The sequence below is a fragment of the Cylas formicarius genome, unplaced genomic scaffold (genome assembly GCF_029955315.1).
Source record: "Cylas formicarius isolate icCylForm1 unplaced genomic scaffold, icCylForm1.1 PGA_scaffold_6__28_contigs__length_40554024, whole genome shotgun sequence".
In the NCBI taxonomy this organism is placed as follows: Eukaryota; Metazoa; Arthropoda; class Insecta; order Coleoptera; family Brentidae; genus Cylas; species Cylas formicarius.
In genome coordinates this window covers 9,908,949-10,032,257 of record NW_026844347.1, presented here as the reverse complement: position 1 = coordinate 10,032,257, position 123,309 = coordinate 9,908,949, and the positions used below count along the sequence as shown (strand labels likewise).

At 33.1% G+C, this 123,309-nt stretch overlaps 7 protein-coding genes across 17 annotated transcripts; 3 read left to right on the top strand and 4 right to left on the bottom strand.

Moving 5' to 3' along the window:
• Positions 1-50,618: 50,618 nt before the first annotated feature.
• LOC132702745 (uncharacterized) lies at positions 50,619-51,734 on the bottom strand. Its single transcript, XM_060671465.1, has 2 exons — positions 51,606-51,734; positions 50,619-51,086 (listed from the first exon to the last, which is right to left on the bottom strand). The coding sequence occupies exons 1-2, from the start codon at positions 51,732-51,734 to the stop codon at positions 50,619-50,621; spliced, it is 597 nt and encodes a 198-aa protein (XP_060527448.1).
• Positions 51,735-58,687: 6,953 nt separating this feature from the next.
• Positions 58,688-60,859, top strand: LOC132704127 (corepressor interacting with RBPJ 1). Of its 2 annotated transcripts, XM_060673924.1 has the most exons (4): positions 58,688-58,840; positions 58,901-58,993; positions 59,057-59,643; positions 60,328-60,859. In XM_060673924.1, exons 2-4 carry the CDS (start codon positions 58,922-58,924, stop codon positions 60,704-60,706), a joined length of 1,038 nt encoding a protein of 345 aa, XP_060529907.1. In that variant the 5' UTR covers positions 58,688-58,840; positions 58,901-58,921; the 3' UTR covers positions 60,707-60,859. The 2 variants fall into 2 exon arrangements, with proteins under 2 accessions (XP_060529907.1, XP_060529906.1); XM_060673923.1 differs by lacking the exon at positions 58,688-58,840 and having other exon boundaries at positions 58,847-58,993.
• A 425-nt stretch (positions 60,860-61,284) lies between these two features.
• On the bottom strand, positions 61,285-80,609 carry LOC132704124 (splicing factor 3B subunit 1). Of its 3 annotated transcripts, XM_060673915.1 has the most exons (14): positions 80,439-80,609; positions 80,120-80,376; positions 79,118-79,244; positions 78,078-78,157; positions 74,440-74,628; positions 74,101-74,383; positions 72,696-72,887; positions 70,390-71,199; positions 67,480-67,761; positions 67,127-67,418; positions 65,375-65,895; positions 62,417-62,887; positions 61,866-62,137; positions 61,285-61,809 (listed from the first exon to the last, which is right to left on the bottom strand). In XM_060673915.1, the coding sequence occupies exons 1-14, from the start codon at positions 80,464-80,466 to the stop codon at positions 61,651-61,653; spliced, it is 3,963 nt and encodes a 1,320-aa protein (XP_060529898.1). In that variant the 5' UTR covers positions 80,467-80,609; the 3' UTR covers positions 61,285-61,650. The 3 variants fall into 3 exon arrangements, with proteins under 3 accessions (XP_060529898.1, XP_060529899.1, XP_060529900.1); XM_060673916.1 differs by lacking the exon at positions 80,439-80,609 and having other exon boundaries at positions 78,648-79,244; positions 80,120-80,140; XM_060673917.1 differs by lacking the exons at positions 80,120-80,376; positions 80,439-80,609 and adding an exon at positions 78,648-78,863 and having other exon boundaries at positions 79,118-79,246.
• Positions 80,610-81,040: 431 nt separating this feature from the next.
• Positions 81,041-83,803, bottom strand: LOC132704128 (acylphosphatase-2-like). The gene is made up of 3 exons (XM_060673925.1): positions 83,640-83,803; positions 82,489-82,615; positions 81,041-81,249 (listed from the first exon to the last, which is right to left on the bottom strand). The coding sequence occupies exons 1-3, from the start codon at positions 83,704-83,706 to the stop codon at positions 81,135-81,137; spliced, it is 309 nt and encodes a 102-aa protein (XP_060529908.1). The 5' UTR covers positions 83,707-83,803; the 3' UTR covers positions 81,041-81,134.
• LOC132704125 (excitatory amino acid transporter 2) lies at positions 81,259-113,444 on the top strand. 5 transcript variants are annotated; one of them, XM_060673920.1, is made up of 12 exons: positions 81,259-81,686; positions 89,941-90,062; positions 92,637-92,810; positions 95,539-95,695; positions 95,759-95,801; positions 97,372-97,469; positions 99,124-99,305; positions 99,999-100,166; positions 107,550-107,775; positions 111,323-111,457; positions 112,937-113,058; positions 113,185-113,378. In XM_060673920.1, exons 2-12 carry the CDS (start codon positions 89,972-89,974, stop codon positions 113,238-113,240), a joined length of 1,452 nt encoding a protein of 483 aa, XP_060529903.1. In that variant the 5' UTR covers positions 81,259-81,686; positions 89,941-89,971; the 3' UTR covers positions 113,241-113,378. The 5 variants fall into 5 exon arrangements, with proteins under 5 accessions (XP_060529903.1, XP_060529904.1, XP_060529901.1 ...); XM_060673921.1 differs by lacking the exon at positions 81,259-81,686 and adding an exon at positions 84,174-84,229; XM_060673918.1 differs by lacking the exon at positions 81,259-81,686 and adding an exon at positions 87,722-87,815.
• Positions 113,445-114,555: 1,111 nt separating this feature from the next.
• On the top strand, positions 114,556-116,370 carry LOC132703478 (26S proteasome non-ATPase regulatory subunit 11). The gene is made up of 2 exons (XM_060672754.1): positions 114,556-115,718; positions 115,917-116,370. The coding sequence occupies exons 1-2, from the start codon at positions 114,563-114,565 to the stop codon at positions 116,036-116,038; spliced, it is 1,278 nt and encodes a 425-aa protein (XP_060528737.1). The 5' UTR covers positions 114,556-114,562; the 3' UTR covers positions 116,039-116,370.
• Positions 116,366-123,012, bottom strand: LOC132703476 (uncharacterized). Of its 4 annotated transcripts, none has more exons than XM_060672750.1 (11): positions 122,464-123,012; positions 122,106-122,409; positions 121,624-121,881; positions 121,464-121,572; positions 121,003-121,155; positions 119,357-119,495; positions 117,767-117,843; positions 117,505-117,665; positions 116,967-117,114; positions 116,689-116,914; positions 116,366-116,596 (listed from the first exon to the last, which is right to left on the bottom strand). In XM_060672750.1, the coding sequence occupies exons 1-11, from the start codon at positions 122,487-122,489 to the stop codon at positions 116,368-116,370; spliced, it is 1,830 nt and encodes a 609-aa protein (XP_060528733.1). In that variant the 5' UTR covers positions 122,490-123,012; the 3' UTR covers positions 116,366-116,367. The 4 variants fall into 4 exon arrangements, with proteins under 4 accessions (XP_060528733.1, XP_060528734.1, XP_060528735.1 ...); XM_060672751.1 differs by having other exon boundaries at positions 122,311-122,409; positions 122,464-122,496; XM_060672752.1 differs by lacking the exon at positions 122,106-122,409 and having other exon boundaries at positions 121,624-121,884; positions 122,431-123,010.
• Positions 123,013-123,309: the final 297 nt, after the last annotated feature.

Below are 123,309 nucleotides of genomic sequence, written 5' to 3'. Positions count from 1 at the left end.
AAATTTCAAATTTACTCAGTATATTATTTCAAATTTTCTGATTTGGAAGTTTTCGTTCATTAATTTTAATTTTACTGTTGGTGAGTACTATATATTAACATTTAAAATAGAGAATATCATTTGTTGCGAAGTGCTATGCTATTTCTAAAAATAATGGATAAAATGTATGTATATATTATTATATACAACAAGCAGAGAATAATTGATATGTTGAAAATTTCTTTTTATTATTATTATTATTAAAAACACAACTTTGATACGCATCGAATTGTTAAGACCACCTAGTAAAATGGATTTTTTTAACACATAACCGATTAATCACATGAAGTAATGTTTTTCGAAATACCACCCAGCTGAAAACAAGTTCTATATTTTATCTTGGTTCAGCAACCATACATATGGGACGCCTTGTAGGTAGAGGGGCAAAAAATGCGGGAAAATCCTAAACGCGAATCGCCCATAGCGTTTTTCACTGAATTTAGACGTTAATCTTCTAAGTTGTTGTTATATCTAGTCAATTGTTTTTGTAAATAATTGTATATTATGTACTATATTTTCTTCACATTTGCTAAAAAAATTGTCGGTAACGTTTAAAAAATAAAACTCGAAACAATTTTTCTATTATAATCTGTTTATTAGGAATGATTAAGTCTTTTTTAGAATTGTTTGTTACCGATACAGCATAACATTTGTATTATAAATTTTTTAAAAAGATATTTTTGATTTTAGCAAATAAAACAATTTATTCGGAAATTAAAATCTCATTCATTAAATTATGTGTATTGATTAATATTTGTAAATAGATCTATAATATTTAGAACATAGTTGCACACCAAACGTCAAAATGATTATGACATTGGCGGGTCAAGTAAATATATTTGGTGGAATTTTTTAGTACCAACCGATTCCGTTTTATTGTACAAACTATTTATCAGCAGTCCCTGTATGTATTTATCAAATACGTATACGTATATATGCAAATAAATTTTTTTTATTACAAAATGTGTTTCTTTTTAAGTAAAATCTGTTCCTAAATGGTGCGGAATAATCTAACGGAAGATGCCGCTAAGAAATTACAAATTTAGGGTTCATAAAATTATATAAATTGGGCAATAATTCAGGTAGGTAATGAGCATAAAAAAATATAAAAAAAGTGTGACAGCTCTGCTTTATCAGTAAACGACAGTTATGGAAATAAAAAAAGAAAATGTTGAAAGGCATCATACATTGCTAGAATCTATGTATTAAAAGTTTTCTCTTTTTCGATAACCGAGTTACATTGTCTAAAGTGCAACATTTACAAAATCAGGGTGTATCTAAAAATTAAAGATAGCTGTGCCATTTTTGTTGGTGTCACATTTTATTTCACAAAACAGCAGTTTGTCTTGGGTTATGAAAGCCGCAACACACAAGCTTTATTAATATAGAATTATAATCAGTCTATACAATACACCACGTCCAATTCAAAAGCCAAAACTGAAACGGCGAACGACTATATTTTTAAAAGATAATATTGCTTTTGATAAATTTCAGTACGTTTTTCCGAATATTAGTGGATCAAAAATAAATTGTCTTAGAGTTATTTGTTAATTTACAGAAAGCATTTGCTGTCACGGAAAAGGTGACTGACTTAATACTCAATATCCATGGGATGCCTCAGGGTTTGTTTCTGGGCCCATTGCTCTATTCAGTTTACGCCCCAAACTTAAAGCTTGTGCGAGGGCTATTTCGGAATTTGTAATAACAAACTATAAGCTACCAACAAATATGACTTTATTGTTTCTCAATAAATCATCAAAGCACTTTTCCCACATCGATTCGGGCCCCTTCAAAACATGCTTTACAAACGCATCAATCGCTTCTTTTGCTGTAAAAAATCGTTGCACGTAATTTATTTTTAATGTATGGGAATAAAAAGAAGTCATTAAGTGCTAAATCAGGACTGTGTAGTGGATGGTTCATGAAATTAACGTTTTTAAGGCTCAAAAAGGTATCATTGTCGTCGTGGAGAGTGATTCGGTTGGTGTTTCTAATTTTTTCCAAGACTTTCGGCAAACAAATGGTTGTGTACCATTCAAAATTCACTGTATTACCTTTCACCAAAAAAACAGTTGCAACGTGGCTAGTTTTCCTGAAAAAACAGGCTACCATTTCTGAAAGACCCACACAGTTGACTGCTGCTTACTTTCGGGTTCAGATCCATAGATCCATGATTTATCACCTGTCACGATATCATGCAAAATTGTATGTATGCTGGTCCCACTAATACCCAAAGATGCTTCAATCTCATGGTAAGTCACATGACGATCCTGCAAAATCAGTTTCAATCAATGTTTTCTTGGACAACCTCCGATTTTGGACGACCTGCACGAAATTCATCCTTAAGAAAACTACGACCATGAGTGAAGTCCGAAAATTAGCGATAAACAGTAGTCCTAGATGGTGCTTTAACTCCAAAAAGTCGAATTAAGTTCATCGATGCATTGTTGTTGAGTTAGTCCACGAAAATGCTCCCTATTAAGTTCCATTTTTAACCGACACAGTGTTTTTAATTTATCGGCGCAAGTCTTTAATTGTAAAAGCATAGTAGTAGTAAGTAGTAGCAGAAGTATTGAGAGTGGCATCGGTAAGGCGGAAGTAACTGTGAATCGGACAGAATTAAAAAAAAATTGAAATCCTGTACGTTCAGATGTAGATAAAGCTCTTTTCCGATGATTTCAAGTTCGAAGATCCGAAAATATTGCAATAAGTACAAACATTTTAAACTCGTCACAACATAAACGTCGGAAAAATTTCTGGCGTAGGAGGAAATGTTTACAGACAAGCTGTGCTGAACTGGTTAGAGGATAAGTGGCCCAGTATTGCACAAAATTACAGATCGTACCCTTAAATTTAGGGGAGAAAAGTGTTTGGGTGAGATGCAGTCGGAGTTGAGGTACACCGTTTGGGTTTGTGCAAATATGACAGGAAGCGAAAAATGCAAACTTCTTGTTATTGGTTAATATGAAAATATATGACAAATGTACCTGTCATTTATAAGTCAAACCAGAGAGCCTGGATGACTTCAGCATTTTTTTATAATTATTTAAAGGATTAGGATGAAAAACTAAAACATCAGATTAGAAAAATATTGCTTCTGGTTGACAATTTTGCAGCTCATCCGAAAAATCTAATCCTTTCAAATATCAGATTAGAGTTTTCGCTTCCAAATAGCTTTCAACCAATGGATCAGGGGATAATAAAATGCCTTCTGCTTTCGACATGCAGATCTGATAAAATCGGAAGATGAGTTTGATTCAGACAATGACTTACGTTTGGTTCAATGGTTCGTGAAGTAGAAAAATAATAACGACGTATTAATGCACTAATGTAACTGATATTATGCAAGCGTCCTGGAAGGTTGAGAAGCACATCTAGAATATGAAATATGAAAAAATAAAGAAATAAAAACAACGAACTTTTTTACTCAAAGAGAATGAAGTACATATATATATTTACTTGTAATGGGTGTTTTTTTTTCGATGTATAGAACTTTAAGTTGGCATTACTGTTCAAGATGGCGACCGATTTAACAGCTGTCAAGTGATTTATTCTCAGTTTGGTTTAGTAATTCATCATGAATAGACTCACGCCTGAACAACGCTTGCAAATAGTACAATTTTATTTCGAAAATAATTGTTCTGTGCGGAATACGTATCGCGCACTACGTCCATTTTATTGTCGACAAAATTGTCCATCAGAGCAGTTAATTCGATTAACCATCGAACGTTTTCGCACCACATTTACTCTTATTGATACAGAAGCGTACAGCGTTCAGAAGAAGCTGTAGAGCGTAGCATTGAGGAATACCCGAATGAGTCCATCCGCCATCGAGCACAGGAATTGGATCTGTGTCCATCCACTTTATGGAAGATTTTGCGGAAGGATCTTGGTTGAAGCCAAACGATCATCAAGTAAGGCGTAGATTCGTCGAATGGGTCCAAAACGGGATTGCCGTTGTTCTCGATTTTCATAAGCGAATTTTGTTAGCGATAAAGCGCACTTCTGGTTGAATGGCTACGTCAACAAACAAAACTGCCGCATTTGGAACGTAGCTAATCCTCAAGTGTATGTCGAAACACCGTTACATCCAGAAAAACTGACTGTTTGGTGCGCTTTATGGGCTGGTGGAATCATTGGTCCGTATTTCTTCAAAAACGATGATGGCCAGAACATTACAGTCAATGGTGATCGGTATAGAGCTATGATTACTAACTCTTTCACTCCTGAATTGAATAACCATGATGTCCAGGAGATGTGGTTTCAACAAGACGGCGCAACATGTCACACAGCTTGTGCCACAATCGATTTATTGAAAGACACGTTTAGTGACCGCCTAATTTCACGTTTTGGACCTGTGAATTGGCCTCCAAGATCTTGTGATTTAACACCGCTAGACTACTTTCTGTGGGGCTATGTAAAGTCATTGGTGAATGCGGATAAGCCACACACGCTTGACCATTTGGAAGACAACATTCGAAGTGTTATTGCCAATACATATACGGCCACAAATGTTGGAAAAAGTCATCGAAAATTGGACGTCCAAATTGGACGTCCAGCTTGGACTACATCCGCCCCAGCTGTGGCGGTCATATGCCAGAAATCATATTTAAAATGTAATGCCACAAGTTTATCTTTCGGATAAATAAAATTCATGTCAATCGATTAGTCCGTCGTTGTTTTATTGCAACTTAAAGTTCTATACATCGAAAAAAAACACCCCTTATGTTGTAAAGTTTATATAGATAGATAGATAAGTGTTTAGTTTAGGTAGTTTTGTTTCTTTCGTTTTTTAGTTCCTATATTAGTGTTTATTAGTTTTCTATTTTTATATGAAATGATATGTACGTACCTACATAATTTTTTTTTGTTTTTTTTTATAGCGTACTTCCACTTATAGAGTAAGTAGCCATTTTCTGGTCCCTAGAGGATACATTATAACCGGAGTTCACATTGAAATAAACGATAAAAAAGAATTGCTGATTGCGCTTCTAAAAACTGAAAATAGCAAAAAGCAAGGTTTTATTTCGTGTAAGACACATCAAGTGACGTTCGTGCACTTCTAGCGAGCAGTTTTAGTTTGCTAGTTTCGAGCATTGAGACGGGTCACCCCGTATACTCACCGCGAAATTGTTCTACATTGTTGCGTCCGTCGAATCGTAATTGTAACTGTAATTGTTTACAATTATACGCTAAGTTATTATGTTAAACAAACAGAACTTGGTTGGGAACCGCTAAAAGAATAAACACAAAATGTTCAGCTGCCACGTGAAGCAACGTAAATAAGCGAATATTAAATTGAATTTTTAAATTGACCGACCTAAGTAATACAAACATAATTCATATTTCGCTTTCCGGACGCTGTTTTATTCGAAACAATGACGATTTTTTTTAAACCGGCCACTCTGCTGAATTGTAACGTTGCAAAATAAAAAAATGTTGCATTTGGAATCGACGCGGCGTCGGCGTCGCCAACCGGTGCCATAAAAAATACAAGCATTAGGTAGATTTTAAATTTTCATATTTCCGAATTAAAATATTAACGGCTGAGCAACGGACGGGGCAAATTTTGATTTGCGCAAAATATCGCAATAAATCGTTACATTTTTAGATTTTTTTTCCTAAAACAACCAATAAAAATTTTGTAGATGAAATTTTCCGACAAACATTTTTAGCTGTTTTATAAAACCTGAGAACCTATGTGGTATTTTATAAAGGAAAAGGTGATCAAATTTTAGTTTACAATATATTTTCTTTCATGTTGTTCCCATTCTGTTTTGCTTTGAATCTAAAGCTGAGATGATGATGTCTTAATAAATATTATAATAACTTCAAAACTCTAAAAATTTCATATTTTACGTTTCCTAAAATTCAAGTGTCTTCATTTTAAGCCCTTTGAATGATATCAAGAACAATTACTTAATAGAATATTTTTGAAGCCACATGACTGAGTTTTAGGAATATTGCTTACAATACGATGTTCTTCCTCTTTTATTTAGGTATTTCGCTTTTTAAAAACTTATAGTTTTATATAAGCTTTCAAGGCGTGCTAAACATCTTTAAAAGATTTTCAAAACTTAACTAGGCGTCTTATAGCAGTTTTACATTTGCAATAAAACTTAAAGCGATTTTGGAATACTTTTAGTTCTATAAAATACCAAAAAAAAAAAAAAATCCTAATCTTATCTGCTACAAAACCAAAAGTAACTAGAAAACTAACTATTAGTGTTGTTTGTTTATTTGTACTTGACTTGACATTCCATAGTTGCTGTAGAATATTTATTAGGTGTTTTAAAATTTTACGGAATAAACTATACGAGCCCTAACAACTAAATGTTCGGACGATGTAAAAAAATGTTAAAAAAGACATTTTTATATCTATTTCATTTTTTTTGCTTTGTCGATTGAATAATCAATTTACGCACATTACGATAGCACAGAAAGTGCTATCGTAATGAATTATTTTTTATTTCGCATGAATTACATAGCAAAATAACGGAAACATACCAAATTTGCTGACAAATAAATATTCGCACGCGAATGTTTATTGACCAAGAAATCAATGCTAGTGTGCTTAGATAAATGAGATGTCAGTTCGGATTGTATCTTTCAAGTTTGTATAATAGTTGATAAGAAAATGACCCGTGGTGTTGCAACAAACAAAAAGAAAGAGATGGTCGTATTCTGGTCAAGATTTGTAAAACTAGCAGACAAAGCGTCTTACGACAAATTCAAGCGCAATGGAATCACGAGGCAAACTTAAATGTCTCCAGGGAATGTTGTAGACAATGGATGCATAAGTCTAGTTTGAGTTTTTATAAGGTAAGTTTACAATTTTTCCTGTTTCAATATAAAAATTATTAATATTCTATGATCTACTTTTGTTAAAGGCAAAGGAAAAAGCATTATTAACGTCAATTCAGAAGAAAAAACGTTTGGATTGGGCATAATCTAAAATATCCTGGACAAAAGAAACGTGGAGTAACGTTATCTTCAGCGACGAATCAAAATTTGATGTGTGTGTAGGCGATTTTCGAAAAAGGGTGATTCGTACAAAATCAGAAGCCTTTCATAAAGATTGTCTAAAGCTCACGGTAAAATTTCCCAGGGTGTTATGATATGTGGGTGTACGAGTGGTAAAGGGGTTGGCAACTACGAGTTCATTCATGGTACTGTAAATGCAGAAAAATACCAACAAATTTTATCAAGAAGTTTGATTCCATCAATAGAATGAACTTTTGGAAATGAAAATTTTATATTTCAACAAGACGGTGCGCCCTGCCATATTGCGAAAACAACAAAAAAGTGGTTTGGTGACCATAATATGAAAGTTTTATCGTGGCCATCAAGTAGCCGACTTGAATATTATTGAAACTTTATGGCATCTGATGAAAAAGACTTTGCGTAACAATCTTCGGCGTACAGTTCCAGCATAAAAGGCAAAAATCACCGAAATTTGGAACACTTTCACCCCCGAATATTGCAAGACTTTGGTAGTTCCATGCCAAAGCGCATAAAAGCTGTTATTGGCGCGAAAGGTGATGTTACTTGTTATTAATGTTCGATTTAACGTAAAAGATTTAAATGCGTCCGAATATTTACTTGTCAACAAATTCAGTATGTTTTTGATATTTTGTTATGTATTTATGTGAAATAAAAAAATAATTCATTACGATAGCACTTTTTGGTAGAAAAATTAGTGCGTGATCGAAAAAGCAAAAAAATCAATTTAAAATAAGTATAAATATGTTTTCTTATTATTTCGTACATCGTCCGAACAATTAGTTGATAGGGCTCGCAAAAGCACAAGAGTAAAAGGATTATAATTAGGTTTTCAAGAAAAATCTGAAATAACCAACACCAAATATTTTAAAGACAAACTAAAAAACTAAAACTGTAAAAACTGCTATAAAAACTAAGCATAATGAAATTTCATATATTTTTGCAAGGAAAGTGATGGTGAGTGTGCGAGCATTTTCTTAAATAAATTTCCAAATCTCCAAAAAAGCTACGAGTATTTTAATAAACTTGGAGTCGTTACAAAAGGTTTTTCTGAAGCTACCCATGGTGTTATGAGTGGCGCTATTGCGATTGTTTTTCTTGCCACCATTTTTTAGGAAAAAGAATAAATGCAATGATTGACTTTTTTAGATCATTACGTAATCAAAATAACCTAAACTATGATCAAAATAACTTAACACTCTAAAAAAGTAGAATTTCGGGAGAAATTTTCACTTTTCCGGTTGTTATTAATGTATGATTATCCAGAATTTACAAAATAAACGCTAATTAATTATTTAGGATATGACTAAAATTGTTGTGATTTATCTTTTGATTTTTTCACACTACCTTTTTTTTACTCAAAATTGCCCTGCATTCATGTCCTTCCCCGTGTTCAATTAATTTATTATTATCACTTATTTTTTCGTTAATAATTAGGTTTAGTTAACTAGCGAAAACTAATCAAGTGTTAACACTAGCTAATTTTATTAACTATATATAAAATGTGTCTATTTCGTTTAAATGAGACATTTTTAATTCAATAAACACCGTAATCAAAGTATAGAACAATTCGAATGTTAGATGAATTTGAATTGTTTAAAATAAAATTTGTTTTCACATCAATCTTGGTATTTGAACCGTGGAAATGCTAAAGGGCACAATACATTTTTGAGAAAATCGAGATAAACTGGTTAAATTCAAAACAATGATTATAATTACTGGTGTTCGTAAAAATAAGGCAAACGTAAGTTACTCAAATATTACGATGGTCGCATATTCCTTTCCAAAATGTTAATATACAAAAAATGGCACATACCCCCTTTGACATTTTCTTTCTTCAATTAGTTGGTAATTAAGGCAAGTTAAAAAAACATTTAAAATATTCTATTTATTTACGTACATTATGAGGATAATGCCGAAAATGACATCAACGTGTTAAAAATAAATGCGATCGCAACAAAACGGGTTCATTTTTTTAAGCAGTAAGAATTGTCAAAAAAAAATTAAAAATACGAAACTTATAAGTTCTTATACTTATAACCCCCCATGTTCTTGAAATCATAAAACCATTTAAGAAATAGATAATTGACGGAAATATTTATTTAACTAAACCCAATTTTTAATTTAAAAAAATGAGTGATAATAATTGGCAACACTTAATTAATTTTTTATTAATTAATTGAAAACAGATAACATATCTTAGGCTAGCATAAATATATTGATATATTGGACCCTTATTTGACTATCTAATGACGTAAAAAAAGTCCTAAAATTGTTAATATTAGTCTATGACAAAATTAATTTTAAATCTTTTTAGTCTGAAAACTCCTGAACGTAAATTAAGCAATTGCAATTCAATTTGCAAAACTTTCTTAAGCCGCCACTACTTTCCTTATAGAGATAGAACAAAAAGCGTTAAACAAAAACAATTTCAATTTGTCTTCGCTTTAACATAGTTAGTTTTGGTTTAAGTATTATGATACTTATGATATTAAGATAACAATTGACCCTCTGGTAGTCCTTTCAGGAAGTCCAAAATAATTTAAAGCAGTTTCTCTTGGAAAATTTATTCAATTTTATTTTCATACAAAAATAAGAAAACGATAAATATTTAAAACATTAAAAATTATTTAGGACAGTACAAATACCATTATTAGTTTAGAGCTTGGACATTTTGATATATCTCTTTTTAAAGCATAGCGTCTAATCGACCCCACATTGTGGCACACTCGCGTTCCGTACTCAGCGTTGTTTAATTTAAGTGATTGTACGATTAAAACGTGTGGGAAAAACGAACGTTAGGCAACTGGCTGCCATATTACACCCTTGCAATAACAAGGGTGAAGGACACAGTCGATTTTTACGACCTTTCAGTAATTAGTGGGATTTGTTTACATTTAAAGATAACCTGGGGTAGGTTTTTCAATTGAGCTTCAACCAATCTGTCGTGGTACAATTCTCCACAATTTTATTTTAGTTTTTGGTGTATGTTTCGTGTATTAAGGACAGATTTTATTCGGAATTTTTGGCCACTATTTATTAATAGGGAGCTTATAGCAAGATTAATTGCGTAAATGAGAGAAAATATAAATCCATTTTCTTCTCATAGTTCCTATCCGTTTCGGATGTTTGCTATTATAGGCGCTATTTTAACTTTGTTTACTACACCTGGTAATAATTGAAACCAGCTTCTAAGATTTTTCAACCATGAAATTCGTCTTCTACTAGCACCTAGTACTTTACTTTGCAAGATATATTGTGGTATATGAAACCTGTTTCTTATTAGGTATCTAGCTTTCCAGCTTTAACACCTTCCTTTTCTTTGTCTGTTCTTCTCAGAACTCTGATATTTGTTCTGTGGTCTGTATGAAACAACTACAACTCGAAGTTTACTTCGCTTCTCTTCAGTAGGCGTCCATGCTTCTATCCCGTAAAACAAAACGGAGAACACGTAAAAGCGTAGGAGTCTTTTATTGGAGTGAAATATTATGTGATGGCTTTTGAACAGATGTCTCATATTGTTGAGTGTAGTCCTGGCTCTTTCAATTCTGATCGTCTTACTTGTGAATGATCCCATTGTTCGTTCACCAGAGTTCAGAGATAAGTTATGGTGCTCACTCGTTCTATCTGTTTTAAGATGATCACCACACTTATTAGATAATGTTGTTGTTGGTTATATATATATATATATATATATATATATATATATATATATATATATATATATATATATATATATATATATATATATATATATATATATATATATATATATATATATATGATGACACTATACTCCGGGATATCATCCGTTCGCTCGTTGAACTCCGACTGGAATCCTGCATCCGACTGGAATCCTGCAAATCCTGCATCCCAGTGTTCGAAGTGTTTTCGGAGCGCGAGCATTGAAGATGCCAAGTGAGATTTTGGCGAAACGTCTGCAGGATTCCAGTCGGATGCAGGATTTGCAGGATTCCAGTCGGATGCAGGATTCCAGTCGGAGTTCAACGAGCGAACGGATGATATCCCGGAGTATAGTGTCATCACATTTTTCCATCCGTGAATCAATACGTGAGAATATATATATATATATATATATATATATATATATATATATATATATATATATATATATATATATATATATATATATATATATATATATATATATATATATATATATATATATATATATATATATATATATATATATATATATATATATATATATATATATATATATATATATATATATATGTATATATATATTAATTTTGTTTGTGCTAATGTATTCATAAGATTCAACCCCTCTATGATGTCTCAAAGTTCTGACATTTTAAATTCCCGAGCACAGCGAACTACAAAATCGTTCAACATGTGAGCTGAATGCACCGTTTGATCAATGACAGTTAAAAGTTAATTTTCAAATATCACTCCAAGATCAGTGAAAGCTTTAGGTCTATTAGGGGATTCTTTCATCGGTATTTTGTGATAAATTATAAGCTTAAGATCGTCAGCATATAATCAAATGTTTACACTAATGACTTCCACTAGACCGTTAATAAAAAGAGTAAAGAACAGGTATCCCAAGTTAGAATCTTCTAGGATCATTGACTTCAACATAATGAACAATAAGAGACCTAAAACAAATCGACCATTCTCAGAAAGAAGTGGTTCCACAAAACTATAGGGATTCAATAAAACTAAACTAACAACTAAAAACTAAAATTTATAAAATGTTGAATTGTGAGCTTAATTATTTAAAAAAAAATGCTTTTATAGTACTGATGATGGGCAAAACACGTATAACATTTAATAAATATTAATTTTTGAGACATCGAATTCGGAGTTCAATTGAATCGTATAGTTCAGTAAGAGACCTCAATAGCGCACTATTTATTTAGCAGCAAGTGGTCAAGTTTGTCGGATGCTTTTGTGAACTCAGTATAAGTTATGTCAGTTTGAAGTCTGTTATCGATATCCTCAGCAATATGTTGAGTTATGACTCTCTAGTTCGTTATATATTTGCATATAGTTTGTTCCAGAAGGATCTTAAATTTTATTCAGAAATTACAAATAATAGCGATAAGGCGATCTTGAACAGATTTTCGACTTTTTCCAGAAAGAGACGGATTTTTTTAGGATCTTACAAATAAGATAATAATAATGGTTAAAGAAATAGCAATCTTTCAACAAAAAGCAGCGATACCATCTGGGTCAGTGGTAAATTTCGGTCGTGTTGCTATATGTATTTTCAGAATGCCAGACTCACTAAATGCACAAATGATGGGTGGAAGTTGAATATCACTAGTATTTTGGAAAGGTTTTTGTTGTAATTACATGTGACCAAAATTTATTACACTAATTTGATAGGTTTTCCTCCTTTTTACTAATAAAACTATTATATAAGTTCTGAATGTCCACTTTTCAGCTCTATTGCGTTTTGAACTGTTTAATGAAAGCTACACTATATTTTAATAATGGTTCAGTTGCTAATTATTATTTCTATTTTCACTGTTATGCTTTACAGGATGACGAGGAAAAGCATTTTATAAAACGTTATACAGCTGTTCATAAAAATATCTACAAGCATTAACGATCTCGTCAAAGGTAGCTAACGAGCTTCAATCAATATTAAAGAACGAATGATAAATCAAAGTTAAAAGAGTTTTGAAAAGACGAGTTCTCATCAGCTTTTAAGTTAGTTAATGCCGGGACCGGGATGGATATATGGCCAAGATATCCCTCAACTCAACAGTTATTTCTAATTCAATTTGAACAATCGTACTGATAAATATATTATTAGAGCAGTATCAAAAAAATCTAAGATTTATTAGAAAGTGAAATCTTTCGAACAAGTGGACCCCCATTAAGGTAGCTAGGGCAGATAGCAGATTTTTAAGAGAAATGTGGGTTTATCAAGTTTATCAATTAAATAAATAAATAGTAAGTTTTGAAATTGTATGACAAAAGTATAATTCATTCCAACAAAACAATCAGTTTTCTGCATAATCAATCCTCAATCATTTACTACTGTAGCTGATCGAAAAGTAATTTTAGGAGTAGGTGGTGCGCGCACGGATATAATAATTGAACGTCTGCGGTTGTGTACACATTTGCTCCTAATTTTCTTTACATTACGATACCCGTGGTACACCCCAAAAGTCGTAGAAATCAGGTAACAAAATTAATGCGTGTTTACTCTGCCAACAGCCGCAAAAATTTAACGGCAACTTGATTCTAAATTTGAAGTCCATCATCCGTGTCGCATGGCCTCCGGACTGCTTAGTAAACACTCCAAAGAGCGGCGACCAAATAGGCAGCTGCTCTTGGTTCGGAGTCACAGCGCGCCCCACTTTTAAGACATTCTTTTCGAAATATCAAAGCAATTTTAGAACCCATCAAGTTTAGGTGTTATACGAATTTTCATTTTTTTAAAAGTATTTTCGCGCAAAACAAAAGTATGTTTTTAATATGACGTATATGATGAACTGCTTAAAGTAAACCGAGTTCTTTTTTTTGATACGTCAAACATCAAAGTGGATTAGGCATTGTTATTTTTTTTATAATTTAACAGCCTCGCTGGACTGGAAAGAAACTTCGAGAGTAGAAATAAAGTGCATTTTGAAGCAATTGTACATATCTAATGATAGGGAATTATTTGTACTCTAATGTACTCTAATTTCGTTTAATTACCATTTAAACACAACGTGGCATCATCACTAAAAGTATCTGATGATGAGAAAATGGATTTAAATTGAACAACCTTCATCGTAGTTTCAAAAAACTGCAGTTTGCGGTTGGCATTATTTGTACTCTAATGCCATTAATTTCGTCTACTTGCCATTTAAACACAACGTGGCATCATCACTAAAAGTATCTGACGATGATAAAATGGATTTAAGTTGGACAACCTTCATCATAGTTCCAAAAATCTGTAGTTTGCGGTTGGCTCATGTCATAATGTAATCTTGAACAGATGATATTTTTCTTCTTTTAATACAGGCACAGCTGTTCGTTGGCTAAGATCATTATTTGAAGTTACATCAGAAGAGCCACGATGAGGATCATCATCAAGTTCTAATAAAATGTTGTTTAATCTTGTGTTCTGATTAGTTTTTGGACGACCTGCGCGATCTTAAAATTCAATTCTTTGGGTTTCATTTAAATGCGCTATATTCATTTCCTTGGTTTAATAGCTTTACGGCTTGAAATGTGTCGTTTGTCAATTCTGACGGTGATATCAGTGAATGTATTCCTGTTGTTTTGCAAAAATGTACCCAAAAACTAACGGTCGTAGAAAAAATATGGTATGCAACACGTATGGTAAACTTTTTTAATTACTCGTTTATTAAGCACTCGCTCCGCTCGTGCAAAACAAAGTCCTGACTCAAATGCCATTTGCCACACTAATATGATATACCATTATTTTTCAGACAACAGCAACTAACTAATCAAAGCTTACTTGAAGGTAGAGTACAGCTGATAAACTTATTCAAACACTCGTGACTAAAGCGGGGTTTATCAAACGTGTTGCATAATATACCATTTTGAATTAATAAAAATTAACTATGAACTGTAGGTCCTTTTAACCTTAAATATCGCTCATAAAAATAAAAACACATATGCAATTTTTTTTATGGGGAGCAAAAGATCTAGTTTATTATAGACAGGGTGTTTCAAAATACATCCGCCCACTCCCGGCTGGAGATTCAGAAAAAAAATGGTAGGCCAAGAAAAATGCTTATTATTTTGCAAAATGCTGCGAGGTGTTCAATATTTAAAAAAGAAATCGCTTGTAATGTTTATGAAAATACGTATTTTCGATTTTTATTATTTTCGTTTTTTGCTCGAACATGGCAGCAAGATACGAAAACAACTTAGGAGTCAAAGAAATTGTGCTTTTATTGGCTGATTTAGAGTAAATAACAAATATAAATTATTACTGTACAATACTATTCGCCTCCAGGGACGGACACTGAACTGGACAAACATATAAGCGACGACTGCAAATTTCAAACTAAGTTAACATGAATTTTTTGTCTTCTGATTTTGGATGATGAATCTCCAAGCGGCCGTCAGCGTATGTTTTTTGGGACACCCTGTAAAATCACTCTCAATTTTTTAAATAGCAAATGCGATGTCATCCAAAAGGTTTTCCTCTATCTCTGTTGGTTCCCGACTATGACACCGAAAACTTTGCCTTTTCTCGATTCGGATTTTAACATATTCTTATTTTTAAAATCAAGGAGTCTGAAAGTGTCACTGCCACTTATTGTAATATGTGATATGCCATTAATTGAATTCTATTTCATTATTTTTATGTTAAAAACAAAGGTCTATGACATAAACAAAGAAATTTATTCTTTTCTACAGCTACAAGGCGATAAGTTTCGTACTATTATAATATCGTAATATTGTTAATATCTTAGAATACGATCAATATTATTGCTCTCTTAATGCACTAAAAATATATTAATAAACTTTCTAATAAAGCTTACTAAGCCTTAAAAATCGTATATTTTTCTAACATTTACTAAGCGGAGAAAAGTCGCACTAGATAGCTGTTATAGTATAACAGCAAACGGCATTTTTCTTACGAGTTTATTTAACACTAGCGGAGCGAGCGAGTTTTTAATAAACGAGTGAGTTAAAAACTACATTTTCGCAAAACAACACTGACATGACCGTCAGAATTGAGAAACGTCAAAATTCAAAGCGTAGGAAATATCTCCGAAAACATCCGATTGCTCCCAAACCCGTGCTGTAAAATCCCGAATGCGAATGTCCAAAGTGGCTCTTATCCGTGGGTAACGAAACTGACGTGGTAAAGCGAGGCTTCCCGCACGCCAAATCGGTGTGCAATTAAGCATTTTACAGACGGGAGTAGAAAAAAACTTTTGCCGCCTTATCTGGCCCTAATCAAACATGCTTTTCGAAACTTCATCCAATACTTCACTGCGTTGCGAAATCATTACTTTCATTTGAGAGATTCTGAAAATAATCAAAGTGAGACCAAAATTCTCTGATTCTTTGCTTGCTATTAATGAAATGTTTGAACTGAATTTATAAAACGAATCTGCTTCAAACGACGCTCTAGTTTAATTTTTTTCGAACGAAAGGTATTTCTTAAACCTGATAGTTGCTTTAGGTAAAATGGAACACTCCCTGATTTACATAATTCATATTTTATCGAGGCACATGTGTGCAGATCAAATGTCACGTCCGATGTGCTAATGGATTTACATACGGTAAACAATCGAGACCCAACATGTTCGAAATAAGTTACCTCTGCGTACATATTACCGCATATGTCATCGGAGATTTCTAATTAGAAAATCTAGGTTAGATTTAAGCAGACTAATTATTGATACTATACGAGGGTCGATATACCTTTTGTTGAAGTCACGCAAGGGGTTGGTTAGGGTAGTATATTAGGCCCCTTACAGGTTTCTCTTTAAATTTCACGCCAGTACTTCTTAATATTGACAGAGCAACGCATGACATGATAGCTATACTAGAATAAGTGACGCAAAATTATAATTACTAAAACAAAAGAAGTAAAAATATAAAAATATGCGCAAGCAACAAACCCTGCTTTAAATTTTATTTTCATTATTGCAATAATTATTTATATTAACCATACAGCTATAATAAACAATATTAATTGGCTGTAATGCTGTTTGTTGGCAGTGCTGCGTTACTGATTTTAATATTGAGGTATTTTGTTTATCGCCGAATCATCACATCTCAACATCAATTTGAAGGTTTGGTTTGATAGACTGGGAATTACTGTGTCCCGTAGTTTAAATAACATATTGTTCCTGTGCACCATTGCACACTGCCGCAGCTTCTGCTAATTTAGATGCGGATTATTTAGCCAAGAAGATACTGTGATTTTCCAATAGGACTATTTCTATATCAGGTTTGAGTTGATTTTGTAAAATTAGTCAATACTTCCAGTAAAATTCCTGTTGTGGTCTAAACTGTAGTGTCGCCGTTTTACATCCCGTGCTTGGCTATTGAATTTCACATAACAAGACACAATGACAAACTAGATGTAATCTTACATTTCTTTTCTTCATAAAATTCGAAAAATTATTTCCATATAGCTGGTTTTGTTTTTTTTTTGTAGTAACAGGAATTAATCCATCCACTTTTTTTCTTATTGCTTTACCATTTTATTTTCCAAAACCCCAAGCAAAAACTTCAAAACATCTCTTTTGTCCATCTCAGTTAATCAATCAATCGATTCAATCATCAATTTATTGTAACGTATTTTCGTACCGGATGTCCATCGGGAATTCATTCGTGTGTAATTTCTCTTTGTATAAGATTTTTCCTAAAAAAATTTCGGAAATAATACAATAGTATATTATGCAACAAGTGTGATATACGGCATTTGAGTCACGAGTTTATTTGGTACGAGCGGAGGGAGTGTTTTATAAACGGGTGACAAAATTTTCACATTCAAAAAGTTCTTTCACCAAAAAGAATAAAAAGCAGACATAGGGTAAGACTCACGAAATCGAGGTTAAAAACTCCCCAAAACATACGAGATATAAATTCGTCCAGATTGTACCGACGTTGCCATATGGTAACGACACCGTTGGGAGCGGAATTTAAACATTTCAAATTATATGATTATTATTTTAATTTTAATACTCGTTGTTGCCAGATAATCGATTGTAATAGTTCAAAATTTCTAACAGTAATGAGTAGTCATTTTACGATATGACACTTGTTGCCAAATCTGTAGGTATTACATTAATTTCATATTAATGTGATAATATAATAATAAGATATTTTTTTTATATTTGTACGCAGTATTAAAAACCTACGTAAATATTTTTACTGGTATTATATTTTGATATACATACTGTAATAATTTCTGGTAAATGAAACTTTGAAGTTTTTTTTTCATTTCTTTTATCGGAATACACATTTTACTGTAAAATTACTAAAGGGATATGAACTACCTACCTAATTATACGAAATAGCAAAACTAATTCACAGAACTAATAGGTAGATTAAACATACTTATGATCATTAGAGGGGAATGAGGTCTGGCGAATTAGCCTCTCGTCCCGTACATTGCCCGTAAACATTTATTCCTTGAACTTGGTTGTATTAAAAAAGCAAATTTATTACAAAATATATCGCTATTGATAAAAAAGGAACTATCTGTTATTTGATTGCTAATTTTTATTAAAATATTAGCAAGATATGTTGTTAACGTATACTGAGTTACATTTCTATGCTATAGTGTATTGTATCAATAAAAAACATTCTTCGATGTCCTGCATTGGTGACATTGTCTCGGCCCGTCAAGATATTTGCATCACGTTAAAATGAAAACAATATTAACAGATCAAATTAATTTATTACAATGCAGGTATGAACTCTTTTCGAATAGCTGTTACAAATTCTCGGATAAATACAGAACGAAATTTTCGAAAAAAGTGTATCAGTTATGCTGCAAAACTACTGTGTGCCAACGCTCAATGGGAGATTCGCCATTCACCATTAAAAGAAATCGGTTGTTCGAAAGTCCAGATGGTATTTACATTATTTAATTTGCTGATAATTTTATAGATAAAGTTTTTTAATTTTTATTTATTATTGAAAAAACCGATCTAGCGTATGGAAACGCCACTTTACCACATTTAGTATACAACACGTTTGGTAAACCTTTTAAGTCACTCGTTCATTAAACACTAGCTCCGCTCGTAACTCAAATGCCGTTTACAGCACTTGTTGAATAATATATTATTATTTACTGTTACGATTGGTAACTGGAAAAATTATACAGGGAACTTTAGTTTGAAAATCGGTTAAAAAACGGTGCAGTAATAGTACATTATGCAGAAAGTGTGGTAGTGGTATTTGACACAAGCGGAGAGCAGCAGAGCGAGTGCGTAATAAACGAGTGACTTAAAAAATTTACCAAGCTTGTTGTATATTCTCCTTTTTCTACAACCGTTAGTTTTTGGGTACATTTTTGCAAAACTACAAGAATACATTCACTGACATGAGCGGCAAAATTCAAGCCGTGCGGTAATATTCCTCTCAAACCCATGCGGTAAAATCCCGAAAATATCCGAAGTGGCTCGGGTCCATGGAACAAGAAACTAACATGGTAAAGTGACGCTTCCCTCACACTTGATCGTTGCATAATTAGGTATAGTCTGTCTTGATCTTCATCGTGATTGCTTTTGCCTGCAATAATGGCAGTAACCTGCTGACGACAATAAAACTTGCGTCCGGCAGGTATTAAAGGACAGAACCTTAGGGACGGACTCTCAAAGGTTTTGGTAATATATTTTTTTGTTTATTTAGGTGGGTATAATCTTATTAAATCACACTAAAAAAAGACAATCGCATTAAATAAATATATACATAATTACATTTTTCAGTATCAAAATCTAATTCTGTTTCACTATGAGAGTCGTCATTGAGATTAATTATAATTGGATTTATGTTGTTTTGGATGGAAATGTAAGAGTCCTCAATTTTTATAATGTGCACTGAATTTTTCCAGCTCTCAGTTGGTATGTCATTAATTACATTTTTTATACATTTGATTTTACTTGTTTACACAAATGCTCTCTGAGGTTAAACATGCACTGATATGGAGGAAGACGTAAAACAGTATGACTAGCCTATTCAGCCCTATTATTTCATACATATTGTTTTTTAATTGCATATGAATTTAGGACTTCCAAAAGTTGCGCTATGTCGTTTCTAACAAATATTCCTGCATTTCAGTTTTTCAACTTAATGAGGCTGGTGCTTTGCGTAGCAGACAGCTGTGGTAGCTTGAGTTATCCATGACAATAATACTGTTTCGAAACTAATTTATAAAAAATTCGGCATATCTCCATCATAATCCAATTTGCCTTTTGTCTATTTTGCGGTACTTAAATGGCACGGCTTATATTTTTACTAGTTTCATCTGCTTCCAGCTTATTTTTCAGTTTATCTAAGGTAGGAACAACTTGGCTTTAATGAAGTCAATATATTTTCCTTTTTATTATATCACTTATCGACGATATTGGCGTTTTTGTAAGTAGACAGATTTCTTTTATAGCCTCTCGTTTAATAAGTCCTCTACTGATTAAAAGTTTCAAAGACATTTTTCAAAACCTCTTTTGCATAAAGCAACATATGATTTCGATGCTACATTTTATATGCTCTTAAAATAACTTTTTCGAAAAGTAAAGTAAGTAAATTATCCTTGTCACTCAAGAATAAATTTTTTGTTAATGGCTTTACCCAATAATAATAGGTGCTAACATAGTTAAACACACACATGAAGATTGAGACAGACTATATTTTACAGAATGGAGAAGAAAAAATATTTTTCCATTTTGCAAAAATAGTTAATTGATTATAAACTAGAATTTTAGTTCCCTCCCCTTTAGCTCTGTTATATTTTTGCAATATTCCGATACCTGAGAGTGTACATGTTAGTTCTACATTTAGCACAAAAATACCAAATACATGATTATAACAAAAAACGCCTGTATGTAGACGGGAATCAGTTATATATGGTTAATTTTGATTAGTTATACCAACGCAGAAGTGCTTAAATTCTAATTGAAACTTTTTCTTGTCTAATTGCAAATAGCATTTAGCGTAATAAACTAATCATTTTTAAAGAGAGCGTTTTTTTTTCAAATAAGACTCTAGTGGAAACAAACACACTTTTTAGAACAGTTTGTACATTTTAACTTGTAGCAAGTATTTTATTGCTTAAAATGTTGATATGGCCGTACTGGCAAAATCCAGTAAAATTTCTGCACTGACACCTTTTACAGAAAATTCTGCGATCACTACAACTTCAATTTAAGTCAGTTCTGACGGTAGTGTCAGCGAATTTGTTAGTGTTGTTTTGCAAAAATGTCTTAGAAAAAGGAGAATATGCAACACGTTTGGATTTTTTCTAAGTCGCTCGTTTATTAAACACTCGCTCCGCTGCTCTCCGCTTGTGCCAAATAAACTCGTGACTTAACTGCCGTTTACCACACTTTCTGCATAATGTATTATTACTAATCTCTTTTTTAACGGATTTTCAAAATATGTTTGTTCCTACTGATGCGTATTTGAAAAAACTGGGTTATTCCAAAAAAAATTTAGTTCCTTACATTCAATATGGTATTTGCCATTAGACAATCAAAGAAAAGTTCGCTGTATTATTTTCCCATTTACCAATAGACCCAGTAAATAATAGTAGATTATTCAACAAGTGCCGTAAACGACATTTAAGTTACGAGTTTATTTAGCACGAGCGGAGCAGGTGTTTAATAAACGAGTGACTTTAAAAGTCTACCAAACGTGCTGAATACTAAACTCAGGTGATAAAATGACGTTTTTCCACTCCCGTTTGTAAAATATCTAATTACCCACCGATCCAGCGTGCGGGAAGCGTCACTTTACCACGTCAGTTTCGTTTCCCATGAATGCGAGCCACTTCGCTGCACTCCGCTCGTGTCAAATAAACTCGTGAGTCAAATGCCGTTTACCGCACTTGTTGCACGCTAGATCCGTGTATAATTAGGTATTTTACAGAATGAAGAAGAAAAGTAAATTTAAAGTCGTCATAGCCGCCGAGATACAATTTTCAATAATAAATAAAAATTAAAAAAACTTAGTTCCATAAAATTATCAGCAAATAAAATAAAGAAAATGACCAACTGGACTTTCGAACAACGGACTTTTTTAGTGTCGAATGGCGAATCTCCCGCTGAGCGTTGGCACACAGTAGTTTTACAGCATAACTAATACACTTTTTCGAAAATTTCGTTTTGTGCTTATCCGAGATTTTGCAACAGCTATTTGAAAATAGTTCATGCCTTCATACATGCATTGTAATAATAAATTAATTTGCTCTGATAATATTGTTTTCAGTTTAACGTGGTGCAAATATCTTGACGGGTCGAGACAATGTCACCAATGCAGGATATCGAACAATGTTTTTTTATTGATACAATACACTATACACTCAGTATAAGTTAACAACATATCTTGTTACTATTTCGATAAAATTTAGCAATCAAATAACAGATATTTCTTTTGTTATCAATAGCGATATGGTTTGTAAGAAATTTCCTTTTTTAATGCGACCGCGTTACATTTACTCGTTAAATACTTACGGCTAGAGGCTAATTCGAAAGACCTCATTTCCCATTTAATAATCATAAGTATCTTTAGTACCTATTAGTTCTGTGAATAAGTTTTGCTATTTCGTATTTTGAATGAATAGTATTATTAGGTAGGTAGTTCATATTTCTTTAGATACTTTATGGAAACATGTGTATTCGGATTAAAAAAAAAAGAAAAAGAAAACTTCAAAGTTTTACTTATCAGAAATTATTTCAGTACTTATATCAAAATGTAATAAAATTACAAATACCTACCTAGGTTTTTGTTACTACTTAAAAACTTAAAAAAAAATTATCTAAATATGTAACATTATAACACACCATTACGTGGTTACCATTGCAACCATTCCTATTTAGGCAACACACTTCCTTCGACTAAATACCTATATTTGCATATCTGTGGCAAGTGCTGAAATGTTGCCAACAGAACTTTTTAAGCAACCCACGTACATGTTCAAATCGAACATGAAAATTTACTTATTCTATTTTCTGGGTTACGCGTTCGCCCGTAATTCCGTCAATATTTGCGTTTCATTCCGGTTTGGTAAAACTTAACACAATTAATCAGAGGCGTAATGTCTTGCTCCACGGTAAAGGTAAATACACTCAAGTCTATTCTTTGTATAGTTGAAATAATAGGGTTTAAGGGAGGAAATTGAATAGAATTTTTAATCGACCTCTATATCTAAGAGAACGTTGGTTGCTCTACTAAAAATTCAATGTACCGGGTGTCCCAGTAAAGACAGCGACATACGGTATACATGGACTTAAAAATTAATTTCAAGTTTGCAGCAAAATTTTGTTATATTAACGATTGTTAAATAAATATTACAGTTAAATAAATATTATGATATAGTTTTTTGTATGTCGCACTCATAACAAAACAATTTTTAAAAAATCCAAAAACTTGACGGATCAAAAAGAGAATCGGACATAATGCCGTTCTGTTTTGCCGCATCTGTAAAGAAAGACGAACGACACGAGTGAGCGAACAACATGTGAGACAATACGTCAATACTTCGAAAGTTTAATTAGTCAAAAAGAGAGATAATGAATTCAAAATTATTAAAATGAGCTAAGCCTTTTTGAAGTTCTCCACACTTATTTTGAAGCGTCAGTACAGAGTACAATACTAGAAAATTGTCTAAGACCTCGTTGTTAGGTCTCAAAAATTCAACTTCCACTTCCAAGTCATCGATCACCACCTACAGCTCGTATAATTTCCCAGCTGAGATTATCCAATACTAAAATATATCTAAGATTTTCTGATAAAGGATTTACATATCTATTTTTAACTTACAGGGGGAGGAGAAACTGGGGCACATATTTTTGAAATGCCCATTTATGCTAACATACCAAGCGCTTTTTTGAGAAATATCGCGAATGTTAATAACCTGATTAACTCTCATGATTCCAATTGCTCGAGTCACTGGGGTTATATTGTGAAATTCATCTCAAACATGTTAAAGGTGCGGTCTTTTATTATAAATAAGGGTTCGTACTATGAATATCATATCAATATTTTTTACTTCTTCTTAGATTTATGTGTAGGCTCCTAGATGCAATAAGTGATTGCATTCGAAAATCACAACAACAATCGCAAATTTAAAATTTCACACAGCCAATAAACGAATCTTATACAGAATGAATAAAGACGTAGAAGTGTTAAAAATCAGAACACTGCATATTCTAACATACATATCTAAACAATCTAAAATAGAACAAACGATGTTAAACTGATAAAACAATAAAGTATATAAAATATAAAAATATAAAATATATAAAAAGTAAAAGTCACTTCAATTCAATTTTTGAAAGAAACCGAAAATAATTTCTTTGCTACTTGGTACTTTAAACTCTTGTTAAGATAATCGAAAGTTATATAAGAATTTTCTACTTTTTTTGTATGAGTAACCGGATTTTTTCAAATATTGTTCACCTTCCATGAGAAATTAAAAAAAAAATCGGCCTATATAAAAGGGCGGATTTTTACCTTATTACATTTTCAAATATTAATTTCAGCTAGACCTTAGGTAATGTAAACCATTTATCCGTCTAGGTCTTGCTGTCGTTTATGTAAAGAAGTCGACATTAAACTTACCAACCAGGGCTCTATCGAATGCGAATACTTACACTCAAATTACAAGAATTAATCGGAAATTTTTCTTAACTAGGGAATTTATTAAGGGACAAAAATACAAGACGCAACAACGGCAATTAAGCAGTATCAGGAAATTCCAGTAAGATACAATATTTTTCTATATTAACTTAAATTTTTCTTACGGATCTCTGAATTTTGGTTTAATTATTCAAGTTTGATATTTTTGTGCAGTTTTTCAGACAAGCCCTGATGCTTACTTTGAACATTTGATAGGTAATGTTTAAACCATATTTTTCCACTTTTTTTTTATTGGGAAAGTAAGCCTTTTCCTTATCCTTTATCAATCATGGTTCGGTTACCAGTCCTAATCCCTTGCTCTTTTTTGGAACGCAAAGACCGGGGAATCCTTTTAATCGAAAACAGCATATGTCTAAAATTCTAAGCCGTAAGCTTGCGGGCACATTGTAACGTGGGTGAAAAAAATGTGCACAAAGTGTCTAAAGTGGTATACGGTGAGTTAACCTAAGTCGAATAAGAATTTTCGACTCAATTCTTGTGCTCTCAACTCAGATCTAAAGATAAAAATCTCTAGGCTATTAAACACGACACTGCACTGTAATATATATATATATATATATATATATATATATATATATATATATATATATATATATATATATGGAAATGAACCACTCTCTTGCGGTTTGTCCGCAACTGAAGAGACGAATGGAAGTCGAAACAGCTCAAAGGAACTTGTCTTTCAACCACAGTCAAACTGGGTTAAAATACTTCTTCTTTCAAAACCATTAAGGTTACAATTAAAATGATTTTGACTGAAAGGTGGGAGGATGGGATTTCCCGAGCTTTCGATCTTACTGATCTGATCAGTACGGCAAAGAAGCCGTAGAGCTGGGGTGTGAATTTGTACTTGCGAACTTGCCAAAAGGTGAAAACCAAAAGGCGAATGGTTTGCAATTTGCAGAAGTTCTTGCCAAAAGGCTCGATACAACTGAACTTTTCCCTGAGCGAATTGGGTTCAACTCGAATTTGGCGCGTCTTACGACGTCACCTTGAGTGAATGTTTCCCTTGGGTTCAACTCGAATTTGGTGCGTCTTGCGACGTCACCTTGAGTGAATGTTTCCCTTGCTCGAATGGGTCAGATGCGCTTTGCAGCGTCATCCAGTTCAGAAGATCTTTCCAAATACATGGAAATGAACAACTCTCTTGCGGTTTGTCCGCAACTGAAGAGACGAATGGAAGTCGAAACAGCTCAAAGGAACTTGTCTTTCAACCACAGTCAAACTGGGTTAAAATACTTCTTCTTTCAAAACCATTAAGGTTACAATCAAAATGATTTTGACTGAAAGGTGGGAGGATGGGATTTCCCGAGCTTTCGATCTTACTGATCTCATCAGTACGGCAAAGAAGCCGTAGAGCTGGGGTGTGAATTTGCACTTGCGAACTTGCCAAAAGGTGAAAACCAAAAGGCGAATGGTTTGCAATTTGCAGAAGTTCTTGCCAAAAGGCTCGATACAACTGAACTTTTCCCTGAGCGAATTGGGTTCAACTCGAATTTGGTGCGTCTTGCCACGTCACCTTGAGTGAATGTTTCCCTTGCTCGAATGGGTCAGATGCGCTTTGCAGCGTCATCCAGTTCAGAAGATCTTTCTAAATACATGGAAATGAACAACTCTCTTGCGGTTTGTCCGCAACTGAAGAGACGAATGGAAGTCGAAACAGCTCAAAGGAACTTGTCTTTCAACCACAGTCAAACTGGATTAAAATACTTCTTCTTTCAAAACCATTAAGGTTACAATCAAAATGATTTTGACTGAAAGGTATATATATATATATATATATATATATATATATATATATATATATATATATATATATATATATATATATATATATATATATATATATATATATATATATATATATATATATATATATATATATATATATATATATATATATATATATATATATATATATATATATATATATATATATATATATATATATATATATATATATATATATATATATATTCGAGGATATTATCCGTTCGCTTGTTGAACTCCGACTGGAATCCTGCGAAACCCAATATCTAAACCAGAGATCCCCAGAATCCTATGTAAAAAATTCAGAACATTTTACTCAGAATTTAAGTTCTCTCAAGATGGACGAGGACGACATTATGGCAAGCTTCGATGCTAAATCCCTATACCCGAACATTCCAGTAGGGGAGACACTCCGGCTTATAGAAGAGAACTACGATCTTCCGCCTTATATAATGGATCTGTCAAGACTGCCTCAAAAACGCTTATTCTATGTAAAACGGGAAAATAAATCGACAAGTAGATGGAGCAGCAATGGAATCATCTCTCTCATGATTTACTTCGAAAAGCAAGCAATAGAGAGGGCAAATCTGAAGCCAAAACTATGGACAAGATACGTTGATGACGTATTTGTTGTATGGCCTTTTGGCAAGGAGGAGCTTTAGAAATTCCTATACCATCTGAATTCTATTCATCCAAGGATTCAATTCACAATAGAACTTGAAGAGGATAACAGTCTGTCCTTTCTAAATACGCACATCAGAAAAACCAAAGATGGACATTTGGAACGCACTGTCTATAGAAAACCAACACACACCGATTGATATCTGAACGCTGAGTTTCACCACCACCCATCACAGATACAGGCAGTGGCAAATATATTAATTGCTCGCTTCTGCAGGCTAAAAAACGAGAAGAACAGAAATGACGAATCGAAAGAAAATTAGTACCTGTCTTCGGAAAAACGGATACCAAAGGCGCACCATAAGCAGGGCAATAAGCAAACAACAACAACGGAGATCGATCGCTGTTCTTCGATAAATCAAGGGGGTTACTGACAGAATCGGCCGGATATTACAGAAACACGAGATATCTACGGCATACAAACCTGATCATACTATTGAAGCAATAATAAGAAACCTAAAACAAAAAAATCCTTTGGAAAACCAAGAAGTATAATGTGGCTTGCGGATCATGCAGCTTGACGTAGGTGGGACAGATCAATAGAAGGATTTCAGCTATGCTCGAGGAACATTGATTACTCATAAGAAATAAGCAAACAACATCAGCTTTATTCCAGCACCAACACCAGAGAGGCCATAACATTTTGATTTTAGGACCAGGATTATACGAGAGGCTGTTGAGATAGAAAAGTCCGGACACCTAAATACGAGAGGCGACGCTCTGCATTTATCCAATACCTGGAAAACGATAATCACGACAATTCGGAGGGCGGAGCCGTCTCCCCTCCCGCAGAAGCAGCAACCTTACCACCTTCAGCGCAGGTTATAAATACCGCACGCATCGCGGATAATAACTTCACAGTGTTCGAAGTGTTTTGGAGTCGAAGTTCAACGAACGAACGGATGATATCTCAGAATATATTGTCATCACATTTTTCCATCCTTGGCGAATTCTTTTATAGGGAAATGTTAAAAAGCCTTTAAGTTAAATTTATGAGAATAGGGAGAGTTGGATCAAAATTTTATCACATTTTCAGTAGATTTGGCCTTTTCAAAAAACCGCTAACTAATACAAGATGGAGAAACGGTAAGGTGCCCCGACCGAAATTATTCAAGAGTAGGAACTTATCTACAGCGTTTAAAACAAATAATGCATTGAATGAATTTATCATAAAAGTTAAGACTCCAACAGAGTATTTTTCTAGATCAGCTTTCCTTGATCATCTATTGAAATTAGAAATCACCAAAGCCAAAAAGAGTCCTTTCCTTGACTGCGTTAATGACGTTTTCAATTTGACATAATTTTTTAATAAAATAACGTCTACCAGATCTCCCTTGTTAGGATTTTTTTAATTTCTTAATTACAACAAACGGTATCGTTACATTTTGTGTGCGATTCATGAAAATTATTTTGTCCTTTTAACAACATATTGACTTCGATGTTTGATTGTTGTTTTCAGTTTTGTGAAACTAGGTCTCTTTGAGGATTGGCGATTCGTTTTATAATATATATTTTTAAAATAATAGTATATGAAATGTATGAGCAAATGTAATAATATATTCACTTCTTTAATAACAAGCTGAATTACTTTTCGTCAGGTCTCTGGTGTCATTTGCTCCATATCGTAATCAAGCAGAGCAGAGATTTTTCACTTTGAATGTAGTGTTGTGTCTTTCTACAAATCCGAACAGTTACACTATGCTTTTCTGCAATATCTCTTGCTGCGTATGTCAAAAAATAATGGTCTTTCGAATTATGTATTTGTCAAATTATCTTTAAATATAATATTTTTGGTGATTTACCAACCGATAATTTCTATTTGTATCGAAGCAGAAGTTAGCATGTTTTTTACACGTTCTGACGATGTTGCATTATCCACAAGTACTACTAAGTCAGCCGGAAGATATTTTCCCATTAATCGTAGTAATCTTTCATTATAAAAATTCCTCTTTTCATTTAATATAAACGACTTGAACAAACACAATTGTGACAAACCAATCATAATAGAGAAAATCTCACCACCAGGAAACAGCCTACAAATAACTAGAAAACTAGAAAACAACAGGATATAAAATTTTTTTTTTGATTGATATTCGCAGAAATGGAAAGCTCTCATGTAGAACTGAAAGTCTTTGGTGCATGGAGACTTTTAAGATATTTAAGGAGTAAACTTTTTTCTGTTTGTTTCATGGTCGAATCCACTGTGACAAAATGGAACACATTCTTAAAACACAATTGTTCGATGGTATGTCTATAATTATTATCAAAATACGACATTCTTAAACGCAATTGAAGCAAAAGTCGCCGAAAAAAAAATGGCTACCCGACGCAAATTGCAGTCGAGATCTTCGATGCGGATATTTTCGTTAAACGCTAATGAATAATAAATACATGTTTTAATTAGCAGTTTCAAATAAATGTTAGTCCGTAAGCCATTTGCCCGTAAATTTAGTCAACAGAATACAGTAATTACGTTTGCTTTGTTGATTTTTGATAAAATAACATTTGATGATTATTGTTATTAATTATGTATTCGAATTTAATTGAAACAAATGTGAAAAAATTTTTACACGTGACTGTGCCGGTTGTTTAAATATACTGTTTGTTTTATTTAACGGCGTTGATAGTCTATAATAAATAATTTCAAATTTGTGTATATATACAAACGGTTTTTGAATAAATTGCACATCAGCGATGTGACGACAAGTGGAATTCTTAAAATACTATGCAAACAAATAATAACTTAATACACATATGATTATTTACTAATTTACATCAAATAAATAAAAGGTTACAAAAAATAATTTCAAAATTATTATAAAGTAACAAAAAATCATCGCAAAAGCAGAAGACATTCTGCTTGGACCTTTATTTAGAAATTACTACAATTTACAACTAACAGACCTAAAACGCCACTAAATGTGTTCGTGAGTAGTTGGAGCATAAAGTATAAATTAAAACATGAATGAATCGATGTTTAAGTAGTTTTAAATAGTTTATGTAAAGATGCCTATTTGCTGAAACAATTTTTTATTTTTTGTTTTATGTTGTAAGCCCTCGGGAATCCTAAAAATATCTTTGTTCGATTGTTTTTCTTTTTTTTTACTTGATCTTGGTTTTGTGCGCAAGTATTATAGGAGTGACTGGGTGCTTAAAATTTAATTTTATTGTTTATTGTTTATCCGATGCTTGCAAACAAATTCATCGGTAAAAAGGCTTTATGTTCCCAGAAAAAGCGGAGGCAGAGGTCTATTGGACATCTACAGTCTATGCCGAACGCAAGAAATTAACATAAGACGACTTCTAGAATCACAGGACCGCTTAATACATTTGATCGCCGAGGAGGACAAAGGGTCCACGCCACTTAATTTGCAGCACCGAGAAATCACGTTTGATCTGAACACGAGACAGGAAAACCAAACTTTGTGGAGACAATAAACCCTACATGGAAAATTCCCTAGAAGTCTGGATGCAGATCACATTGATAAGGTCGCCTCGCTGGCTTGGCTGAACAGTGGACATCTACATCCCGGGACTGAAGGCATGAGAACCCGCAATTATGAAAAACACTGTCTCAAACTCAACGTTTAGTGCAGAAAGTGTGGCTCAGTTAGAGAATCCATCGAACATATTATTGCCGGGTGCCCTGTTCTCGCGGAGAGAGCATATTAGGACCGTCATAACCAACTTGCTAAAATTATCCACCTCCAACTAGCCTTAATGTATGGCCTTCTAGAAACATACCAACCGAATTATAAATACCAGCCCTCGGAAGTACTCGAACATGGCAGAGCTGTACTGTACTGGGATCGGCCTATTACAACGCATAGAATAGTGGACTACAATAAACCCGATATCGTCCTTATAGACAAAGAAAGAAAAATGCCATTTGGCTGTGGAACTGAAAAATAATTGGCAGCCCAATAAAGTGTTTATCTACCCATTTGTAATTTCGGCGGAGGGAATTGTCTCCAAAAATTTCTGTAAAAATTTCAGTTTCTATGTTATTGTTTCTCTCTTTTGTATTGTTTCATCATATCATCTAATTGTTATCGCTCTTGTAATAATGTGTAAAGGGGCCTGTCAATAAATAAATAAATTAGAAGTTGTTTTCCTAGAGCTCCAGTAGAAAATCTTATTTTTGAAATGTCCTGTATATTCCTTCTAAAATGGTTTGTCAGGAAAGAATTTATGAATAAATAGGCTAATCAATCCAAAAAACCAATCTAAAAGAACCGGCCGGTACCAGAAAAGGGTTTAGTAAAAAGGCTCACTTAGTAACATTGAAAAAATTTATTGAACAAGTCAACGAATGCCATAAACCACTTTTCTTAGCATTTGTTGACTTCGAGAAAGCTTTCGATACTGTAGAGCACTGATCTGTTAACAAAGCTAATATCACACATATGCATTAAAATATACGAAAGAACAGAACAAATGTCAATAGAGGAGTTAGGCAGGAAGCCGCAATTTCGCCTAAATTTTTCAATATGGAAATGGAAGACATATTTAAAAACCTAAATCAACAGAAGATGCAGACTGGCATGTATAGCATTTGGAAATGTTCTTCAAATTTTGGAAATATAAATCAATAAAATATCATTCAATCTGTAACGCAGAGTTTCTAATATTGCTTTAGACAGGGTGATTCGTATAGAGGGTCTATTAGACATATGTCAAGAAGAAGTATTTTAAAATTCTGAATTTTGGTATGAGTATATATGGGTAACTAGTGCATCTTTTAAAAATATTTTTAAATCTACAGAGTGTGTCATGTAGCTGTTGTCAATATCAGCTTTCTTATTTTAAATGGAACACCCCGTATGTTGTTGCATTTTTGGAAATTGCGTTTAATTTTTGATATGCATGTATTTTTTTCTAATGATGTTCTATAATAATTATTAAGAAATACTAGGCAACTATACTAAATTTAATCAAAACGATTATTATTCTCTGCATATTCCGGACAAAATCTTTATATCCTAAAAATGGCTAAAAATTGATATAGGATACACTTCTTACACTTTTTTACTAGGAATTATCGAATTTATTGAAATAAAAATTACAGGGTGCGACTATACTGCGACAGAAAAAATGAAATATCTCAAAAAAATTTCATTTTAGATATGGAATACTTTAAATAAAAGTTGCGCAGAACATGTAATTAGAATTCAAAAATGTAATTACATCCATGAAGTTCCATTTAAAATAACACACAATAATCACGACTACATGACGTATCCTGCATATTTGAAAATATTTTTGAAAGTTGAACTAAAGCTGATGTATACCAAAATTCAGAATATTAACGTAAGTCCTTCTTGACATATGCCTAATAGGCCATCTACGTGAATCACCTTCTATCCACCACTAATTTAATATAGCATAGACACAGAAAAGCAAAAATGTACTGTTTGTTTATTAATTTTAATTAATAATAATAATTTAATTAATTTAAAAAAAATCGTGAAGCCCTTAATAAACAGTCATAGAGCAATAATTTGTTATTTTAGTTTTTAAACCTGACTTTTAAATAGAAGAAGAGAAAAAGAAAAAAATTAGAAATTAGAAATTAGCAACCAAATGGAGATTAATTTTTATTTTTATAGACGATCTTAACAGACTGCTTTGAGAATGTTGTTGGGATATATTGCCTTAAAATCGTGTAAATCATGAAATGAAACTAAGATTTCTTGGTTTCCGGAACGACCGTGTTTATAAATATACATATCGCAAAGGATTCGACAACAAAAGCTCCAAAGCTCATAACATTTCTATAAATGTTCTCCGCTACATTGTGGTCAACATCAAAGCAAATAAAGGACCAATTTTTGGCTGTCATCAACATAAAGATTTGTACTACACCCGGTAGCCCTATATCGATTACACGCCGTTTAAAGGCACAATTGGTAATCCCTTATTTACCAAAGGCGCTGTTTGTACCTGGTCGGACCCCACACGTGGGAAATACCTTATTTCGGACAGCCATCTTGATAGATTTTATCTGGATCTGCTCGTGGATTACGTAGTAAATAGGGCAGAAATGCAGAAATCTGATCGCTATATTAAAAGTAGCCGGTTCGTTTATTAAACTAAATTCATTTGGGATCTAGCTTTTTATAGTTTTTTTGAATGACGTTTTACAAAATATGCGTATATGGTTAAAATTCGTTTCAGATTGTACAACAAACTGACCCAAATTTTAATCAATTTTGACAAATTGTTTCTTTAGATTCCAAACACAATAGTTCTTGAAGTTGAATTGCATATAGTAGATTTTTTTGTTATTGTAATTAAATAACTGTAATAATGCAGATATTACTTTCATTCAAAAAACTTTCTATTCTCTCTATTATATACTAATTTAGAAACGATTCGAGGTGTGTACGTAAATTTACATTTTATCACCCTCTCGAATTTGGAAACGCAAACGTCTTTTCTCACCATTTTGCTTTTTCATTCATGTGCTTATCTCAATTATTAAATGAAATTCAGAATTTAATGTGACATGAATAAGTATTTCAGATTACAAGAGGAGTCTCATAATTACTTAAATGAAGTGAATATTAAGCCTTATACTGACCTCCGTGCAGTCCAGCCCTTAGCCCAATAGGACGTAAAAAATCTATTAGTAGCTATAATAAATATTATTTAAGTTGTTTAGGCCCTGACGTATTTTGAAAACGAGCAAGTTGTGGGCCCTAGTTGATATAAACTCTTTTTAGAAAGTAGAATACGAATATTGACCTCAAATTTCCTGACAGCGTGTATAAGAACATTGAAAAATTATATTACTGCTGCGTCATATTTCTGTGTTACTATGTCGTACGGAAATATATGTATAAAATATAACCTGTAATATTTACAGTACCTAAGCATAATCAGAGTTGGTAAATATCTACTTACATGGTGATGCCCGATTTCTTTGTTTCTTTACCATAAGGATATCTTGTGGTATGGGGATAAGCAAATTCCTAATTTTATCATTGCAATTTCACATCACTTAACATTAAAAAAAAACAATAGACAGACTAACCCGCCGTCTGATGACAAAATTCCGTTGCTTGCACACAAATCGGTAAAAAGGCTTTATCTTCCCAGAAAAAGCGGAGGCAGAGGTCTAGTGAACATCTATAGTCTATGCCGAACGCAAGAAATGAACCTAAGACAACAAACTTCTAGACTCGCAGGACCGCTTAATACATTTGATCGCCGAGGAGGACAAAGGGTTCACGCCACTTAATTTGCAGCACCGAGAAATCACGTTTGATCTGAACACGAGACAGGAAAACCAAACTTTGTGAAGACAACAAACTCTACATGGAAAATTCCCTAGAAGTCTGGATGCAGATCACATTGATAAGGCCGCCTCGCTGGCTTGGTTGAACGCTGGACATCTATATCCCGAGACTGAAGGCTTTATTATGGCTATTCAAGACAGAGTCATTGAGAACTCGCAATTATGAAAAACACTGTCTCAACCTCAACGTCGAGGACAACTGCAGAAAATGTGGCTCAGTTGGAGAATCAATCGAACATATTATTGCCGGGTGCCCTGTTCTCGCGGCGAGCGCATATTTCGACCGTCATAACCAACTTGCTAAAATTATCCACTTCCAACTAGCCTTAATGTATGGCCTTCTAGAAACATACCAACCGTATTATAAATACCAACCCTTGGCTTTACTCGAACATGGCAGAGCTGTACTGTACTGGGATAGACCTATTATAACGGATAGAACAGTGGACTACAATAAACCCGATATCCTTCTTATAGACAAAGAAAAGAAAAATGCCCTCATAATTGATATCGCTGTTTCACTCTCCCACAATATCAGTAAAACTGAAACAGAAAAAATACAAAAATACGAAAATTTGGCGGTGGAACTGAAAAATATTTGGCAGCTCAATAAAGTGTTTATCTACCCATTTGTAATTTCGGCGGAGGAAATTGTCTCCAAAAATTTAAAAGACATCGGACTTCCACCGAACATCGTGGAATACGGACAGAAGTCTGTCATACTATAGACATGCCACATTGTTCGTAAGTTTCTGAATTAAGTGGGAGGAATTGAACTGTTTTCTCGCCAGTTCAGAGAGTCCGCAGCCCGAAGCAAAGCCTCGGGTGAAAACAGACCAGTGAGAGCTGAGATGTAATCGTATAATAATAATAATAATAATAATAATAATAATAATAATAATAATAATAATAATAATAATAATAATAATAATAATAAGAAGAAGAAGAAGAAGAAGAAGAAGAAGAATAATAATAATAATAATAATAATAATAATAATAATAATAATATAATAGTAATAATAATAATAATAATAATAATAATAATAATAGTAATTGTATATAAATAGAAACAGTAAATAATATAGTTCAATAAACACAATAAAAAATAGTAGTACAATATTAAACAGAAATTATACTTACCAACAGAGTATCTGGAGCAAAAAGTATAAAAGTGGATTCTGAGATTTTGATTTATTTAATTCGTGAGCTAGAACTGACAATGTACTTTATATGTTATGATTTATCTTTCAACCTTTTTCCTTCTGCAATTGGGCTAAATGGATAGATACAGTACATTATATAAATTTATTAACATCGTTAATGAATGTGATTATCATATTCTCTTTGAGTGTTGTTCGACACCTCACTTTACCCCTTATTGGCGATATTTCTTTTTACCGGTTTTGTGTTTTGTTATTTGCTATTTGTTGATTTTCGTTTGATGGCTCACTAGCAGGCTATTTTATGAAAAACAAAATATATAAACCCAGTAAATTGAATTCATAATTCCGCATTGAAAATTGTAAATCACTAATTTACTTGAAATTGTCAAAAACATTTCTATTATTTTGAATTTATAATCTCCATCTTATTCTAATATTTTGATATGCACGAAGAATCTTAAAATCACCAACCAAGTTATTACAGTTTCTCTTCCCTTTATCCTGCAAATTTGACATTTTTAATTTTGGAATTAGGTTTAGTATGCCTAATTCACTGAAGCGCTATACTATTAACAGCCCATTTTCAGGTCCATCCCTATTAGGATCCCGTTAGGGGACATTTTTCGATATATGTTAATATAGAAAACTAATTGGCATCTTTTTATTTTATACTTTGAATATACTGTTACCCTGGATACGGGTTGTCCCATATACAAAATCAAAGTTGTCGCTACTTTTCGATACAAGCGACAACACTGAAAATATTTTAAATCGATGGGGGAAAACATATGTTCCAAAAAATTGCAGTGAATTTGAAAAAAATATCTGATGTCTGTCTATTTAGTTGATATTTTTCAGGCTCAGATTTTTACAAACATATTACAAAATACGACTCATTCCTCTATTTCCTTCTCTGCGTTCGCCTCAGATAAATCCGGCATCGATTGTATTTCTGCATTAATAGACCACGCCTGAAATGTAGAATAAGTATACCAGATGTGAGCTCGAGATTAAACCAAGGGTTGAAAATAATCCCGCCCTTAATCCACACGCTAGATTAGACCTTTTCAGTGCATATATCACGGCCATATTCTTTTAATCACTGTATTTGACAGTTTAACCTAACGTTGACGTAGGTCGAATTATATTTCGTAACCAAACAAGTTTATCAATCGCAAATTGATTTTCTAGGAAAATGCGTTGCGCGGTCGTCCCGCTCCTTTGTTTAATGGCGAGCGTTGTAGTAGATTGGAGGAGTTAAGTTCTACCACAAAAATCGAGTGCTTTTAAAAAAAATAAATAAATACCAGGTGATCGAAAGTAACATTAAATATTTAAATAAAAAAACGGTAAATCATCATGGAAGCACAGCATTTTTTTATAAGTTACTTCCATTTAGCATTGAAAAAAAAGGGTCACTTGTTATAAGAATCTAGTTTAAAACATTATAGATTTCGAAATTTTATATCAACAGCTTTTTCCATTGTAAAAAAAATGAGCACTTTACTGTCATTTGACGATTTTTTAGAAACTTCAAAAATCATTCTCGAAAATTAAGTTATTGACACAAAATATTTAAATTGATTCAGTTTCTAAGAATAGAACACATTTTTATTAAAACATCTTGTTATTTGCTGAAAAATGTCCAGACAGAAAAAAAAACCGTAGAGAAAGAGAAAAATTAAAAATTTGAAGCCCGCAAATATTTTACTATTTTTAAATTTTGGTAACAGTTACAGTAAACAATGGTAGAAGGGTCTCAAAATAGTGACGTTTCTGTAGTGATCGATTGTTTTGTTTGTCTCATATTTCGATGTCATCACTATAGACTCCCCCCTATAAGAAAATTACCACCAGATTAGACTTTCAAGCGGAGAAATGGACATATTTAGAACTGCAAAACGTCACTATTCGCATAAAATTCAAAAAATGTCAGTAAATTTATAGGAGATTATAAATGGATTATGCCTAGAATTTCCCGGATAATTAAAAAAATGTTTTTTATATAGTGCATTATATTTACAATTTAAAGTAGTTGCTTGTCCATGGAATTCAAAGTTTAAATGAATCCCAACAACTTATTAATTAATTTTCTAACCAAAACTATCAATAATTTACCAGAGAAAATCGCAGTCCACAGTCTAAGCCAACTTAAGTAAATCAAATTCAGTCATATTATTTTTATATTTTCCCATTATAAAACAAAATTAGTATTTTATGTAAAACTATTTTTTGTTTTTCGGTTTTGAAAACACTTTTACAAACAGAACTACAAGCTTTTGATTAACCTAATAGTAAGAAGAAATACAGCAGTTAAAAATTTATTTATACCATTTCAATGGAACGTCTCGTCGCAGATAATAATAATGCTGATGTTAACATTTCCTGTACAGTCATTAGCATCTTCTATGATATAATTCCCCTCTCCGTAGTTGTCCGTACTGGGATGAAAGGATGTTTTTAAAGATTAGTTGTTCCGATTTTTCTTAGAATCTCAAATCATTTACGTTCAATTGACCCGACTCCGAGGAATTGGGTTTCTTTTAAAAAGTTCAAAATTCATTATCCTGGGTACGTATACCAAGATTGTATGGAACATCGCTACTCAGGCTTCTTCAATAAAAACAGCTTTTGATGATACTATCAATTGGTATCAATTAGCGGGCTCTGTTGATTTTCGCAAACGTAGGGGTCTTCCATCACAAATTACAAATTGTCATATGTTCTTGATTTTTCTGTAAAAGTGTTGTAGTGTCATTATAGTTAGCGATCAACTGTGGCGTTAACAAAGTTTACATTTTTAGTTTTAAATCAGATTCTCTTTGGGAGCGTAGTTTCGAATCCTACGGACTGCGCCAGGTAAAGTTTTCAAAAAGCGAATCTTGTTTTTAAGAACTCTGTTATTGTTTTTTTTACAAACAGAACTATTTGATTAAGCTGATTTCAGCGAAAGAATAAGTATAAACCAAGGTTTATATGTATTAATTATATTCCTGTAGGAACGTAGCTGTCGCTGATAATAAGAACGTTGATGTTAGTATTATAACTAACATAATATCACATAATTGGCTCCTATTTTTATTTATTAACCGAACTAACGTTATTTTTATCCAAGGAATTAGCGGAGCGCTATTTGGAACATTCTGTATTTTCAAATAGCGATATGCGATATACCAATACTTCCCCTACGAATTAGCTTTCGCAATGTTTTATATACTTTAAGTACATGATTAAGAAAGCAAATTTAACGTCGTTGTTTTCCTGGGCGTATAGGGTAAGCCCATATAAAACCAAAATTAAATACGGATGCGAGAACGTTTCATTTTTAAGCGTAATGCTGCCCCCCGGCAGGTTTTCGTGGGGATGTAAATGTATTCTTCTCGTTCTCTTACTCCCGCCAGTGCGTGGTGTTCTAATATATTACTTATTTCACTCGAAGCTATATTGCTCGACGACTCACGTCGGATTTACGGGCATTAGATGCGACGAAACTGATTGATATAGAGACTTACAGCTGCAATAACGTCTTTTATGTGAAGCTGAACGGCCCTAAAAAGCCAAAAAAAAATTGTAAAGCCTGGAGAGAAAGTGTTGGCTTCGTCCGCACAAAATTTGTCACGTTGTTCTCTATAATTCTGCATGTTTTTGCTCCATATAATAAAGAACTTTTCATAAACGTCTCATAGATATTGCAATAGATGTTGGATGGTTCTGCTCCTATTGGAAGATATTTTGTTTTCTGGATGTTAATTTCCAACCCCCACTGATTGGTTTTGTTTAACACTTTGCCTGCTCTGTATTCTAAATCATCTTCTTTAGTGGTAATGATGATGATGCTGATCTGATCTTCAGAAAATTATATAATTTATGTAAGCAAGTTTCATCCAATTCTATACCCATACCCCTCGACTTGCATTGATTTTGAGCTTGTGCTGCATACATTTGAAGCTGTGTGGGTGACACACAACAACCTCGACACAAACCATTGTTTACAGGAAAATTTCGAGATAATTTATTCCCAATTTTTATTCTTGATGTTGAACCCTGTTACAAATTTGGAAGAACTTTTATTAACGTCTAAATAATAGCTTTTTTATAGATACTATATCATACTCCTTATAGGATACGCCTTATAAGATGGATCTCATGGTTGGTGCTAGGCTTTTTTCGATCATTTGTTTTCCTTCTTGATTTTTATATTTTGATTCTCCTAGGTCTGTAAGAATCGAAATTGTTGAGAGATTTTTGAACTCTTCTGTAATAACAAACACTAAATTTATTATCACACCAACTTTGTAAGACTGAAAATCAGTTATTGCAAAAAGTTCCAAAGTTCGCCTTTGTCCCATGCTTTGTCCCAAAAGAAAAAATCCTTTCACATGCCGCACTTTACTTAGGATAAAGTAAAGTGCTAATGATATTTGTTTTGAAACTTCAAAAATCCTTCAAAAATCCAAACCTCCTCTAAAATCTAATAGCGACACAGTAATTTTAAAAGCGGATAAAAGAAATGTCACGGTCGTTATGAACACGGATCCTATCATCAACTGAATAAAGGTCCTACGTCATATATAAACACAACCTTAAATCTGCTATTAGAGCTTCTTCTTTACTAGAATCTGTGAATAAATCTGTCATCCCTGGGACTCTAAAATTCCGGGTTTCTACGGACTCCCTAAGATTCACAAATCATTGGATCCGTATCATAGCTTCTATATTATCCTTTACGAGTAAAAAGGAAAATCTAGTTCTTGATTCGTTTTACTTCACTGAATAATTAAAAACCATTACATTAGATCCAAATCTGGAATCAAAATTGATATTAAAAAATGCTTGCCTGGATATATTTTTCTTGGAAATTATGGACAGGTACCAGGAACCAATCATGACTAGAGGAAGCTCTCCACGTATTCGATCTGAAACCAAATCCTTGAAAACGGTTAATGATACTTTTGTTATTCGACCTTGTAGTCAGAAATCAATGCAAGATTTTCTTGGCCTTTTAAACGCTATACACTCTAACATACTTAAAAGAAAAAACTAATAATAATCTCCCATTCTAATATATTGTTGTTAATAGAAAACCAGATCTAAAATTGGGTTATTCAATTCACATAAAACTTAAGCACCCAGACCGATGCATTAATGTATTGTCACATCACCATTCGGTCCAAAAACCATCTGTTATCTTTCTTGTTACAGAGCCGTGAAACTATCGTAATCACTGAACCCAGATTTAAAACACCTAACATCGGCTCTTCTCTCTAATAATTTTTAGAACCACAACTTCTCAAAGAAAATCAGTCCGTAATCAATCAATCAATCGTTCTCCACTGTGGTCATTATTAACATTTAAAATACACTGACCACATTCAAAATTTTTTAAGAAATATAATGTTGAACCCACATTTACAACTTCTTCAAAAATCATCGATCAACACAAAAATCCGTTTGAGACACAAGGACTTTACAGCACTACATGCATATGAGGCAAAGAATACATGAGAAAAAGAGGAAGAAAAATATCAACTAGGCTAAAATAATATATAAGAGCCTTAAGACTACGACAAATAAACACATTAGCAGTTGCCGAACACAGTCATGAAACCGGACATTAAATATTATTCGACCAAACTAAAATTGTTGAATGTAATCGATTCTTCTACCAAATAAAAAACCGAGAAATCTTTGAACAACTAAGCAATTCTAACCGCGAGTCTCACCAATATAATCTGCTGATGCTGCATTAGCTCGATCTCCCTCAAATATTACGAGGTGTGTTCAAAAAGTAAGGTGACTTTTAAGTTTTAGGAAAAAGTATTTAATTATTTATCAAAATTAATGTTGTGCCCTTTGGAGCAATACCCCCCACCTTTGTGGCATCGTTTTTTCTAACCCTCGAAGCACTTCTGCTAAACCCTTTCTGGTATAGCCTTGAGTTTTTCCAGCGATGGTTTTTTGAGTTTTGGGAACAGGAAAAATTCGCAGGGGACCATGTCCTGTGAACATGGTGAGGCATGATTGTGGTTTTATTTTTGCCCAAAAGGTTAGACACAAGCAACGATGAGTGAGCAGATGCAAAACCCATGAATTATTTTCCGACCATTAGCACGTGTCATGCAAAAAATACCGACGTCTTCAGCCACTTCTGTAATAGTGATTCGTCGATTCTTCTAGACCATTTGTTTCACTTCTTTAATACTTTAATTAGTTGATGTGCTGGAGCGTCCAGAACAAGGTTCGTCAACGGCGTCTTCGCGGTGATCTTGAAACAGCAACATAAAGTAGCGCAAAGTAGATTTTTAGCAGCACTGTATTGCATTTTTTTACCAGATTCTTTGTTAATTTTTTTTTGACAGCAGAAAATCGAGCACACGTCTAACGCTTCTGTCTCACAAAAAAGAGGAAACGTGCAATCTGGTTGAAACTGTGAACAGATGTTAGGGACAAGTGTGACAACATAACAAAAAAATATATCTAAGATCGAGTGTGCGTAGCCCGCCCAATTACAATTGTCACCTTACTTTTTGAACACACCTCGTATATACGCCGATACAAAGTAGAATGGAGTTAAGACCTGAAGAAGCCAACAGGATGACTGGCGAAAAGTCACCAAATTCGATTCATCAACAGCCGACGCCGGAGGAATCCAGAATGTTTCTGAATAGTATTACAGTAGCCCAGTGGAAGTTCCTTCGAAAAAAAAAAAGACTTTAGACAATATATGGGAAGAACAAAAATTAAAGTAATAATTTTGCACTCTGTATTTCAAAAACGGAACGACCTTTAGTTGAACTTTTTGCTTTAAAATTAACCAGGCAATAACTTATCAAAATTTAATTAGTTAACGCCCGCAATAAACTTACAATTCAATTTAATTCTACCAAATAAAACATAATTCTCATATCCAGCGAGCATAGACATACCACGTAATTGGTTGTGAACAACTCCCGATACGACACAATATGAAAGGCGCCATCTTATAAATATTTTTCTCCGAAAAATTCCGGGAAACAAAATGAAAGTCGCAAAGTGAAAAGTTTTATTCGAAAAGCGCCGCACAAAACTTTATTACGTCGATATAGTCGTTTAGCAGGCCTGAAATGGCATCAAACGGGTACTTAGAAATAATGAGGAACAAAGTAGGGACAAAGGTTTTAATTTAAAACTTTTATTTCAGAGACTTTAGCCTTGATGTTTCCGGGTGCCGGCGCAAACAAGCCGGATTTACACCGGAGTTTATCCGTGGCAACGGCAAAGCTGTCGAACTTTGAATCTAGCCATTGCGATAATTACTTTATCCATGTTCACAGGACCGTAATACGAAGTTTCTGACCTGGAAATACCACTGTCTATTCAAATACGAGTGAAGTTGTGTCCATTCAAACGCTATTCGTGTTTAAATGTGTTAAAATCGAGGGTGCGGCAAAATGATAGGTACTATTTGGGCTGTTAATAAAAACCAAACTACATAAAGCAAACTTTTTTTTTAATTATTCTTGAAATGTACATTTTATGCCATTGTAGGTTCTCGCGGAAGCGCGTCATAACCCGATGGATCATTTCTTGGGGAATTGAGGCAATTTCTTGTCTTATGGCTGCCTTTTAATTCTTCCAAAGTCCGCGAACGATGTGTGAAAACTCTCGTTTTCAGGTAACCCCAAAGAAAAAAGTCGCAAGGCGACAAATCAGGCGAACGTGGCGGCCAGATCACCCCGTAAAGACAGCACTTTGTTTAGGAACATTTCTTGAAGAAGATTTAGTGAACGACGCGTTGTGTGCGATGTAGCACCATCCTGCTGGAACCAAAGATGTTCTCTTTGATCGTTGTTCAACTCGTTCACTTTTGGACGCAGGAAATTGTTAAGCATATCAAAATATCGATCTCCGTTGACTGTTACCGTTATTCCATCTTTTTCGAAAAAGTAAGGACCCCACACGCCGAACTCCGAGATTGCACACGAGACCGTGACTTTTGGACTGTGTGTCATGAAGTTAATGTGGACTATTTGCTGACCAATAACGGAATTTTTGCTTATTTACGGTCCCCGAGAGGTGAAAGTGAGCTTCATCGCTATACAGCGCCTCTGGGAATGTTTTGAAGAATACCCCGGCATAAATGTGTACGGGTTTCAAAATCTCTTGCGCTTAATTCCTGCACTACCATCATTTTGTACGGATGCCTTTGGAGTGAGTTGTGTAAAATTCTTCGAACACTTCTATCGGGAATTCCCAAAGCAGCTGCATGCTTACGAGCTGAACGCATTGGAGACTGTTGTACGGAAACTCTTACCGCCGGTTTTACAAACCGAACAACCACTATTTGAAATCCTGCCTACCTTTTTGTCGCACCCTGCATTTTAATTCTACCGAACACGATAGTAAAATGTCCAAGAACCGTTAAAAAAATCATCAAATAGTCGTCACGATTATTTGGACAATTAAATCTCATTTGAATACAAAAGAGATTCAAAGTCATCTTGAATATTGGCTAGAATAATGTGTAGAAGAACAATGTGCAAAGAACGTTTCTTGATAGACTTTTCTATACTTACCATTTGGCTCTTAAAAACTAACAAAAACAGTCAGTCTATTATATTCTATTTCTATTTCTTTCTGTTCTACGTCCCTGTCTTTCGTTTCCAGGAAGTTGCATTCAGACTTTCCGATGTGTATTATGCAAACACATCGCAGTTAACGGTCCCTCCCCTAGAATAAAATAGCCACTGCGACTTTTGGCTGCTTTTGTATGGACTTACTGATAAGGTGAAAACTGGTCTGGGGTTTTTACGTAGGATCCAATGACTTGTTCAATTTTCTTCTGAAGCTCACATTTTTTTAAACACAGGCTGACCTATGGTTAGACCGTCAAACGTCCGTTTTTCAGGTAAAAATAAGGCTTTTGCTTTTATAAATAGGTCCTAACTTGATTTGTTTTCGAGATACATGATCTGTGAAAGTTTTAATTATAAAAAACGATTTTTTTATTATATATTCCTAAACTTTTTTTATGATATTGATAAAATTTGACATTTTCATTTACGATAATGAGAGGCTTTAAATGTAATTAGAAAAAATTAATAATTCAAGAGGAGTCAAGAGTGGATAGATTTTTTTAATAGTTATTGAAATGTGCACCATGCTAATACAAATATTTTTTTAGAAATATCAACTAAGATTAAAACTTTTAATCTAATTGCGCTAAAAGAAGTATTTCATTACTCTCAAATTAGCAAGTCAAGTTTAATCAGAATCAGAAAAACTAATAGTTAATGAATAATTAGGAAAAAAAATTTATTACAATTTTGGGAAACTGTATTTCTAACCCTGGGTCACCCTGTACAACCTAAACTGAAGTTTTATTTAATTAATATCCTGTATGTCTTAATTTTAATAGCCATCCTATAAGCTTTTAAAAAGAATCACATGAGAGCTATTTCAAATGAAAAGCATATATCTTTAATCTTTAATTTTCTTTATTTTTTAAGAATTTTTTGATGATGATGATTTTTTACATAATTTATTACAAAGTTATTTGTCAAAATAAACCAATTTCTCATATTTGTCATAGAATTTAAAATAATAATCACGAAACTTTGACTAGAAAATACAACAAACAGGAACTAGGAAAACAGACACCTTTGTTCCAAAGCCTGCTCATAAAAATACTAAAATTACTCAAAGATATATTTATATTCTAAATACTTCTAGTCATATACTAGTTTAATTTATATATCAAAATCTGTGAGTTTCAGAATACAACTGACTAACTAACTAACTCGATAAGATAATGCACAACCGAACTACAAAGGTTGTCTAAAAGTAACATATTTTGAAAATCACCCTATGTCTAAAAATCCAAAATACCTATAACATTTCTGTTCGTACGTAATTCGTTTCATGAAAAAGTAGCCTCGAGTCACGAAAGTCGCAACAGGCTAACTTTATTAATACGCCGTAAAACCATCAGGAATGAGATGAGTACTTTCGTGGCTAGTTTGGATAATCCCAATAAATTGAGCAATATACCACAAAAGTGGCAACTTTTACTTTTACCGCGACTTGTTCGTAAAACTGAAGTCTTTAGTTTTAAATAAATGTTGCATTCTGAGAACCACCATTAAATTTATCAAAAAGGTAAGATATCGTTCTCCGTAGACAGTTTTTGTTACATATTTACTATTTTTGAGTTATAAATCAGACTTACGTTTTTCTATATTTTTGTCGAGTACATAAAAAAACCGTATAATTAAATGTGTAAATGTAATAGTAGGCCATGAAAGACAATTGTAAGCAATTGGACGTAACATATTACAAACGAATAATTGGATGCTTCGCCTATTGGGTAAGAACAAAAAAAATCTATATATCTAAATAGTTCTTTTATAAACAGTTTTGGACTTTAAAGTAACAATATAACTAACAAAAACTAACATTACTAAAAATAAAATGATATTCAAAATGACAATCATTTTCTCTAATGCGAAACTCGCACATCCTTGGAATTTTTTGAATTACATTTAAAAAACAGATTTCGAAAGGCTAAATAAAATTGCTTCTCGAAGTTCTACTATGCCGTCATATAGTATATCATATAGTAGTCATATAGTATATCATAGAGGCCATCTAACAGGTCCGTTCGGACCTATCCATGTTTGAGGAGAATTCTGGAAATGCCCTTGAGAACCTAGTTATGACTTCTTCTCTTGATGCATATCCATTAATGGATGTTCGCAATCACAATTGTCCACTATTCTTTATTCCTTGTTGTATGTATTAGTTCTTCCATTGTCCTCAGTCCCGTCCACTGTCTAATGTTGCATAGCCAAGACAGCCTCTTCCTGCCGATGCCTCTCTTTTCTTCAATCTTCCCTTCAACAACTGTACTAATTGGTATCTTCCGTAACGTATCACGTGGCCTATATAAGCTGTTTTTCGGCGTTTAATTGTGTTCAGCAATTCGCGGTCTGTATGATGATGATTCTCAAGATCTCATCGTTTGTTTTTCTTGCCGTCCATGGTATCTTATATACGTCTGTAGATCCACATCTCGAATGCTTCATCCCTTCATACCATACAGTAACGTAGCATTTTATAAATCTAATCCTTAAAGCTGAGATCGAGATGAGCACTTTTTTGAATTTCATGAACGCACTGCGGGGATTTTCAATTCTACATCTGATTTCTGTGACGGCTTCCCAGTTTTCACGCAGCCACGTTCCTAAATATTTAAATTTATTTACTCGTTCTATTGATTGATTGTCATATGTTAGGCTTGCGTTTTGAAATTCTTCTGGTTTACGATTATGAATTTAGTTTTCTTGGTGTTCATATCAGGACTCATGTTCTTACTGCAATCACCGATAATCCTGAGCATACTCTGCAAATCTTCCATTTTATCTGCAATTAGAACTGAATCGTCCGCGTAACGTATATTGTTAACCCACACACATTAACGCCCATGTTGCGTTCTTCTAGGGCATCCTGAAAGATGTTTTCAGAATACGAATTGAAGAGAAGCGGGGAAAGAACACATCCTTGCCTGACTCTTCTACAGATTGGTTTTGCGTCCGTGAAATCGTTACCAATTTTGACTTCACCCTTTTGATTGCAGTATAAGTTTTGAATGCAACGGATGTCTTTTTAGCCTATGTCGAGTCTATTTAAAATTTGGATGAGTTTATGATGTTGGACTCTGTCAAACGCTTATGCATTATGTCCTTTCTCTGATCGTTGCAGTTCTGGACTAGCACCTGAGCATGGTGCATAGCGGCGGACTGAGGTCGGGAAAGTTGTGCGTGTTCCCAGCCGCGCTGCGTATCTCTACGCAGGCGACCAGTCGGGACGCAGCACCCGTTCCGAAAGAAGGAAGCGGGGTCTCCCGGAGTCCTTCGCCGCGCTACCTTCTCCCCCTAACCAGCGTCGTGCGGTTGAACCTCGTCCAGTTCGTATGGCTGCCCTGCAGGACACGAGTAGTCACGCCTGAGAGCAGACCCGAACTAAGGCCTAGTTCTTTTAAGGCTGATATGGAATCACGACACCACACTCCCTTCCACGAAATGGTCGCAGAGGTGGTGGAGATTTTTCCTTCCGGGACGTGTAGATGTTCGGACACGCCCGTGATGAGTGCCATGTTGCCAGCGTACTTCGCAACCTTTGCTTAATCCGAATTGTGTATCGGATCCATTTCGCACTTTACTGATATTCTATTGTGGATAATCTTAAGTATCTTCAGTGTGTGACTTATGAGGCTGATTAGTCTATGGTCCTCAGATTTTATTGCATTGTTCTTCTTTTGCAAAGGGACAAAATTTCATGTTAGCCATATAGCAAGGAACTCTAATACTGTAATACTTTTGTCGTCCAATAGCTTGAGCAACTCAACAGATATACGGTCTGGTCCAATCAATCGCCTTCCTATTTTTCAATGTGTTGATTGCTCTTATAATTTCCTCTTTTGTGATGGGAGGTCCAGAGAGATTTTTGTCGTCCACATATTCAATAGTAGGCATTTCATCGGCAAAAGGGCTGCTAATGTAGTTTCCCCATATGATTTTACGCTGTTGGTCCCTGGTCCTTTTCTACATCATAGAATTGCCCGATTCCATATATTCCAGCAGTCTCTTTTATATTTCTATGTAGATTAAAGCTATCGTGTGTTTACAGTAAGTGCTCTAGTTCTTCACACTGTCGTTTCAGCTACTCATTCTTAGCTATCCTTATCTTTGTTCTAACAACTTTCTGCATTCTTTTATAGTTGTCTCCATTCCTTTGGTTTTTGTACTTTCTGAGTTGTTCAAACAGCGCCAGTATTTCAGCTGTCATCCAATTGTGTCTTTGTTTATATCCCAATTGTGCCTCTGCAGCATTGATCAGGGCATCTTCTATTCCTTCCCATACATCATCCATAACTTCCTTCATCATCTGTGGATCCATAGTCGTCATTATTTTTTCATTAATATCTTTCGCAATTTTGTTTTTTGTTTCTTCATCTTTAAGTTTTTCGTAATCTACATTACGCTGTAGTATAGAGATTTTGATGGTCATGATTTTAATCTATGTTGTCTGGGCGATCTCCTAGAGCTTTCCATGTATACAAGCGTTTAGGTGGTAACTTGAACCGTGTGTTTGTTATTTTCATGTTTTCTTCTTTACAGGCCATAAGGCCATAAGGGCCCACCAATCCCTTAAATCTTCCTTCTCCTATTTTAGAGTTGAAATCACCCGTTATCAGGTTCATGTCCTGATTTTTAAGTTGTTTTAGTACTTGTTTCAATTCCTCGTAAAACGTCTCGATCTCATCTTCTGGCGAATCTGTTGTCGGCGCGTACACCTGGATGATATTGATGTTATTGGTTTGGCGTATAATTGCAGTAATATGATCCTCTCAGATAGGGGAAGGAAATTTATTACGGATCTGACAGCTTTTCAGTCAGAAATATTCCCACTCCTTTTCTAAGGTTTCTGTTTTTATCCCTAGAGTAGTACATGACTACCCCAGAAATGCAACATATTCCAGGCCACCATGTCTCCGCGACTCCCATAATGTCCACATTTAATCTCTTCATTTCCTGCAGCTGGTTGGCTAGTTTTCCAGCCTCATACAAGCTACACACATTCCAAGTGCCAATCCTTATTTCGCTTCGCAAATTTAGTTTTTCATTCCTGACTTCATTTAACGCAGTTTCCTGCTGAGATCCGATTGGGCAACCATTTATGCCTCCGAACAATTTTGAGTTAAATGTATTCGTCATAGTATTTCATGTGTTAAATGTGATTCTGTTGGGATGAGTAGTGAAAGTGGTCTCCTGTTGCCTTCCTCCGCTATATACAGGGATTTAATACTATATATTTGTGCGTATGGTTATACCGCCAATATTCGGTCGCCAGAGCCACGTTCGTTTTCCAGCAGGGTGCACCGGGTGACTGGAGTCACCACTCGAGCAGGTGAGGTTGGCATTTATGTAGCTTTGATCTTCTGATGTTGAGTGCTAACCCTTGCAGGTAAACAGTATAATGAAATGGTCTAATAGAATGTTTTCGAGCAGTTCTGAAATAATTTCGTCAAGGATTTCTATTGTGAACCTTTAAACAATCAATGCTGATTTTCTGTAAGCAGGTTCTTTGTATTGTGACTGCAAAAAATGTCCCAGCTGGTCAAACAAGTCTTTTCAATAAATAGTTAGTATCGACTTACTGCAAATAGCACTGCTGTGCATCACCATGAGGCAAACGTCATTTAAAAAAAATGTTTTTCCATAAAAATATAAAAACATTGGCAACTTGCAGTTGTTTATTACTGTTATTCGTGGCTTTTGTAATTTATTTGCACGTTCTATTATATGTTTTTAAAAAGGTACAAAGAGACAAATTTTATAGTCTATTAATATACTCGAGTTCCATTTAAAAAAAGTTTGCTTTATGACTGAAAACTAGCAAATATATAAGAAAAAAATTCTACACTACTTTTAACCAAAATATATCTAAAATCTATAGGAATGTTATTTTCCCTGTTCGATATGTATAAGTAAGATAAGCATAACGGAGATCTTAGGGGGTCCCAAAACGCAACATTTTCAAAAATGTATGTTTAGTTCTTCGAAAAAAAAGCAAACTGTCACAAAAGGCGCAACTTTTTATCTATAAAAATAACGGAGATACCCCGCAAAAGTCCCAAAATTGGACGCTGTGTATACTCATGAAACCTTGTTGCAACTACTATTAATGGTGATGTAGTTTCCAAAATATAGGGACTGGTTATTTTTTATATGCTGTACAAAATTTTCAACCAATAGCGTTAGTAAACCGCTGCCTGCTTACGCATTTTTACAATATCTTATAACCACATGGCTCAGGCACAGTCAAACCATTCTATTCCTCTTTGAAGAAACAGAAGGGCGGATATAGTATATTATGCAACAATTGCCGTAAATGGCATTTGACTCACGAGTTTATTTGGCACGAGCGGAGCGAGTTAAAAAGTTTACCGAATGTGTTGCATACTATACTTTTGCTACGACCGTTAGTTTTTGGGTACATTTTCGCAAAACAACACGAATACATTCACTGACATGACTGTCAGAATTGACAAACGTCAAAATTCAAAGCGTGGGAAATATCTCCGAAAACATTCGATTGCTCCCAAACCCGTGCGGTAAAATCCCGGAAATGTCTGAAGTGGCTCGGATTTGTGGGAAACGAAACTGACCTGGTAAAGTGACGCTTCTCGCACGCTAGATCGGTGCGTAATTAGGTATTTTACAGACAGGAGTAGAGTCATGAATAATGTCTTTACATAAAAAACTATTTGTCAACTGCTTTCATCTCTTCTTATCCAGTGCAATTTGCATTGCTCCATTACAGATTTTTCCCTTTTTTATCAAAATCTTGTCTATTGTTTCGTTCCAAATTTTTCTAGGTTTTCCTCTCTTTCTACGTCCCGTCGGTCTACTTTCCCACATTTTTTGGATAGGCACTGTCGAGTTCAATCTCTGCAAATGTCCCCACCATCCTAGCTGCCTCTGCTCTGTGTACTCCTTTACTCGCTTGACCTTTAATTCGGCTCTAATATCGTCATTTATAATTTTATCCTTTCTTGTTACTCCCTTGACTCTCCTCAGGTATTTAATTTCAGCGGCATTCACTTTACTCTCTTGTCTTTCGGACAATACCCATGTTTCACATCCATATATCAGGATCGGTCTGTTCACATCCTTGTAGACTTTTACTTTTGTATTTCGTGACACTTCTTTGTCGTTGATTAGTCCTTTACTCAGTGCGTGGTAAACCTGATTAGATTTGTCCAATCTTGTATTGAGTTCAGCTTCGTGATTACCTTTCTCTTATTAACTACTAACCTGTTCAATTTCTATTCGTTCGTGTTTCTATTTTCTTCTGTCACTACCATGACCTTAGTTTTAGCTGTATTTATTTTCATTTCATTTTTTTTAGTGTGTTATTCCAAATATTCAATTTACTTTGCAAATCTGCTTCAGTTCCCGATATGAGCTATGTCGTCTACAAATAGGCATTCTGAAAGGATGACACGTTCCAGATTTCTATAGCCCGCATAAAATGGTCTTAATCCCTATGTTGAATAACCGAAAGTTCAACCTTCCGCCTTGTCTAACCTTGTTCTTGTTCTCTTATACAAAGTTTATGCTACTTTAATTAACTTATTGTTGACCTTTCTTTCAATTAGGCATTTTCATATTTTTCCAAAATTTGTTGTCTCTCTGTCTGTCAGGCGCCTAGTAATTTCCTTGATGGTCCTGACTGCATCATCCTTTTCTGAAGCCGCTTTGTACTTCTGAAAGTTCCTTAGCGTATTGTTGTCTACTTTTTTGAATATACTCAATATTAACCCCATTTCCCAATGAATTGCTTTTTTCCTTTGGACATAATTGTGTTTCGCTTTCACCCATGTATTTAATCATTTCAGTTGTAATTCTGTCGCAGCCTGGCTTATATACAGAAGTTTGTGTTTTGTTTAACGCAAAATATCCGTAAAGAAGTGGGTAAAATTTTAAATTATCTAAATTTTGTGGTATTTCCTTATACACTCTTGATTTTTAATATCCTCAAAGGAAAAAATTAAATGGAATAATCTGGAGATCTTGTATCTTGATCTATTTGACTATTCGCACATGTATAATATAAAAAGAAATAAGATCCAATATTTTTATATTTCAGCCCAAACATTTATTTTTTGTGGATTTTGTTTATTTTCGGTGCAATTTGTGTACAAAATGTGGCTTCATCACTAAATAGTATCTGAAGATGAAAACATCAACTTAAGTTGCACATTTCTAATCGTTTTGGACGACCTGGCAGTAGACGATCTTTTAGATGCCCTGTTTCTAAAAATTTTTGCTCAATTTTACTCAATGTGAATCTTGTACTGGCTCATTCTGGGTATGTTGCGTTAAATAAATTACAAAACTTCTTCTTAAAGCCTCTTTTTTATCTCGATATCCAATAAAAATTAAAATTTCCTGAGTTTCATTTATCATATTCACTTTACTGACAGAAATTAATTGTAGCAACAATCAAAGAACTTTTAAATTAAAAATTAAATTTCTGTTTTTAATTCTTTTGTTCGTAAAAAGTAAGAGATAAGTAAAGGATATTCTATGTAAATTATTAAAAAAAGGAACTTGGTTTCGACAACTACTTTGTGGGCCATCCTGTATATTTTCTGTTTACTGAATATGCATATTATGTACACAGCGGTATCAAGAAATTAAGGAAAAGCAGCTTTCTATGATATTTATCCACTTCGACGAACAAATCTTGGCCGCGAACTCAACATTTCAATCGCTGTGAGGGATTAAATAAAAGCCGAATGCAGACCATTAACAAAAGAAATCTCGTCGAATTATAGAAAACGTATCGAGCATAAATTATCGCAAGGATTTATTCTTTAATGCGGTGTTTGTTATTCGTGTTAGATGCGGTCCCGTGAAATCCCGTGGAGAATAACAGCCCTAAGCAGCAGAAGAATAGTCGTTCGGCATGCAGAAAGACGAGGAATCCCCGGGAGGTGCACGCATCGTCGGTTTAGTTCAAATCAAGGCCACCCCGAAAGTAGAATAAAACTCTTCTGGAAGTTCTTTCCGAGGTATTTGCTTATTACTTAACTCACGCTCGGATGTGCGGCTAACATAAAAAAATTGACAGTGTAAGACAGGTGATAATTTTTATTAAGCAAAATAGCTATTTACATGTCGAGGGATAGAAAAGGGGCTCGTCCTCTTAAGGTACCGGGTGCCTTATCATAAATGAATATTGATCCTAAGAAGGGATTTCAATTAGCAAAGTCTCTGCTATCACAAATATAGACTACACAGGACGATCCGTTAGTTAGAAAAACACATAACACATATAGAGTTAGACATAATCTGCCTTATCTGATAAGAAATATAAACCAACTTTCTTATTTTCCTACTTGATTGCAGAACTTTCCTTGACTATATCATTTAGTCCCATCAATTTTTACATAGTCAAATTCTGATCTATTTGCTCTGATCAAAGAAAAGGCCTTGTAATGATTATGAGTATTCACAATAATTAGCAAACTGCCCTACGCAAGTGATCTTACCTCAGGTCAACTATCTCCATGAACTAGGAGAACATTATGATCAGCAAGAGACATAGTAATTAATAGAAATTAATGACAACATTGCATTGATAGAAAGCAGTACCAGATATCAAGCACAGTTCCCTGTGAAAATTTATGTCCATTGAAATTTTCGGTTTATTTTGTGAAGTAAATAAAGTCTAAAAAATAAATAAATAAAAGACCTATGAAACTTGGTTCGATATACACAATACAGTATTCTTAGGATTGGTCAGGTGTTTTATCGCAGTCGGCAAGTTATTTCAATAATTACCTTGAAAAGCCAAGACAATATACTTTGAGCCCACTGGATAACTAAACAAAAAAATATTCAACAGAATAAAAAGTGTAAGGTGTTATCGAAATTAAAGCCTTTTTAAATAAATGAATCAAATAAATAAATTTTCTAAGAAAGGTTGCCCCAAATGTTTTGCAAATGGACAAAATCCAATTCCAAATTTATTATACCGGTCTTTTCGTTACTTGGTAACAATTTTTGTGGAATTTTCAGGTAACTACTTCACTGTTTCGATAGTACTTTTTCGAGAAACAAGAGATGCCGTAACCAGAATTACCATAACCCTTTTGATTTTTGAGATACAGTCTGTCTGTGAAAGCTTTGCATTTTGGGACACCCCTTGCGTCTCGGTTGTTTTTTACCCAAAATTCAATGGCATACTCAACTTTTTTCTATCCTCAATTATTTTCGAGTAATATTTTAGTGTAATACGATTGAGTTTGTCAAAAACATTTGAAAAATATATAAAACACTATGGTTGTTTTCAATATTAAGCCAAAAAAATCTTTTTTGTTATTTCGCTGGGCAGGTTATTTTAAACAAAGAAAATAATACAGTCCTGTCCATATAGTTATTAGACGGCCCTACTACGGTAAAAACGGATGCGCCGCAGGTGGTGTTGATATTTTCGTAGAAAAGGTAATGATTTTCCACTCATGCCCCCAGATTTCACCCACTAACCTGCACTTTGCCCATTTTTATTGTTGTTTTTTTTGTTTTCCCATATCATTTAACAAGATGTAGCCATATTTGCTTAAAAACGAGATTTTAAATCTTCCGCATGCACATGTTGAATGGACCTCCTCAAAGAAATTTTTATGGTTGCTTCATAAATTTTTCTATTACAGGCATTAACCAGGTCCCATATCTGTAGATGCTATATCGTCTTGTCATATTCAAAAATTCTTGAGTTTCTGTTTCTGCGATTTGTGTTGTTTTTAATTTGCGTTAAAAATTTAAATTAAAAGTTCAAAATCAGCTATGGCAGTCAACATGAAATTTTAAAACTTTGAAAAATGGGACATGCCAGAATGTTTATTCAGTGTAACGAAAATGCAAATGAAGCTTGAGAAGTATATTTTAACAGGTTTGTCTTTTCTTCTAGTCAAAAATTATTCGCTTCAATCAAAAAAAATTATTAAATTACGCGTTCAAACCATCTTTAAAAAAACGAATTCAAGCCACATAAATTTCATCAAAATTAGTATTTAGAAATTATTGAAAACAGTAGACATAATAATTTATATTTGCAACAAGAGGGAGCTCCCGGTCACAATGAGCAAGTTTTAGATGCATATCATAACAGTACTTTCCCTGGCCACTGGAATGGAACAAATGGACCTATAAGATGGCCACCTAGGTCATCCGATTTATCGATTTTGGATTTCTTATAATGGGGATAATTACAATGTAAAATATATACTGTTCAGTACGAAGCAATGATATATTTGAGAAATGCCACCGAAATAGCTTTTAGACAAGCGTGACCAGTTATAAAATCTATATGTGCAACATGTTTAAGACATAATGGCGAAAGCATCACTTGTGATCCAGTTCCATAAGCCATTAATTTAAGATTTTTCTTTTGCATAATTAAACTGAAGTTCATTGTTTTTTTTTTAATTTTTTATCAATAATGACTAGACTATTGTATTTTAGGTCTAAAAATATTTATTTTTTTAGAGGATTTTATGATAACCTTATATTGTTTCAAAACTTAAATATTAGCCATAATATTAAAAAATAGCGTTTTATATATTTTTCAGGTCCTCTTGACAAACTCAATCATAGTATCCAAAAATATACAGTGCGACAAATACAAAATTTCTTTGGTTTATTTCTCGAATATAATTGAAGATAGAAAAAAATCCAACAGAATTCAGCGTAAAAAAACGGCAACAAACCCACTTTGAAATATCCAAGATAAAAGGAGTATCCTCAAAATGCAAAGCTGCCAAAAACATCCCGAATTTAAAAAATAAGAAGTATCATAAAAATATGTTTGCGGCATCTTTGTTTCTCGAAAAAGTAGCAAAGTGTCGCAAAAGCCGCATATACCCGGTATATATGTTGTTACATTTTATTAGCTGCAAGAAATAGACGTTCTACAGTTCTTCATAATATAAAATATGTCCTATATTTGGGAAGTATTTAAGAGAAATATGAATAAAATTATGAAATTTTCTCATTAAATCTCGAAAAAAAAAACAATATATATTGGTGTGAATTTTCTTTCTATTTAAGTATTAGTTCGCTATATTTTGATATATTTAATTTTTTGAAGAATTTTGCAATTTTCCATTATACCAAAAAGCGCGCTCGAGCGGTATCACTGCAATTAGAAATATTACAAATAAGTTTGGATTAATGAAGCAATAAATTATTTTTCTCAAGAGATCAGATTTATAAAAATCCGTTCAGTCGTTGTGAAGCCCACCTAGAAAAATCACTGTAATTTTGGAAGTCTGAAAACATTTTGCGCATTCTTTGGCTACGTTAGTAATACAATTTTTTAACTGAAAATGTCTACAGCGAATAGTTTCCAAATTATACACCACTTTGATTTCTTATCCTCTACAAATTAATATATATTTTTTGTTTTTTTTTTCTTCTTTATTTTGTGTGTCACAAATATATAACATACGGGGTATCACAGAATTCCAGCATATTCTTTGTATCAATATATTTCGAATTGTCACCTATGCCCTAAAGTCAAAACTTATGATATAAATAATTTTATTTTTATTTTTACTGTTCCGGTGAGAAGCATTACGTTTCTTGGAAATTCTTAATTAATTGCCACATATTTTAATTTGAAACAGGAGTTATAACACTAGTTTTCTCTATTACAAAATTAAAGCACACTTTGATTGGTTTTTGTTCAGTTAACAATTGACATCATAGTAGGCAAAGCATAAATTTTGATATTTTACATTCATAATTTGTGTTTATTTTTCATTCCATAATTTCTGCTTATAATAAGCCTAATAAAATTATAAAAATACGTATAGGGTGTTCCATTAAAAAAACATACTACTTTGGTTTGTATATCAAAATTTGTAACTTTTATCCATGCCAGTTTTCACATTTTCGATAAGCAAAGAGTGCCTAAAAATGCGACAGTTTCCGAATTACCCTATATCTAAAAAAAACAGAGATATGATATTTCTGTTTAGGAGATCCTCCGCAAAACCATCAAAAATGGGACAGACTGTACTTAAACAATGGTTTTATAGTCAAAACCGACATTCTCCGCTTGAAGACGACCGAAAATCGAATATTCGACCTCGCTTTGATTGTCAAAACGGGAAATAAGCGCGAGAGTGCCGATGTCAGCTCATATTCTTAGCACAACAATGGGCAGCAATCGGTACGTAGTCAAGTGCCATTCAAACCATTGTGATAAGGAGTGATAAGACAACAGTCCATTATATTGGGGGTGTCCGGTAACACCTACAGGGGAACGACGGGGAATGGCAACGAGGGTGCTAAGTGGTAAGGCAGCTGACGCGAGCCAAATTATTTTCCACTCGGGCCCTTTTATTACGGAATAATGAGATTGGAAGTTTGTTTTTATTATTTGTTAATTTTATGCCGCGGATTCATTGTGAAGGAAATTGAGTAATCTCGGGTTTTGTTTTTTAACGAGTCACGAATTGGATGCTGATGCACAATGCGTTTTCGGTTTCCTCAAAGGTTGAGATTGTAATACGAACGCAAAGTCCGTACCGCTCCTCTTTTAAGGCATTTTTCTTAAGAAAATATCTATCGCATAATAAGGTAATAATAAACTTTTACCTAGGTCACTATTTTTAAATTTTACGGAATAGAAATATGTGGGCAAATGGCCAAAAGTGAGCGTGTCTCCCTAAAATGTTGAAATCCAGGATTCTTTTATTTAGGAAACAGGGGACTCCCCACGAAAATACCTATTCTGTTGGAAAAACGAGAAAATTATACCTTGCAAATTTATTTACTACTAAATTAATATTTCCAAAAATCGCAATAATCATAGAGGAGCTATTTAGACTGAAGGAACCTCTTGTCCAACAACTTATAGACTTGGCCACTAATATTTGAGGCGTTTCTGTTATGCAGAAAAATCATCAGAGAATCTTATTCAGCGCTAAATATTTTGGGGTTCATTTTATTAGATCCGGGAGTAAATACAAGGTATTTTTTATTAGGTACGATAATAAAATCCAATAGTGGCATTAGTTACTGGGCCATTCTTCTTCGTTGCAAAGGTATTAAAAAAGATAAGTTTAAAACTTTGCAAAAAGCGCAATAGAGTTGGAAAGAGACTAAAATTAAATGGAAATGAAGAAACTTGAAAGTAGACCTTTTGAAATCTTTTTTACCAGTACAGCAACAAAGAATCTGATTTTATTATCATTGTTTTATATCGTCAAACTTTTTCATTTGATTTTAAGAAGGTTTTTTAGGTTTCGCTAATCTCGAGGTGTTATTGTTTATTTTGTAATTTTTAGAACTGCAAAGAAGGGAATTAAATCATGTTTCAAAGTTTTAATACCCGTAGTTTAAACTGAAGTAAGCGTAAGATTAATAAATTATTGTTTTAATATCTGTTGTTAGTCCCGTGACGTTTTAATTTTGATGATAAAGGCCGACTCACTCCAATTATTAAGTAGTAGAAAGAAAAAACGAAGAATATTCGACGCGCAGACTACTCAGTATTTTCTGTGGTCTATTACTATTTTTCTGTACGCTGTGGTGATTCTTTGGGAAGTATTGCACATGGCACGTTTTAGCTAGTCCGTTCCCTTTAGAATCCTCTGCAATTTTTTCTAAACGTTTTTTGTCGATCTGCATTAAGTTTTAATAGTTAGTAGTGACCCTAGTGCTTGTTTGAGTGTATTTGTGTCGCACGTTTCCCCCGTTATTGTTATTCACGCCGGTTGGAAACTGGCTGGCGGAGGCAAGGAGTAACCGTTTTTTGGAATCGTTCCAAGTCAAGTGGAAACTAGAGTTTATTTGTTTGCAAAATCAAGTTGTGGTAATGGGCGAGTGTCACCCTAATATTTTGTCAATTGCGATTTATATTTTAAAGAAGAAGAAATAATCTGTGGTCGATGACGTAAATTATATCCATTAAACTATAAAAGGTAAAATTTGTCATTACGGATTTTCTCAGTCTGTAGTACTTATTGACGTATTTTATCCAGGCACAAATAAATTTATCCAAAATGGGCAAGGGATTTAATAACTACATGTGCAAGAAGTTCTTTCATCCCGCATCAAGAGATAATTTGAAACGGGTAAAATATTTTTTTTTAATCCTAGCTGTAATGAAGTTATTTATTGCTAAATATATTTTTTAGGTATGGATGGCAGAACAAAAAGCGGAAGCATACAAAAAGAAACAAGAAGAACTGAGGCAGCAATATGAAAAGGAGCAAGATCTTCACGAGAACAAAGCAATGCTTAGTAAAGAGAGTAAAGACAAGTTGGCTGTAAACTTCATGTATGAACCACCACCCGGGGCCCGGAAAGAGAGAGAGAAAGAAGATGATGAGCCTGAATATAAATTTGAGTGGCAAAGAAAATATAATGCCCCTAGAGAAAGTTATTGCAAAGGAGATCAAGAAATTCGAGATCAACCTTTTGGAATACAAGTCCGAAATGTTAGGTGCATTAAGTGTCACAAATGGGGTCACATAAACACAGACAAAGAGTGTCCAATGTATAGTCTATCAATGAGTGCGGCAAGGTCACTTGAAAGCAACACTATTATGGATCAGAAATCACTTGTTGCACAGATGCTTGAAGATGGGTTAGCATTGAAGAAGAAACATGTCAATTCAGTTGAAGCAAACAAACATTTATTAGTTGGTGAAAATGAAGAGGAAAATTCTGAAGCTGTATTCCTAAAATCTTTAACGAAGAAACAGAAGAAGGCGCTTTTGAAGTAAGTGTGATAATTAAAAACATTCTATACCTATACAGAAGCAGTAGTGAATGTCATGTGTGAATGAGTTCCCCACGGCTCTATTTTTGGACTTTTCTTATTTTGTGCTATAACATAAAATGAAGGTGTAATCATGAATACTGAGTTAAATTGTGAGCAACATATAAAAAGTTATATACAAAAAGCTTGTATTTCAAGTGCACTTGTAGTTGACACATCCTAAATTTTGATTAAAAAAAACTTGTTAATCATTAGTTTTGTTAAATTTTAATTATGCAGATTTTCTTTATAAATTCAAAATATGCATTGTTGTTTCACCTAAAACCTTATTGAAATTCAGTGGTTGAACATGTCGAATAGAAGGCTGCTTCACTCAGGTACTTTATTTCATGCATATGATAAACTTTTTCTGTTAATAATTTAGAGAAGTGTGATGTACAGGTTAATTTAGAGTTATAGAGCTATTGACTAAACTTTGCCTGTTAGTTGGGACGATAGCTTGTTGATCAATGGTTTAATGTTTTGAAAAACTGAAAAATAAAACATTTATAAATGTGTATGCTGGCTCACACAAAATAAAGAACCTAATCTCTCACAACACAATATGACACTTCAGTACAATCTGTTCCCAATATCTATATCTCACATATTGTCCACCTTCAGCTATTATTATTTATGTTTTAGGAAACTTGAAAAAATTGAAAAGGAAGAGATCAAAGCCAAAAAGGAAAAAGATAAAAAGAAGGAAGAAGATAGCAGTGATGATAGTGACAATGATTTCAAAAAGTCAAATAGATACAAGAAAAGTCACAATCAGCCAAAAAGGAGCAACGAAGACAGTATGAGGGGATATAGACCACCTAATGAAAGCAGTGATGGGAAAAATTACAATAAGAGATCCCTTAGTGATGAAAGATCAAGAACACCAAGAGAAAGTGAGCATAGATATAGACGGCCTGATGACAAAAGATACAAAAGGGAAAGATCCAGAAGTCCAATGGGTAAAAGAGAAGAAAAATTGAAATCTTCAGATAACTATTATAAAAAACGTCGGAACACATAAAGATTATCTTAAATGTACTCGTATAAAAACTATATAATATTATAATATAAAATGTTAGTTGTAAATTGGACAAAATTAAATTACTTCTTAAAGATTTAAAAATTGGTAAACTTCTTCAGTACGAATGTAATTAATTACCAAAAAAAGCAGGCCTGTTTTCATTAATACTTAGTTATAGAAAAATTGTGTCCTTATATTATGTTAAATCTTGTAAGAGTACCCTACCTTCCTATCTAAAACTGGTCTTCCTAGTTATTGTATTTCTAAATATGTATGTATTCTAAAAATTGTAAGTGGTATTCACCTTGAAAGTGAGACAAATTTTCATTGAAAAAAAAAAGGCAAATTATTTCATGTTTTTAGAAATAATAAATGCTTTGTTTTCCAAGGCAATATTGATGATTACTAAATTGTATTTTTATATAAACGAAAATTAATTTTACATTTCATGCAGATTAAAGATAAAAACATGAAGGAAGGTTCATTGGTAATATAAAATATTTTACACTCTTAAATTTGATGTTTAAAATTAAAAGTGCATCTGAAAATAGGGGAATAATTTCAAATAAAATCAATTTAGCATTAACATGTATATTTGGTGAAAACGAATCCATGAAAATAAGCTAGGACAACATACTAATATACCACAAGCCCAAGCATTCTCGTGGAAAAGATATGACCTAATTAGGCAATCCTTGGTGGAGTTGCTTGCTCTTGTTATATAACATAAACCAACTTTTGTTTTAAGAAAATGAAATATAACACCAAGACGATTCAAAATCAATAAAAAGAATCACCATCAAATTTTAATTGTCGTTACTACTGTGCACACCTCTACTGATCTAATTGTATATACAAATTGTAATTGGCATAAATCGATAGAATTTTGTGACTACAACATGAGAGAGTTATACCAAATGTCTTAAATCATACAAAATCTACACTTACAAAATATAATCTAATTCATATCTAATATACTGATTTTTAGGATCGTTGGCGATTCTCGGGTAACCGGCCACTAAAGAATCTTGTCCGCCGATATAAAGAGAATTGTAAATTTTCCAATAAACGTCCCGCACTTTCCTCGCCGGATGGAACAGACCCTACATTTAAAAAAAATTAAATATAAGCTTTTGAAATTATAATTTATGCCACTTACCTGAAGAGTGTATTGCAAAATCTTGATTGGGCCAAGAGCCACTCTCATTCCTTCTATCGCGTCCATAAAAGCTTGCACCAGATGGGGCGATGTTTCGAATATATTTGGCCAGACGTAGTTTAACAGATGAATGAGGGCATCTTCACATCCGAAACCATATACCCCCAGTGCCATATGCTTAATTGCCGCACAAGCAGTTTGTCTGTGCACCAAGTCTCGATCCATTAAAGCATCTTCCAGCAGTGGAGCCACCGCGTATATATAATCCTTACCTGAAACGAGAACCGCATAGTAAGAAATAACTCTTAAACTATTTTGAAAATTAAATTTTTTACAGCGTCATCAAAAAAAAAAAAGTATGTCTAGAGGAATTGGAGAATTCCGACATGGGATTTAATGTCGATTCGACCAAAAGGCCCTTAATATTTACCGACCGACACACCGATCATATTCTAAATGCACAAAAATTTTGACCTGGCAGAGGAAGAGGAGAGAAGTACCTTTTGTGATTTAAGAAGTGTTTTTTTTCTGATTGCCTAGAAAGAACTTACCCATTTCGCCAATGTACTCGAACAAAAATGACAATGATTTCAACACGCCATTTTGGACGTTTAACTCTGGAACTCTGTATTCGTTCATCAACGCGGGCAACACGGTAAACGGCGAGCAAGTTTCCGCGACGATGGCGATAGCCACAGTGGTGCAAACTCGGTTTTGACGTTCTTGCACCTTTAAGTTGTTTAGCAGCGTCGCCAGTACATCGTGAGGGCCGATCGCCTTTGCTATATAACCGAACGTGTTCACCGTCGCTCTGCGGATCGCCTTTTTATGGGCCTTCAGCAGCTCCAACAACTCGAAGCAAATTCTCATCCACTCTCTCGCGGATACATACTCAGGCCCCCTGTCGGCGATACGCCCGACCAAATCGATGCAGTTTTCTTGCACCTTTTCGTGTCTGTTCTTTAAAATCGGCGTCAGGCGAGGCAGCAAGTCTTTTATGGGAGGAGTCATCTTAGTCATACCTGAAAGTTACAAGTTCGGATCAGCTGACAATTTTCGCACTACCAATTACCACCGAACAAAACAGGGCAAAAAAAGGCAGGCACGCCCTCCAATTCCGCTCGTCTCTCTCACGTTTTCTTACTAAGAAAAACGTGCCGGACGGCACTGTTGTTATGTATCATATGGAGGGACGTACAAGGTGGTTAATTACAGTAAGTATTGAATTGATCTTTTAATGGTGTGTTATGCAACAAGTTTTAAGTCAGTTTGATGCTAACTGAATAAATTTTTAATAAAAAACATTCAATATAGGGCGGATATTTTTTGGATTAGAAAGTGATCAGTTGAAATTTGAAAACAATTTTCTTAATGATATTGATAATTAATAGATTCGAAACACTCATAAATTTCATACTCCAAAAACAAGGTAACAGGAACCCTTAATTACTAAAAATAAGTCAATGCGATTTGAACAAATATTTTATTTTATTTTATTAAGCTTCGAGCATATTTTATGCGTAGCATATGCATGACACGTAGTAGTTACCTTAATGATCTTCAAAGAAAACTACTGCATGTACCAGCATTTTTGTATTTTACTATTCTTACATTTTTATATCTCTGAGGGTTTTAAAGTAAAAAACATTTTCATTGTTCATGTTGCTTTAATAATTTTGATTTTGAAATTATTAAGAAAATCTCAGAATCTTTGCTGTGAACTAATTTTTTCGTCTTGTGCTGTTTGGCAAAAATGTACCCAATAAAACTAACGGGCGTAGAAAAAGTATATTATGCCACACGTTTGTTAAACTTTTTAAATCACTCGTTTACTAAACACTCGCTCCGCTGCCCACCGCTAGACTCAAATGCCTAGACTCAAAAAATATAAAATCTTTAATGCGTCAACATTGTAATGGCTTCTGGCACCATCTTTTGTATGTGATCGACAGAAGATAATTTAGAATCTAATAAAACACCCAAGTCATGAACAATGTCCACTAACGATGATACAACACATTCGAGACACTATTTTTATTAATTTTGTGCGGGGTACTTTTCCAGATGATTTAAAATCATTAGGGATTTAATTATTGATAGTATTGTGCTGAGCAGGACGAACGTGCCTTGGTTAATAATCTATTGGATTTTTCTAGCTGATATGGTAAATAAAATCAAAGTACTCCAACATTAAACTGGAGATGTTCTGAAACTGTAACTTGCCGAATAGAACTTTTTAATGTAGCTTTTTTTGAAATGGCGACCTCTCGAGTAGTTAGTGATTTTGTTAGAAGCAAGAACCTTTAGCGGTACTGAAAGAAAATGTAGTTGCAGTGATGAGTCACTTACTTTTGTAATTTTTATTGATTAAGCTTGTAGCGAACTAGAGACGTTTAAATAAGAAGAACGCCTAATCATATTTGGACGTAATAAACTATTGGCGGGCAAATGTTAATAACACTAATAAAGAAAAAACAATTTTTTTTGAGGTTTCGCTAACAATTAATTGGAATTGTTTCTAGTGTTAGTTAATGTTGAGGCTGTTCAATTGACCACTTCTTAATTAACTAGTCATATTCGATTAAAATGTTTTACATAACATATTGCAATTGTAAAGTGTTATCTATCATTATTTAATAATAATATAAATAAATAAAAATTAATTTCATTGTATTTTTAAAATTATTTCAGTCAATTGACACAAACAAAAATTGACCGGTCAATTCCACAACGCTAGTGTTCGTCAAGATCGTTTAATCAGTATTTTTTTCATCTATGAATTATAAGATACGTAACTTTCGTGTTAAAAAATAATTGGGAAGTCTTTGTGGTATACAAAACAATAAGTTCGCTAAAACAGTGTTTTTCATATTTGAGCTTATTAAACGGAGGTTTGCGCGACTTAGCAACCGCAATCGCTGTCATTTTCTAATCCCGCCCAACGATCCAGTGGCACAACAAGGATTTTATACGAAATTTTTGGAGCAATTTTTCAGGAACACCAACCAGCAATTTTTATAACGACTAAATTATATGATGTCATAACAAGTAATACTATGGGTTAGAACACGAGATATGAGTTAATAACGTAAACATTGTCGAATTTAAGCTTAAATCAGCTAAAAAAAATTGTTTTTAACAATTTTTAGAAAATCCATTCAATAGGCGCATGCACGAGATTTTAATTCTCGTTTTAAATTCTGGCTTTAAACGAATAAGGCCCAAGGGCATTCAATAACCAACATGGCCGCTGACATGTAGTCAATACATTTGGATGCGGAATTTTTAAATTTTTAAACCTTCCGGAAAAAAACGGTAAGTGGATATCGTGTTTTAGAAAGAAAATTACGCAATGTGCTGGTTAGTGGGTGAAATATAAAGGCATGGGCGTATCAATTTTTAAGTAATGTGATCACTTTATTACCTAATAACTATGCGCCCCCACGACAAGAAACCACCAACCAAAAGTCACTCTTCTTGCCCTATTTATGTTTCTTGAAATTACTTACCAATGACATTAACGATCGCCTTAAGGGCGCCGAGTATGGATCCCAGCACCTCGGGATATTCCTCTCCCAAGTACTCGTACAATACCACACCCAAGTGACCCATCAACTTTTCTTCCTGGCAAGTTTTCATGACCACAGCTATTCTCGATATTAAATCCGCGGCTTGTTGTCGCACTTTTGCTGATTTATTGTTCAAGCGCCAGAGAATAGTACCGCAAATCTGCGGCAGGTAGGGCTTCACCCTTTTGCCCAGCTGATTGACGATGGTACCGAAACCGTTGAGCATCACTACGTCCTCAGTCGTCTGTTCTTGAAATGCGTACAGGATGCCGTCGATCAGTTGTTCTTCAAGTCGGGAGTCGATGTCGGCGGCGCCCAAATTGCCCATTATTTTTTCAATACTTTCCATAACCATTTTCCTATACTGCTCGTTTTCGTCTTTTAAGTCATCCACGATTCTGTTGATTATTTCGGATGCTCCTACTTTGTTTGCGATTTCGACCGTGGTGTCGACTAATTGCCTGAAAATAAAGCAATTCAAAGTAAACTTATAGAAAGTTCCATTAGTATTCGAGATTTTAGCAGTTTAGTAAGCCATAGCGACCACGAAATTAATTTGTCATGAAATTTTGTCATTGCCGATAACGCAAGACTCAATACTTCAGGTGTATGATTAAAATTAATATAGATATATTGAGAATATTTCCCAGGCTTAAGAGCAATGGTTTTCAGTTAAGGAGTTTATCAGATTGTGTGTCACAGGGTCGCCTTTTTTGGCACTGTTTCCCTATATTATGCCCTATGTTATGTTTGTTCTTCAGAGGAGAGTCATCTGAATTTTTGCTGGTTTGAGTTTTAGGGATGATTACAGATATGTAGTTGAGTACATTATTATTTATTTATTCTTGATAAATAAAGCAGAAATAAAGCAGCAATCAGTAGGGAGCATAGAAAGTGTTTAAACATCAAAGTTTTAATGCACTGGATAAGAAAGATTAGAAAATATGTTAGATTTGAATGGTGGAGTGTGGAAATATAGTTTGTATAATAATGAAATCAGTGAACTAGTGGGACTATGTTTTGCAACTAGATACTCATAAATGAAATCTTTGCCTTCGTGGCTTTACAAATGCAAATAATTTAAATTAAAAATATAAAAAGAAATAAAAATATAACAAAAAATAATTATAGAAACGAAAAAACTTTCTTTTTTTTTTTTCATTTTAATTGAAACTGCTTTAGATGCTTTGCTGATTGTTTGGTAAAGGCTCATAATGGGTAGAAACAATATTCACCTTGTTTAATTCAAGTTTTTATATTCAACAGTACATTAAGTTACAATAGTTACATTATGTGCATTTTAATTTTTTCGCTTCGACGGACAAACCAAAATTCCAAGTTTAAAAATGTAATTTAACTTTTTCAAACAGTGGCGTACCATATATAAGAAAAATAAAGCGATTGCGGACTTACATATTCTTTAATCATCCAATGAATTACCCTTAAAGATACGGTCTATTCAAATTTTAATACAAGTTAAATACAAGGTAAATCAATGAAATATCTTTTTTTTAAAGTTCGGAATTATACAAATATTGAAGAAAAATAATAATCAATATCTACCAATGAGAGCGTGTTTAACGAATTTGAACCGATGTTTTATTTTTAAAACAATTTTTGATTTTAATTTTATAATACGATTTTTTTGTGGACATCTCTATTGTAACAAAAAAAATATGAGATCGCGCTTACCTATAGTTACGTCTATCTAGCGCCATTCTATGATTCCAAAAATGCTTGAAGAATTGGGGAAGGATTTCCTCTTTAATATACTGAGGCTCCACACCGTCGGTCGAACAACACTGCTTCACCACCTTCAACACAATTTTCTTCATTTCCTCATCAGGAGATTGAAATTCTCTGATCAAAATCAACATTACTTCCCTTGTGTAATAATTGGCATATTCGGCATCCATAAGGGGAATCAAATAACCAATAGCCTTTAAAAAGGCTGCCAAACCTTTACCGCGATGAGTTCTTATACCTAAAATATATTAAAATAAGCGAGGTTTCTGAGGTTGAAAAGATTTGCTGATGGAACATACCTTTCCATAAAGGTTTCAGCACCGAATCGAAACTCTCGATACCATATGGAGTAGCAGCTTCCGCCAAAGCGGCGATACCGAGGGCGGTAATGGTCCTTACCTTCTGTTGTTCGTCTACCAAGCCATGTTCGATAATCTCCACCAGAGACTTCAAATGGGGCAATATCGCACAACCCATTAGGATTGCAATTTGTTGGACGATTTTTATGCCAGTGTGTCTAGCCTGCCACGATTTTTTTGAACGACAAACCGCTTTTAAAAACGGAAGCAATGACGGAATTCCTAAAAATAAGACACATGCTCTGATATACCCGTTCTGTAGTACTAGCACTCTGAGAAACGTAGCATTTAAGTGTTTAGGCATCTGCCAATATTGCTACATTTTCTTATAATTGCTTAGTTTAAACTATACTTGAACACAAAAAAAAATGTGTGAAAATTCTTACGTCACCAACCCAATATCTGCAATGAGACTGATGTGGCCATTTTCACAATTTTCTCTAGCATTATTTCTTGTTAACTAAGTTTTCTGTGAGCAGAATTCGAAAAGTAAATGTTTACAAATATAAGTTTAGTAAATTTTCATGATTTCTATTTTTTGCTTGACAACGAAGCAAGATACGAAAAGAACAAAAAACCAAAGAAGTTGTACTTTTAGTGACTTATTGAAAGTAAATAACAAAAATTGCACAAAAAATGTCAGTGGCATACATTTATTTGGCTATAATATTCATTAAGGTACCTACTGGGATAGCAATGGACTAATGCAGTTGCCAAATTTCAACAAAATCGTGAAAAACAATTTTTTTTTAACAAATTTAACACCTTGGAAACTAAACATTTCCGGAACTTCGTTTATATAAACTTTTTTTATTTGGTTTTTGGAAAGCGAATCTCCACCGGACCGGCGTTGTCACACGATTTTAACTCTCTAAATCTTACAAATTATTTAATATTACCAGGCAAAAATTATGCCAGGAAAATATTCAAATATCCGAAAATTTATAAAGGTTGTTGAAAGAATAATTAAAAAAAAAACAAAATTGATAATCGTTATGATTACAGTTCGACAGGGTATATGAGTTTATTGAAGGCGAGTATAAAAATAAACACTTTTTTAATAGGGAAAACATTTTTCAAATAATTGCCATTTTGTCCAGGATTAAATCACTGTAAATGCTCAAGGATAGTAAAGTAGTAATTATTTTTTTGCTAAATTGGTTTAATAATTAAATAAATTCTAAAAAATGGAAGTAACAATTCAATTAAATTTAGAAAAACCCTAAGGTCTACCTAAGGTTCGATACAGCAATGGTTAAGGTAAAAATGAGTTTTTTTGTAATGTACTAAACTAAGGATGACCAAATAAATTTTGTTAACTATACAACCATGATATTTTTTTTAAAAGGTCCATTCAATATGCGCAAGATTTAAAATGTCGTGACCATTCGACAACCAAACATGGCCGCTGACAGATCATGAATAAGTTTGAATGTTCTGGGAAAACAATTAAGTATGTGGGAATGGCAAGTTAGAAGGTTTTTTCCTATTTGGACGTATTAAACTAGTGGTGCCGAAATCTTGTTAACACTAATACTGAAACAAATTATTTTAAGTGTTTGATTTTATGAGATTAGCAATGTCCATGTTAAAAATATCTGAGTTTATTAAATGCTGGGTTGCTCGATTTGGCAACCCAGCACCACAGACAACATTATGGCCTGGCTGATCGCTGTATTTTTTTAAATTAAATCATATGATATCATTCCAATAATGGGATGACACATCTTATATTCTCCACCAATATCCAAATAATGGAACATTCATATATCACGAAAGTCTACCAGAAATTTTTATCTACAGAGATGCCGCCGCCTTACTACTAGTTATTTGCTATAAAAAACACAAAACCGAAATGATATTTCTGGTTGCATCCCAGCGATGCGAGTCTATGCTAACGATTTATTTGGTAGATTGGTCAAACGAAAAGTGTGCAGATTTTTAATCTCACAATTCCAAGGGAACCGACATGCAGAAAATCTATACAGCACGTAGGAACGTACAAATCCTTGATGCAATTATTTTATAACTGCTCGCCTTACCATCATACAAGAAAAAACTATACAGGTTAAAAAAAAACGTTTTTTGGTAGGTATTATTGTATAATATTTATAATTAATTATAATTTCTCGAAATATCGTGCAAAGAAAAGCGATTTGAATTAGCGCGAATCATTTTAATTTAAATTGCAAATATTAGGTTTCAAGTTACTTTTAAATACGAAAAAACGATTTTTTCCAAAATAGGAAAGATTTTTTTTATCAATTTTTCTACACTTCTCCAAAACGAAGCGTTTTTGGACAAGTTTATGTGAACCGTTTTACCTATTTTTATCTGCTGAATACGCGGTTAAAGTTTCTTTATTATAATTCGAACCAGTCTGTATATTTCAGCGAAAAAACGGAGGAAACCCGTTTTCATTTAAAATTGATCAGGGTATCTAAATTTATTAACAAAAAAATGGCACTGGGTAAACAAAAACAAGTTTATCTCTGCTATAAATTTGTTTTTAAGTTCGAAAGGGAAAGCTAGAAAAGTTTTTTTTTGATAAAAAAAAGATTTTCTCGCAATTTTTGGACATTAAGTTTACTTATTTTAATCTGCTGAATTCCCTGTTAAAGTATCTTCATTATAATTGAAATTAAAAAAAAAATTGGTTGAAAGGTAAAAAAAATCTATACCACTCTATATAAATATTGTTTCACCTTTTCAATAGCTAATTTTCAAAAATACCCTACTATACCCTATACCCATTGTTGCGGAAATCACTACTATCAATATATAAAAATATCGGATATACCTATATACAAAAGTACCCAAAATGGAAGACCTTGTACTTAGTAAACTTACCCAACGCGGAAGCTACTACTGCGAAAGCACGAGCCGTAGTGTTTCTCACATATTCATCGATATTATCAATGTCGGGTCTCATGGTGGAAATCATGGTGGCCAAGCCGGCAGCCTTCGCCAAATTCGAAATGATCTCACGACCCTCCACGCGGGCGTAGTAATCTTCGTCGATGAGCAACGGTTCAATAACGACAAGGATCTTATGGACGTAAGGACGCACCAAGTCGTCTAGCTTGTACAGAATTCGATCGATCACTTTAACCAACAAGTGACGCTCCTGATCTTCCAGGGTTGGACTCATAAGCAAAGGAAGGATCTGGTTGAAGAGTGGACCGGCGCCGAATTCCCGCGCCTTGTCGGTGATTTGCCTCAAAGCGGCTTTACGCATCGGTGGGGTTCCGTTCTTGATTTTCAAAAGCAGTTTCATAATTTTGCGTTCTTTCTGTTCCTCCGGGCTCAAGGCGTCTTCATCCACGTCCACCAGGAGCTTGTCGAAATACTGCGCGTCCTCTGGCTTCATGAAGGGCAAGTTTTGACCTTTCGGTTGGTTATCCAGAAACTTCGCGGTCTTGTCTTCTGTTTGGATAAAGAAGCCTACAGGTGTGGATCCAACTAGAGGCGTCGGTGTTGCTGTCAGTTTCCTAGCTGGTGTTCTTATGGGAATGTAGCCAGCCGGTGGGGGTAACACCTTGTAGCCGGGAGGGAACATGGCGTCCAGTTCTTCGTCTGAATAAGGCCGATTTCTTTCATCGATCTCACGCTCCCATCTATAAGCTTGCAACTGTTCCGGAGTCATTGAAGCTAAATGCCCTACCAATTTATAAATCATATTAGTAAATTTTGTAAGAATTTAAGAGCCTGTGTTTCGATATTCAGGAATTTATGAAAAATAATTTCTTATACATCAACGCATCTGCAGTTTCATTGTCCTGTTCAAGACACTAAAAGAAATCACATGTAATCAATGTGTTCTTAAATGATTCAATGTACAACAAAATCTTAAAAAGAAAAACTGTAAATGTACCACCTATATGAAACAATACAAATTGCTATTGCTATTTGTTTGCGATCCTGGTTAATTATACAGGAAGATTCTCGACACCAAAATATTATCATTCAGCTCAACATGCCTCATACAAATGTTCCAGGGTGTTCAAAGTTTACATTTTATTCTGAACTTTTTGAAATTTTTATAGTATAATTGATATCGTAGGAAGAAGCACCATAAAAGTGAAAGAACAATTCATTCATCCAAAATAGAAAGAAGATTTTTAAAGCAAGATTCAGTTACAAAAATATAAGGTTCTCCTGTAAACACTTAAAAATAACAATTTTGGTAAAAAAATTTTTAAATCAAATGTTCAATATATTCGAATTTCCAATATTGCTATTTTCTTCTAAGTATTTTTCAAGTTTACATGTCATTAACATGTAAACCAACTTAACTGGTTGGTTAAGTTGGTTACTACTTGTGCAAACATATTAGCTGATAATCACAAAATGCCGGGACATAATAATTTTTCTCGTAGTGAGATGCAAATTTTAATGGACTTGCGGAGTTCCGAGAAATGTACTACACTACACTAAATCGAAAAGAATTTAATCTTACACTTTGTAAACTTGCTTGCAAGTGTTTAGATGAAACACTATCACTTCGCCAGAAAAGGAATAACAGTGCTCCAAAAACTTTAACCGTTTATGAAGAAGACAAACGAAATTTTAATTTGTGTTCATCAGTTATTGCCTCAAGATTTATCAGCTCGCCTACAATTTGGTCAATATTTGCAAAATATTATAACCTAAAAATTTAAACTTTGAACACCCTGTGCCTAAAAAAAACAGCAATATTTATATGAGACGTGTTGAGCTCAATCATAACATTTTGGTGTCTAGTATCTCCAGTTTAGATTGCCCATCCTTTATGAAGCACTCTGAATAATTAACAAAGATCGCAAGCTAAATTGGTACATATAAATTAACATTGACATTAACATTTTTATCTTGCGCTGTTGTACATTAGTTCATTTAAGAAAACGATTTTAAGTTAGCTCCGCCCAATCTATGATGACCAATATTGAATTCAAACTCGAAGCAGTAAGTGGGCTAACTTAAAGAAGTAGATCTTCGCTTTCTCTGTACTTGATTAAAACCAAACAAAACCAAAACAAGAGAGGTTTTTATTTAATTATTATTTTGTTATTTATTATCCTGCAGACTTAACTTATTCAGAAACCCAGTCCGAAACTATCCAATTCCTTGATAGCAAATTTTGCATTTCAATTTAGATATTTTAAGTCGCTGCATACCCGGTGTGGGTGTAGCCATGGCCATAGCTTTAGTTCCGACCGGCGTAGAACCTCCTGGAGTCAACATTGGCGTCGAGTGTCCTGGGGTTCCGTGAGGTGTTTGAGGTGTCATCGCACCGGGAGTCATAGTGGCTTGCGATGGAGTCACTGCAGACGGAGTTTCGTCCCACCTTGATCTGCGCTTGGATGCTCCTGTTAAAATAATTATCAAAAGGAGAAGGTTAAATCTCAAAATACAACTAGAAAATTTTAAGCAAAACCTAATAAGTTTATCAAACACAAAAATTATTGTAGTGCTATGTGTTACCAAAACACAAGTTCCTTAAAGTTGAACTTAAAAAAAAAAACATTCTCTAACAAATAATTTCTTGGTGACATGAAAGGAATTTCAGATGTTTTTAGAAAAATTGGTATAAAACATTTTTTAATAATATCCAGTATTTTAGCAATAAGCGACATAAGTGATGTATGTAATAATATTATTAAAAGCCGAAAATTATAAGGAGGTTTCTAACGTTATTATTCTCTGTGGAATGAAACAATAAATAAGAGAGATAAGAGATACTATGTGGCATTGAGTGCGCAGATAAGTTTTATAAGATATTAAAAAATATATGGACAAAATAAAGTAAAAATTTAATGACGAGCAATACCAGAATATACAGGGTGAACATGTGAAATATCAATACACATACGCATTAAGGCCATTTTACCATTAGTGTTTTTATTGCTTAAGCACACAGTATTCGAGAGATAATTTTATTATTTTTATAGGGAAAACCAAAGATTACGTCAACAATCTCATAGCCCTTCCAGTTTTTAAGATATAGTAAATTCTCGGCTCTGCATTTAATTTTGGAAAATGTTCATTTATTTGCGTGCTTCTTAGAAAAATGGTATACTATTTTATATTTCGCTACTGCATTCTGAGAAAAAAAATCTACAAGAATGTTATTTAACGTCTTCGACAATGTTAAACATAAGGAAAATAAGAAGGGGTCCCAAAATATTTACTTTTATGATAACCTAGCACGCTGTTGTAAAAATAAGGGAGATAAACAAATATTTCAAAATAGAAAGAGATGAGTGTTGGAAAAGACACTTTATTTTAGAATAACTAAATATCGAGAACTTGCTAAATATAAACTGAAAACCTAAACTAAAAAATAAATCAAAAAAATTGTAACTTCTTAACACATAACCTCTCTTTCTAAAAATTGTGAAATGCTGAACATATATGAGTATTTATACCAAAATGAACTAGTTTCGATTAGATAGAATAATAATTGGTTTGATAGCGACCTTTGGATTTTGTTGTTCAATTTTGCATTTTTTAAGGGTATTATTATTATTATTTTGTGAAGTCAGAACCCTGAATCAGGACACAAATGTAGCGAATAAATACCTGGTGTAGGAGTTTCTTGAATCAGATCAGCTCCGGTGCGATCTGTTCTAGGTGTTTCAGCCCATCCACTCGAGTGGCCAGGAGTGTCCCTCTCAGTTTTCGGAGTCTCGTCCCAACGATTTCTTCTAGATGAAATTTTATCATGTGCGGGAGTTTCACGCCCAGGCGTAGCAGCCCCCGGGGTAGCATCCCAAATTCGAGTGGACTGTCCGGGTGTAGCACCGGGAGTTTCACTTCCTTTGTGACCGGGAGTTTCGTCCCAACGAATGTCGGCCGGAGTTTTCTGTAAAAAAGTTTTTGTAGTTGCTTTTTAATATTTGAAAATATTAAGGTTCATACATCGCCCTCCCATACTGGGGTTGGAGCAGTGCTGCTGGTCGACACTGCCAGAGTCTTTTTCTTTGCAGGCACAAAGGACTCTTCAACTGTTTGATCCCATCGGCCACGCTTCTTCGGGGTGGCCTTTGCATCTCCATTTTGAAGTTTAAGTGATCCGTCCTTGGATTTATCCAAGATCTTCTTCCTTAACTAAAAACGGCATAGAAACTGTAGTATATGCAAGATATGCAATCTCGGATACGGTAAGAGGGACGAAGTCGTTTAATTTTTTTTTAATTACACATTTTTATATCTAACTAAAAGCCAGTACCTCCAAATCGGTATTAACTCGATTTATGTGAAAACAAGTACATAACGCAATTTTTACTTTTTTTTCATTTCATCAGTAGAACATAAAAAATGCTGATGATTAGAAGTGGTCAGAGACAAATGATGAACTACCAAAATTTTTATAGCCATTGCAGACTGGAAAAAGTTACAATTGCTATTTGTTCTCTATACAGTACAACCTCTATTATGGAGAATTTTGGGAACCATTACACATGGCGGACGTTGCTCCTGCCCCGTTCCATAAAATGTACAAATCGGTTGAAATAAGTGTCGTTTGATGTAAAATAGTGTTTTGTATATTTGTTATCTGATAGAAGCGCAGCGCCTATAAATTTGAGAAATAGTGTTCACCTTAAGCGGATTTGTTATATGTTATTCCATTATGTATATATTAATACGGTTTCCGGATGTCTTGTATTCACGCTGGTAACCAGACCAGATGGATCGCATATCCCGTATGAGACAATTGCAGGAGCCGTTAGAAGAATCGGTCGTCATTTTATGAATATTTAGAAGCTGTTCCACTGTATGAATATGTGAACGAACCTGGAGGATGCTGGAAGTTGCCTGAGTTGCAAGGCCAAATAAACCAATAAAATAAAAAAACCTCTATTTTCTGGACACACTTAAATGCGCACATCAGTACTCTTAATACTAATTTTCAAGTTTAATTTTTTTTACTCTGATAAGCCTATCAGAGAGTTTTTGGCAATCAAATTTTATATAATCTTCAATAATTTACATTTGAGTCAAATACAGTGGTTGGTGTTTACCGTTAACAAGAAAACATAGGAGGCGTGTTCAAAAAGTAACGTGATTTTTAAGTTTTATCTCTTGTGCCAACGTTTTTTCCAATCCTCAAACCACTTCTGGTAAGCACTTTTTGCTATAGCCGTGAGTTCTTCCTGCGATTTTTTCTGTATCTGCTCAATCGTTGCAAACCTCATGGGTTTCTTGAGTTTTTGTCGTGCTGAGGCATTCAGAGCGAAGGGTCGTCATCGCCGTTTCCTCGGCTATCTTGAAACAGCTTGTTCAACTTTAAACATTTTTTTCGCTCAAAGTAGATATTCACCATATACCGTTGTCAACATTTCAAGTGTTTAGCAGCACTATATTCCATTTTTTTCACAAAATTTTACGCAAATTCTTTGTTCCGTTTTGTTTACAGCACAAAATCACCGAGCACACAAAACACGTCTAACGCTTCTGTCTCCCAAAAAAAAGTAAACGTGCGAACTGTCTGAAACTGTAAATATATGTTAGAGACATGTGTACCAAAATAACAAAAAAATATCGAACATGGAATGTACGTAGCCCTCCCAATTACAAAGTCACACCTTGCTTTGTGAACACACCTCGTACAACGCTAAATTTGAAACAAAAGCGTGAAATAATTAAATTGGTGACTTTACGGAAATGTTTAGGATCAGTTATAAAAGTCGAACCAAAATGTAGTATTAGGAAAACCTACCGCCTCAAATATATTCAAGAATTAAAACTATTAAGACTAAGTGAATGGGAACCGATAGCATTAATATCACTTTAGTGCCACTTTGTTGCCCCACAATTGTACAGTACAATAACATCATTTTCCTGTACCATAGTAAAAAGTGTAAGACACCCCTGCCTAAAATAAAAGAACCTACACTCCCTAAGATTCTAGAAAAAATAATGGACAAGCAAATAAAAACAGTTCTAGATATTTATGGTATTTTCCGCCCGAAACAATATGGTTTTAGATCTGGTTATAGTTGTGAAAGCGCTCTTGCAGAAGTAATGACATTTTTAATGCCTAGGATAATAACAAATTTCCTGCCTTCCTTTTTAAATAATTCGATGTTAACAAGGGTGGTATTTTAGGTCCACTTCTGTTTGTGATTATTTTGTTTTGTCATTATCATCTTTATTCCGATGACACTCAACTGTACTTTTATTTAAACCATACCTTACCAAAGTGTAAATATCATTAATCAATATATCTCCTTAATAGACATTTCTCTAGCGCTATTCACCCTAAAAAACAAGTTGCCTTTTGGGTAAGCAAAATACATGCTAGCAGGATTTCGTTTTCGTTTCTATGTAACTAAAACTTTACTTAGATACTTCCGTCTCCTTAATTCCCTCCCACTTCCACTCCAAGCTTTGTCTGCTTCTATGTGTCTGTTAATTTTAAGCTAAATTCTGGGCTGTGCCAGATGTATGCCTTTGCTAGTCCTTTGCTGCCAAATTTAATTAGGAATATAATTTTGTAACTTCATTGTTATTAATGGTTAGGGCATTTATTATTACTATTAGATTAAGTCAACGTAAAAACAAAAGGAAGATCCTTTAACTGCATATTCAGCAATAGAAAAATCGCATTCTCACCATTATCTCGTCAATTTGAGATAAATGAGAAGGCCAAGTTTTTTTAGCTGCAAAATTTGGCAAACAGTCAACATTTAAAGGGAGATATGGCATAAGGCAGTTGAGTATAATTCTTTCAAGCAAAATCAGATAAATACATCTTCAAAATGATCCACAAGAGCTTTTTAGATTTCATTTATACCTGGACATTATAAATGGCTACGGAAGAATTTCACCCAGGCCACTTTATAGATCTTGAAAATGATAACCATCAAATTTGTGTTATGTATCACCCTTCAAACTTAATACCATTAATATAACTCAAGGATCAGCACTCAATGAGTAAAACGGCTTTACAGAAAGAACCTGGTTCTAAAAAAAAGCAAAACCTGAGACTAACATTCCAACAACCTTAACTCCAATATCCTTAAAGTTTTTTGATGATGAAGAAATGATTATTTTGGCAACTTTAGCAAAGAAAATTATGCACTTGCAAGAACTTCAAATTGAATTAAATATGGTAAAAGTTTTTGGTGGGTCACAGGTCTGAGACTGAGATGTTACGAACATACAAAGATATTTTTAATTTTTTAATTATGGATGTTTAAAGTTGTTGATGTATTTTTTTGTTATAGTGGTTATACTGTATATCAAACATGCCAAATTAATTAATTAAACTTGTCATACATATGAAAAACCGGTAAAGACAACCATAAGTTTTTACGCTTAATAGACTTTAGGGATGTTGGTCAAATAGAAAAAAATTGTTTTAAAACTTAGTTGAAATCTGCAAAAAAATGCAACGATGGTGGAAAAAATGAGCATTCACAGACCACATTTTTTGTATATCAGTTTTGAGTGTCAAACAGTTTATATAAACTGCATAATGTTTTCTCTAATTTAACAACCAGTTAAAAGTTAAAATGCATATTTACCCTGTATTACAAAAGAATGAAACATACCTCATTTTCTTCTCCCTTCAAAAGGGTTTCTTTCATAATCTGAGTGTAACCCCTAGCATTTACTTCAGGTGTTTTCCCACCTGCAATCACAAGAGGCGGAACATCCATATTAGTAACAAGAAGCACGTGAATGGAATCAGAGATAGCCAGAAGGGCAGTTAGTCTGAATATTTTTAAACATTGAACTAAAAATACCGTTTTCAATATAATTTGAAGTTTAATTGCAATTAGAACTCATATAAACAAAACGAGAGTTTTAATTATATATGATTTTTATACATTTTTTCAGTTATTTAGAGCCTATATTTTATCAAGAGAAGCAAGTGAATTCTTTATTAGAGAAAAAAATATTCTTTTAAATTTTACATATAGACAAATGCCATGGAAATTTTAAAATCATTTCAGTTCAATGCATCTGAATAATTCGTTCATTTGAAGCACCACATTCCCAAAAATTTTTCTAAAATGAGTGAAAAAATGTCATTAGTTCCTACAGAATATTTCTTCCCATATAATCCATTTGAATTAATTTGCTAGAAGAGAATGTGGTGACCAAATTTATATACGTACGTGAAGCAAGGATCCAATTCAAAAACAGGATGTTCCACGAAAACAGACGGTCAAATTGTACCTAGAAATAGGCTGGGGTAAATTAATAATTTTCTATACAATGCACACAGTCTTTCACACTTTATCCATTAAGCATTTTTTTACCACTTCTATATGATTAACGTTTGTCTGATGTTCCTTGAACTAACAAACTTCTTTTATCTTGTCAACCTAAATCTGGGTGTCCATTAAGAACAAAATGAGTCATTAGTTTTTGTATATTCTCAATTAATATCAAACCTCTCCATCCATACAATAATTCCATTCACAAATCATTCAAATACCCCAATATTTAAAACTATCTGCTTGTGATTCGTGACTTTATTCCATAAAATAAATAAAATAACAATAACTCACAAGCAAATACTTTTCTTTACAAGTGTTGTGAATAATAACAATAAAAAGGGAAAAGATTGAAGCAATTTACTTACCGTCGGCAAAAGGATCCACCCGTTCTGGTGAAATTATCATCCGAATCCTTTTTTGACGGTATTCATCCTCTCGGTCCATAATCGTAGCTCTTCTTCTATCCGCAAATGGATCATAATCTTTTTCACTCTAAAATGAATGACGAATCATTAAAAACTTACAAAACGGAGTTTATCAGTTGCAAATTCACTTAATTATAATGGTCATTTTCTCTAAAATTTATTTACAATGGAAATATCTGTTAAGCTCTATTATAGTCCCAATTTGGCTCAAATTTTATTGTGGTCTTCAAATAAGGAGGGTTCTTTCATTACTACAATAGAATTCATGGTGGTCCATTTAACATTCACGCATAACTTGTATTTTTGCACTTTGCCAAATGATATAATTTATGTATGCAAACATTTTTACCTAAAATGGCTAAAAGATATTTAATTATTTTTTGATATCTGGTTCAGTAGATCTGGAAAGGGTGTAACAAATATTTAAAAAACATTGTTAATTGCTTTCCATTGTTCATATAATTGGAACATTGAGTTTGAAAAACCCTGCATAAATTACCTTCTCTGGTAAGGTATACCTTTTTGAGCCCCAGGTCTGAAAAGACACACAAATTTAATAACTGAACCAATATGTGGTTAAAAAGGTTTCAATTTGATCTGAAAAGTCAGTGTTGTGTTGCACCTTTTTTTATATGTGAACTTCACCTAGCTGTAGTGTACAAAGTAACTAAATTCCCATCCTAAAATTTACTCCTCAAATTCCCACAGATGCAGAAGACTCAATTTCAGTCAGCTAAACAAAATAATCTAGATCTAGCTCATCTGAGAATTGCTAAAGCTTACCATGTTTTATGTGGTTTATTACCTTAAACCTTTATTTTGTTTTTTAATTTAGATTATGATCCACTATTACACCTAATATTTACACTGGTTGGATTAGGACACATAACTCCACATACTGTATTTATATATTTTTATACACAGATAGATAAAAAATGTTACCTGAGCAATATCATTAAGAAGAGCAACCGGCGCGCCGAGTCCAGTACGTTTATTAGAATATCCTTCATCTTCATCATCCTCATCAGGCTCATCATTAGCAGCAATTGAAGTTACATATCCCTCATATTTCTTGTTACTACCATCATAGATTTCACTATCAAAGTAACCACTTTCGCCCAGACCAACCCCCTTTTCATTCTTTTCCGCTGGGATTTCCTTCTTCTTAGACTGAATATCCCGAATCTGCGCCTCAATATCTAGAGCAATGGATGACAGTTAATCACTAAATATTGTTGATATTTGGCACATGTATACACACCTTCATGAGTCTTGGGAATATTTTCCATGGTGGTATACTTGTCAGCCAACTAATTAAGCATTAGTAAACAAATATATCAAACCTCTAAATCACTACGTACACCAAATGCTTTTGCACAAAATGAAGTTTATGTACTTTTTGACAAGTAACCATAGATAAAGAGAAAATAACGGAAGAAAGAGAAATACAAAGAGAGAGAGAGAGAGAGAGAGTGAGTAATTGATTTATATTTAGTGGGGTGGGGCTTATTACTTTAACCCTAATATACTATGGTAATGTGTAGAGTAAACTTCCCTGCTAAAAGCGAAGAAGATATTCGTTCAACTTCCCTAACCTTAGTGTTCATGGTTTGCAGCTTAAGATTACGTAATGAAATATTTATTGCATGTAACTCCGTTAGGCACTAAGGGAGATGCCAACTTGGTATGGATATCATAGGTGTAGTATTTTATTGTCGATTGTATTTGTAATGCGACAGTAATATGCTACCTATACTTCCCTTGTCGGCTTTATATAACAGTAATGTTGTTTCAGGCAGGATAGGTGACGTCACTGCATACCACAATTTTTTAGCCCCTTAACAATTAATAAAAGAAAATTTTAATTATAAAAATGCATTTAAAATATAATATGTAGACAACAAAATACTTTTATTTAATTAATTGTCGTCAGTGGCCGTGGCAATATTTGTTCCCATCAAAACCTAATGCTGAAGTTTGTGTAATCGGGCTTGGCTAACATTTGCCAGTTGGCCAAGTCGCATCTTTCAATCTTAGCTCCAGGTGATCCAGTATTTGACAACCAGTATATCCTAAAACAAAATAAATAAAATCTTTTTATGCAGTATCACTACTGGTCCTCATCATATGGACACATTTTTATTACTGAGAAAATATTGATCCTGGGCCAGCTTATGCATAAAGATTTACGAAAATTTTGAAACCTTTATTTTTACCTCTCAAAATACTTTTTATACAAAATATTAAAAAGTTAAATTATTTTTCAAAATATTGAAACATTTTCTTAGAAAAAACTGTTAACTTTTCAGTTTTCTACAAATCTTGCGATTTCAACAACTCGGATTAACTTGGTTCAAAATTTTTAAAATAATCTAGATATCTAAGAAGCGAAACGATATTACTTTTTGCCTAGAGATTCGATGGGATCAAAGACATCCTAAAGCAAGCTGCATTCTTGTCAGATCCAATCTGAGAACAGATAAACAAGCATATGATGCAGAAAGTTTTAGTAAGTACTATAAAAAATTAACTGTGTCAAATTGAGATATTTTGAGAAAATATTGCCGTAAAAATGCCGCATCCAAACTTATTGGCGATCTATTAACAAAACCGCTATGTTGATTATTGAATGGCTCAAGGTCATTGGTTAAAAATGATATTTCAAATCTTGCACATGCGCATGTTGAATTGACTTTCTCTATTTTTTGCTTAATCAGTTATTGTATTATCAGCATTAGGCAGGGCCTCTATCTTTGTAGTAGCTATATTGAACTTTGAACTTTATTGAAGTTTACATAAACAGCAACAAGAACAATTAACTTATACAGTTATCTAAGCTATTAGCTAGCTTGCTGATAGTTGTAATTTAAAAATATAATACAAGTAAATCAAGCTAATTTGAAGTAAAAACACGACTCTTGAAGTAATATACAAGTAAAATAATTACGCAATGTAAAGATTAAAACGATTTGGGCGATTTTTCTATAAGGAACAAATTTTATATGTAATATGATTAAAGTTATTTATTATCCATTCATAAACGTTCTGCATATAAAAATTATTTTTAGTTTTAAACACATATCTCAGAAGTAATAGTACGAGTTGTAATATTATGGTTAATACTCTCCTTGGATTGTTTCATGTGCCTAATAACACTATGTACATAAATTTGCCCAACAGTTAGAAATTTCGATTCTATAAATAACAATGTCGACTTGAATAGTAAACATATTAATAAAACTACGGGCTGTTTGATAATATGATAGAAATTCTTATTAATGTGCACGCAACTAGTTCACTGAAAAACATACACATTTTCAACCGTTGATTTCTTGCCCTGCAGTTTCCCGGCGATTGTTCCTTTCTTGGTGTTTTTTACCCAGCCTGATATTCCCAATCCTTCGCACATTTCTTTGCAGTATTTAGTAAATGCACAACCTAAAAGAATCACGTCCAATCTTTTTTAGAACCAGTTAAGTATTGGTTTTTTTTTAATTCCAGAAGCTTGAATGTATCTTATTATCTAGAATAGTAAGTTTTAAAGTCCATGCGAAAATAAACACACCACCAAAACACAATGTAATGCCATTTTAATTGTATTAGTTTGTATCCTGTATTAGCAATTATAGTTAGAGGCTCCTGTCAATTTCAAAAAATTGTTGAATATTTATAAAGAAATAAAGAAATATCAAACATTTCTTTTTTCGAATTGGTTCATAGCTATAGTTAACGTCAACATAAAAAATTATAATCTATATTGGCTTTGGCTTATTGGGTCTCTCAGTTTAGGTTTCAAAGCCACAATAAATTTTGACGCAAGCAATGAGCATCCGCACAAAACTACAATTCGATTTAAAGGGTGATAAAAAAATAATTCTTATTATTGTTGACAACAACTTTAGCTTCACTTTATTTCAATTTTAAATTCCTCCCAATTTTACTAAATTCTGTGTTTTTTATTCCTTATTTTTATTTCTTTTTAATGTGATGATTTCATGTTTATACATTCAAAATAACGTCAATGCGTTAAACATATATGATAAATATAATACAATAAAATACTGGGGCTCTTTTTATGACATATCAAAGTTAATACTCTAAAATGCATATTTGGAGCTATCTTTTCAAAATTTGGTTCGTTTTTATCTCTTATCCAAACAATTTTCTTCTTCGCAAAAAACTTGGATGGGAGGGGCTGTTATCCTTAGACTTCCCTTTTTTAAATTTCTTTTGAAGCTGCTTTTACTTATCTGACTGTGCTGACTATAACTTTTACAATTTTTGTGTGATCCAATATACTACACATGCTTGACAAATCTTAGATTAAATAAAATAATAACCTCCACAACTAAAATTCAATTTACAAGGCGTTAAAAAAGTACTCGCTGTCACAGTTTGTGGGCCGATTACTTGCGTCATTTTAAGACAAAAAGTTCATATACCTGATAAATTACCATCTCACCTTGCACTTTCCCAAACACTTCAAAATCGACAGAAACGTCTGGATCTAAAACTCTGTTATTTTCCATGGATTTTTATTATTCCGAATCGAATTATGAAAATACGAGCACAATGAACAATAAACTTCATCTAATCGATAGGTACCGATCAAGATCACTGACAGACTTTCATCTATATTTAAACCATCAAAAACAGAACAAAGCAAAATGACGCTTTGGATTGTTTTGACTGAGCCAAATTATTTGTAATGGATAAACAAACTCGGCAGGATAAAAATCATTCTCTTTTAATGAGGATCTTAAAATCGCTGAAATTTTCTTACAGGCAATAAGCAAATGTTTAATACTATTTTTACAGAGTGATTCATTGAATGTTATCATGTACAATGAAAAAAATATGTTCCGACTGGTTCAGTGATATCATTAACCACGCATGGAGGAAACTCCAACTTCTGGGAGAAAACCCGAAATTATCGATTATGGTTGATGATGATTGATAAAGTAGGAACTATCTGCCGTAGCAGCAGAAAAACGTAGTGAACCTGTGTCACACCGCCATATCATTGCGAACTAGATCATGTAGAACAAAGAAGTAAGTGAAAAGAATTGTCGCAAGACGTCTATTTAGAATAGACTAATTGTAACTAGTTCTAAGCTTAACAATAATTCTTGTAAAAAAGCATATTCCGACCATACCTTCTTTGATAGATTTATGAATTTAACTGACATAATTTTCTCAAAAAAGGAGGTTTCTCTATTGCAAAAAGGTTTCAACTATACCATTAAAGAAACCAAGAATAATAATAGGAATTTTGAACACCTACGAGTAGATATGGAACTAGCTTTAGATAGTATTGATAATCCTAACTATCAGAAACATTGTTTTGCAAATACGATTAAAAATCTATAACAAACTAAACATAATAATTTTCCAAACACCGAAATAACAAGAATTGCCTCAATTAAAATCAATCATCTAATCAAATCATCTAAAAATAATTTAGTTTATACTCGAGCAGATAAGGGCAATACGGTGATTGCTATGTGTAAGAATAATTATATAGAGAAAACAACAATATTTTTAGAGCCAAATAAGTTCCAAATCCTCCCATCGGACCCAACAAATCTGTATCAGAAACAAATAAATGATTGTATTAAGAACAATAGCTTATTTATGGATTCTAACAAATTTAACCTAATCAATATGAACCCAACAGTTCCAAAATTATATTCGTTAGTGAAACTTCATAAAGAAGATATGCCAATAAGACCAGTAGTATCCTTTATGTCAGCACCGTCATACAAAGTATCTAAAAGACTAATTAACATAATTAATTACCACTGTAGATTTTCGGCCAAGTATAGTATCAAAAATTCTTATCAATTAATAGAGAATATCAAATCCGTAGAATTACCAGAAAAGCCGAAACTAATTTCATTTGATGTCCACAATTTGTTTCCAAGTATACCACCAATAGAGACAATAGATCTAATAGAAGAAATGTTAACCCGCAATAAAATAAATCCTATCATAAAGCAAGAAATATAAGACACCCTTATAATATGTCTAGACCAAAACTACTTTGAATTCCATAACAGAATATTTAGTTCAAAAGAAGATCTAATTATGGGAAATCCCCAAGCCCTATGCTAGTCGAAATTTTTATGGACCATTTACAATCCATTATACATCAATACCCTCTTGCCAAACAGTTTTTATTTTGGTATAGATACGTGGATGATGTTATCGCTTCTTTTGTAGGAACAGAATTATACAAATTATTTACCTAGCTCCTTAAAATTTATAATGGAATTAGAAAATAATAATTCAATTAACTTACTTCCATACCAAAATAAAATTGCCCCTTTTAATAGCTATTTACATAAATTACTTCAGGTCCTTCTCAATCAAGAAGATTACGACAAGGAATTAACTATAATTAAACAAATTGCATTGAACAACGGTTACGAGCCCAACTTAATTGACTCACTATTAAAAAAGAAACTATATATCAAGGCCATGAATCTAGTCTTTCCTAAACAATACTCTAACAAAAATTTTAACACATTAACTTATTTTGGACAACCAATTGAAATAATAGCTAAAAAACTTAGAAGGCTAAATCGGAATATTGCTTTTAAATGTAATAGGACATTAGGATCTGTAATTAAAAATAATAAATCGAAAATACATAAGTTATGTAAGTCGGGAGTATACAAATTAACATGTGGATCTTGTCCAAAAATATACATAGGTCGGACATTCAGAAGTTTGAAGAAACGGATTCAAGAACACAAAAGTTCATTCTTGAATTCTATTCTCCCCTCTTAAACCCTTAAATAAAGATTCTAGATACTGTATGGATAGTTTGTAGTCAACCCTGTGATAGTTAGTTTAGAGATTCTTTCTGAAGAAGATACAGTATACCGAAAAAATTGTCAAAGCAATAAACATGTGTGTGGTAATCTTAAAGCAAGTGTTTGTTTTTATTAAATTTCATACAAAAAAGTTTTTTGAAATGCCTGCTGGGGACTAATCACACTCACGTCGTGAAAAGAGTTTCTTATGCTCTTTTTCAGTCTTCCCTTACTCTAGGATTTTTACTTGATTTGGAGTAATTTATTATTCTTTCTTTTTAGCAAATAAAAATAGAAATAACCAATTCAAACCAATTATTTTAGTTTAAAATGTAAATTGTGTATGTAATAGAAACGAATGTTATGGAAAATTTTCATTGATGTGTGTTGGAAAAGTTTAACAGAAGCGATGGAGGAAGAATAACTAAACACAATGAAGTAGTTAGATACATGGATTTCAATTATTTTGAAGTTCGTCAAATTGACAAGATATTAGGAAACCTGTAATGTGTGATGATTAGCCTATAATAATATTAGCTATTGTTTTTTATATATAGCTATTAGAGATATAGAGGCCCTGTCTATACCGATAGTACAGGAATTTATGGCTCCACTACGAAAAAAAAATGCGGAGGTTCATTCAACATGCGCATGAGCGAGATTTAAAATCTAGTTTTTAGCCAATGACCTGGCAGCATTCAACAACAAACATGCCCGTGGATAGATCGTCAATCAGTTTGGATGCAGCATTTTTATGGGAGGATTTTCTCAAACTATGCCTAGGTCTCGTTAAATGTTCTGGGAAAATGAGTTAAGTGTGTGGAAATTACTGTTTAGAAAGAAAATGCCTTAAAGTGGTGGATGAAATGTACAGGCATTTGCGCAAAGTCAATCCCTTCTCTACGAAAATAACAATACCGTTTGCAATATATCAATTTTTACCATAATGATGTCACAACATTACCTAATAGCTATATGGGTCTTTATTGTAAATAGTAATTAACAGATATATTTTATTAGAGGAAAATCTCTTCGAAAACAAAATTTTTTGGGTAATATTTTCTCATTTTGTCAATTTGTTTGCAAGATCTAATAAAAATTATCTCATTCGCTGAAAAGTAGGTATATAGGTATATAGGTAGCTAGGTATGGGTACTGTAACTTAGAGATAAAACTCTCCCCATGGATATTCCAATTGGGTATTTCTGATATTATTATTTTTTATATTATTTCGTTTTTTATTTGTATGATCAAAATTAAGGTAAGTTTAATTAAAAGTTAATACACCTAGATCCAATAGTTTTTGAAATACCTTCAAGTTTGCAAAAATATAGCATTTATTTTAATTCTTATTTTCTCCCTTGATGTTTTTTTCTAGCCCAAATTAATAACAAAATAATAAACTAATTAAATTAATAGTAAAACTGTTGCACTTTTAAAATTTTTACCAAAGTTATTATTTATCAAGTCAAATATGGTTGTAATTTATGCAAAAGAATTTAGGCTATAACATTTCTTAATGCAATCGATTCAAAGAAGTATTTGATTGTAATTTAGACATACTGGAACTGGTCGGTATGAAAACCTATTAAAATCTATGACAGAAATCGAAGAGACTGCATTTGCGACGGTCGGTACTGTTAATCAAAATTTTGGCGTTCATTTCGAAGAAATAAATCAATAGCTAAAGCTCCTCCGTCGCGCAGTCTCGCGAGTCTGACATCAGCTGGATATGAAAGAAAGACCGATAAAAATTATTTGGGATGGAAATTAAAATAAAATTCTCGAATTTAGATTTCAGATAAATGCGACTATAGTAGGTAAGTAGGTACCTTTTTTTTAAGTATATAATTATATAATTAATAACAATAATTCGCGCTAAGTGGCAAGAATTTTTGACCATTTGGCGCCAAATTTTGTACTTTGTTTTTGGGTTTTTTAACTCCCGCCTTAAGGAAGAGTGAAACAGTGGTTTTTATCAATGATTTATTTAGATCCATATGTTTTTAATGTCTAGAATTTTACAGAGTTATTTACATTAAGTTTTCTATTTAAAATGTAACGTTTTTCCAAATTTGGGTTCGTATCCTACACAAAGTGTAAGTAACTTTTTCAAGTTTCTCAATATTTTGACAATATTTACGTAAAGAATTCAGTTTAGGTAATTTTTTCTAGTTTTTAATTGCAAAGTTTTTCTATTTAAAACTTAATGTGTTTCTAAATTTGGATTTGTATTCTACGCAAAGTCCAAGTAACTCTAAAGAAAGTTTATCTCCGCAAGCAACCCTGAAACACAGCGGTGTCCTAGAAATAGGTAATGGGTGGCCCATCGAAGTTTTCTTCCATGGCGTACTCATAAAAGAAACTAAAATTAGAGTTATATGCGTTGTGTTTAAAATATGTAACTTTCAGAAGAAAACTGACTACGCCACTGGATTTTACGTACGAAACTATCCAGTTTTCACTTTTTCGATAAGTTCACACACAACCGAGTACAAAGGGTGGTTAAAATGCATTATTTTTCAAATTAGTTTTAACTAAAAATAAAAGATAGCTACGATATTTCTGTTTATGCCTCTTTTTATTTCAGAAAAAATTAGTCTTGGGTTAGGAAGCCCGGAACACGCTAGCTTTATTTATAAGGAATAGAGGCCGTAAAATTAGCATGTGTAAAAGCAACATGGGACACACTGTAGTTTTTGAAAATCGATATACTCGTTTCGAAAATTCATGATAATTTAATTCTGTTATTAAAAAACGAACAGTCGGCTTGACAAAAAAGTAAAAAGTTATTAACACATTGAAAACGCACTTTCATAACTTTTGGTTTGGTTTAGTTTTGGTATTTTTGAAAACAATGGGACGGATTAGTTGCTAAATTTGAAATTTCATTCCGTCAGCATGCATTGGAAAAATTAACTAAGATTTCTTGAAAATCCAAATTGTTTATACGGTCTCTATTATGTTTGCGATATAATTTTTAATCTTTAATATTATATCTGATCTGAAGGAGGGATATACCAAACTTTTGATTTGGTTTAAAATGACATGTGTAACTTTCAAGTGTTTGTTGTATATATAATATATATACTGGGTGACTCGGAAAAATTGGTTAACCCGTTGAAGATGGATTCGTTGTATGAAAATATTAAGCCTTCTGTTTTCATTTTCGCAATAAGATTTTTATTTATAAATCTCGCAGTTTTTCAAATATTTTGTTGAAACTTGGTACGTTTAATTATTAATTAATTAATTAATTGGATTACACTTTTCATATAAATTTTGTAATTGAAAACAGCATAGTAGTAGGAGAATTGAGTTTACTAGCTGTACCAAATCTCAATTGCTTATTTCAATTCAAACATAGAACCCAAAGCTTTCACACCGTGTATCTCGATCCAGGTTAATATGAAGTCTTTTCTTAGTTGGAGCCCGTATTAATAAATCACTCTGTATTTTCTGAGATAAGGTTGCGTTCTAAGATAAACCGGCCACAGATAATGCTCAGGTTGAAATTTCATTGAAATTTTTATGAATTTGTTGTTGTTAGTATTTTTATTACTTGCTTCATTTTTCTTTTATTTTGTTCCATTTACTTTTATACAATATATCTCAAAATAACTCATGCCTATACCAAAATGGCGTATTCATTTTTATTATTACTGCCCATCAATCTCATCTAGATGATCTGCAGTCGAGACATTTCGCGTAAAGTATTTGAATTGCTATTTACTGATTGCGCGTCTTCTGTCTGACTCTCCGCACAAAAAGTCACACCGTTGTGGCATATTATTTTTGACTCGTCGGCTAGACTAACATAAATAGAAACGTAAGCTCTCTTTAAGGTCTGCAGTAGTTAGGTTATAATTACTTTTAATTACAGGCACTAACAGAGATAGCGAAAATTTGTTTAACTAATACGTAACATATTCAACGTTGTTTCAGATATTTTGTGGAATTTCCTGCCGCAGTCATAATGTCCGAAGACCCGAATAATAGGAGATCTAAATCTTTGACCCTTTTATTGTTTCTTATTGTTGCCGGCGTTGTTTTGGGCATTATTTTAGGTAAGTTTATAAATCGGTCGAAACCTCCAATTTTATTTTAGTGCGCTAAATTATTGATGTTATAAATATCGGATGTAGTGAATAACGCTACAATATAAACATCGAGCAGAGATTCAAATATTCAAGAAAATGAGTAAGTGCTGAGTTAGGGCAGAATTTATATAGTTCTTTAATAAAAATTGATTTTGTCATCACGGACAACGAATTTATATACATACATACGAAGCAATTTAGAAGATCGGTAGTTAAATTGCAAAGGAAGTCTGTTCTCAAAAATTTAACAGAATCTACTCAGAAAGTTGACTTTACTTATTTTTTTACTTTTTTGCAATGGTGTTTTAAGGATATATTCATAAAATCGAAAATAAGTAAAACAACTTCATTAACGAAAGTTATTTATTCAGAAAATACAATATTAATTTTAATCGATCGATGGCAAATAAATTGTACGCGATATTTGAATAGTCTTAAAGAAATGTCCCGGCCAACCATGACAAAATCAATTTGTTCGAAAAATGTAACTTTTTATAATTTTTCAACAGACATCAATGGATAGAGAAGAGTGCATTATTTAATTAGTTCATATCCAAGTAAGTATGAATTGCATATAACAAAACAAAACTGTTTTTCCTTCTCTAATTCTTTAAGCAGCATTATCAGTTAAATATTTGCAGGGGAACATTTTAAATATTTTTAGCATATTTAAGCCTTAGTGCCACTTTATCAGATCATAAAATTTTACTTTAGTCGTATTGGTTGACTTATATTTTTGAAAAACCAGTCAGAATTTCTAACATTAGTTGGAATTTCTAAGAAACATGTCACGATTTCTTTCTTAAGTCGACATTTTCGAGAAAGAAGAAGAATATCTGAAAAACAAGAATTTTTGGCATGTCTCTCGTAAGGGACATTGTGAATCGAGACATACAGGATAATGCCACCAAAATATTATGATTAAGCTCAATATACCTCATACTGCTTTCAGAGATACGGCGCATTCAATATTTCAACTTGTTTCTGAAATTTGGTTAATGTAGAAAGGGGTTTTAGTATAATAATAAAAACTGCAGTTTTAGATTTTCTAACTTAACAATTACGAATTTGAAACTTTTTGTACGCTTCTCTTAGCTTCAATTTTTCGTTTATGTTTTTAGGTATATTTTCTGATTTGTAATAATAGTAATAGTAATGAAAAGAACTTCAAATCTGATGTTGGGATTTTGCTTTGGTGTCTTAATTCAAAAATTTTCACTTGTTTCTCAGAAAATCTGCCTTATTCTTCAAAAATTTCTCCAACTGAATTCAAACCTATATTTTCTTTTTGCTGAAATTGAAAATGAATTAATGACAATAACCAAACTAACCTAACCTCAGGTTACAGGCAAGTAGCTACTAGATACATATAGGCCTTGATAGCAGGTACAAAAAAAAGAGAATTTTTAAAATCTCGTTTTCAACCGACAAATCTCACTTTGAAAGAATAATTCGATAGGTCCATAAAACTTTACCGTCTTTACCTCCACTCCACTCCATATACAGGGTGTCCGGTAATAATGTTCGAATAATTTAAGAGGTGATTCATGAAAAATGCATGTCCCTAATTTTCAACAAATTCTAATCAGTTTTTTGTTAATATCTTTAGTAATCGCTATCCAGATTTCTTGGAATGTGGAAGTTTTATTTGAGGTTAACTCATCCGAAGTTTCACACCCGGTATCCCGAAAACTATGCATTTAAATTAATAAAATTTCGGGACACCTTGTATATTTATTCGGATACCGAATGACCAAAGAAAGCTTATTATTCTATTCGACTATTCGTATGAAAATAATCTAGAGTTTAATAAATTGAGGTCACTTGAAACACCCAGAAATTGCTCGGGCGTAATTTCTCCCTAATAAAATTGTTAACAATGTTACTGAGTCACTTTTATGTAATGCCAACAAAAAGATTCAGATCAAACTCTCCGCTTATAAGAAATTTGTTTTTCTAATTATCTGTTTAAAGGAAAACTATGCAAAATGCTGTACATTTTTTTTTAGTACTGTCTATTAGCTTTCTAAATATCTCTTTTTGTATTGCCGATAATCTAATATTATATCCACTATCCTGTAATTGGACCACCTCCTCTCCCTGTTGGGTACCCTTTTGGTTTTTAAATACATAGTTACAATGTTATACGCGAAGTGTAGTAAAAGTCTATGTGCACTGAACTTGTGAATAATTGAAAGTTCTAAAGATAATAAATATAAGAAAAAAGAATCCATCGAAATTTTTCATTTAATTAATACAACAAAAACCATACGCATACATTTTTCAGAGAGGAGAAACAGTCTATAATTTTTGTGAATGATGTGTAGATGACTTTTCCCAAGTATGTGTGTGTTGTGTGTCACTGCTCTCAATTATTTTAATGAAGAATTTCGATGCGTTTTTATTAATATTGCTCCCCACAAACTGAGTGGAATTTCAATACGATAAAAGTTAGTAAAATTGGTGTTCAAATATAAATTCCGCACTTTTCTGTGTTCACTTGCTATTGGTTATTACCATTATTTTGAATCTTCTTTTCAGGAATTTCACTTCGCTACTTGGCGGTATCGCACGAAGTGATACTGCTGATTTCGTATCCAGGCGAACTATTTTTTCGAGTATTAAAGTTACTAATCCTACCTCTGATAATATCTAGCGTAATAACTGGAACATCCAAACTCAATGTTCGTGGACGAATAGCATTGAAAACATTAAGTGAGTAGGTTTAAATCATTAGCCTTATACTAATGTACTTGTGATTAATCTACAATATATATATTGAAATAAAACAATTAACAATATGTTTATAATTTTTCCTCAAAAATAGGAAATCCAGTTTCATTTTCCGTTAAAAAGAACCATGTTATTATCTAAACATCAAAAAAATCAATTAAAATCTATTTTAGAAAGGGGTAGAGTAATAAAACCGCATTTGGTATGTAAAGGTACTACAGAGTGACTCAACGAATACTTTCATTGTTCATATGTCATAGTAAAATTCATTCTTTTTATCGATTGCAAGTAGTACCACCGGGCATTGAATCAATTTATGGGTTTTGCCTCTCTTCAGAGCTATATTTCGGTTCCTACTGCTCTATTACAATTAGGGTGGGTATTATTTTTTATAATGAACCTTTTCCGAATTACACTTTTGTTGGGTCTGCTAAAAACCTACGCCTATGGCCGGTACCGAAATTGAGCGGAGCTGGGCAGAATATACGATTTTCTTACTCTACACTATTCCGAAATAGCCTATGGTAAGTTTTGATTAGTTTACATCGAATGTACACATTGCATAACATAAAAGAGAAGTAAGAAAAATCGAAATTTAAAATTTGTTAAAGTAATTACAAAGTAGATGTAGAAAATCGTTAAAAAAACTATTTATCTGATTAAATTAATTTAAACTATGACTTCTGAACCAAATGCATTGTAAAATTGATTGTTCAAATTAAAACCTTTAACGCAAATAAGAACTCTGTCAATGCTGAAATTCTCAAAACTTTTTCGAAAAGCTAGAATGAAATTAACTGTGTTTCAAACCCATTCATATGGGTTCAATAGTACTCGACATTTTTTAGATATTTTGATTTAATATTTTGAAAAAGGAAACACATTTTTCGTCAACAAAAATTTCATGCGCTCTTCTACAGTTTCACTATATAATAGTTAGTGTGTTTCACACTGTATACCCGATATTGGTATTTTAAAGTTTAATTACCTGCAGTAGATAAGCTAACGAATTAAGATTGCTGTAATTTCAGCAAGGAGTTATCATTATGCTTCGTGTTAATAACTAATATAATATTGTATATAATGGTTTTGCATGAAACCTACGCAACCCAACGTTATCCATAGATTGACAACAAGTTACAGAATGGCATAAGTTCACTATCGAAACCTCAATAATTGTAAGAGATATCGGTTAAATGAAGCCAAAGTTATGTATGTCGGTGCCCCGTCTAAAGTCGTTCGAAATCGCGAGAAGGCGCGTTCTAAAAAAGCGAAGCGCCGCTCTCGGGCCAGTTAGTCAAAATGTAACACCGTACAGCGCCTAAATATATAATAATAATATTAATAGTAATAATAATTTATTTTTGTTCATTTGATTTTAGATATTAAGAATCAACAATTACATTATATTACTATTAACAATATATTAAATAATAAACTGCTATAATAATAATTAAAATTTGAATTTAGTGTTGCTCTAACTAGTAGTAGTATAACATTTGGAATTATAGAAAAAATAGATTACTGTCTCATGTTTACGTAAAAGAGTAAAAAAAGTATACTTGGACTTGAAACAATTTTTCGGTTCTTTTTTGTAATTCTAACAATTCTAATAATTGCAGTTATCTATTTTAAGAATTCTTTAATACCAATTTGATTTAATGCGTGATCAGTCCAGCTACAGTAATCATCTTACAAAGCAGACGTTGAAAAATTATTCTAATTCAACAAATAAAACAATTTATGTCATTTTTGGAAAATGTTTAAAATAAGCAATTGTATTTGTTCAATTTGACAGAATTATAAAAAAAAGAAAGTGCAATCTAAAATCTCTTTCAAGTCCAATCCAACAAGACCTCGTAGCGACTTTATAAATGAAGTTATACCATATTTTAGCGGATGTTTGTATATTAACACAGCATTAGTTTATTTAGTAAAAATAATTACAAGCTCTCTTGGATATATTAATATTTTATATTTATTTTTACATTATATTTTTCAACAATTTCAACAACTTTTTTTTATAATTGCGATGGTATTCAAAATCACAAGATATTTACATTGTCAGAGCCATCCAAAAGTAGTTCTCAATGTCAAGTTGGTCGTTTTTGAAATATACGCCAAGACATTATTTATTCAAAATAAGGAGTTTACAAAAAGATTTAGGATTCCTGAAGCTCCTTGTTTATATTAACCGTGTTATATTTCGCTTTCCGCCTTAAAGCTTCAGGGGGATGTTGACTCTTCTAGAAGAGAAAAAAAAATTGACTCACTCATTCCTCATTTTCAATTATTTTCACACTATACAGGCTGTCCGAAAAGTGTTACAAAAATGAAAGTTGAATTTTCTAAAATTAACTCCCATTTATATTATAGCGTTTTGGGATTCTACGATCAAAATTAGTGTATGTTCAGTAACGTTTATGATACGTACAATTTAAGGTTTTTTGTACAGGATGTTCGTATAGAGTAAATAACCCTGTATATTATATTTTGTTATAATTTGGCCAGATTTTGATATACGTACATACTTAAGACTATTGATTTCATTTTTTCAGATAGTCTAAAATTTCCGTGGCATCTCCAATTTAAATATTTTACAGTAACTTTAGAACACTCTGCCTATTTATATATTCATATTCAACTCTCAAAAACTGATATGAGGTCGGTAACCAGAAAGGCTTAAAATCCCCTAATTTTTGAATTTCAGCATGCTTTTTCCTATTTTCGGCCTGCAGTGCCCTTTTGGGGGTCTTATTCGCCATAGTTATTCGCCCAGGCGTCAAGTACAGTACAGAAATTACTAGCAACCAAACCAGTTTCGACACCAAACAATCTGTTATGGATGGTTTCCTAGATTTAGGAAGGTGAAAAACCAACATTCCTTATATAGTTAGGTAGGAATTTGTTGAACACATTGTTTGTTTTAGGAATATTTTCGCCGACAATATAGTACAAGCCACATTTCAACAGGCAAGTTTTTCTTAGTGGTGATCCTACTAATAAATGCCTCATCGCGTTGAAATCGAGAATTAACAAAAAAACAGCACAGTGCAATTTTGATTGTAAATGCAAGGGTTTGCCGTTCTTACCAACGGCAGAGCAATGCGGATTTCACAATATCGTAAAGTTACCATGTCGTAGACAAAATTTTTCTACATTTTTTCTTCAATGGAACACCGGGTGGTAGTAATTGCATGTCATAACAGCAGGGCCTAATCAAAATGCAGACATCTGAAGGCAAATCCACTGTTCAAGTTTCAATTTAAATGTAATATTAACTAAAGAAAATCATTTAAAAAAGTTATACCGATTTTTTAAAGTTTTGACCGATTTTATATCAAAACAACTTGCCATCTATGAGATTTTGTTGAACCGAAGAAATAGAATCTAGGACAGCGTAACTTGAAACCATTGTACATATTAAGCCAACCATCAACATCCAAGTATGGAGAAATGTGATTGTGTCGACAAACTTAATTTTATACATTGTAAATTAATCTGAAGTACTAGTACTCTTTCAAAAACCAACACAGACGATTTAGTTGGATTCATTTGCAGTAGATGATTGGATGCAGTTTTGTAAAATTAATTTAAATCTATGTTAGTTTTAACCATAGACTACGCCAAATCCTGCTCATAAAATATTTAGTTTGAATATAATCGACATAAAGGCGATAATTACAATATTTTAAACTTGGCCGTATAAATCATATACAACAAGCGGTCTAAAATACTACGCTGCAACACACCTAATTCAACAGGGAATGGTTCGGAATGCACATTGTTTTTCAATCGGATAAAAAATAATTTATATACATGCATACGTATCTTCGAAACCGAATGTAAAAATGAAATAATCAATTTATGACTGACCCTATCGAATGCTTTGCTGAAATTCAGTAAAGTCTGGGTACTAAATTTACTTTCATCCGATACCTTCAGTGGATCGTCAGTAATGGCTATCAAACAACTGTAATTTCTTCTAAAAGCATATTGCTTTGTAGGTAAAATATCATAATTAGTTAAAAATCCTCTTATTTACCGGTCCATTATTTTGTCCAAGACTTTAGAGAGATTAGGAAGGAGGTTAATCAATCTTAATTGTTTAAAGTTTGTGAGATGTTTTACTTTAGAAGTAGGTAGTGCTTTCAGTTACGACCACCAGTTGTCTTTCATAGTTAAATGTTGAAGTTTGAAACTTGGGTATGCCTTTATTTTATGGCGTATTCCTGATCTGTAATTTCTTTATAAAATTGATAATGAGTCGGACGTTTGTAACTTTGAACGTTTTATTTTTTTGTGTTTGTGTTTGTGTTCAGTTTTTTCAAAATATGTAGTTGTATATAAATATTTCGAAAAATAATTCTACAATTTAAATGTTTTGGAATATATGACATGTCAAGGGCTGTCAGTCCTCTGCAGTTTGCTTTGCTAATTTTAATTTTAATAATGTTTCAATAATGTCTAATATTATGTAGCCTTAACTTCATTTTTCACAAAAAATTTCGATGATGGCTGCAATTTATTATTTCCATTTTAGGTTCGCACGGAATACGTTAATTCCACAATAATTACTGTCAATTTAACTGGAGGAAATGTGGAAATTCATCCAATTCAGACGCGCATTCTTACTCACAGGTAACGATCATTGTAGCAAACTAATTGGCGTTTTCCACATTAATTACGAATTAAAAAGTAAAACATGATGATAAGTAATGTTAGCAAACGACCAATAAATAATGAAAGTTTGATAATTATCAAAAATATAGAAGATATACATACATACATACATAAATACATACATACATACATACATACCATACATACATACATACATACATACATACATACATACATAAATACATGCAGATATACATACATACATTACATAATTCCAATATAATAGATTAGTCTATTCCCTTTGCTTCAAAGCACCTGTTGACATGAAAGCTTGGCGAGCACGGGTGGTATTTTTGTTTTGTCACATTTTTTGTACTACATAATTGTTATTAATCCTCGTCTCGTCAAGATAAAAGTCTTTTTGTTCTTCTAATCAAAAATAATTTGTTGCCTATGGCCGACACAGATTGCACTTTTAGGTAAATAAAATTATAAATAAAACAAGAGATAATTTTCAGTTTAATAACAGTACCTGTTTCAAAATTATTGTAATTTACGTTTTGCACTATAGCGAATAAGATATCGACACCCTGTATAGAAGATAAAGCGAAAAGTAAAAGCAAAACTTTTATAGGACCGCATATTTTTCAAATGTTTTTTGTTATCAAGGATTTCATGAGTTTTCTTTTGAATTTAAATATATTATTAATATTATTAGATATTTCGATTCTATGTATTTTAATTTTCTTTATATTTTTTAACAAGCGCAATTTGTCCTTTAAGAAACCTTTTATTATATTTACTTAATTTGAACTGGACCTGCTTAAATAGGTAAAACCGAATCTTAGTAAGTTCATATGGTCAGGGTAGAGTAACTAAATTTCTAGGCGGTTATTTTAATTGTCACCTAACCTGAACCAATAAAATAGGTCATATTTTATGAAAACTTTTTAGCTATGTGATGTGGAGATTAAGAAAATTGGTTTCCAGACACCTTTTACGTTTATTTTGTATATACTCATTCATGAAGTATAGTATTGTATATTATGTTTTCCCATCACCCTCTGGCGAAGTATGTAAATTGCAAAAGCGAAACTTTTTAACTGCATAAAACATACGAGTCACAAAATTCCAACCTATGCTAATAATTTTTTGTCATAAATTGTCCATTCCGTAAAATAACCCACTTTTCATGACAATGAAACTTTGTAATGCATGAGAGGACTGCACTATATCTGATAAAAATTGGTCTGCTCATTTGCATTGCACTGGCTGCATTTTTGTTTTATCCCATGTAACCCCTGTGATTGATTATTTTCTTTTTAATTTTGACAATATCTGATACTTGTCGACGTCGAACGTAGAAACGCGAGGAACAAATTAATTAATTTGACAGATTTGGTTACATTGCAATAATATTTTACGCCTGTTTTTGCCGCGTTTGAACCACAAACCTTCAGGATACTAAAAATTTAGGCGCTAACTATATTTTTATTATTGTTATTTCGAAGATAGTATAAACCATATTTAGAGATGTTTAAAAGTGCCTATATCTTTGTGCCTCAAGTACAGCAACACTACGAAACAAGGGTATGGTGTCAATAGTCGTATGACTTTCAAAACCTCATAACGTGATGACTGAAGCGAACTGAAACTTTGTTGTATATTGTAGATATGGGACAAACACATTAGGCGTCGTATTTTTCTGCCTCATGATCGGTTCAAATATCAGTGGTCTTGGGAAAAGAGCCACAGTCTTTGTAGAATTATTCTCTGTGATATTTGAATTATCAATTGCTTTATTAACTAAAGTTATGTGGGTGACGCCTATTGGAATTACTAGTATTATTGCCGGTAAAAGATATTTTAATTGCCTAATTAATCTGAAAAATTTTATGGTATCATAGTACGTTCTTTTAATCCTTGTCAACATAGGAAATATTTGTCCACTATTTTATTTTATTTAATTTTATCACTCACATAACCACCGAACATTAATTAAAGCCAAGAAAAGTTTACATTCCGTTTGTAAATTTATTCATTTCTCCCGCTTATCGGGGACAGTGTGTATAGCGCTACCCGATTATATTAAGGTGAAAGAGCACTATACGTGTTGTACAAAATATCTTTAGAACCAAAGGCAGAATCCAAATATAAAGCAACCTTGCTGTCTTACTCATTTATGGGACATTACGTATGCGCGAAAATAATTTTAGGTTACGCAAATTTTGTACTACTCTCAACGACGCCGCACTATGGGGACATTCTGTATTTTTACCGGAAGACGTAAATAATATACATTATTCTTTTAATTGTAATAATATATTATACCAAAGAAAAAAATTAAGGCAAAATAAAATTAATAATATCAAAAAAAATTAAACTACTATTTTAACATCCCTGGGGAAAACGGAGACTGTCTCTTCTTGTCTTTGTTAATGGTGGACTGCACAGAGTAATGAAAAAAAATCCATACCATAACATTTTTTTAATATTTAAGTTTAGATAAGACATTGCTTACCTCCTTACCTCTTATTTATATTTCAGGTAAAATATTAACCGTGGACGATGTATCTCTAATTATAAGTCAAGTAGGTTGGTTTATTTTGACTGTAGCCGCAGGAATTCTTACTTATCAATTAGTAGTTCTGCAGTTGGTTTATTACACTATAGTAAAAAAAAACCCGTTCAAATTTTATTTTGGACTTTGGGAAGGTAAGTTTGACGCATATGAATTCGAAATAGAAACAAACAGCTAGACACTCGAAACGGATAATCAAAATAATGTGGAGTGTTTTCAAAAGTATAGTCCGACACACAATAAATGGTCATGATTGTAAAAATGTTACTTACGTTTTAATCTGCTTGGAGGCGTGGGGCCAATAAATCAAACCGGTCCAGGGTAGTAGGAAATTGAAACACATAAGTGTAATTATATAAATAATAAATATTTATTAAATAATCGTATCGTCAGAATAGTTTAAATCTGTGCTATCACTATCATGCAAGGATATAGTTAATGGTTTTACGTTGTCTCAATTTTTTTTATAATCATTTTTCACTTCAAGTTCATGAATAACACATGCTCTCTAATATCAATTAACACTGAATATCATTTCTGCAGGATTCAAATCGCAATGATGATCATGACCTAGTCTACGAAATAAGTTTTTTCACACGTTTTGGTTTTTAAAACTTTTTTGTATCAGGTTCCGGACTGATGAAGGATTTTTTCCTCTTAGTAAATGAGAAACCTGCACTGTGTGCCCCGTTTATTATGGAATGACACCTTATCTCAGAACAATATCAAACAAAGTTAGACAAAAGTTGTTTGGAATCACACAGAATGTTTGTATTTTCGTGGACAAGCAACAACTTACTTATTTTATTAGCTTTTTTTATTTTATTGTATATTAATGCGATTTTAAATCCCTCTTATATTTCATATGCAACGACTGAACGCTTCTGTTATATTATATATATATATATATATATATATATATATATATATATATATATATATATATATATATATATATATATATATATATATATATATATATATATATATATATATATATATATATATATATATATATATATATATATATATATATATATATATATATATATATATATATATATATATATATATATATATATATATATATATGTGAATATAGTGTCATCACATTTTTCCATCCGTGAATCAATACGTGAGAATATCATACACCTTTACGGGAAGGAGACCTTTACAGCCACCAAGTGTTATGAAAAACTAAGACAAAGGAGGGTTATTTCGCTGTGCAACTTGAATTTTCTTAAAAGCTGCCGCAACCAGAACTTGCTGCCAACATTTACAAGGTTGTCTTATCACACACGCACCAGAAAGACACAAGCTATCCTGGACAAAGCTAGCAAGGCCCTACTCCAAGACCAGATCAGGCGGACCCGGTAAAATTAGTGAGACTGAGCTACAACTTTTCAGACTCCACCTGAAACTGAGCAACAAGATCCATCAGTTGCTGTGGGACCGCATAGAATTATTAACATCATGGCGCACTGAGAAAGACAAGGACATCACGTCAAAAAAACTGTGGAAGAAATTAGAAATCCTTCAGTCAAATTCCAAAAAATCAGGACAAGTGCCAAATACAAACCGAAGCAGTACAGTTCATAATATTTCAGCATACCATCTTTCCGATACAGAAGTCAGCGTACTGAATAAAGGATTTAACTACGCAATAGCTCCAAAAAGAGTACCCGTCGAAGAGATCGTTTCCAACGTCGAAGCAAGTCTTTCCACCATAGACGAACAAGATGCGGAGTTAATTAGGCAAGATGTCGCCAGAGTCTTAAGACAGTCAAAACCACCGCAACCAAACTTAAGCAGAGAAGAAATGCAAGCCTTAAGGAATCTAAACAAAAACGAAAACATTCTAATAATGCCAGCAGACAAAGGAAATGCCACTGTCGTCATGAATACGTCGGATTATAATGCAAAATTGGAGGATATTTTGAACGACCCAATATACAAACTAGTCACCAGAGATCCCACGACATATTTGGAGAAAACAACTAAGTCCAAAATTCTCGATTCATCAATAAACGAGGATACAAAGAAGAAACTTATTCCGAGGGAAAAATCGAGTCGTTGCCCAAAATTCTACGGGCTCCCAAAGATCCATAAGGACGGGGTTCCCCTGCGTCCAATCGTAAGCGCCTTTAACTCACCATTATGCAAGCTGGAAAAACATCTGGCCAGTGCACTTCAGCCTATAGTGGAAAAGGCAGATTCCTATGTTAAAAACTCAGAACATTTCACTCAGATTTTAGGTTCTCTCAGGATGGACAAGGACGACATTATGGCAAGTTTCGATGTCAAATCCCTCTACCCGAGTATTCCAGTAGAAGAGGCACTCTTGCTTATAGAAGAAAACGAAGATCTTCCGCCATACATAATGGATCTGTCAAGACATTGCCTGAAAAACGCTTACTTTATGCACAACGGGAAAATTTACCGACAAATAGATGGAGCAGCAATGGGATCATCTCTCTCACCTGTGATTGCCAACCTCTTCATGATTTACTTCGAAAAGAAAGCAATAGAGAAGGCAAATCTGAAGCCAAAACTATGGACAAGATACGTTGATGACGTATTTGTTGTATGGCCTTTTGGCAAGGAGGAGCTTTTGAAATTCCTAGATCATCTGAATTCCATTCACCCAAGGATTCAATTTACAATAGAACTTGAAGAGGATAACAGTCTGCCCTTTTTAGATGTGCACATCACAAGGACCGAAGATGGACACTTGGAACACACTGTCTATAGAAAACCAACACACACTAATAGATATCTGAACGCTAAATCTCATCACCACCCATCACAGATACAGGCAGTGGCAAATACATTAATTGCTCGGTCCTTCAGGCTCACAAACGAGAGGAACAGAGATAAAGAACTGAAGAAAATTAGTACCTGTCTTCAACAAAACGGATACCAAAGGCGCACCATCAACAAGGCAATCAATAAACAACAACAGCCGCAGCAGAGAGTGCAGGACGAGACCCAACGAAGATCGATCGCTGTCCTGCCATACATCAAGGGGGTTACTGACAAAATCGGCCGAATATTACGGAAACACGACATATCAACGGCATACAAACCTGACCATACCATCGGAGCAATACTAAGAAACCCAAAACAAAAAATTACTCTGGAAAACCAAGGAGTATACAGTGTAGCATGCGGATCGTGCAGCCTGACGTATGTGGGACAGACCAACAGAAGGATTTCAGCCAGGCTCGAGGAACATCGTTTAGCCATAAGAAACAAACAAACAACATCTGCTTTGTTTCAGCACCAACATCAGACAGGCCATAAAATTGATTTCGGCACTTGCAAACAAATAGCTAATATTCCTGATTTTAGGACTAGGATTATACGAGAGGCCATCGAAATAGAAAAGTCCGGACACCTCAATACGAGAGACGACGCTCTGCATTTATCCAACACGTGGAGAACGATAATCAAACAGCAGAGCGATGCGCAGCAGCCAACGGGGACATCGCAACTACGATCGGGCGAAATTAACAACGCGACAATTCAGGGGGCGGATATATATATATATATATATATATATATATATATATATATATATATATATATATATATATATATATATATATATATATATATATATATATATATATATATATATATATATATATATATATATATATATATATATATATATATATATATATATATATATATATATATATATATATATATATAACTAACCAAATTTCCTTTACGAAAAAAAATCTTTTATTAGTTTTTCACTGTTTCTAAACTAAACAAAACTTTTTTTTTCATTTATATTTTAAATGTTTGTTTTCGGATTATTTTTTAAAATATCAGTATAGGGTACATCCTCTTCCTTACAAGGAATATATATATATATATATATATATATATATATATATATATATATATATATATATATATATATATATATATATATATATATGTACCCTATACTGATATTTTAAAAAATAATCCGAAAACAAACATTTAAAATATAAATGAAAAAAAAAGTTTTGTTTAGAAACAGTGAAAAACTAATAAAAGATTTTTTTTCGTAAAGGAAATTTGGTAACGTAACTTCTTAGCGCCAATACTAGGCTTTTAGTTTTTGACAAATAAAATTATCGGTTTTTTCTTCTGGGATATATACACCCCAGAAGGAAAAGCTAGTAACTTTATTATTTTAACAAAAATATATCGAAATGATAAAATAACAATATCAATAGAGTAACAATAACAGTAATATTAAAAAATATACTAAAAAAATACGCGATTAAAGTAAATAGAATATTATTATGCACAGTGCTTAAAACATTTATTGGTTTGCGCCTTATACGCTAACGCGGTCAGTGCCGTGGCGTATAATATTTTTATTGTCTGTTTCGGAATACTCCGATTCCTCGTCTTATAGCTCTTTCAAACACACACAACAAACAATTCCCAATCAGTTGTATAAGCATCGTCAAAATAAAGGAACTCTTGCAATACATCTTTTTTGCTGCTGAGCGTTGGCACTTTTTTAGCTAAATTGCTGTGATACCATTATCATAAAGTATTACGCTGCCTGGTGGAACATCCGTCATGGTAGTCTAATGACCAGTCTATAATGTTTTTGGCTGAAAGTGGCAAAGCGTTTGTCGCCCAACCTTTCCTCGAGCTTCGAGCCAGTTTAAATTGAAGATTCTTTTTCCTCTACATGCAGATACATTTAAAATGAAGTTCGATGAAGAATTTTACCACCCTTTCTTTGTAGTGTCACGAACCAAGTCTCGTCTAAATCATCGTTTTTCTACTGGAAATTTATGAATTCCAGTTAAATATTTTTATTTCCATTTCACCAATGCAACTACGCTTTTCAATATTTTCAAATCTAGGCAAATCCAAATTTGTACAGAAATCAACGCAATGTTTCAAGACGGCCACTAAATTGACCGTTTTCTTTTAATTTCTGTTGCAATGATTCAAGTGACGGAATCTGATTACTCTCATACATCGCATACGCTTCCCTGTGAATTCACTCTGCAGCACCAGTCCTAAAGACACTCATTATCAAAGAATCGACGCAAGATGGGCCTTGGAATAACAATTGACTCCACTGTCCTATCAATGGCAGATTCCATGCCCTCTGACATTTTTAAAATAACTCCTGACATATTTTGCTATGTTAAAGTAAAAGTCTACTGGTTGGTGTCTTTTCAAAAAGTTTTTTAAAATTTAAATACGTAGAAACCGTATGTGCAATTGTCCAGTAATATATATAAAAATGTAAGCATTAGATAAATTTTACCTTCATATACGATACATATTGAAATGACACTTTCTTATTGGTTCGATACTCTCGTTCATTCCGTCGTCGAAATTTTCTTCAACCCACAAATACTAAAATAAAAATACCACACTGTATTGATAAACACTTATAAGTCGGCTTTTTATTGGTTTATTGATCGGCTTATTGAGGGTAAAGGACCTTCCGTTTGTGATAGGCCAGGCTAGTGATGACCATTAATCGTGTGCTGGACTATACATATCTGTAAAACTAATTTGGGCGCAAATTTCAAGCAGGTCCTTGCCTGTTAGTGAGATAATAAATTTCTACGATCTTGCATAAATTTGATATTTTTCGAACTGTTTACCTTATCAAAAGTTTAACTTTTTACGCTTTTTGCAAAAATCTGGCACTAGAAACTGAACTCAAATTGAAATTTGACTCCCTAGATTTATTCCTTAGCGGCAAAGCTATGTGATTTTTTTTATATAGATTTCAATTTGAGCATATGCGACAATGACAATTTTTTTTAGTTTTATTAGAAGCTTAATTATAAAACTGAAAAGAACATACAGATTTAAATATGAAAAAAATTTAACACTAAGGCCCATATCTCTCTGACTTCCTCAATAAGGTTTGTAACCAGTTCTCGTTGAATGGCATCAAATTCTGCGCAAAGTCCCAGGGACACTGTAGGGAACATTCTATAAACCTTATTGATGAAGTCAGTTTGGCACGACGAGGACACACAGTATATTAGTCTTAGCAATAAAACGTTTTTATTTATTAAATTTCTGTTCCAAATTTTAAGCGACCTGGTCACTTTCAAATGGGGATCAGTTTTTAGTGACCTTTTCTTTGCTAGTTAATTTCCTGTTTTTATTGTCTAGCAACCGTCTGTTGATTAGACGTTTTGGGAAATCTTAGCAATGTGCTGAAAATTTCACCACCATAGAGATTTCTGACTCTCCTCTATCGATTTAAAATATTTTGAGCCATAGTGTATTCCTGCCTAGGTCGAAAAGCATTGCACAACATTTATTTTTAAAATTCAAGTGATCTTTGGAGAACAAAATAGCAAACATTATAATGGCGGTGTTTAAATGTCAATCAAATTAAGATGCAGATATTTAGAGCGTATGTTGATTGTCTCATTTTTTTTGTTTTTTCCACTATGTTTACATATCACACATAATACATATCAATATATTTGAGTTTTAACAGTAAATTTATGTACCAGCGCTTTCCAAACTTTTTTTCTTATAGACCACTTTCAAAATCTCCAGTGGACCCCCTGCTGCTATTTTTCTTCCATGTCCAATGAAAAAATTGTAGTTTTTAACACGTCAATGTAGATTCCCGTCAAATGTCCCGTGGACCCCTGACTAAATGCGTTTAGTCGTTCGAAAGTTATTGACATTTATTTCCGAAAATGATCTGCGACTCCCCATTACTTTCACTTAAGAATGTTATCTAACAAAATTTAATTATTTTGAAAGTAAAAGAAAAAAGAGAATTTAAATGGAGGAAGATTATTCACATAAAATTCCGAAGAGACTTTTTATTATAATAAATATATAGCAACAAGAAAAAAAAAGAAAATACTTACGTTGCTCAACGCTGGAGATCAGCTTACCAGCCTATGCAACAGAATAGACTCTGAATAAAATGCCAAGCAGAGACAAAAATACGTCACAAGTAACGCACACAAGCACTTGTGTAGGGTTTTAGGTTTTTAATAACCCATTAATTGTCGCATTTGATTAGTAATTTCATAGCCAGCATTTATATCAATTTTAGGTTTTAAAAAGTCTCTAAATAGAAGAAAATTTTATAGATAAATTTTTCTCAAGTAATTTAGATTTAAATTCTAAGACAATATAACTCTCGCATATCTAACGCTACATTCTGCAAAAAGAGTTCTGGCATTAATTATTTGAATAAACCACTAATTATGTATTAATATTATAAAACGTTCGCTTTTTAGAAAATCTTTAAGATATGAAAATTTTGACAGAAGCCCTCTTAATTTTCCTGGTAAAAAGTTTATATGCACATTCCATCTCATTGTAAAGGATTTTCAATTCAAGCGGTAACACTGCAACCCTGAAAATATTTTAGACCTATAGAGAGGAGTCCAAAAACCAATCTGGCTAAATACTGAAAAAATTTTCGAAACACGTTCCACCAACAGTGAAACACCCTGTATTATACGAGGATAACACTGATAAAATTTTTTCAGCAATTCTGACTGCATTTACAACCGCTTCCGAATCAGCGGCGCTTCCGGTCACGCTTAAGCTTATGGATGAAAAAGTACATATGGACCCGAGGGTATCCAGATTTGTCATCCCCCTCGGGTGTAACTTGAACATGAATGGGACGGCGCTCTTCCTAGCGGTTTCGGGGGTGTTTATATCTCAAATGACCGGAAAGGTTCTTCACTTTGGAGATATGGTGACAATATTGTTAGTTCCTTCATTTTTACTGCGTTAGGTCACGAACTAAAACGTGACTCGTAACTGATAAGGACTCTATTCCGCTCTTGATTCGAGTGAGCCTGTTCCTGACACAAAGTCAAAGTCAAAATTGATGATTAAAGCCGCAGGCAACATTGATATTTTACATGACATTTTACATTACATTTCACCCACTAACCTTGCACTTTGCGCCATTTTCTTTCTAAACAGCGATTTCGAGGATGGTATGGCTGTAGCCTGTACCATCTAAGCATAAGCTAAATACTAAAAACGTAGTAAAATTAAAAAGGAAAAACGCTATCAATAAGACGTTCTATAATGTCTTGTTGAAATTAATATGTGCATGCATTTGAATTTGAATTGAAAAGAAAACAATAACAAAATGACAATTTAAATATACTACGAAGAAGCCATCATTATAAATTGTAAAAAAAAAATCCTTTTTTCTACTCCCGCCTGTACAATACCTAATTACACACCGATCTAGCGTGCGGGACGCGTCACTTTACCACGTCAGTTTCGTTTCCTCAAATGGCCGTGTTTGTCCAAATTTTCCTTTGTCCAAATCGTATCGGAGCGTTCGGTGCTCGTTCGGGACAGCGCGGGAGGGAGGCCGACAAAGCGTTTACGTGGAGAAAGAATTTTCCTCGATAGAGAATAATTAAAATTTATTTACATTACAATGTTTTTAAAATACATCTATTTGATAATATTTACAGTGACTCAGCTTAAAAGATTCAGTTGCATTTTAATTAATCAAAGAGCCAAACCTATCATAAATGTGTTTGTTTAAAGGTTCTCAATTATTTTAAATAAATCAGTGCGGTCATAGTAAAATTGTATTTAGGTACCTTTTACTCAGAAGTTGCATACGGCGATTATCATGAATCATGAAAGGTTAATAAAAACATATGCCCAATTCTCACAGCTAAAATTATTGATGATTTTTAAATTTATTCAATAAGCAATATAATTTATCAATATCTTTATCCAATACTTCAGCTGCGACTATTTTGAGGATATGGTTGTCAATTTAAATATTTTGGATCATGCAAAAAATTAACCAGCTACCTAGCATACCCAAGAGTCAAAAAATAAAAGTTAGTTATCAGGATAAAAAGTATGAAAAAATTGAAATTGAATTGAAGCGCTTGTATGTCTTCGTCTAAACCTCTCTCTTTATTTGGATAAATGTTTCGGGCGTCTTCCCGTGTCCGTCTCCGGAGCCTTGGGTGATTTGGACAAATGCACATTATAGCATTTGTGGTTTTCCCCGTTTCCCACGGATCCAAACTACTTCGGACATTTCCAGGATTTTACCGTACGGGTTTGGGAACAATCGGATGTTTTCGGAGGTATTTCCCACGCCTTGAATTTTCACGTTAGTCAATTCTGACAAACGTGTCAGTGAACGTATTCGTGTTGTTTTGTGAAAATGTACCCAAAAAGTAACGGTCGTAGAAAAAGTATAGTATGCAACACGTTCGGTAAACTTTTTATGTCACTCGTTTAGTAAACACTCCGCTACGCTCCTCTCGTGTCAAACATTTGTTCCATAATATACTATTTCATTGGAATTAAATTTACTCCCACTTTAAATTAATAATATCAGTATGTGTTTAAGGTTTGGTGAAAGATTCTTTGAATATGAAAATAATGTTTAGTTTTGGTTATTTTAGTTTATTTGGCACGATCGGAGCGAATATTTAATAAACGAGTGACTTAAAACGTTTACGAAACGTGTTGCATACTTTTTCTACGACTTTTGAATACATTTTTGCAAAACAACGCGAATACATCCATTGACATGACTATCAGAATTGACAAACGTCAAACTTGCCGTGCGGTGATATCTCCGAAAACATCCGATTGCTCCCAAACCCGGAAATGTCTAAAGGGGCTCGGATCCGTGGGATAAGACACTCAGGTAGTAAAGTGACGTTTTTCGCACGCTAGATTGATGTATAATTAGGTATTTTACAGAAGGGAGTAGAATATACTATATTATGCAACAAGTGCAGTAAACGGCATTTGAGTCACGAGTTTATTTGACACGAGTAGAGCGAGTGTTTAATAAACGAGTGACTTAAAAAGTTTACGAAGCGTGTTGCATACTATACTTTTTCTACAACCGTTAGTTTATTTGTACATTTTCGCAAAACAACACGAATACATTCACTGACATGACCGTCAGAACTGACAAACGTCAAATTGCTCCCAAATCAGTGCGGTAAAATCCCGAAACGAAACTGACGTGTAACGTGACGTTTCCCGCTAGATCGGTGTGTAATTAATTATTTTACAGACGGGAGTAGAAAAATTAATTTTCGATTAAAGTTTCGAAATGATGATTCTTGTATTTCCGTTCATAATTAATTAAATTAAAAATGGTGCTTCTTTGGAAAAAAAAAATAATTAAATATTTTAAGAAACCACAAAATTTTATCAAAAAACCGAAAATGAAATAATATAGAGGGTGTTCCATTTAAAATAAGGTTAGGTATTATGAAATAGTTATGAGAAACCCTGTACAATAGCAACTATTTTCCTCGACTGTAGGATAAACACTTTTCAATGAAATAAAGTCATATGGAGATAAGTGAATCCAAACACATTTTGTTTCTAAGGTTTGTTAAATATTTTGTAGAGGGTCTAAGATAAGGAGGCGTCATCGCATAATAAACGGTCCAGTCCGGTACGAAACACTCTGCGAAAGACCGCATCACTTGTAGCATTCCGAGCAATCCTGTTTTCAAATTACCACAAGGACATCTTAGCTTCTTGTAGGCCTGCTATCCTACCTAGTTCGAATCCACTTAATTGAAGATACGCAAGTCTATTCTTCAAAAAAAAAAAAGTAAAAATTTTACTCCCCAGGAAGATTTCAAGATTTGCTCTGGCAACGAAAAACTCCCAAAACAGGGAGAAGCGATTCTAGGTTGCCAAATTTTTCGACAGCATTTCCACTATGTCCATAATATATTGCCAACTCCGTACGGTTGGCTACATATATTCAAACAGGGTTTATAATAATATTTGGTATATTATAATTCAAACGAACGAATCCTAATCAACTCTAATGGAATGGACACAAGAAACGTTATCACAGAACAAAAATATTGTATGATTCCGTAAATAACTGAAAAACCCCAAATATTAGTGGCCACACCCAAAAGTCGTCGAAGAAGCGGTTTCGTTAGTCTAAATGGGGAATGAAGTTTCTGTTAGAAACCGGAAAATGATAATTAGAATAAGCATATTTGAGATTTTTGGCTAGATATTAATAAATAGTAGATAAATATATCGTGAATAAGCACAAAAGACAAAAAAAACAAATTTGTAGGATATAATCTATCATTCATGCAAATAGAATCAATTTCTTCCTAGAAAATAAAAATCGCACTGTTTTTTTAATGAAAAATCAATCAATCAAAAATACTAATAGCATTTCTAATGGTTAGAATTCAAGAATAGTGACTTACTAACAGCAGAAATTGCTAAATGATATATTATAAGCACCTCTATTCTTTTACAGCATAGCAGCAACCCTGACTTCGTTTTCGTCAGTTGGTGTTCCAAGTGCTGGAGTGGCCTTAGTAGGCACTATACTTTCGACCGTCCATATACCATTCGAAGAAGCGTCGTTGCTGTTGGCTATAGACTGGCTTGTGTAAGCGATTTGGCATCAAAATTAATTCATTTGCAATTCTCTGCAACAATCATAGCTGGGTTTGTTTTTTGAGATAGAGAGTAAAATGCTAAATTTAGCTATTTTAATTACCAGTTAAGATGTATGAAACGGAATCCATAGAAGTTTTTGATTAGCGTATGCATTGTGTTCTAAAATAGATAAACGTAACCCTCCATATCCGGCAGGTTGTCAATTTTGGTGGAACAAAAAATGCCGTAATGTTTTTTTTACTGGAAGACCCCGTGATTTTTAAAGAAATAATTTTTATAAGCTTTTCAAAAATGTATAACTGCGTATAATATAATGTATAATATTTTTTTTAATAAACATATAATTTTAAAATTTTAGAATAACAACGAATTGTTAATTTTTCAAAGAAACTTCCACAGGCTACTGTAATGCTTTTTACAAAACTTCTGGATTCCTCCTACGTCGGTTTTTGCTGAGTTAAAATTGCTGACGTTTCGTCAATCATCCTGTTGGCTTCTTCAGTTTCAGTCAAGCTCTGAAGAAGCCAACAGGATGGATTGGCGAAACGTCAGAATTTCGACTAAGCAAAAACCGACGCAGGAGGAAAGAAATTTTGTAAAAAGCAACAACGAATTGTAGTAGCATTAAATATTTTTGACAACAATTAATCAATCAATTTTGTTTCCATGTTTCCTTTATTAATAAGGACTAGGTTATGAAAATGTTGGGTCTCCTTATGATCAAGAAGCAAAGTGGGGGCATGAATTATAACAACAATATAATCTGGAATACTTTTTTTTAATGTACTGTAGAATTTTAGGGGATCAGACCATTAAATATTAGTGTAAATACTTATACTTATTTTTTAATTTCACTCATATGAAATTAAGATCAAAACTAGAATATTTTTGAAATTTTCAAAATCTGGTATGTTTATTTTAAAAAATATATTTAAACAGCTACAAATTTTTGCACAGCGTATAAAAAAATAGTAAATATGAATCAATCTGAATACAAGATCTACCAGATTCTATTTGAGATTGCGTTTCTGTGTGTGGTCCGTAGAGACAAAAGACGGAGTTGTTGAAAACAAAAACTAGAGAACTCCGCGATGTTATAAACGTAACAATTAACAATGAATAAAATAATTAGCCGGACATAGTGTTACGTTTATGTCTTTTAAAACACACTGCATATGCTAATCAAAAACTTCCATATATTCCGTTTCAAGCATCTCATTACGATGCAGGGTGTTTAAAAGACAAATTTAAGGGTAACTGAAATAGTCAAATGTTTCATTTTGCTCTGAATCTCAAAAACAAAACCAGCTAGGATTGTTTTGAAAGCGTAATCTTTTGTTTCACGAAAATCGAGCCAGTATTACTAAAATCACATCGATCATTCTCTAATAATAAATGAGCTACCCCGTAATAACACTGCCCAGGATACCCAATTTTGGTTGTAAATACAAGGAATATTCATTATTAGCAACGCTAGAAGGATCATCATGCCGTATACAAAATTTTGCCACCTTGAGATACTAACAATAATACATTGTAACACGCACCCTCGTATCTTAGTTATCTTCCAACTAATGGAAAAGTACGTAGGTAAATATTTTTATTCAATTTCATTCAGCTTGTTTTTAGCTTTTAAAGAATATGCAGTTGTGTATAAATATTTCGAAAAATAAGGCTAAAATTTAATTTTTTAGAAATGTTTTGCAAATGTTTTAGAGACAGAGTGCGCACTCCTAACAACCTATTGGGCGATTGTTATACGGCGGCAGTGATAGAGAAATGGTGTTACAACGAACTGGAAATATGCGATCAAAATTCGGATTATTTGTTGAATGCTGGTCGCGATAAAGCTTCATTGGCATATCAGCCTACAGAAATATTAGTCCAGTAATCTAATCTACCAATATACCAATTACCATTTGATCTTGTACATTTTAATAATTGTTTGTAAAAGCCATTTGGGTAAATGAATATACCATACCTATTATTGTATTGTTTTTTTTTTCGCAAAAAATATCAAAACTCATTAATACTTTTTATAAGTACGAGAAAATTATTAGCAAATTTTTGAAAATTGGGAATATACCGGTGGAAACAGATCGGGAATGGATGACAACTTATTTATTTTTTGTGCAACAACTGTGATGTGTTATCGCATTTTTCAATTCTTCGGAAAATTGTAGACGTCATGTACAATTCGTACGATGTGTACCATGGCAACCATCGATCCTATCAAGTCAAGGAAAAAGTGCACATATATTATTATATATATGGGTTACAAGCTTAAGTTTTTAGTGAATAAAAACATAATATTTCTTTTTCAAAATTAATAACATTTTTAAAATGACACAAATCCATATAAATATAAAACTAGAAAGTTGCAAATCTCTAACCAACATCACCGTAACTAACGCGTAACGTACTTTCCGACAATAATGATTGGCGGACAAACGGAACAGTAACTTCAGATTACATAACCTATTTTTTTTCCCGCCTTCCTCTAAATGTGCTTTTATGGCAGATGGCGGTAAATCGGTATACCGCACAGAATAGCAAAACAACCAGAAAGCCATTTCACATTCAGTCAACAGGACAATTAGCAAAACTATTGTCGTAGAAAAAGTATAATACGCAACGCGTTGATAAATTTATTTAGTCACTCGTTTTTTAAGCACTTGCGCACACGATGGTCAAATAAAATTCGTGACTAAAACAGCCTTTATGAAACTTGTTGCACAATATACTATTAGCACCCAATGGCGCTCGTGAAATTGGTGGATAATGTTGATAATTTGATATTTTAAACTGTAGTTAAGTCGTCATTCTAAACCCAGATTTCGACTCTACCTTTATCAAAATGTTGTTATCAAAGTGCTAAAAGTTGATGCTGCGCATTTTTTTTTAAATCGAAACTTCTTTGAACTCGAATTTTTTATTCGGGCTAACTTTGCCCGAATGTAAAATAAAAAAGTAATATGTAATACGCATTGTTATTGAACGGGTCACCATAGATACACGTTTTGGTGTGGCTGGAAATACATTTTTGACATTTTGAAAGTCACGTCAAAAAAATTAAAGTTTCATTTCCTCGGTGATGACAGTGCTTTTCCAGATATTAAATATGGCAGGTGCAATGTTGTTTGAACGAGCGCAATCTGTTCCTTCTCAACACGATAAATTGATGAAATTGAAACGTAGCGATGATAATGAAGATAACGATGATGAAAATATTCAAAACAAAGAACAAGATATTCTTAATTTGGGGGAAAAATACAAGAAAGAAGGTAAAGCTAAAGAACTTGCAGACTTGATCAAGCAAACGAGACCGTTTTTAAGTGAAATTAGCAAAGCTAAAGCAGCCAAGCTTGTAAGATCTCTTGTTGACTTTTTTTTGGACTTGGAGGCTGGAATAGGAATTGAAGTTCAACTGTGTAAAGAATGTATCGAGTGGGCTAAAGAAGAAAGGCGGACATTTTTGAGACAGTCACTAGAAGCGAGATTAGTGGCTTTATATTTCGATACTGGCATGTTTGCAGAAGCGCTTCTACTAGGGTCTACATTACTTAAGGAACTAAAAAAACTGGATGACAAAAATTTATTGGTAGAAGTACAATTATTGGAAAGTAAAACCTACCATGCACTGAGTAACTTGCCCAAAGCAAGAGCAGCATTGACCTCTGCCCGCACAACAGCAAATGCTATTTATTGCCCACCTAAAGCTCAGGCTGCATTAGACCTTCAGTCTGGCATTTTACATGCTGCTGACGAAAAAGATTTCAAAACAGCATATTCATATTTTTATGAAGCATTTGAAGGTTTTGATAGTGCTGAATCTCCAAAAGCTTTGACAGCCTTAAAATATATGTTGCTGTCAAAAATAATGCTTAACAATCCAGAAGATGTCCAACAAATTGTGAGTGGTAAACTAGCGATTAAGTATGCTGGCCGAGATGTAGATGCAATGAAAGCAGTAGCACAAGCGTCGCACAAGAGATCCCTAGCAGACTTCCAACAAGCAGTAAAACAATTCAAGCATGAATTAGAGGATGATGTTATCGTAAGGGCCCATTTGGGAACTTTGTATGATAATATGTTGGAACAAAACCTATGTAGGATTATAGAACCATACAGCAGAGTTCAAGTTGATTATATTGCAAAAACTATCAAGCTTCCAATGCCACAAGTAGAGAAAAAATTATCACAAATGATTCTTGATGCTAAGTTTCATGGAATTTTGGATCAAGGAGAAGGTATGGTTTAATAATAATATAATGTTAATAAAAATCTATGGTGTCGTTCTACTAATCTGTGACATTATGAGAGCAATATTCCACATTGTACCCCTAAATTTGTTATCCAAATTATTGAAACTTTAACAAATATTTTAAAGTTTATGAATTTGGAATCTCAAAATATATATGTTTGATCCTAATCATTGTTTTTTTTAGGTGTATTGATCGTATTTGAAGAAACTCCAGTAGACAAAACTTATGAAATGGCATTAGAAACAATACAAAGCATGAGCAAAGTTGTAGACACACTTTATCAAAAAGCAAAGAAGCTCTCATAGGTTAAGTGTTGACATATTAAAACAGACTGTATTTTTCCTACCAATTTTAAATTTTCCCTAATTTGAATTGCATTTTTGTTTTTCCCTCTTTAACAACTTACATAGTGTGTACATAATTAACAAAATGCTTTCTGATTTTCAAATTAAATTCTATATAATAAAGTTTGTGGGTTTGATTTGTATATGTTGAAGTCTTGCAGCACTTTTCAGTCTGGGTCGGGATAGAAGAAGAATAAATCATGAAAAGTGCTGTCTTTATTGTACAAGTGTTTTTAATATAATACTTTGCAAACTGTTACTTTTGCTTAATCATAATAAATAATTTATAATTATTGTTTGCTCTTTTTCGCTTTACCCTTGGTGGATTTGAGTTTTTTCCCTTTTTTCTTTTTCTTAACTTTATTAAATTTTTTCCTTGGTGAAAACATTCCAGGCATTCTTCTTGCTATATCAAACGATGGCAATACAAAATTGACGTCGATTGGAAGCCAGTCTTTGGGAAGAGAGTCTGTAACAATTTTCTCTTGTTCGCTATGCAGATCAAATCTATCTCCCCCACTAAAACAAAAAAAATCTTGCCTGGTCCCCCTCAATGACTTTAGTAATAAAATGTGTGTTCAAGAAAATACAAGAACATTTGGCATACACACCTTTCTTGGCACTCCTTTAATACAGCAACAAATGCTTCATGCTTAGGGAGATGTTGCAGTAAATAGTTTCCGGGTTCCAACATCTGCAATTTTTCAAAAACCTTTTGCAAAATACCTAAACCTAGGTGTGGTTTGTAATTATAATGAGTCTGAGCTTCTGTGACAACTTTTTGAATTGTACACCTTTCCACGCATATAACTTCATTTGTGAGAGGCGATATTCTAACTAAAAGCTTTTTCTATTTTTTTAAGTTGTATCAATTTACATTTTTCATTACCTCTATATAAATTTGAATATGGAGTGAAAAACAAGGATGTCCACTCTCGTGCCAATTCCGATTTTGATGGTATATTTGCACCAAAATTTAACTGCATTTCCAATTTAGGATATAAGATGACAGGTTGGAGAGTATTATTTTCGTTGCACTGAAAAGAGCATGTTTTTAAAATAATTTCCCTATATAATGTAATTAAGACTTATTGTTTCAAAATATTTTTATTATATATATATATATATATATATATATATATATATATATATATATATATATATATATATATATATAGTATATATGCAATAACGAGCCAGTGAACAAGTTTATCAATATGTTGCATACTATTATACGACTATTAGTTTTTGGGTACATTTTTGCAAAACAGCATGAATACATTCAAACGTCAAAACATCATCACTCACAGCAACTAGCATCTGGCCTGCTGGTGAACTCCCGAAGTTTTACAAACGTTACCTTCAATTTTTTTTTGTTGGTGTTAGTTAATTTTGGTTTCATGAAAAATAAAGACTCAAACTATTACCTCACAGGCATCAAGTTTACTTCGTACGAGTACATTAATTTCCAGGGATTTGGATTTGTTTTTCATTAGATTATTTTGGCAATCAGTTTTCTTTATGTTCCAAATCCTGTAAGTTGCATTATGATGAATTTTGTTGCAATTTTTTTCTCTAAAAGCTTCGTCTAAAAGAAAACTGGATATGATAAGGGCAGTTAAGTTTACTGCATAAGCCGCATCAAAGATTTCCATTTTTTTTTTTTTACATATTGACAATGGTACTAACCAGCATTTTCATTAACTGTTGAAGATTTATTTCTAGTTTCTTCTGAAGTTGATACTGAAGTCTCTTGTTTATCATACCTAAAATGAAATTAATAAAGAACTGAAGTTTCGCACAGCAGCTTTTGAAATAAATAGCTTCATATAAAATGCTTATATGTATTATACATGATATGCATAATCCACACATAATAGTAGTAATTAGGTAAGTACGTTTGAAAAGAAACTGATTCAGAGGTCTTATTTCTTCAAAAGGCTGATATTTGTAAGAGTCTTTATAGCGTAAGTATACGGTTTGGAATACGCGTGTAGTATTTTGAGCATACAGTGAACGGCTGAAATATGGAACTTGATCTCAATTTTACTGACTCGATCTTGTAATGCGCCTTTCTGGATATTTTACTTTAAACAAATTACAATCCTCTTTTTGAGTTCTCGTTTTGCCTGCATATCCAATAAAAATAAAAATTTCAATTTTCAGAGTTTCGTTTATATGCGTCATATTCATTTCCTGACAGAAATGTAATTGTGACAATTTGTACCGCTTCATTTCAAAATAAAATGTCTCTTTTTTTTTCCTCACAAAAAGTGAGAGAGTGACGCAAAATTCGAAAATGGATATTTAACAAAATGGTGTTCGATATAAAGAAAAGAACTTGGTATCGACATCTGTATATTTTCTATTTACTGCAAAAAAAAATGAATTACGAATATTTTCCTTGAAATCCCAAACCTGATTTTTAAAAGAATTTGTTCCATATTTCAGCCGCTCACAACATATCAAACTCAACTTAAGTGATGTAAGCAGTAGAATTTATTCTCCGATGGTAGCGATATTGATAATTGATTGATTGATAATAAATTGATAATGAAATGTGGCGGTAAGAATTTTTGTTTACCATAATTGAAATCATCAAAAATATTCGATGAAAGTAATAGATCATATGGACACATAAGATGATTGGTTTTGGTTATTTTAGTGAAGTTGTCAGACTAAGAACGTTCTGTTGAGCTCGATAAGTTTACCCAAAAATGGCCCTTTTTTTAATTCACATTCGATCTAACAAAATAATAAAAATTTCCGGAAATTTCGAAAACAATTTCCTATGGGGATTTCCAAAAATAAAATAATTGACGAATACGCTTGTTAAAATCTAAAATTTAAAACAATTATTATTTCTAAAATTATTAAAAATGCCTGGATCTTATTGCGAAAATGGAAAATGTGATAAAATGGCAACATGTTTGCTTTTAACAATGTACTATATAATTTTAAAAATTCGAAATAACAAAATTTCGATAAAGTTCGATTTTGGTGTAGACCTTGATGACACTGGTTGAAATAAAGTGCCAAATGTGCCTATAGACATCGTATGTGTTAAAACTATTATAAATTAAAATTAGAGACCATAAAATTATCCACATCTGGACTCTTCAGTAGGCCTAGTCCACAATGTGTTATAATGGAGCCTTAAGGTAGAATACTTAATAATAATTATTGATATTGATATGGATTATTATTTTAAACCATAGTTAATACTTGATCCGTGCTCTTCAAAGTTAGCATTAGCATTAGTTTGACTTCAATACTTACTTGAAAGCTTCAAACTGACAAAAATTTGTTCTAATCAATCTTTTGAAACTAAGATGTGCAAAATCAACGTTTGATGTTTCCGTATAGGAACACCGTTTATCCAGAAACACTATTTTTTTCGATCTCTCTGGCTCATTTTCTGAAAAAACAAAAAATGTAATGTAAATGCTTAGTTTTTACATCCGGGATGTTAAACTACCACAAAAAATATAGATTACTACAAAAATTATGATATGCAGAGCGATCCATGGCATACAGGCTGCCATTACTGGGAGATTCTGAGAGTTTGTTTTAGCGAAAAAATTGTTTTTTTTTCTATGAAAGTGCAGCCTGCACTCAAAATAGTTACACTCTGTATAATGGTGACTTTCGTGAGGATTATAAATGGAAAAAATAAATCTACAGAGCCACTTACTTTATCAAAGGTGATATTTTTTTTAGAAGAAGAAGCAATGTCGCATTAGTGAAAATATTTTGGAATACTACCTATATATTTTTACTGCTTTGAGCATGCTAACTCGTGAATAAGTCATAATCGATAGACTGTCCGCTCCCTGAAGAGAGAATGCGTTTCTAATTCCATGCTATAATTTAAGCGTGCTGAATTTTTCAAGAATTTTAGTCGTAGTACCAATGTGATGGTCAGATCAGCAATATATCTAATGTGACTAGCTTTAACCAAATTGCTAACTTGTGTGATATTAACTTTCACTCACTTGACACGTTTGTAAATGTAAAGAGAATCTGAAAAATAATTCAGTTTCCGCTTTGTTTTCTTCGCATCTCCTTTTGGTTGTTTTTTATTATTTATATGAACACTTGGTTTTTGGGCAGGCGTAAGATGTAATTATTGCGCCGCGTTTATTGTTTATTTTATTTTAAGTATTTTCTGTAATTGAATTTTTGAGAATAAAGCACTATTATTATCAAATTACCCCCAAAAACTGCTGAAAATAAACACCCCCACCCCAGGCATGAATTGTACAAAAGCTAGAAAATAATAGCGGAGCAGAAAATGCCATAATTACGAATGGACTACTTTCTTGAAGTTAGCTAATGCAGCAATGGCCAAATGCCTCATTTTGCATACACGTCTAAGATAGTGTACTCACTTTTCTTGTTATTTTCAAAAATGCGTCTTACATTAGAGGTGTTACAAACACAAAGCATCATTTATTTTTTTTTATGAGTACACTATGGAAAAAAAAACGTCTTGTTTTTCTAATATACTTAAATTGTTAAACGGTCTCAGTATTTCGTAATTATTACTTTAACTTCGGCCTCCTGTTCCGCCTACTATAACTTGTATTAACCCAACATATGAGAATTATGAGAAATAATTGGATATAGCAGTGGTGTATTATCAATTCTCATTTAATATTGCACTCACCAATTTATTTTTACAGACAACTAACTTTTTTGGAAAGCTAATAACAAGCCTAATAAACTATTAAAAGACATACAGGGTATTACTTTTGCCCCTCTATATCTCTAAAAATCTAAATATAAAGCATTTTTTCTGCATTTTTTACAGACAGGTGCAATGATTTTTGTGGATACTGTACACCAGACCCAAAATAAGTAGACCAGGATATATGTGCATATAAAACACACATAGACACTACACAATTAAGTAATTCACTTACCTCGTTGGATTTTAATTTTCTTAACTACAATTGGAATCAACCATTTGTTCTTCAAATCGGAACTATCTGTTATACATTTTAACGCGCTGAAAGAGATAACAATGTCCACCTCAAATTGTTGCAGCAAGTTCATTATATTTTCATCACGACTAACTGAAAGTGTAGGAAATTTGTAGAAAATCTAGATACAGTTTCAAAAAATTTAAATGGGAAGCACATCTATAAAATGGGCACTTCCTTGTTGTTACATTAAGCATTAAAAAAAAAATTGAGTCAAATTTTTGAAATTTAATCTTTCCCACACATTTTTGACCAACTTATTACCATATGTAGAGTGTGACCCAGAGAAGGAGGATTAAACTATATTTAAATTGCAAAAAATCTAATTTTGGAGGCCAATAACATGCTATGGAGAAGCAAGAGATCATCCAGGATTTTTATTAATTGATTTTCATTTTTACCTGGGAGTTTTGAATTAAAATGGTGATTGTCTTCTAAATTTGGTAAATTAGCCTTTTGGAGGCGACAAGGACTTCTTAAATCGGGATGACTAAACCTTGCCAGTGTTCCCTGAAATACAAACTTTTTTGACTGAACAGAACACAATAACCAGACATTTACCATTTCCAAAACATTGTGAGTACATGTAAAATCTATAATATTTTCATTTTCGTTGAACTTCATATTAAATGAACATTTTTCATTATAAAATCTTGGATATAGCCCTAAGTTTTTCCACCTCATTTCCCAACATTGTTTGCCAAATAATATTATAGCAGGTTTTATCCTTAATAATTTCGCTTTATCCTTCTGGTTCCATTCATTCAAAACATGTGTTTCATACTTTGCATTTTCCTGGATAATTTTTGGTTTCAGCTTCTACTAAAAAAAAGCTACCTAATAGACATTTTCTTTCAAGCATACTAAAAATAAAACAAAAATGTATACTGGATTTAGTTTCCCAGTAAGTTTTATATGAATATATGATATATGATTATATGAAGTTCCCTTTCTTTAGTTTACCTCTATTAATAAATAAAGTAAAACTCGATATTGGTTTTACAAAAATTTACAATACAATCAAAATAAAATAAGAGTATTACATTAAAAACGTTTATAAAAAACTGTTCGCTTGTAGTAAAACTGGAAGGATCCTTTCCATTGTGTAAAAGCTTTAGAGCTTTTAAACACTGTTCCTGGCTCCATTCGTCTAATAAAGATTTGATGGTTGTATTTATTCCAAAATTTCCACCAGGAAAATAAATGCTATCATCAAATATTTGCTTTCTTTTATTAATTTTAAATAACCTTTTATCGTGAAACGATTTGTAAATTAAGGATTTGGATATAACTTCTTCAGTAATGAACACTCGTTGCGGTTCAAGGTCAGAAATTTGTTTCGTGCGCCTAAAAAACGGAAGTACCTACATTAAATTTAAATAAATTTTACTTCGGATTTACCAAGACAACTTCAAAAATTCATCCATTTGTAAATATACCACTATATTATTATTTATAACAAATTAACCTTTCAATTTCTTCTTCTTTTGTCCATCTCCTATCTTATTCTTTGAACGACCATAGATAAAAAGATAAAAGTTACATGCATAGAAGGTCAAGTTCAAGTTCAAGTATGCGTTTCACAAAAAAATGTTGGGCTCGACTGCTAGGATCAATTCGCCCATTGCCGACTTCCGTCGAGGATCTTCGCTTTTGGTCATTAACCAACACGTACAAAGAAGACATATAATCAATATTTGCTCAACTAGCAAAAAAACAAATTTGACCGATACCAAAAAAAACCGACACCCCCCGCTTCCACCGCGGACCATCCGGGCCCATCCGGCCTCCATACCGGCGTGAACGGGGAAATACGACGGGGCCGACGACGATTATAACTTTAAAACATGCACTGAACACTAACAACACTAAGTCCACACAGTGGAAACCGATATCAAACTTTTGAGGACGAATACAAGGGATTCTGTCGGGAGCGAACGGAGGTTAAACCGCCGCGTACAATGCTCCACCACAGAATCCTGCATAGAAGGTAAGTGATGAGTATCCGTTGTATAAGTAGATATATCTTATTAACCAATTGCCATGCGGCCTTGAACAAGCAACATGGCAGCTGATTGTCAATAAGTATGATTGCAGGATTTTTACTTTGGTATTTTGTCATAATGTGTCTAGATCTCTGTAAATGTTGTGGGAAAACATCATGTGTATGAATATCGCTGTTTTGGGGCAAATTAGTGAATTAAATGCAGAGGCATGCTCGAAAAATCAAATTCTACCCTAGTAGGG

Excerpts from the sequence above, each read along its gene's own strand:
- LOC132702745 (XM_060671465.1), bottom strand. The coding sequence starts at position 51,734 with ATGATTAAATACATGGGTGAAAGCGAAACACAATTATGTCCAAAGGAA. Across the intron at positions 51,087-51,605 it reads ACGCTAAGGAACTTTCAGAA|GTTTACCACGCACTGAGTAA; the intron begins GTACAAAGCGGC and ends AAATCTAATCAG.
- LOC132704127 (XM_060673924.1), top strand. The coding sequence starts at position 58,922 with ATGGGCAAGGGATTTAATAACTACATGTGCAAGAAGTTCTTTCATCCC. Across the intron at positions 58,994-59,056 it reads CAAGAGATAATTTGAAACGG|GTATGGATGGCAGAACAAAA; the intron begins GTAAAATATTTT and ends TATATTTTTTAG. Across the intron at positions 59,644-60,327 it reads CAGAAGAAGGCGCTTTTGAA|GAAACTTGAAAAAATTGAAA; the intron begins GTAAGTGTGATA and ends TTTATGTTTTAG.
- LOC132704124 (XM_060673915.1), bottom strand. The coding sequence starts at position 80,466 with ATGGAAAATATTCCCAAGACTCATGAAG. Across the intron at positions 74,384-74,439 it reads CCCCAGTATGGGAGGGCGAT|AAAACTCCGGCCGACATTCG; the intron begins GTATGAACCTTA and ends ACTTTTTTACAG. Across the intron at positions 61,810-61,865 it reads TTTTGCAATACACTCTTCAG|GGTCTGTTCCATCCGGCGAG; the intron begins GTAAGTGGCATA and ends TTTTAAATGTAG.
- LOC132704128 (XM_060673925.1), bottom strand. The coding sequence starts at position 83,706 with ATGGAAAATAACAGAGTTTTAGATCCAGACGTTTCTGTCGATTTTGAA. Across the intron at positions 82,616-83,639 it reads AGTGTTTGGGAAAGTGCAAG|GTTGTGCATTTACTAAATAC; the intron begins GTGAGATGGTAA and ends TGATTCTTTTAG. Across the intron at positions 81,250-82,488 it reads AAATCAACGGTTGAAAATGT|GATATACTGGTTGTCAAATA; the intron begins GTATGTTTTTCA and ends ATTTTGTTTTAG.
- LOC132704125 (XM_060673920.1), top strand. The coding sequence starts at position 89,972 with ATGTCCGAAGACCCGAATAATAGGAGATCTAAATCTTTGACCCTTTTA. Across the intron at positions 95,802-97,371 it reads TACAAGCCACATTTCAACAG|GTTCGCACGGAATACGTTAA; the intron begins GCAAGTTTTTCT and ends TTTCCATTTTAG. Across the intron at positions 113,059-113,184 it reads ACTAATGGAAAAGTACGTAG|AGACAGAGTGCGCACTCCTA; the intron begins GTAAATATTTTT and ends CAAATGTTTTAG.
- LOC132703478 (XM_060672754.1), top strand. The coding sequence starts at position 114,563 with ATGACAGTGCTTTTCCAGATATTAAATATGGCAGGTGCAATGTTGTTT. Across the intron at positions 115,719-115,916 it reads AATTTTGGATCAAGGAGAAG|GTGTATTGATCGTATTTGAA; the intron begins GTATGGTTTAAT and ends TGTTTTTTTTAG.
- LOC132703476 (XM_060672750.1), bottom strand. The coding sequence starts at position 122,489 with ATGGATGAATTTTTGAAGTTGTCTTG. Across the intron at positions 121,882-122,105 it reads TTTTTATAAACGTTTTTAAT|AAGCTGAAACCAAAAATTAT; the intron begins GTAATACTCTTA and ends TTTTTTTAGTAG. Across the intron at positions 117,115-117,504 it reads GTAAACTTGATGCCTGTGAG|TGCAACGAAAATAATACTCT; the intron begins GTAATAGTTTGA and ends TGCTCTTTTCAG.